The 144,179-nt window shown below is 32.3% G+C and overlaps 7 protein-coding genes and 5 long non-coding RNA genes across 18 annotated transcripts; 9 read left to right on the top strand and 3 right to left on the bottom strand.

Moving 5' to 3' along the window:
- Positions 1-1,459: 1,459 nt before the first annotated feature.
- Positions 1,460-4,595, top strand: LOC105319646 (hepatic lectin). 6 transcript variants are annotated; one of them, XM_020063843.3, is made up of 6 exons: positions 1,460-1,642; positions 2,740-2,766; positions 2,937-2,963; positions 3,110-3,189; positions 3,793-3,880; positions 4,267-4,595. In XM_020063843.3, the coding sequence occupies exons 1-6, from the start codon at positions 1,585-1,587 to the stop codon at positions 4,485-4,487; spliced, it is 501 nt and encodes a 166-aa protein (XP_019919402.3). In that variant the 5' UTR covers positions 1,460-1,584; the 3' UTR covers positions 4,488-4,595. The 6 variants fall into 6 exon arrangements, with proteins under 6 accessions (XP_019919402.3, XP_011415555.3, XP_011415554.3 ...); XM_011417253.4 differs by having other exon boundaries at positions 2,737-2,766; XM_011417252.4 differs by having other exon boundaries at positions 1,461-1,642; positions 2,934-2,963.
- A 5,564-nt stretch (positions 4,596-10,159) lies between these two features.
- Positions 10,160-13,634, top strand: LOC105319652 (perlucin-like protein). The gene is made up of 4 exons (XM_066076813.1): positions 10,160-11,001; positions 11,225-11,304; positions 11,401-11,488; positions 13,382-13,634. The coding sequence occupies exons 1-4, from the start codon at positions 10,944-10,946 to the stop codon at positions 13,609-13,611; spliced, it is 456 nt and encodes a 151-aa protein (XP_065932885.1). The 5' UTR covers positions 10,160-10,943; the 3' UTR covers positions 13,612-13,634.
- Positions 13,635-20,431: 6,797 nt separating this feature from the next.
- Positions 20,432-22,231, top strand: LOC105319645 (uncharacterized). The gene is made up of 4 exons (XR_010711186.1): positions 20,432-20,552; positions 20,974-21,053; positions 21,172-21,259; positions 21,810-22,231. It is a non-coding gene; the product is annotated as an uncharacterized lncRNA (long non-coding RNA).
- A 35,189-nt stretch (positions 22,232-57,420) lies between these two features.
- Positions 57,421-62,799, top strand: LOC136273044 (uncharacterized). The gene is made up of 4 exons (XR_010711182.1): positions 57,421-57,551; positions 57,855-57,934; positions 58,806-58,893; positions 62,604-62,799. It is a non-coding gene; the product is annotated as an uncharacterized lncRNA (long non-coding RNA).
- A 499-nt stretch (positions 62,800-63,298) lies between these two features.
- Positions 63,299-69,516, top strand: LOC136273048 (uncharacterized). The gene is made up of 3 exons (XR_010711188.1): positions 63,299-63,397; positions 64,269-64,356; positions 69,096-69,516. It is a non-coding gene; the product is annotated as an uncharacterized lncRNA (long non-coding RNA).
- Positions 69,517-75,310: 5,794 nt separating this feature from the next.
- On the top strand, positions 75,311-93,300 carry LOC105337209 (uncharacterized). Of its 2 annotated transcripts, none has more exons than XM_066076739.1 (7): positions 75,311-75,441; positions 78,785-79,263; positions 86,590-86,832; positions 87,162-87,285; positions 88,357-88,512; positions 91,460-91,687; positions 92,754-93,299. In XM_066076739.1, the coding sequence occupies exons 1-6, from the start codon at positions 75,424-75,426 to the stop codon at positions 91,655-91,657; spliced, it is 1,218 nt and encodes a 405-aa protein (XP_065932811.1). In that variant the 5' UTR covers positions 75,311-75,423; the 3' UTR covers positions 91,658-91,687; positions 92,754-93,299. The 2 variants fall into 2 exon arrangements, with proteins under 2 accessions (XP_065932811.1, XP_065932807.1); XM_066076735.1 differs by lacking the exon at positions 75,311-75,441 and adding an exon at positions 76,452-76,538 and having other exon boundaries at positions 92,754-93,300.
- LOC109618547 (uncharacterized) lies at positions 80,762-85,885 on the top strand. Its single transcript, XR_010711220.1, has 4 exons — positions 80,762-81,230; positions 84,077-84,342; positions 84,458-84,654; positions 84,862-85,885. It is a non-coding gene; the product is annotated as an uncharacterized lncRNA (long non-coding RNA).
- Positions 93,301-94,936: 1,636 nt separating the features above from the next.
- Positions 94,937-97,343, top strand: LOC109620989 (perlucin-like protein). The gene is made up of 4 exons (XM_020074507.3): positions 94,937-95,535; positions 95,707-95,786; positions 96,482-96,569; positions 97,090-97,343. The coding sequence occupies exons 1-4, from the start codon at positions 95,481-95,483 to the stop codon at positions 97,317-97,319; spliced, it is 453 nt and encodes a 150-aa protein (XP_019930066.3). The 5' UTR covers positions 94,937-95,480; the 3' UTR covers positions 97,320-97,343.
- Positions 97,344-98,728: 1,385 nt separating this feature from the next.
- LOC105346214 (potassium voltage-gated channel protein Shaw) lies at positions 98,729-100,937 on the top strand. The gene is made up of 2 exons (XM_011454708.4): positions 98,729-99,297; positions 99,725-100,937. The coding sequence occupies exons 1-2, from the start codon at positions 98,839-98,841 to the stop codon at positions 100,604-100,606; spliced, it is 1,341 nt and encodes a 446-aa protein (XP_011453010.3). The 5' UTR covers positions 98,729-98,838; the 3' UTR covers positions 100,607-100,937.
- A 2,129-nt stretch (positions 100,938-103,066) lies between these two features.
- Positions 103,067-104,773, bottom strand: LOC136273064 (uncharacterized). The gene is made up of 3 exons (XR_010711236.1): positions 104,623-104,773; positions 104,243-104,378; positions 103,067-103,819 (listed from the first exon to the last, which is right to left on the bottom strand). It is a non-coding gene; the product is annotated as an uncharacterized lncRNA (long non-coding RNA).
- Positions 104,774-108,057: 3,284 nt separating this feature from the next.
- Positions 108,058-125,125, bottom strand: LOC105346225 (receptor-type tyrosine-protein phosphatase epsilon). The gene is made up of 19 exons (XM_066076659.1): positions 124,970-125,125; positions 118,756-118,864; positions 118,123-118,226; positions 117,139-117,374; positions 116,314-116,401; positions 115,110-115,177; positions 114,929-114,965; positions 114,619-114,716; positions 113,872-114,000; positions 113,484-113,629; positions 113,015-113,150; positions 112,640-112,756; positions 112,498-112,555; positions 112,118-112,161; positions 111,309-111,437; positions 110,975-111,094; positions 110,143-110,294; positions 109,762-109,897; positions 108,058-109,374 (listed from the first exon to the last, which is right to left on the bottom strand). Exons 1-19 carry the CDS (start codon positions 125,118-125,120, stop codon positions 109,276-109,278), a joined length of 2,157 nt encoding a protein of 718 aa, XP_065932731.1. The 5' UTR covers positions 125,121-125,125; the 3' UTR covers positions 108,058-109,275.
- A 455-nt stretch (positions 125,126-125,580) lies between these two features.
- Positions 125,581-130,309, bottom strand: LOC136276221 (uncharacterized). The gene is made up of 7 exons (XM_066087619.1): positions 130,099-130,309; positions 129,742-129,945; positions 129,391-129,553; positions 129,053-129,210; positions 128,367-128,594; positions 128,140-128,271; positions 125,581-125,807 (listed from the first exon to the last, which is right to left on the bottom strand). The coding sequence occupies exons 1-7, from the start codon at positions 130,160-130,162 to the stop codon at positions 125,581-125,583; spliced, it is 1,176 nt and encodes a 391-aa protein (XP_065943691.1). The 5' UTR covers positions 130,163-130,309.
- Positions 130,310-144,179: the final 13,870 nt, after the last annotated feature.

The raw sequence follows: 144,179 nt of genomic DNA, 5'->3' as shown, positions 1-144,179 counted from the left end.
GAGCAACGCGCGTTGAAAATCGTTGCAGTTATGAGACTTTATACTTCAAAAAATCATGATTTAATGCTTATATTTACATTTTTTTAACTTCTTGCCTTGTCTGCAAATGTGATTTATACCTTAAAATTCATATCTTATCCTAAGGGTAAGTTCATATCAATGGAAGAGCCACTGTAACAGCCGCAAGCGTGAACTTTTTCGCTTTTGACGCTGCAGTTAACAACGTTCAACGTTTGTGACGTCATAATACAAGTTTAATCTTTGAGTACCCTGTGTGCATTACAGTGTTATAACTGCCCTAGCCTTCAACACACCTTACAAGCAAAATAATATGTGAAATGCAAATATTTTCCCTTGAAAGTAAGTGCGTGTACCATGTATCTTAAGGGGGAGAAAACGTTAATCACGTGACTTTATCGACCGCATGACAGTTATTACATAATATATAATAATAGGTAATAAACATTGTGGAAGTTAAGTTGTTTGAATTTATACAATCTATAGAAATAATAAATTCAAAAGTTTTAAATCTACAAAGCAGCACTGAAAATCAAGCTGACGAGCCAAACATGTAACGTTAATGATAATGACCAACACGGGAAAAGAATAATGAGGAAAGGGGTTTCCTAGATTTAATCCTGAATTTAAATAGAAATATTTTCATAGCTATTTTCTGATTGCAGAAACAGATAATGCGGTAAATATCTTGTTTTATATTTTCACTTTAAACGTATTTACAATACTTTTATTCGTCAGGAAAATCAATTTAAAAATGATATGACAATTGACATTGTTTATCGTCAACATTCTGTGTCTGTTAAACTAATTGCGTTGGTTTATTCGTGATATCTTTTCCCTCTTTCATTCTCACTAAGTTGAACAATAATGTATGTTACAAAACTTTGCTTTACAAACACGTTTTGACATGTTAGGTTACTTTAGGTATTTAAACATTATATTCTAAGTTGTAGATTCTTGTTTTTATATTAAATATGGCCACTGTGCCACGAACAACATAGTCAATACCGTTTCAAGCATCACATACAATCCGATGTCTTCTGGAGATATGAAATACGTCAATAAATTTCGAAAGTGTCAAGCAGAAAATTGTTTATTCTTATACAAATATATCAGTCAGAAAAAAAGTTTCTGGTTTGATTAACCAAAATTCACCTTTAATCAACTTTTTATTAACTTTTCGAAACTTCATATTACTTTTTAAAAGAAAGCATGAATTGTAAGAATACAATAATAATATAACATATTTACATTGGTCCATTGGGGATGCCAAAAACAAGTTCATTAAATATATTTTTTGGGTCCATTTTTTTTTCTATAATTTTTTTTATCCCAACACATGTCGATGTCATGGATAGAATTTTATACAACAAAACCATAATCATATATCTGATACACTCATATGAGCTTTATAATACTTTACAAACAGGTCGAACATATTTAAACATTTACATAGTATCATGTAAGTAGCTGTGTTACTATAAATGTAGATATTTAACGGCAGGTTTGAAATCAACAATAAGGATATTATCAAGACTTTGTCTAAGAAAAGAGACTGACATTATCATGATTACAATTGTCCTTGTATTAACTGCTTTGACAACTCTTGCCAGCACCGACAGAGGTAAGTGATACAAGTAATCTAATGTGCTTCTATTATCTTAGTTAAAAAGTTATTGTAGCCTAAGAACAACCAGGAAAGACCAGTTGCTCATTGATACTGATGTTTGAAAATACTTTATGATATTTTATATCACTAATGTTAAAACTATCTTTTTAAATTCCAAAGGAAAAACAAAATTACAAAGAAAAAGGAATCATGTAGATGAATATGTAGCTAAAATGAGAAATATTAATTTAAAAAGCGAAAGTTCCTTGGATACCTCAAGTGGCCTTGATACTTTTGTGAAAAACACAATGAATTAGCCATATTTGTTTTATTTATATGTAGGGCCTCAAATAATAAGTATTCTGATACATGATATTACATGATACATAATATTTGCCTCACTACATATGTTGTGTTTGGGGAAAAAAACCCAAAAAGCAAAAACTAACAAAAAACAAGTGAATTGTTTTATGATAAAATATTTGTTGTTAAGTTCCTATCCTTTATATCAAGCATTCGAAGCAACTTAAAACAAAACTCCAGTTATCTTTCAATTTACACATGGCTTAAATTTTATGAAATGGAGACTTTGTCAAGTATGTAAAAGTTACAATTAATGAATTATAAAGGAATAAATTAAGATGCACGACAAAAGGGGTGCACATTGGTCGAAATTAAGTTTTTTGATATGTTTTAGATTTTTATTTAAAATTTGAAAACTACTCAAACCCTGTGGTTAAGCCGCTCTAATTTAAACATTACTGTGTTTCACCAAGTAAACCATGATTGCTGAAATTCGCGAGAAAATAATTTGTATGAATTTTCAATTTTACATTTTTAAAAGTGGTAACTCTAGAATGCAATTGGTAAACACATAAAGAGTAAGCACCCCCCCCCCCACCCCCCCACCCCTGCGTAATTAGATTGTTTAATCTATGCCATACATTTGTATGAACAAATGCCCATGCTGACATGATGACATAATGGACTCTTTATATAAAACAATTATACAGTATGATTATACAACGTAATCATCTGATTTAATATTGTTTTCTCTAATGTACTCATGTATTCAGCATGGAAAGTTGAATTTCTTTTCTTTGCTCTAGCAGTCAGTGTTAAAGCGAATCAACGTGCTCGTAAGTAGTTTTCGTGATAATTCCGAACATAAATAGTACATATGGGATATGGGATACCATATATACAAATATTTTATTGTATGGTTATACAACGTGTTCGTCTGATGGAATACTGCTTCCTTTCCTATAGTCAGCATGAAACGTCAATTTTCTTTTTCTTGCTCTAGCAGCCAGTGTTAATGCGCAACGACGTGCTCGTAAGTAATTTGCTTGATATCTGCTGAAAGTAAGTAGTAATTAGTAAAAATAAACTAAAAAAAAAAAATAAATATTCTCTGACATTCAATAATTTTAATTGATGTCTCATATAAAAAAAATCATGTCAATGTATGTTCTATTCTAGATTGTGACAGGGGATGGGTTTTCTACGAGAAACGCTGTTATTCCTTTTCAACAAGTAAAGAACTTTATGCAAATGCAGTTGTAAGTTAAGTTGTAAATACATTTTTATCCTTAATATAAACGTGATATAAAATACAGAGTTTTTTCTCCCCTGGTGCGAACACAAGCACGCGCCTTTATCACAATCCCTATATCATCACCTTTAATTCATCGTTTATAACACCCTTCATTTCACATTGTATTTTTCCCAAAACATCAACACACCCACCCGCCCCTTCTTAAAACAAATCCTAGAGGGGTTTTTTTCATTATGAACATGGTTTTATGCTTGCCAGCAGGTTAATAGTTAATAAGGCTAAGAGTTATGCAGGTAAATATTTAATTTGAGCTGACTTAACTCCTTAGTTTATTTATTTCGTTAACAGTTTTCTTAAATTTGATATAATCTAAAATATTATAACTAATAGTTGATCAAGTTAATGGTATATGTTTAAGTATTTATGCAATTATATGCATCAATAAAGTTGTCGATAATATTACGAAACGCAAAGTTTGATTTAAGAAACTTAGATGTAATGTTCAATTATATCAATATCATTAATTACTTGATTTCTCGCAAACAAAGGACTTATGCCCATTCATATTTGGCACAATCGAAATTGAAATTGACATATTGGATTTTAGGCATATTGCACAGAAAAAGGATCTAGTTTAGTTGAATTTGAAGGACCATCGGACGAATCATGGGTTTGGCTTCAAAGTAGAGTCCGTGGTGAGATATAATATCTTATATCAGTAAATAAAATATACATGCTGCAATTAGCGATTTTATAAACAGTTCTGGTGTTAGTTTTTTGAAATTTTTTTGAAATTTTTTTTGTCTGTTCCATTATTCTCTGGACTAGTAGCTCGACCCTAGCTGTGGTGATTAATAATGTGAATATAATTGAAATCATTGTTATTATTTTTTGCAAGATATAAACTTTTACATTGTTTTATTTTACTACGCAAGTTATGTGATATACATATACATACACAGTACAGATTCAGTCTATAACTTCTTTGAAGTGAAACTCTCAAAAGGTATACAAGATCTGGCGAACCCTTACTTATGTGAGGGACGGGCATTTTTGTTACCGGGGTTGTTTGATTTTACAGGTTTTGAAGTTCTGTGGATTGGGATTGTTTACTCCAATATAAACGGGACAACTGAATACGTAGGGCTTTCAACAGGAAAGAAGGCCAAATACCAGAACTGGGACGGTGAACAAAAACAAAATGGTAGCCCAGCCATGTGCCCCGCCCTAACAAATCGCATCACGTGGATGAACTACTCTTGTATGCACAAAAAGCACTACGTTTGCGAAAAACCAGCGTAGCTTGTATATGATATTGTACGTTTATAGGTTCAATTTATTTTATGAATGTCATGATTTTAGTTGAAGAAAGAAAAATGGGAGTGGTGCCTAAGTTGTTTGGTGCTTTTTTTTTTTGCTATCAAATATTTCTAACATCACGTTCATATGTTACCGAGAAACCAGTTCGAACTCATCTAATTATCATAAGATATCAAAAGATTTGAACATTATCTATTGATCCTTTTTTACCTACTAAACTCACCAATCTTACACTCATTCTTAAATGTGTTCTTTTTGTCAATTCAAATTACTGATGACGTATATAACGTAAAACACGAATATAGAATTCCTAATAGGAGTAGCAAACAATGCCGTTCAATTGCTCTATTGAACCGTCATTATCTTTACATGTACTCAATAATATTGATACATTAAACGAAGCAAACACGGATAAAAAAAATAGTTGTATCATTTTCTCTCATGAATGCTTGCAATTTAATTGTTTCAATTCCTGTTAAAATGTGTGTAATACACATTACAAATCAAACATCTTTCTTCTATTTATTTTTTAAAATCACCATTACATTTATATAATAAGATGTGTTTTGTATGAACATTAAATATAGGTGCTTTCTTGGTTGAACCTTTTAGCCGACTGTGCTCAATCATTTAGTACCAAATGTGCACCTAATTCATACCTATCATACGTATCGTAACGATTAAAAAACAACATAAACAGGCAGCATGTACATGTATTATAGTCTGATCCATCTTTTAAAAATGTGTTTTATTTTCATTACTGCAATTAAACAACTTTTTTGTAGTATACCAAAGTTCAAATTATGAACAAAATAGCATAACTCTCACTTGCGATCTTTAAGTATAGCATGTAGTGCAATGTAACATATATATTATTCGACAACAATAAAACCATTTAGTTCATATCAACAGCGATGATTTTTTTATATTGATAAAACAAATGAAAAAGTGGAAGTCTAAGTAGTTCTATTACAACAGAATTTAATTCAATTTTGAGATAATAATATTGAAAACCAATTCATTAGAAAAAATATTAATAACGTTTAAATTGAAGCTTTCTAGACCTCAATGCGACAGTTAACTGAAAAATTGAAACAATGGGAAATCAATGATTAAAAAGAAACACGTTAAAAAAATCAAAGTACTGAGAGTACTGAAAGACGGGGTCTTGAAAGTTTGAATTTGTAATTGTCCACGTTTTCCTCGATTATGTTCCAAAAATTATGAGTTTGAATTAGTTGTTTCAATCTAGTATGCTAAAGTTCGGCTTTTTGCAATTGCCTGATACTTTGTCATAATTTTGCTAAATCCCGGCCGGTAGTGTTCTTTATAATTGTAGAAATTTGACACAACGGTATTTTATGTGAAATAAGACCCCAATTTAAAAAAAAATACAACTTACCAGGAAAATCAAAACAACTATATTTAGGTATAGATCGCAGGATTTATATATTTTGTGATCAAATGGAAAAGTCGGACGGTATCTGTTATACAAGGTTTCTGAAATTCCGAAAACTCTCAAACTGTTAAATTATCAAACAAAGTTAACATTTGTATACCGATAACAAACACAGGCATCTAACATTTGAAATCTTTCTTTTTTACAATAAGATTTTTCCAAGTACAATAACAATAAAAAAAGTTTGTCGGGGTAGCCATTTTGATTTTTTAGACCGTCTGACCTGTCACGATTTTCTTGCAGCGAATCATATAAATTAATAGGTAAAAATAAATTCGTTCGCCACTTACTACTTTTTTGTGTAAACTCGTGCATCATTTACACGAATCACGATACAACCGTTTCCGAATTTTCGTTAAAAATCATACTTCGAATTCAGTCATCTGCTTTTCAAATCGATAAAACTAGAGACCAAAAGTGAATGAATCACGTCATATGTTGGGGTAGACCTTTCCTGATTGGCTGTTATATATGATAATTGTAAATTGTTAATTCAGATTTATTTGATTTTAAAATTTCTAAAATATGCAAAGTTAACGCTTTTAATAGTAAAATTAACTAATGTTGTAGGACATTGTCATTTCAGGGATCTTTGTCCTTTCAATACACTCTCGTTTATTAAACGCACAATTTATTGCGTTCTTGGAAAAATGAACTTAATTTCAAAAGCGATTTAATTTCAAATTTTTCGAAGAGCTACAATAAAGAATTTTTAAGTCAGATTTTAAAACTACGATAATAACTTAATTTTTATCTTCTTAAAATTTGAGATAAGTCCTATTCATTTACATGTACTACCACACGATAAATTAACAAATTAAAACATAACAACCATGCGTTATCTCTGAATTCATAGGTCTAATATTGGTGCGATATATTTATCAATGGCAGAAAGATCAGCTGAGTTTCTGATGAGAGGCATTAAGATATTGATGAAGAATTCTTTTAAATCATGAATATGACTGGTTTTGTCCGTTATAAAGTATAGAAAATGTCTCATAACATTAAAACAAATAACATGATTGTATATTCCAATTAAGCCGAACAACATGAACATTAACATTTAACTTGGTTCTTCAATCGATAAGACTGTATATTTACATTTTCAACTGTCTTTGTCTGTGATAACATTACAAATCAATTTTGAACCCTAAAACCGAATAACATCAAAAAATATGAGTGACACAAAATGGGCGTGTCTTATAGCAAAACCGAAAAACGGTATTGGCTGCACAGCGCGCGTAGTAATACATTGCATGTGCTAAATAAAAAAAGTAGTGGTTTTGAAATGTTTTCTTTTCGCACACAAAATGAATGAAAATTAAAATGAGCATGTAAAGGTTACCATTTAAAATAAAATTTATAGAAAAATATCTTAATATGCAATTTAAATATTTTATATAAACGGCTCGTCTGCTGATGAATAGATTTCTTATAATGATCGTCTGCTGATCACTTCATTTTTTATTTCGATCGAATGCAGCCACCATGAACGACGATATATCAGATGCGGTAAAATATGGCGATTTTGAAGTATTTAGTGGGGATAATTATGAAGCCCTCCTGCCAGAATTAAAATTAGAAGGTTTTGATTCTGATTTTGACAATTTTCTATCCGAAATGGTCGTTTCGGACTTCGATATAACATTAACCCAACAGGCATTTGCCGATTTGAAAAAATCCGATGATCCCGGGTTGCCAGCCCCAGAAACGCCAACAAGTACTCGTTTTGCCAAGCTTTCCGACGACGAAATTAAAGGATTTCAGGAACTCACACAATCAAAGGCTACAAAACAAAGCACCAAATGGGGTTTAAAGATTCTTACAGGTACGCTTCTTTTTTTTAAAAAAGTGAATATTAGTAAGCAGCAATTAAACGCAAACAAAAACAGCCCATATTATGCAGTTACAGTTTTTTTCTCAAATAACTGTCAAAACATGGATATCATTGTGCGTTTTCTATTACAGATTGGCATATTGAAACGTTTGGAGTCCCTCTAAATCTGGCTGAGATTTGCGAGGAGGATCTGGCGAAAAAACTCAGTCGCTTTTACTGTGAAGCAAAACCCCAAAACCCGAAAAAGGAGCATACCCCCGAATATCATAAAAATACCATGAAAGCAATTAGAGCCGCCATAAACAGGCATTTATCCGACATCGGTCGAAATATAGACATTGTAAACGATAAAGCATTCAAAACTGCAAATAAAAGTTTGACCGGTCTCATGAAGCATAGAATGGTCACTGGAACTTCTCGCCCTACAACTCATAAGGAGATCATTCACAAATCAGATTTACAGAAAATTTCTGCTTACCTGGAGAGTGCATATTCTTCTCCAGTCAATCTGTGACTTGCAATGTGGTACATCATCGCGATACATTTTGTGTCTCGTGGTCTTGAATTCCATCATCAGCTTCGGGTAGATTCCTTCGATTTCAAAGTTGACGAAGAAGGCTCCATATATGCTTGTTTGAAGCCTGAAACAAAACAAAAAAACTATCAAGGTGGCATTCACAAACTTGAAGCACTGAACGACAAAAGAATGTATGAAACTTGAAACGAAACTTGTCCTGTGAAGATGTTGAAGTTCTTCTTGTCTAAAACGGACCCAAATGCGTCTCATCTTTTCAATAAATGCGTTAAAGATGCCATTTCTTACCCGAAAGATTGCAACATATGGTACACAGCCGATCCCATGAAAAAGCGATCATATGTTAATTTCCTTCTGGATATTTGCAAGGCCGCCGGGTGCAAACGTTACACAGCTCACTGTCTAAGAGCGACAGCAATTCAGGCCATGAACGACGCTGGATTTGAAGCAAGACACATCATGTACTTCTCCGGGCATCGCAACGAAGCTTCCATACGTAGCCATAATCGTGAACTGTCTTCTACCCCAAAAAAAAGTGCGAGTGCAACTTTATCTACAATAACTACCGCAAGTGTCAAAATAAATGATCCATCTGAAGATTCATGTGTAATTTCCGGCCAACAATCACAGAATCTTCAAATCGTTCCCTATAATTCTGAAAATTCCAACTTACCTGTCAAAAATGAACTTAATTGTTCCACCATGTCCGACTCGAGCATTAAATCTGGAGTTTTGAATAACTCCCGCTTTGAGAACTGTTCCATTACCATCAAGTACGATCTCGACTGAGGTGTAGATCGACCGCCTTACTGCGCAGGAGGAAAGTACCTTCCGCTATCACGAAATAAACACTCTAGTTATTTACTATTTTGCAACTACACACATTTTTAAAAAAAAAATCAAATGATATTTGATTTGATATTTTGTTGTATCGACTTAATAAATTTGCAAATTTGACTCTTCAATACATGTCTGTGAGTTTTCATGTACAACACACGTGTGATGCAAGTGTCAAATGACGTATTCCTGGGGCGCCAGTGGGGTTTGCATAATTATACGAATTAAAACAACGGTAAAAATGTTATAATTATTAGATCTTTAATCATGCACATTAGAAATAATATAAATATAAGTAATAAGGAATCATTCTTTGAATATTATGAGGTGATAATTTCGGTCGGAGCGTGGTCAAATCTATCATAAAGCCCTTCGGGCTTTATTTGATTTGACCACGCCCCGACCGAAATTATCACCTCATAATACTCAAAGAATGATTCCTTGTTCCTTATATATATCCATTAATCTATTGGTCACCCAAAATGTATAATCTATATAGATTTTGCTTACAATGTATTGTTCAAAATTTAAATTCAGTTTAATTAACTAAAGAGTCAATAAATGAGAAGACAAATTATGACTTGCTTTATTTTCTATGTACAAATTCTTTTTAGAGATGAACAACACTCATAACGCGTGTTGACTGGAAGCCAATGAAACACCTATTTAATATGTAGGACATATGTGTATAACCCGTCCAGATTTTAACCTCGGCTCGCGCATGAAGTTCGGTATAAAAATTCACAACTTTTCAAAAATGGCACATTGCGTTTGGGAACGTTACTTTCGATTTAATCTTCAACCTCTTCTTTTGATTTTATGAGCTCGTCCACTAACTGAATCCTTGACGGCGTTGTGCATCCAGTTACGTAACTCCATTCCATAAAACACTACAACTATTGAACCCGAACAAGAATATTTTGATCAATAAAACCATTAGTTTATTTTTTTTATAGAATTCAGTTTACACATAGAGAACTTAATACGATTTAATGCGTGTTTTTATAATATATATTTACAGAAATGCATGAAAAGTTTCTGCACTATTTTCTTACGCGTAGACTCAATTCATGTGTTCTACGCGTGCCATCCGGTTTGAGACTTCGGCTGACGGTAAACTAATAGACGGGGTCACGTGACCCCGTCTATAACACCTCAAAAAGCTTAAAATAAAAACGTGGAACTGCAACAATGACATTATCAATGATATATGGATTTAAAAGCAACAAATGAAGAGAAAAAAATCAAGAGATGTTATAATAAACACTGGAATCTTTTAAGGAAGGTCATGGTACTAATGTACAAATGTTTAAAACTTTCCATAGCATTTGCCTTTACTTAAACGAAAACATAAAAGGGCCGTAAATTCAGACACAAATGATGTTATAATAAACGGGGTGATTATAAATAAGGTAAACAGCTTAACTCAGTAGCATCGCATTTTTATCGTTTATAATTCCTATAAAATCGACTATTAAATGTTAACACATTTAACTATGAATTACAACAGTAACGTAGTTGACACGCGTAACAGATGGTTTTCTGATTTATTTTTTTTCTGAAATGCAAATCTATTTATGCATCTGTCAAAAGAAATAAAAGATACTTGACTGCAGAGTTATAATAAATTGGGTGTTAACAATATTTTAACATGATATGTACATACTACCACATATGTTGGTACTGCTATGAAAATCAATTTTATCTTATATAAACGAATCAGTCAATGTATAAAGATATCTTGCAACGGTTACCTTCCTTGTGAACAGCATGAAGCTCGAAATTTTTTGTCTCTTTGTTCTAGCAACTGCCGCAAACACAGAACGTGGTAAGTAAAGTTAAGTAATGTGTAATATACACATTATTGAGGGGAAAATAAATATGTAAATCGATGTTATCAATAATAGATTAACAAAAGAGGGTTGGGTAAAAAATACTTTTATTGCATACAATGTATATATGATTGGGTGTGAACACAAGCTCTAGCAACTTACCAGGTTGCACCCTCAAGAATTAAGATCGTTAACATATTGGTAAGTTTGTTATTGTAGCTTGTGATAACGGATGGTTACCCTACAAAAATCATTGCTATTGGTTTTCACCAAGTCCCGATACTTTTCATTACGCAGTGGTAAGATTTTAAGAAATTCCTTCTTGTTCTATTGCAGACATGTGTTTCTGTCAACAATCGGTTATCAAACATTTAAAATTTTATGGAAATTTGTAGATTATTTGCTCCGAAAAAGGTTCAAAATTGCTTGAAATAAAGGACGCAAGGGAAGAAAAGTGGGTGTTGCTACAAAGTCGAATACGCGGTAAGATATAATTTTTTGAAATAATTTTTCATAAACTGCAATTTTATTTTGTATTATCGTTATATATACTGGTTTTGATTACTCCTACACTTTATTTTGGAAAACTAATCATCTCAGTTCTAGCAAAAAAATTCCACCTTTAGTGGAGCACGCTTATCTTCATTAGATGATTCTTCTATTTAATCATTAAATGTCGTGTGTAAAACATGATTTCCATATAGAACATAAATATCAATATAATATGTTTTACGGTGCGACCGTTTGGGCGAGCACAGCATGTGATCAAACAATGAATTATAATAAATTAATAAAATAAAATTAACAACGTGAAATTTGAATGCCAAAAAATAAAACATACCTATTTTTCAGTAAATTTTCATTATTCATAGTTTATAAGATTTGTTATAATTTATTTATTTATATGTAGAACAATAGTTTAATCTCAGATACAATGTTGTTAAATAATAAAGATTTTAATATATAAATATTCATTGCACTGCATCTCCTCTTTTAAAGTGATTGTAATTATGATTGATTGATTTCCCCCTTTTTTTTTGCAGTAGACATTTTTTCTTAAACTTACATATAAAACTTGACTCATCATAGAGCTCCCCCCATGCTAAAATTTTTTTCATTTCTGTCAATTTATACATAGAAAATCGACTTACCATGGATTTGCCCCTTCACTTAAAAAAAAATAATTAATGTTTAATTTTATTTTTAGTTTACGCTTAAAAATATTTGCTTATCATGTTAAAAGAACATGGTGTTGTCCCCCCCCCCCCCCCCCCCCCGCATGTAATAAATGGAAGTGAAAATAAAGAAACCATTGAACTGCTAAAGAGCTGAAGGATTAGAATTTTCATGATTTATTTTTCTTTTTGCTTGCCAAGATTTTTTGGATGAGGCTGCCATCCACCCACCCACCCCCTTTAAAAAAAAGGCGCTGCTACGTATAACGTTACGTTTCAGGAAATTACCGTAATTATAGTGAATAAAATATTTGTGAGCATTCATCCAAATTAGTGCAATTTACAACTGTTTCCTGTATCTGAAGAAATGTCCTTATTCGTCAGCTGTTCTTTATCTTAGCCTTTGCAAGATTTTGAGAGGATTTTGGTCATTTCAGCAGATTTACAATAACTTCAATTAGAGTAAATTCCCCTTATCAGTGCTTATTGTGACGTCAAAGCTGACGTTGGTTAAGTGTCGTCTTACTCTTTAAAACTCCCTTGAGAAATAAAAGTATGCGAAGTATACTGTTTTATTTACTTAAAAAGCATGATGTTCTTTAAATTACACATCTTATAAGCTTTTCAAAGGTTTTACTTTGATTCTCGGGAGAACGTGATGTTGGAACGTGAGGTTGGAAACCATTGGTACTATGAATTGTGGGTCAAAATTTACTGACTCCGAAAAAATATATCGGATCAATGTGTAAACGTTTGTGACGTCACACGATTATTTTTGATTGAAAGTGTACTGAGGTGAACTTTAGAGGTAACATTGACTGTATGTCGCTTACATCGTTATTGTTTTTACTGTCTAAATTTGTCTTGCTGATTCTCGTGAGAGTGTGAAGTGATAAAAATTGCCATGATTACAGGGAACTACTGGGACGATTAAAACGATGCATTACTGGTCCGATTTACTGACGCCAAAAAAATCCGTTGAATGAATGTGCAACTATAGTCCGAATTTTCTATTCACACACGTCTTGCCGGTAGAGCTCGCTTCGCGCCGGCGCTGCGCGCCGGCGAGCTGCGCTCGCTATTATATACGATCATTTGTACAGCTTTCCATTGAAAAATACTTCTGTTACAGCACATTATGTATATAATTGTGTTATCGATTTTGTACATGCAATTATAATCGTCTTTTTTTGTGTTTTAGGTTATTCACTAGTGTGGATTGGCCTTACTGATGTGGTAGATGACGGTCAATACGTGTTTCTATCAAGTGGCTTGACATCGCGATATTCAAACTGGGATAAAGGGGAACCAGGCGGCGGTACGATAGAGAACTGTGTTGGCCTACAAACGAAAGGGCGGAAGTGGCACGACTATTTGTGCACCAATAAATTTTTCTATGTTTGTAAAAAACCTGCAAAGCACTTTGTGTGAGGACAAACCGATTAAAAAATAATCTTGCTTTTTCAAATTCTTTTTTCAAATTCTATTAAATTGAATGCAAATTTTGTTTTGTTGTAACCGCAAAATCCGATGCGTTAATTTTTTACGCAGTTGTAAATTAAAGTTGATACCTGATATAATTTTACTTGTTTTTCTTCTTAATAACTCTTAGAAACATAGATTAATAACATTTATTTTTTAAAATAATTCAATAATGTATACATAAAATGCTAAGAATATTCTATAAAAGCTTAAGTTAAAAGAATATATAACCATTTTTAAAAAAAAAAAAAAAAGGAAACACTATTATATATGTTATTTTTGATACTTTTCTGTATTTTAATCCGGGAAGTTTTAAAAATTATGAAGTAGTGATTTAAAATATAATTCATTATGCAATCCTGGATGCTATTCTTGTTCATTATTGATCAATTTAACTTATCACATGGTCAACATGAATCGCCACTTTAGGTATTTTTCACGCCTGATGAATAAAGTGCAAAATTGTTTTTTGTGTAAAACTCTTCGTCAATAATTAAGAAAAAAAAAGAAACAAAAACAAAACAATATAGCTTGAAGGTCATGACACATTTTCCAAACAATCCTGATTTAAGAATCTGTGAAGCGCATGTGTCCTTGATTGTGCTCAGTCAAGGAAAAGACCGATGACAATCACGTGGCTGATAGAATTTGCTTCTTAAGAACATATATACATTTTTTGATGCAGCTCTAAATTTTGAAGCAAAAGGCTGCTATCCTAGGGATATCAGATGGTATGACAGGCGAAATATTGCTGAAGTTAAACAAATACATGATCAACTGTATTGCGCCTAATGTCGGTCACACTAACATCTCGCTGACATATGTAGAAGTTCATATTTTGTTCAACAACATAAACAGATTTATATTCCTACGTTTTTAATGAAATTAAGTATAATTTAGATATAATGTGTTTGGGATTTCTTTAAAGGGGTTTACAGTTCAGAAAAGAACCACATTTTCATATATTCAACCATCTATCTAATAAATTTATTACACATGTCATGGAATCTAACAATCGAGGCAGCGCTCTAGTAGATATATATCATAGTCTATTTATGAAATATTCGCATTTGATACATCTGCTGTATTTACTTGATTCGGTGTATCTGCTCGTTGCTTAAGACACCGACAATACACAACGATCTTTATCGCTACGAGGTAAAATGGAAATTACAGGGGCATGGTCACGATTTTGGTCAAATTCTAGTTTTATGTCGGGCGGGGGTGGGGGGGGGGCAAACAAAATTATCTTTCAGATCCCGCCACCTCCAATAGGGAAAATGTCTTTGATCTGTGCATGATCTCTTGAACTGATATGACTTTTCACATCAGCGTATGAATGATTAAAATCTCTCTCTCTCTCTCTCTCTCTCTCTCTCCCTGTTATACCAATTTACTTATTCATACCACATGTCTTATTTGTACGAACAAATAACTTATTTATCCAAACAAATTGCTTATTCGTTCCAATAAATTATAACTCGTTCAAATAATCTGTAGATTTAAAGCTCGATTTAAAGTAAGAGACTTTTTATAAATAAGTTGTTTGGACACTTTCCTTGTTACATGTAAACATCTGGAAAAAAAATTATGCATATAAAACAACTTGGTGCAGGTGAAAGATTAATACAGTTTTTGAATATTTTAAGTAACATTTGAAAAATAAAATACTGGTACGAACGTGAATAAATTCGCTCTTAATTTCTAAATCAAAGTACTGAAAGATCGAAAAGCGCTAACCTAGCTTGGTTCTAAGAAAATTTACTGTGTGCAAGCGTAGGCGGAAATGAGCCTTATTGAAATTTTGGTTTATGTTTAATGAATATCAATTTAAAGTATCAAAGGCCAGATTTCTTTAAATATATGTAACTTTCTGAAAATGATGTGAATTAAAGCTAAACACGACTTGTATATGGATACTTGCCTGAAAAAAGATATGTTAAAATCACAAATTATACCTTTTGAACAGTAATTTATCACAGTTTTTGACATTTTCTTGCAAAGAATCGATTTTATTTTTCTATATTTTAGCTTCGGAATACGCACTATATTTTTTCATCACTGCGTAGCATCCCGTGCTGGTGTACGTAAGCCCCGCAAACCAATCGTATCTACTCGGCCATTTCCGTCACCCAGATAACTGGTTCCCTATACCTCTTACCAGTTTAAATGATGTATATTTCTGCTCATAGAGGGCAGTTATTCCTTGCACCGGAAAAAGAAGTCTAACGACAATAAAGCGCTGAGCTATGCTTAGCGCTTTAAAAAGGTGCCTTATTTTGATGATTTGGCGAAATATTTAAGCAATATATTTAAGAACTAATTTGTCTGAACAAATCCTTATTCGTCTGAACAAATATCTAATTTGTCCAAACACAGTCTTTTACTTTAAATCGAGCTTTAAATCTACAGATTATTTAATATGAAATGAAAAACGTATACAAGTATATAAAATAAGATAATATATATCCTGTTTATATTATTGAAAAAAAAACAGTGCCTGCTCTGCCATTCAATCAACTGAAATGTGAAAGATACTAAAATGTTAATGACTGACTAAACCTGACCTTTCGGTTAGTTTTCCAGACCTTTAAGTTTGTTTACTTAATGAAACGTTCATTTTCCATGCGTTCTCGAAGGCAAGGAGTGAACTACACGTAGCGTTTTGCAGGTTTCTTGCAGATGTAGTGCATCTTGCGATCACAGGGGTAGTCGTGTCACTTCCTTTTGCCGAACGTTTGAAGGGCTGCACAATCTTCTTTTTTTTACCAATTTACCTGAAAAAAGATATGTTAAAATCACAAATTATACCTTTTGAACAGTAATTTATCACAGTTTTGACATTTTCTTGCAAAGAATCGATTTTATTTTTCTATATTTTAGCTTCGGAATACGCACTATATTTTTTCATCACTGCGTAGCATCCCGTGCTGGTGTACGTAAGCCCCGAAAACCAATCGTATCTACTCGGCCATTTCCGTCACCCAGATAACTGGTTCCCTATACCTCTTACCAGTTTAAATGATGTATATTTCTGCTCATAGAGGGCAGTTATTCCTTGCACCGGAAAAAGAAGTCTAACGACAATAAAGCGCTGAGCTATGCTTAGCGCTTTAAAAAGGTGCCTTATTTTGATGATTTGGCGAAATATTTAAGCAATATATTTAAGAACTAATTTGTCTGAACAAATCCTTATTCGTCTGAACAAATATCTAATTTGTCCAAACACAGTCTTTTACTTTAAATCGAGCTTTAAATCTACAGATTATTTAATATGAAATGAAAAACGTATACAAGTATATAAAATAAGATAATATATATCCTGTTTATATTATTGAAAAAAAAACCAGTGCCTGCTCTGCCATTCAATCAACTGAAATGTGAAAGATACTAAAATGTTAATGACTGACTAAACCTGACCTTTCGGTTAGTTTTCCAGACCTTTAAGTTTGTTTACTTAATGAAACGTTCATTTTCCATGCGTTCTCGAAGGCAAGGAGTGAACTACACGTAGAGTTTTGCAGGTTTCTTGCAGATGTAGTGCATCTTGCGATCACAGGGGTAGTCGTGTCACTTCCTTTTGCCGAACGTTTGAAGGGCTGCACAATCTTCTTTTTTTTACCAATTTACCTGAAAAAAGATATGTTAAAATCACAAATTATACCTTTTGAACAGTAATTTATCACAGTTTTTGACATTTTCTTGCAAAGAATCGATTTTATTTTTCTATATTTTAGCTTCGGAATACGCACTATATTTTTTCATCACTGCGTAGCATCCCGTGCTGGTGTACGTAAGCCCCGCAAACCAATCGTATCTACTCGGCCATTTCCGTCACCCAGATAACTGGTTCCCTATACCTCTTACCAGTTTAAATGATGTATATTTCTGCTCATAGAGGGCAGTTATTCCTTGCACCGGAAAAAGAAGTCTAACGACAATAAAGCGCTGAGCTATGCTTAGCGCTTTAAAAAGGTGCCTTATTTTGATGATTTGGCGAAATATTTAAGCAATATATTTAAGAACTAATTTGTCTGAACAAATCCTTATTCGTCTGAACAAATATCTAATTTGTCCAAACACAGTCTTTTACTTTAAATCGAGCTTTAAATCTACAGATTATTTAATATGAAATGAAAAACGTATACAAGTATATAAAATAAGATAATATATATCCTGTTTATATTATTGAAAAAAAAAAACAGTGCCTGCTCTGCCATTCAATCAACTGAAATGTGAAAGATACTAAAATGTTAATGACTGACTAAACCTGACCTTTCGGTTAGTTTTCCAGACCTTTAAGTTTGTTTACTTAATGAAACGTTCATTTTCCATGCGTTCTCGAAGGCAAGGAGTGAACTACACGTAGAGTTTTGCAGGTTTCTTGCAGATGTAGTGCATCTTGCGATCACAGGGGTAGTCGTGTCACTTCCTTTTGCCGAACGTTTGAAGGGCTGCACAATCTTCTTTTTTTTACCAATTTCGGGCTGCCCTCTATCCCAGTTTGTATAAATCGGTTTTCTTCCACTTGATGGATATACATATTAATTTTGATTTACAACATTAGTGAGGCGTATCCATCAAATAGTAAAACCTGAATGAAAAAAATATTAAATACGAGCTTTTTGATATTTTAAAACCATTTCCTCGCAATATGTTCCACATATTTGTTATATGAACAAAGTATGAGCTTTGTTTCTAACTTTTCTTGTCTTTAAGAGACAGATAATATTTAAGTAACTCTTTATTTCTTTTCTTATGTTCTTTATTATCGAACATTTCAAGATAAAACGATAAATCAATAAAAATGTTAAAAGATAAAAATGATACAAGGATTGAAAGACGGTATTTCATGTTTTAATTTTAACAACAAAAACTAACAGATCTATGTAAAAATTTCGACATTGAAATTTGTAAACAGAGCGTAGGTAGATTTTGACTCTACATTTTCCAAAGATTTGCATTTTATTCGTTAACATTAAAATGCATGTTCTGTTATCATTCATTCGTTACATAATATATGTATCCGGGGTTTATTTGTCATTAGTTAACGTTAACTTATAGGGACCCTTTTCAAATTTAATCAATATTTTATTCAATTTAACATATGTTGTCTTACACAATTGTGAGTAGGAAAACAAATGCAAATCGTCGTTTTATATGTGTTAAGAAAATTGGTCCTTTTTACCAAAGTTTAAAGTAATAATAACACCATCCTGATTGTAAATACAGTTAGCAATGAATACAGATCATGCTGTTGAAACGATGCTATTATTTTGATAATAAAAAAAACACCAATAGACTTGTTTTACGACGAATAAGGCTTTGAAGACAAATCCACGCTTCTTCTTCTGCCGTTCTTACTTCTACCAACTTTGACCCCTTTCCGGAAAACATTGCCTGTGAACATCAAGTTCAAAGCTATATATGCTTCAAGCTACAAGCACATTACCGCATAATGCAATATATGAATTCATACGAAATTATGATTATTAGCTTGGTAATGTTCATGAAATCAAAACACTGCGTTTGGAAAATTGTTTACGCTCGATGAAAACAGATAGCATTGGTTATTGTATGGCACCCATCCGTCATCGCAAACTATTGAAACAAATACATGAAATCTTGTAATAACCAAATGTTTAAAACAATAAAAGTCCAAAAGATGGAAATTCTATATGAAAGTAATCGAAAACATATTAAATTGGCATTTCTTCTTTGTAAATTTTTATTTCTTTAAAAATTCATTAAAAAAAATTTCACATTGGTGATATGAAATATGGTTATTCAATTGTGAATATATGTATCAATTAGATACATTCTTTACTGGTCGTTCTTATGCTACACTTACTTCTTACTAAGATAATATAAACGCATTAGATTAATAATACTACTTACCCCTTTCGGTACTGGCAAGAGTTTTCAAAACAACTAATACATAGACAATTTTAATCATGATTACTCTTTAGTAAGACAAAATCTTGATAATATCCTAATTGTTGATATCAAACGTGCTGTAAAATATCTATATTTATAGTAATACAGCAATCTAAATGACACTTTGTCATTGTTTACATATGTTCGATCTATTTGTGAAGTACACGTATTGTAAAGCTCATTTTTGTGTATCTAATATACGATGGTATGGTTTTGTTGTATTAACATCCCCATGTGTTGCTGTATTTCACATTTCCAAGAAACATCGCATTAAATATTAAGGTCCAAACAGAATGAATATGTGGTTATTGGCGCAGTTTGGAAATGATATGACAATTGACCTATTTTATCATCTTTTATAAATCATCCAAATTCTTTGTTAAACTGAATTTGTTTAAGCATCAAGAGTAATTCGTTTTATCTATTCCCTTATTCATTCTCTTTAAGTTGAACCACGATCTCTGTTTCAAAATTAAGATTAACCAAAACACTTCGCAATGATTGTTTATTTAGGATTATTATGCCTATATTCTAAGCGGTTGACTTCTGGTGTCTGCTAAAAATATAAATATGACCACTGCGCCAGTAACCACATATCTATTCTGTTTGGACCTTCATATTGCATACAGTGTCACTTAAAGATGTGAAATACAGCAACACATGTAGATGTCATATTTAAACATTAATATAACAAAAACATATCATCGCATATTGGATACACTAATATGGGGTTTACAATAATTGTACTTCACAAATAGATCGAACATATGTAAACATTGACAAAGGGTCATGTAGATAGCTGTATTACTATAAATATAGATATTTAACACCAAATTTGATATCCTTAATTAGTATATTATCAAGATTTTGTCTCGGCAAAGAGTCTGACTTAATCATGTTTAAAATTGTCCTTGTATTAGTTGCTTTGACAACTCTTGCCAGCACCGAAAGGGGTAAGTAGTACTATTAATCTAATTTGTTTCTATTATCTTAACAAAGAAAAAGAATTAATTGTGGCTTAGAACAACCAGCATGAATAGTTATATATTGATACCGATATTGTTTTAACGTAGAATATGTTTCCGATTACTTTCATCTTGAATCCTTCATCTTTACCTGTCAATTTTGCAGAATATACTAACATAATGAAAATATGAGAATTACAATCGGAAAAATGAGTATTTTTCTATATTCCCGATTATGACAAAAAGCATTAGGCGGATGTAACCGTCAGCAGACTCTTCTATGGTTCCTGATCCAGTTATATTTCTTTTGGTGTCGTGTTTCCTCTGTTCCTGTTTTGTATATTTCTTTTGGATTTTTATTGTTTTGAACATTTTGTTATTACAAGATTTCATGTATTTGTTGCTATAGTTTGCGATGACGGATGGGTGCCATACAATAACCAATGCTATTTGTTTTCATCGAGCATGGACATTTTTCCAAACGCAGTGGTACGTTTTGATTTCACTGGCTTTACCAAGCCAGTAATTATAATTTCTTAAGAATTCATACATTGCATTATGGTGGTTATCTGTTTAAAACATATAAAACTAAACTTCATGTTCACAGGCAATGTGTTCCGGAAAGGGGTCAAATTTGGTTGAAGTAAGAACAGCTGAGGAAGAAGCGTGGATTTGTCTCCAAAGCCTTATTCGTCGTAAGACAAGTTAAAAGTGTTTTTTTTTTCGACTTTTAAAATAATAGCATTATTACAACATCATGCTTTTTTCCATTGCTAGCTGTATTTACAATCGAGCTAGTTTTATTGTAACTTTAAACTTGTTGTGAAAAGGGACACTTTTCTTAACAAATATAAAATGACTACGTGCAATTGTACTCATAATTGTTTAAGACAACTAGCATAAATTTTAATATTCATTTATTGTATTTGAAAAGAGTCGATATAAGTTAACGTTAACTTATGACACATAAACATAAAATTTAAACGTGAAATACCGTCTTTCAATCCTGATATCATTTTTATTTTTTAACATTTTTATTGCTGTGTCGTTTTATCTTGAGATGTTCAATAGCTAAGAACATAAGAAAAGAAATAAAGAGTGACTTCAATATTCTCTGTCTCTTAAAGACAATAAAAAATTGAAAAAAAACTCCTACTATGTTCTTATAACAAATATTTGAAACATATTGCGAGGAAATGGTTTTAAAATATCAAAAATATTGTATTTAATTAATTTTTTTATCAGGTTTTACTATTTTATGGATTGGCCTCACTGATGTTGTAAATCAAAATAAATATGTGTATCCATCAAGTGGAAGAAAACCGATTTATACAAACTGGGACAGAGGACAGCCCGAAATTGGTAAAAAAGAAGATTGTGCAGCCCTTCAAACGTTTGGCCACAGGAAGTGGCACGACTACCCCTGTAATCGCAAGATGCACTACATCTGCAAGAAACCAGCAAAACACTACGAGTAGTTTACTCCTTGCCTTCAAGAACGCCTGCAAGAGGAACATGTCATTTAGTAATCTTAAAGGTCTGGAAAACTAACCGAAAGGTTAAGTTTAGTCAACCAGTAACCTTTTAAAATCTTTCACTTTTAAGTTGACTGAATGGCAGAGCAGGCATAGTTTTTTTTTCTTCAATAAAATAGAGAGCATATACATTATCTTGTTGAATTTATATCTATAATGTTTCTATGTTGCATACTTGTAAAGAAAGAAATGCTAACAACTAAAATGTACTGTTTATTTATTATACAAGGGAAATGATAAATATTAAATTTCGAAGATAAAGGTCGAACGGAATTCAATCTTTCTGTGCAAGATCTCGGTGAATATATACATAATTCATTATAAGGTTATATGTAATTAGCTATAATAAATTCAACAATCAAGTAAATTTCTGCATTAATACAAACACACAGGCTTAAAGACTCACATTTTAAATGAATAAATTGGAAAGTAATAAAGAGTGCAGTTTTAAGCATAACAAATCTAATCAAACAGAGTTCTAATATATTCTTTTGTCAATGCATGGCTGATGATCATAAAACAACAACTACATTGGATATGTTTAATAAAACTTACAAATACACAGTCTTAGAACTGTGTTATTAAGGCATTGATATCGAGTTACAAATCTGAAAAAAAAATTAACAAAAGACAGACTTGGAAAAGAGTATTTCCACAGCTTCTATTAATGTTTACCACAAAGTGTACGATAAAGCCAGCTTTTAAAACTTTTTTTAATTTGAAGGTACGATATTGTTAAACGAGAACATATGACACACATATGATTCTAATGCTTCTGGAGCCACCCAGACCATTTTGATTTGAACTCTGTAAAAGATTTTCCATTCTCATTTTTTGTCCTTTGAAAATACTCACATCGGTCTTTTTATATATATGCGCTTATAGCGATTGAATGAGTAGTTTGAAACGTTTGCAGTCCTTATCCTCTTTACAACAGGTAACTAATACAGGTCATTATATAAATTATGCAAAAAGAACCGTGGCGTTAGATAATTCAATCGTATTCCCCGTCATTATTCATAAATAACACCTATAAAGTTGGGTTTGTTCGACTGATAATTTTCATTAAGGTTGCTTGGCGGTCAATAAATTGACCATCATATTTAGCTTAAGAGTTCATTCAAATATGATACTTTTCCCTCTAACCTTTATTGAAGACGAAATACTTAAATGTTAGCGTCAACATTTGGCTTTACAATTATAATAAAATACATTAGTTCTTTGCGATCTACTTCAATATACATTCCTTTTTTATTTATAAGTAGTTGTCCGATTGATGATGTTCTGTATTAATTGGACCACTGTGAAAAGCTGAAAAAATTATCAAATAAAACAACTTGCCTACGACAGAATGAAAAACGCAAAACCTATTAATCCGCTTGACTTTATGCTGAGCATTTTTAGAAATTTCCATAATTTAATGAAATATTCGGTCTAATTTATTTTCTGATCATAAAAAAAGGAAATTAAATCATAAAGAATGACTTTTTTCTATCTATTGGTATATATACGAATACAATTTTTTTTTCAATAGATTGCTTCGCCTCAGTCAGACAAGTAATGTGAGATCATATTTGAAAAGTTGAAATAAATTTCAATTTTTTATGATTTGAATACAATTTTCACTTAGTCTGCTCCTTAACATTTATTTTAACACGATGTTTATTGAATTGATAGGAGATAATGGTGTCAAACAGGTGTCACTAGCTGATAACAAAATACGGTACATGGTCGATCATTTAATACGAGATCATATTATACTATTAATAACAACAATAAACTATTAAATAAAATCAAACTAGATTTCTTTAAAATTAATGCCCAGATATACCAGATTTATTGTGTGAGAATGCGTGGATGTGTGGTTATGCATCCTGATTAGTTCACATGAAACAAAAGAACAAACAAATTTTCAACAAAATATTTAATTGCAAATTAAATAAGAAATAAACAGAAAATTCGAGGGAAAAACTGCAAACACAATTATACGAAAAATAAAGTAAATTAATGGAATTAATGTCTTTATTCATTCCGTTTCGAGAAACTCCGTCCAGAAAAAGTGTTTGAAAAAATTTCAATGTTTAATTTAAGTTGTACGCTGCACGGCACAAGTTATTGTAACGGACTGCGTCGCACAGCGATGTTCCCTTTCGAGGTTCTATATTGAATGTCTGACATCTTGTCCAGGCTTTAGAAAAGTCTTTCAACAGTATTGAATATTCAATTAAAATACACAATACTATTAATCAAGTATAAAACTTTCAAAATGAAGATGGTGTCAAGAAATACCTTGAACACTGAAAATATTCCACGAATAGCCGCTAATAAATACAGCAGACTAGAGGTTTTATTCTCTGACAGCTGACATTCTGTTAGGAAGACTTTACAGGCAAAATTCAAAGCAAACGAGACCCTAATAAAATATAAAAAAAGAAAAGAAAATATACTACCTGAAAACTATTCAAACGCATGTTGTATATAAAACGTATATAAAAATTCGGGTTTTAGATACCTGATCTTTTTTTATAAATACAAGCCCCTGATAGCACTAGACGGGATGACGACCATGTCTATTGGTTAACTTTCCAAGGTACTATCCCGATCATACTTTTACCCGTTTATTAAAATATTAATGAGGGGCTGCTCACATGAGCTGTAAATTGAGTTAAACATGCGATGCACATTTATAAATACCGGTATAATGTAAAAATAATATAAATAAAACTAGTTAATTAGAATTGTGAAAAACTGTGGAACAAATTAATTGGCATAAATTTTCTTCAGGTTAAACAATTATTGGTGCTATTTGGTGCTATTTTGTCGTTCAATTTCTACATTTGTTTCAATACACCGAACACAACAAAATATCATGCTCCCATTCAAAAGAAAACATATGATCATATTGTTTAGATAATTCCCTGAACTCTTATCAACTTAACGATGAAAACCCATTAAATATTTGCTGACATGGCAACACGTATACACATAGGATGCCATTTATCAGAGTAAATACTGTTTTCACCACTGTACCCAGTATGAAGCGGTTTTTAACGTCATCGTGCTCGTAAGTAATATTCTAAGGTATCTTTTGGAGCTGAATTGTACTTGTGCTTGTACTAATTGTGATGGCCCTTTTCCTCAAAGAACGACGGGGGTAAGTAAGTAAGTAAGAAATCGCATATACATATACATGTCTATGACTTTTTATTTCAACACGGTGAGGGAGGTATAGTGTCCCTCTATCTTCCCTCTGAAACAACGCCCCCGTTTTTGTGTACATTATTCCATATATATTGTAAAATTGCATGTCAGCACGATATGTTCAGGTTTCTTAAATTGTCCTAATTTAAGAAGCCTGAACAGATTGTGCTGACATGCAATTCTACAATACAACTTACTTACGCCCGTCGTTCTTTGAGGAAAAAAGGCCATCAACAACAATATTTTCAATCAACACGGACGTGAACTGCTTTCACAGCACTATTCCAGGTCATGTACATGTAGTTCTGCCTCTACATCTCACCTCCAGGAGTTTGTTGGACGTTCCCGTTCCCTCTTCCTCCTGCCATGGGGAATTATGGTAAGGGCCTGGCGAGTAAAACTGGATGGTGGTTTTCTCTATCAAACCCCTATGCCGACGTCTTTTTTGTATCTCCTTTAGTTCTTGCCCTGATTTCCTCCACATGTCTTAATTTGAGATCATTTTAGGCCATTTGATGTTGAAGATGCGCCTGAGCCAAGTGTTATAGAAGGTATGGATCTAGACAATTGGACAGAATTAACATTGAAGTTTATGATCTGCAGCTTGGTGTACATGCAGGTATTCTTACGTGTTTTTAAGCATGGAAAACACACTTTTCGGCTTGTCGATTCTTGACTTGATGTCAGAGTCTGTGCCATCTAAACTGTCAACCACATTCCCAAGGTAGATGGAGGACTCGGCTTCTGTGGTGGACCTTCCACCAATTGTAACAGGTATCTTGGTGGTGATGTTTATCTTCATCAATTCTGTTTTATTCAGATTGATTTGAGTCGAGTTCCTATTGATGTAGTTGCCAGGCGAGTTGTCTTTTTCCTCCATCTTATTGTGTTTGTGTGAACGGAGAGAGCCAAATCATCAGCAAAGTCTTGGTCATCAAGTTGTGAGTCAAGGAGACATCTGGCCAATATGGGTAACTCCTTCCTGCCTTGGTATGTGTTTTATATTAAGGAAAAAAGTTTCTTGTGTACTCTATAGTGCCTCATTATCTTCCAGTGTCTATAATGTCAAACGGTTTCTCACAGTCGATGAAGTTGACATAAAGCGGGGACTTCCAATCTAGTGATTATTCAATGATTATACGCAGGCTAGCTATCTGATTAGCACACGATCTAAATCAAGCCTGGTGATCACGGAATTTTACGTATTTTGCTGAGGACCATGCCTGGCACAGACAAGAGCATTTGCGATTAAGAGGCTGATATTTAATGTACAGAAGTATTAGATAATGTAAACGATGAACATATTTTTAACTGCAAAATTAAACTGCTTAACCGAAAAAAACCCAGCCAAAAGTCGAAAAAATCGTAATTTTTCCAGTTGCAACAGCAGGAATTTTGGCCACATCTAATCAGTTTTAGCTTAGATTTGTACTCCTGTCCGCCTTTCTGGATGTCCAACCGGTTGCTTTTTGCCATCAAATTTCATAGAATGAGAATCAGACACATTTAGTATAGAACATGCGATAAAGAAATACAACGCTAATGAGTTTGTTAAGTGTTTTACCCACGTTTGTGCGGGATATCATCTAATTTTATAAATATTATAAATAAATATACACTGCTGCAAATTGCAATTTTATTATGAACATTTCTAATGTTGTATTGATATTTGTCTGTTATCATGTTCTTTGCCCCAAAAATTGTTGATATTTTTTGGGGAGATATACACTTCTGCACTATTTTATTTCAAAATGCAAGCATTGTTATAAACATACTCAGGATAAATTCAATGTATGTTTTAGAGCTTTACTCCTTTTCCTATTCTTGAGATACGATTTTTATGTTAAAAGACATGTAAGATATATCTTAAGAATTTGCTCTTATTTGAAAAGCTGACTTTTTGTTAAGGGATTAGTTAAATTTTACAGGTTTTGAAGTTCTGTGAATTGTAATTGTTTATTTCAATAATGATATAGCAACAGAATACGTACGACTCTTGACTGGCACGAAGGCCCAATACCAGCACTAGGACAGCATGGAGTAACCAGGTGTACTGCCTTAACGAAACGCATCACGTGGATGAAGTCGTCTTGTACATACAATAAGCATAACGTTTGTAAAAAACGAATGTAGCTTGTATAACTTGATAAGTTCATTTTAATTCAAGAATGTCATGATTTTAGTTGAATGAATAAGTGTTTTGTTAACATGTCTTTCAAACATCTCTTGTACGCGTTACTAAGTACCAAAATGTGTGTATTATATGTTGTTGCGTAGAAAACAATAATAGTTTATGGTAGTTTTATTTTCAGAAATCAAGCATGCCTGCTGTATACGTGAAATGACTGATTACCTTTCAAAGTCACACTGATTTAGAGTAAATAAATTATTGACATCATCTTAATAGTAGAGGTATATATGGTTCTCTACAACACACGTTATAGTTATATTGTAAGACCCGCCCATTTTACTCTATATTCTTACCAATTATGCTAATAATATGAAAGGCTTTCTCTATATATTAATACCAAAGGCTCACAATAGTCACACCCACTCAAAAAGACTTACACTATATTTTTATACCAAAGGCTTATAGGAGACTCCGTCCTCTCGGAAGGCTCACCCTGGGCTTACTCTATAAAGTTATACTAAAGGCTCACAATAGTCTCCGTCCACTCAGAAAGATATTCTATTTATTTATATAAAAGGCTTATAATAGTATCACCCTTTAGAAAGCATTCATAAGAGACACTATCTGTCAAGTTATCATTTAAAATCATGGAACCAGAGAGTAACGACATGCGTAAATTAGCTCCTGGGACCATTCAATATAAATGGCAAGTGATAACTTACTCCTCTGTAAACCAAGATGATAAAGGAATCTGAATGGTTTCACAAGAAATCTGAAAGTATGTTAACTATGAAGAAAACATGAAGAAAGGATATGATATCATCGATTGTTTTTCTTCAAAAGAAGAAATTGTCAGGAAAAAAATTGACCTAAATACATATTTTAAAGCTAATGAAACTTAGCAAGCATGTTGCTAACACATACAGTATTAATATTTAGATTTTTTGTGATGACTCATTACATGGATAAAGAAAACATGCATTTTAAATTATTTAACCAGCTTTGCATTGAACAATTATGGCAAAATATAAGCAAGCTGTCTTCAGAGAGAGATGTAATGGATGTGAAATTGACCACCCATCTCAAACTGAACATTCATGTTTGATGGACTCTAAATATATGAAACTAATTTCATACTTTGAATTGGCTTTCATCAAGCTGGATCCAGAGAAAATTTATATTGATTTGCTGGAAAAATATAAATGTTATCAACAAGAACTCATACTTTTTTTGAATAACGTGAATGTCTACGTTAGTACGGACATATGGAAGCAGTTTTTGTTCACAAATTTGGAAAACGACGTAACAGACCACAGTTTTCAAAAATGACTTTGAGAGAGAAGTTTTTAGAACAGTACTATTTATGGACTAATCCAGCAGCTTACACCACACCATCCAAACTTAATGACGCTTTGAAATCAAACAAAGAGTTTAAATTTAGTAAATATTTTATTAAAACATGGTAACAGAAACAAGACGTCAATACATTACAGCGACAAGTTAGACGACCGACTAGAGTTCCAAACATTAGAGCTAGTGGACGGAATGTACAATGGAGCATGGATCTTATGGATGTGCAGAACCTGTCAAAAGAAAATGATGATATTAAGTACTTACTAATATTAATTGACACCCTTTCCAAATATTTACGTGTGGTTATGTTACGTCAAAAAAGTGCAAAAAATGTATTAAACGCCATGAAATAGGTATTTGAATCTGGAGTAAAAAGGTATTCTATTATAAGTGATCGTTGAGAAGAATTCAAAAACCGTTAACTTCAAATATTCAACAATTCTTATTAATAAATGTAATAAAGTGAGAGAAACACCGATACTAAATCTGCTATATAACTATTGGCAACTGCAAACAATTGCATCAATTTTTTGTTAAGCATGTTTATATTTATTATCAATGCGATATTGACGCAGTATTAAATTGTCTTGTAAACATTGTTTATAACTGTGTTCGCTATGTCCGAGTTTTTATTTTAATGTAGGCGCCGAACATAACACGCAAATAGTTTTACTGGTATAATTTGTACGCTGTTAATTAGCATACAAATAAACACTCTCAAGGATAATCAATTGTTGTTTCGTATATGCTTCAGAATATTTATTACATACTAAATGTCTCTTTATTAGTCCCCTACCGGTTTCACCGGAGGGGACTATAGCTTTCCTCTGCGTCCGTCAGTCCGTCTGTCTGTCTGTCCGTCTGTCCGTCCGTCCGTCTGTCTGTCTGTCTGTCTGTCCGTCCGTCTGTCTGTCCCACTTCAGTTTTCCACTGTTTTTTTTCTTTATGGGTTTGACGAATGACATGAAACTTGCTGAGCAGCTTCAAAATGTCAAACTACAGATCAAGTTTACAGTTTTGTAGCGTCTGGTTGACATATTTTCGAGAAAATTAATTTTTTATATTCAAATTTTTTAATGTTCGGGTTCGTTATCGGGCTCGGTGTGTATCAAATTTCTACAAACCGGTAGGGGACGTGTATTGCTTATGCAATACTCTCAGAATGCTTGTTTAGTTTAAAATAATGCGTACCGCTGAGAAGGATATCTCATGCACTTTGTCAGATGGTGATTTTTTTTTATTGGCAGTTCTTTCTTCAAGGCATATGCAGAAGCCTTATCAGCCAGAATTGTATCCTTAAATTAAACATGGATTTGCATTGTTGTGCATTACGTTTGCATGAATTGATTGACAAAAAATTGTAGGATACAAACACTGAATCAAAACAATAACTTAAAATATTGCTGACATGTATCAATACGCATGTTAAACACATGCAATGTCTTTAGAAACATATGGAAATCTTTTATAAGACTAATGAAGAAAATTTGAGTTAAAATAGTTTAAAAACACTTATCGTTGAATAATTGCCAGCATCTGGGACTGTTATCTTTTCTTCAAGTTCTTACATATATTTACACAGCAGCTGTCAAAACGCGATTAATATGCAATGTAAGTGATATAATGTAGAGATTGATTTACTTTTGACAGATATAAAATCCTTTACTTATTGATAAATGAATTAAAGCGATAGACATACCGATACTAAATCGATATAAATTACCCTGTCTGCTATATAACTATTGGTAACTGCAAACAAATGCATCGATTTTTTGTAAAGCATGTTCATAGATTTTTACCAATGCCAAACCGAGGCAGTATTAAATTGTCTTTGAACCCCCGTTAAACAAAGAACTATCAACACGGCGTTTAAATTACCGTGGCAAAAAACACTTCAGAGACTCAGTGTCAATTTTGTTTCGAGAAAGAAAAGTTGGTTGAATACATATCTTGCATTTTAGATCTTTGTAAAAATGTTTCAGCCTGGGTTTTTATCGATGGATTGTGCATAACAATTTTCCTTACTGTATTTTAATGAATTTTTTACTGACTCAATGTCAAGGAGAGTTCAGAGTTTCATTAAAGGTAAGAAGTTCTCTTAATCACATATCACCCCTGCAAATGTAATTGTCATTTAAATTTAGACCACGTGGTTTCATTTGACCCTTTCAGTTTCGCAGTAAAAATCGTGCCTCGAGTTTATAGTATATTTCCTAGAATCTATAGGTACTTGTAATCAAATATAAAACCTAGAGTTTAAGGATTTTAAAATTTATCTCCATTAATTGGTGGATAAAATGAGTTCTAGAAATAAAAATGTCAATAGAATAAGTTTTTATTCTGCTATTTTAACAATTAACATGCTTAGTAGCGATCCCCCTTTAAGGAAACTTTTTTGATCCGCGCCTGATCTAGTAATAGAATCAATAGTAAAACAGAATATAATAATGAATGCAGAATGTTCCTTTAAAATAGCTCGATATTGTAAGTTTTCATATAAAGCAGACACCCATTCTTTTTTTTAAAAGCATGATATTGCATACCAAAAAACTTTAAACATGGCTGTGATTTTATGAGGCAACCCAATGTTTATACTTTTAACCACGTGTAGAGTGGTTGAATACGAACAATAACTCTCTTCTAAATATCATTGTTTAGTTTAAATAATCTCTATATGATGAACTTAGACTTGTATCTTAATAAATTTTTTCATGTTTTAACGTAAAGTAGGATATGATATGAAAAACGACCATTACTTATGTATTTTGAGAATATTATCAGAACACTATTACTTCCGCTCGAAATATCACAGGAACTGAACAAATCTCAGTGAAGTCTCGTGAACTTTCATTCGAGCACCACTGGAATTAGCAAAGATAAGGAAAACATTCCGAACACTTCCGCATGGGTGTTATATACTAGATTTTAACTTGCGTACGTGACTATTCTTTGACATATTTTTATGGCATCTAACGATGTACTTGATTTAGCGGAAGCTGCATTCCGTCAAAAGCGCTAAATAGAATACACGGCCAAATGTAATACGTTTAGAGTATTCTGTCCCAAAATATTTATGCAGCACATTTGGACTATTTAAAATAAATGCTCAGACCTGTGACAAAAATGCATGAAATCTTTATAAAAACTTTATCATTTTTCACTGGGAAAAAATCAAAGAAACAAAAACATTCTTACGTTCTTACTTGAATTTAAATGTCCCGCCGCTATGGAAGCTGCAATTGAACTTTGATCTATGACGTCACACCATCTATTCCGGTTTATTTTTATCAAACAGCACCACTATTAGCAAATCATGATATTCGCTCTAAATGACAAGTCCTGGAGAAACTAAAACAATGTCGATTTAAGATTGTTCTTTACCTTTGATATTACACTAATTTACAAATTAAACGAAGCTTGTTCGTTGAAACTCAAAAGCTGAGGTTGGTGTCGGAGCTTCATCATTGAGTATAAAACGTAATACTATGAAAATACTATGAAAGTAAAGAGTTATGCATACATAGAGAAATTTCAAATGGCATTTAACACTCGCTAATGAATGATATTTCTTATTGTGGAGTCATATTTATTTTCTCAACTGATAGTTTAAAATTGTCTAGCCATAACTGCTGTTTTTAAATATATCTATTATCTTGTTTTTTAATTTGACAGGAAAATAGGATAAAATATCGCTGAATAACTGTTCGAAATGTTGTAAAAATGTAATATCGAGGCATCGTTTAGAAATTACGCTAGATAAGGCAATCGGGGTGCATATACGGTGGTTTTAATGGTTACTCCACGAAATCAAATGTTGTGTTAATAAATAAAGTAGAAAGTCAAAAGAGAGACAGACAGAAGAAATGTTTAATTTAACGTCTCACATCATCACAGATGTAATAAAAGTACACTTTTGTAGAAACCTTGATAAAACAATTCATAAAGTAAGGAATAACAAGAAAACCATTTTTTGTACACAAGAAAGCAATGATTTTTAAAGAAAAAAAAATAAAATATATTGAGAGTTCTTTCTAATAAAATGATTTTTAGCAAATAAAAAAGATCCAGATACAACGTTACACACTTGCAGCTACTATATTCACTTCATGATATGAGGGATATGTTCGCCCTTCTTCACTTGAAAACGGTTTTGCCCTGTCTTCTTTTGACTAGACAGAGTGGTTTTAATCCAAAGATAATTTGAGACGTTAGAATCCGCCCATTCTTGAATTTGTCCGCTGAAAACGACGGCGAAAGTGACAAAAATAAAACGGGGTTGAATATATCTCTGTATACAATATGTATTATGTCATCAGTTATCATTTGTCATCGAAATGCTTTATATTTGAAAAAATTAAATAATTCTTCAAAATGTAAAACAAATTCATTTTATTAAACAGGTTGTGATATTGAGACATAAACCTCCACATCATGGACACAGCAAAAATCCCATATGAAGTACGTCAGTGTTCTAAGTGTCCGGGGGACACAGAATACTGCTGTGAATGTTCCCGTTGTAACTTTTGACGCCAGTGTAAAGAGAATCATACAAAAGATTTGAAAGCAATAGACCATAATGTTCTGTTATACTGTGAGAAATTTGAGTACAAGCTAACACAGGAGATTTGTGTAAGACATCCTAACAATGTATATAGCAAGTTCTGTGAACCTTGTCAGGTTCCTGTCTGTGATTCTTGTTTTGAAAATAATTCGCACATATACAGAAGTTTTCTCCATGGACAAAAACGACACAAAATTCAGGAAATACAGGAAGCTTATCAAAAGAAGCGTCAACAATACATTGAAACCATCCACACTATTAGAACCGAAGCTCTATTTTTCAGAACAGTTCTCATGACAGAAATCAAAGCTGATTTTAAAACCTGCCATACAAAATTCTCCTTTTATCAAACAGAGATGTTAGAAAAGGCACATACACTAAAACGTCTCATCAACAATGTGCTAAATGATCTATTGGACAATGTGTTTTGTGACTTTGATTTCAAACATCGTTGTTTAAAACAAAAGATGGAAATGAATATACATACTGTCAGCCTACAGAGCTATGAATACATATATGAACAGTCAGCATTCAGTCCGCTACAATTTCGATCCATTAAGACAAGCGCTCTCCCAAAGAAACATCTTGCACTTCACACCAGCCAGCCTAATATGGCTGAGTCACTCAATAAGGAAGATGTGATGAAGTCATTGAATGAAATTCAAATTACAGAGCAAGTACACCGACATGTAAGAAATGAGTGTCTTCTGAAACTACTGTCTTGTCCTGATCTTCATCAACATCTCTCAGTGGAAGGAAATGATCGCTGTTATCACATCTCCTTGGTAACTTCAAACGAGATCTGGGTAAACGATAATAGAAACCGTCTTACCTTGACAGACACAAGAGGCAGAACTATACACCAGCTGCGTGATTTAAGCATTGACTTATATGGAGGAGTACACACAGTGAGCAGTACTAATGAATTGTTTTATATAGATAACAAAAATAACATCAGCAAACTGTCAACAGATATGAAAACAACTACCCAATTTTTAGTAACATCTACATTGAGACCCTTATGTGTTTATTGGTCCTCTTCCGCTGGGGATCTTTTGGTTGGGATGCAGAACTGTAGGACGCGGACAAGCAATGTGACGCGGTATAATCAGTATGGACAACAGACACAAACCATACAACAGGGCAACTCAAGAGAGGAACTTTATAGTAAACCAAACTATATAACAGAGAACAACAATGGCGATGTCGTGGTGTCTGACTATGATGCTGTTGTTGTGACAGAGCGTGGAGGAAGACATCGTTTCTCCTACAAAGGCCATCCTTCATCTTCAGGACTAGAGCCACTAGGAATATGTACTGACACGCTGTCACACATTCTTGTGTGTGATAACAGGCAAAAAACAGTACAGATGTTAAACGAAAACGGCCAGTTCCTGTCACATCTACTGATAAGACCAATAGGAATATTCTGGCCACACAGCCTAAGTTATGATATCCACACTTACCGTCTCTGGGTCGGATCAGGATCTTACATGAACAGCATGTTGTGTGTTTACAGGTATTTATACCGGAAGTTCAGTCTGACAGGTACGTTTGATTAACTTTCATTAATATACGGATGTAAATATAATATATTTTGTGCTGATTGCTTTTTGTAAATGAGCTACTTTCACATGTAAATCATGCTATCTTTAAATTTAACTATTCTGTTTATATTTGACATATTCTGTTGTATTTATTTCAACGCGCACATGTATGTGAAAGATTTGACTAATAATAAATTATCAACCAATTCATTAATTTGATATTTTAACTGACAAGTTACTCCTGAAAAGTAATAAATAATCTTATTACGGAAATGTACATAAACATCATTTTTTTTTATTAAATTGAGTAATGTGTAAATGTGTAAATGAGAACAAAGTAAATTGATTGCTTAATATTTTAAGTTTGTAATTAATCTGTTCCATCTAACTGTTTGTTTAATGTTCGTAGATCTAAATTCAGACACTGCAGATGTGATGGATTCCCTGAAAAAATACCGACAAAAGCAAAAAAAACCACAGCAAAAGAATAAATGTCTGCTGAAAATATTGTCTCCCCCTAAATTACTTCAATCTTTCACATTAGGAGGTATTGATGGTTGCTACCACATTTCCTGGGTGACATCGGACCGGTTCTGGGTTAGTGATAATAAAAGTAATCTCATCTTGACAAATACAAGAGGGGACACTCTACTTAATCTGAAAGGTGTATGTGTAGTTGATGGAGCCCACACAGTAAACACTCAGGGTGAACTGATTTATATAGATATGAATTATACCATTAACAAACGTTCAAAGAAAAATACAATTCCATTGCCTATAGGAACAAGAGACTTTAACTGGAGACCACAGTGTATTTACTGTTCCCCATTCACTGGGGATCTACTTGTGGGAATGTATAACTTTAGGACAATTAGAGGCAAGGTAATCCGGTACAACCAGGCCGGACAACTGGAACAAACCATACAACATGACGAATTGGGACTAGAACTTTACATGTACCCAAACTTTATAGCGGAGAACAACAATGGGGATGTCGTTGTGTCAGACTCTTGGTCTGGGTCTGGTGCTGTATTGGTGACAGAGCGTGGAGGAAGATATCGTTTCTCATACACAGGGCATCCATCAGAATCAGGACTATACCCATGTGGAATATGTTCTGACTTGCTGTCACAAATCCTGGTTTGTGATGATAAAACCAAATCAGTCCATATGTTAAACAAGGACGGTCAGTTCCTGTCATATCTACAAATAAGATCATCAGGGATATTCACAGCACACAGTCTTGGTTATGATGTCAACGATCACTCTTTATGGGTCGGATCACGGTACAACAATACGGTTTATATTTTTGGGTATAAAGATAGGTAAGTCTGATTAATTATCGTCATTTATCGGTGAGTCTACTTTAAATATATATATATCAATCACATGGTGAATATGTTTGTCTGTTGCATTGTGTGTCCTTATTTACTCCATACAAGAGGTCATTTTTACATTATTAGCCAAATATGCTAGCTATTAAAGTATTTATTTTAATTAATCTGGAATTGAAATAAACAGGCATGTGCAATGTTGCAACCACTATTGAAAAAACCAATATTGAAATATATTTTTCCAATAGTGGTTAGGAATGCATTCCATTATAAAAATCACTTTGCAACCACTATTGAAATAAAACCACTATTAAAATAAATTATTTCAATAGTGGTTTGGGGTGTTTTTTTATTAGAAAAATCACTAGGCAACCACTATTGAAATACAAGCACCATTGAACTATTTATTTCATTAGTGCATTAATTTCAAAGTCTCAGTTATTATAACTGTAAAAATTGCATGTCTAAAATACCTTAAATGTGTATTTGATATTGTTCGTTATATTAAGTGTTTCTTGCATTTGAAAACAGTTTGCATAAATGATACACATCTTCTGTCTTTCCAAATGTGTTTTATTAGTGATAACAAAGTAACATTTATAAAAAAAAAAGTGTATTCCCAACTACGATTGAAAAAATAATTTGAATAGTAGTTGTATTTCAGTAGTGCCTGTAAAGTGATTCTTATAATGCAATTCAACTCCAACCACTATTGACAATATTAGTTCAATAGTTGTTTTATTTCAATAGTGGTTGCAAAATGATTCTACTAATGAAATACATTCCCAGCCACTATTAAAAAAAATTAAAGTAGTTGCAACAGTGCAATCGTCATTTTTTAAACTTAAAGGAAAATGCTACAGTTTACGCTTTTTTATAGACCGCTTCACGGTTTATAAAGCGTTAAGTGCTCCAAACCATTTTATATCGTATACAACAAATAAATATTGAATTCATTCTTTAAATGAATATATTTTGACATATTTATATTATATATCATGGAAGACAAGAAACAACTCAAATTTTCCCCCAAAAATTATCTCATTTATTTTCAGATGTCACCCCCATTTTTTTTTTAATTGAGACGTTAGGTGTATGTCAATTTGTATTCAAAAGTTTATGAAGGTATTATTGCTAATATTTTTTTATTTACGTTATACTTTGATTATTCTGAAACTTTCGAAAATCTTACCATCCGCTGTTGTGTTCATAATGTACTGGCATTTGAAGCCACCTGTAAAGCATTTTTTTAAACATTGACTTAGATTTTACTTTTATAGTCACTATATGTGTCCAACTTCATCCTATATTGAAATCATAATTAAATGATATTTCAAACTATAAGTATTTGTTTGATTTTTTTAGAAAAAAAATAGCAATAATTTCAGGAAGTTCATTTCTGTTTGTGGCCCCATATTTAAAGAAAATGGCATGTGGCATGTGTCACAAATTAAATAAATGAACAATAAAGGTCACCATCTTTATATCCAAGTAGTTTATGAATGATTGACATTACTAGTACTTCAGGTGCAAACCCCCTAAGTAAATGTAAGCAAGTACATTCGCCAAGTAGTTGGACATCAACTTGTATTGTCATTGTAATCAATTATAATCAGATTCATATTTAGACATATGGCTTTATAATTACTTGATCAGATATTAGATACTGTATAATTCAAATTGACTGTCATACTGTATGTGATAATCTGAATATAGGTGTATTTAATACCTTTTATCTGAATAGATCGATCGCGAATGTTATCAATTATGATGTTACCAATGACTATTACGTATTAGGTTTGTCTACAAACAAATGTCGAATTATTTGATATCATTGACTGTGAGTTGAAGGTACTATATCATTAAATAATTTATTTTTGACGTCGTCGTTTCAATAACTGCCGTCAGGTGAGCAGACAAATCGAATAACGTGCGTTATGATAAGTTGTCTGCTCAACTGACGGCATTTATTGACACGATGACATCAAAAATAATTTTTTTGATTCTTATATTTACATTCCCTTACTGGTGAAATCAATTTACTTAAATAAATCTGTTAATTATAAAAAAAAAAATTGCAATTGAGCTTTTTAGTTCCAAATGTTTATTAACTTGTGCATATAGAAAGGTTAAGTTTTATTAATTTAGTTTTACAAATTATTGATTATAATATAATATTCTGTTTTGTTACACGTAGAAGAATCTGTGTGTTATTGATACAAATTGTTTTTATGAAAGAACATGTAATATCTAAATTCCTGTAATATGCAGTATGTTTGTAAATGTGTTTTAACAGATAAAAAAATAAATTAGTAACAGCAAGAACATTTGTTTATAAAACCTGTTTAAACTGGTTATTACATAGACTGTTGAGTTGAGATCGACGAGCATGAAAATATAATCCATGAAAAATAACTCTTGATATTTTGCTTTTAACTATAAAGTCAACTTATTTGTTGAATAATTGTAAAACATGGTGTTTTTACAACATTCAAAAAATATACTTGTTATCCGATAACATAGAAATCACTGTTTAAGAACTACTTATGTTAATTACATGTAAATTCATACGCAGTGATTAGGTATTGCATTTAGAAGTATTTAAAGATCGTAGATTTTAATGGAAAAAACACAGTAGAATGTAAATATATGCATATGAACCTCTTGACCTGATTTGTAATAAAGATTTATTATCAGTTTGCCTCAGCATTATTTAAGTATAACTATCATTTGAGTTACATATTTCTTGAAACAGAACAGTAAGACAAAAGTACAACTTTAACTGTGTTATGTTAATTTTTTTTCCTAATGAATATTCGGTATAAATGTGAAAATTATTTTAACCGTTATTTTATAAGGTTTTATTTCATTTTTAATTGAAGCTTGTTAAAGCGACAAAAACTTTTCATAATCTTCTTCAAAAGGAAAACAAATATAAAATTTGACTCATATGGTACATACAGTTTGACTTGTAAAATAAGTAAAAATTGAATTAGTGAAATATTTCACATTAACGGGTCTGGGCTCGTGCATTTTTTGTGAACCGTTTTTTGAATTCAAGTGTATATCAGTGTTACACAGGTGGAGTCCACTAAATTTGTGACGTTGGCATAAATTTGCATACTAAATTAGCCATCTGTTTACTTTTATCGACAAACCAATCAGGGAAATGAGTTGCAAAAGCGTTGTTGGCTACTACAAGTTTCGGTGTATAAAGAGCGTATTGAAAATATATACCATTTTGAATTGTCCTTTGGAAACTCATTTGAATCATTTTTTAGACTTTATAAAATAAATATAGACAATTAAGTCTGAGCTTTCATTTCTATGCTCACATTTAAAAAATATTGCAAACGAGGTTTGATATCAACCTATGTAAATACCCCATTGTCAACGTTAAAATAATAGGTACGTCCTATTGAATAAGAAGCAGTGAGTACCGTTTTTTTTTACTTGATACCTAAAATTTGGGACAACATTAGTGGTATGCGCATTAACATTTTCTTCAGGGACATTCATCAGATCAGAATGCTTAACGTACACAATAGTATATGTTGCGTAGCTTGCACTTCTGCATATATATTGTATATTTGTGAATGTCTATTACCGTTGCTGTTTACGTATATGTATATGAACATGTACAGTTACCTGTATTTATTTCTAGTGCACAATGATAAAGTCACCAATAAACAATTCTGCATTTTTTTTCTTGTCAAAATCTGTTTGTACTTGTATGCGTATGTTTGCCAGTCTTTTGATACTGATTGGATTGGATTGGATTGGATTGATTGATCAATCAAAACACAGTATTATTTTCAATGTGAGCATGTAACAAAGTTAATGGTCCGTAATCTTCCCTTTTTTACCTTTTAAAGTAAAAATTAGAAGCTGAACAAATATTCCGGCAGTCAATTAAATAGTATGTATAAAACAGACAAAAACCACGTGTGCTTGTTGAATCGTAAACACGTTGTAGACCGTCATGCTTTCTGACTCACTCACTGGATTGAAGAGTCTGTTTGTGTGAATATTGTCGCATGTTGAATAATGCATGCTATCCGTATAAGGTAGTGTACCCGACCTGTACATTTATTGGTCACAATGACCTTTTACAATAAAAAAAAAATGTTTTCAATATTTTCCTTACAGTATGATATATTCCTTTTTATTTTCATCTAAAAACAGCATTCATATGTAAGGAGAGAGAGAGAGAGAGAGAGAGAGAGAGAGAGAGAGAGAGAGTATCATCAGTTTAGGGCCTATTTTTATTCGATGCATATCATTGGAGATCTTTGTTTATGGCTATTTGGTACTTCTCTACAATTGATATCTTTTTCCGACCAATTCTTTTTAGCAATATCATATATTTATTATCAATCAATTATATTTTTTTAAAGTTTGTATATTTTATTGTTTCTTTTTATTTCTAAGGGTACCTCCAGTCAAATCATTTTTTCAACAATCAATAGAATTGATCTATCTTAAAAGGCTTCAAAAATCCGCGCTTAAATATCTGCACTGCTGTATGAGATATAAGAAATTACTGTGACATTTTGTCCCTTCTCTCAGACACACACGAGCGTAAAATCTAAAAATGTCGCTTATCAGTTATGGTATGTGCTACGTAATAAATGTGTCCGCCAGCATCATTGCTACACAATCAAGTGAAACCAAAGTGTTAAAAAAGTCATTTATGTTCTTTATTTTTTTTTATGTAAAAGAAGATTTAAGAAATCATTGAAAATGACTGTAGTGAAGATATACATTTAACATATATGATTCAAATGACAATGAAATTAGCAAACTGTTCCCACGTTTCGGCATATTAGCACTCAACACCCTCATTATTGTTATATTCCAAATATGAAAATGTCTTAGATGTTCTTGATAATGTGTTTTCAGAGAGTATATCACTGAGTATATCAATGAATTTTGAGTATCTTAAATATATTTAAATTATGTTAAATATTTACTAATGTCTTCCTCGTCAGATTAGATGTATGCACATGTAGTAATCACTTGCTTATGATTCAATGTAGTTAGAGTACACATTTCTTTATTACAGCGTTAGCAACACACTTAGCAACGGGTAACACAACGAATTGTTACATGCGCGTACGGTTTGCCGTAGAATTCACATCATTTCTGTATAAAAGCAGTAAAAAAAAATTAAAACTAAGACATTCAGTATACTAAAATAAATAGTGCCTGTTTAAGTTAAGTTTAAGTTAGAATTGACACCCCTCGAAAATCATTGTCAACCTCCGCTTCGCGGCGGTTGACAATGGTTTCCTCGGGGTGTCAATATCAACTGTTACCCTTCCAAATAGGCACTATTTTTATAATGTTACCCGTTGTCAATTGTGTTCCTAATGCTGAGGGTAATAGAACGGATAATTAACTGCGTTGAAGCCAATCAAATTTGAGAATTCAATATGAAAGCATTATAAAAATACATGTTTTGATTAAAAATGAGCAAAATAAATGGTTTTGTGTGAATTTCGCACATGTAGGTTCATTTCATAGCACTGACAGAAAGGTTTTAGACTGTTAAGTTCATTAACTTGTAAAATAAACCTGGAATGGGTGATAATAAAAAGAAAATTATTCTTTAAATCATTCAGCTCTGTCCCGGGGCTCCATCCTCACCAAAAATGAAGGCCCAAATATTGGATACATGATGTAAGCCAGCCCCTCGAAAGAAATCCCATTATAACTGTATTATACGAAATGTCGCATTTTTCGTCAGGCTAGCTTAACCTCTTACTGGTCGTGTAAACCCATTTCCTTTTGAGGGTCGACTGGGCTCTCCCAAAGCATTATCCTCACCAGATATGAAGGCCCAAATATGGGATACAGGGTGTTAGCCAGCCCCTTGAAAGATATCCCATTATAATTGTATTATACGATTTTTTTTATTATTCACCAGGCTAGCTAAGCCTGTTAATGGGCGTGTAAAGCTAATTCCTTTTGAAGGTCGACTGGACTTTCCCGGGGCCCCATCCTCACCAAATATGAAGGCCCAAATATGGGTTACATGGTGTTAGCCAGCCTCTTGAAAGATATCCCATTGTAATTGTATTATACGGAATTTCCTGTTATTCGCCAGGCTATTTAAGTCTGTTAATGGCCGTGTAAACCGAATTCCTTTTGGGGGTCCACTGGGCTTCCCCAGGGCCCCATCCCCATAAAATATGAAGGCCAAAATGTGGGATACAGGGTGTTAGCCAGCCCCTTGAAAGATATCCCATTATAATTGTATTATACGAAATTTCCTGTTATTCGCCAAGCTAGCTAAGCCTGTTAATGGCCGGATAAACCCAATTCCTTTTGAGAGTCGACTGGGCTGTCCAGGGACCCTATCCCCACTAAATATGAAGGCCCAAATATTGGATACAGGGTGTTAGCCAGCCCCTTGAAAGATATCTCATTATAATTATATTATACGAAATTTCTATTCGCCAGACTAGCTAAGCCTCTTACTGGTCGTGTAAACCCAATTCCTTTTGAGAGTCGACTATATTTCTCCAGGGCTCAATCCCCACCAAATAAGATTGCCCAAATATTAGATACAGTGTGTTTCTCAGCCCCTTGAAAAATGCAACAGAATATCATGATTTTCTTACCTTCTTGCCAGGCTAGCTAATCGTGCCAATGTTCAAGTCAGGCCAGGAAGTAATAATTTTTATCCTTATAACTGTTTTTTTTCAATTAAAAATGAAGTTAAATTGGATTTTTGAATTTACGTTTATTTGCATGTTTACGGTAATTTGAATAGCGAACCGACCACAGAATTCTATTCGCTATTCGAATAGTGAATAGCGAAAAGTGAATAGAACTCCAACTTCTGAATAATATAAATATATATATATATATAGTCTTTTTTTCGATGCAATACATGAGCCAAATAAATATGAAATTCGTACCTCTGCTTAAGATATGAGGTTTGATAGACAAATGGACAACAGTCGGTCTACATGTATAACGCTCTGAAGTCAACGATGTGATATAACAAAATTAACCATGAAATCGAAAAGTGATTATCCTTTAAAGTACTATGTGCGGTATGTTCAAATATCTGCCCCCCCCCCATTTCAACCATTTTTTAAATAGTATCGTATAAAAATATCTTCACAAATCATTGTATAGAGGATGCTTATAACTTTAATCTTGATTTTAATCATCATAGCTCATTCGCTGTAAATCTATGACGTCACTTAAATGACCTAATTTCCGCAAATTTGCAAACATATGAAAATATTCTCATTTTTGCTCTACATTTTGCATTCGGAAGTATAGAGCACAGGTCTGCTCAAGTGCGATTTAAACATATATTTTTCTTCAGATAGTTACACACATTATACTAAAAAATGGTACTTGAGCAAGCCTGCGCTCGATGTTTCCCAGTCGAAAAACCATCGGAGAACACTAATGAGGAAACAACCCTGGGGTATGAAATAATTATTCTATTTGCATAAAACTGAGGCTTAAACAAGATACAGTGTATCAAGAAAATTATCACTGTACAAGTCAATCATTTAGTTGAAATGTGCGTGTTCAAAAAAAACTACAAAGAAAGTTTATACTACGACCATTTTTTTTTCTCTGTAACACATACAACGTTAAAAAAAATCATACATCTATGAAAAATGACAATAACAAACTGTCAATATTCATTCAAAATTAATTTGGTAAGTATACAGTCAGTTAACTTTCAAGAGTAATACCATTATTAGTGCAATTCTGATTTAAATACATGTACCTGGTAACTGCATTAGTTATACATGAATTACACAAAAGATTTTAATTGACATTAATTAATCTTATAGTATATCTGCATATATGGTTGGCTAATTTCCGCCTTTGACAAAACACCACACTAAATATTTTACTTGAAAAAAAAACATGTAGTTAACGTCTGGGGCAGCTTATTTCTGCATGCATCCAACATTAAATAAACTCACACAAAAGTTTTTATGTAAACCCGCTTCCCTAAATAAATTAAGGTTAATATTAATTCAGTCTACTTAAACAAAATAGACTACAGAATATTATAAGAATAACTGAATAGATCAGAATATAACTGAGGCAATTGGCAATACAGGTTGCATGTATACTATTATACATGTACAGTACACATTTATATCTATGAAGAGCAGGCAGTCTATTGTTCATTCAAACAGTCTGAGGAATCATCCTCTGATTCTGACTCATCAATTGCATCTGGAGTAACAGCTGCATCATCAATGAACTTGCTCCAGTCCCTTACAGATCTTAAGGACTCCATGTCACGTCCTAAACCGAGATACCATAAAACTGCAGCAATGTGGGCACACATACCCACTACTCTTGCCCCCGCACGACATCTACAATACCATCCAATCACGCTTCCCCCATCATATCGTATCCAATGAAGGTAAGACTTGGAGGAAATATGCCGGCTCCTAATCCTGACTCTTATCAAGGATTGCTCTTCTTTATGAACCATGATATCACACCTATTCCCAAATTGTTCCTCTGCGTAACTACTAGCAAGCTTCACTTGATATGTGCCACAGGTCAACTGTCGAAGTTGATCTTCATCAAGACGAGGAAAATCCTGAAGCTCGTCAGAGTGTTTCCAGAACCCTGAGGGGTATCCTGTTTCTTTTCTTCTACTTCCTCTTTCAGTTAATTGATTTGTCTGGACAGGTACTGCATCTTAGCTGCTACAAGAGAGTCTTCCTCAGTACAACTTCATGAAATATAATATACATGTACATGTAACAAAAAAACTAAGGGACCCAAGGACCTAACAGCTTTGGTCCTAACCGACACTGAGTATAACTAACTCTAAAAATGATACACAAAATTATAGATAAAACAAAATAAACTGATAGATGACATGTTTATACTCAAAACCAAGTAAAATAAGATGATCAGGGATGAACAAAATACTGTAATACACTCAATTTTTTTCACAAGCATCATGCATGTACACCTAACAATATTATACATTGTAGTGACTTAAAGTTCCATTATTCATGCCTATCATTTTCAAAGCATATCCATACCTGTTGACAAAGGTGGAAAGTACTTGTTTGATATTCCGCACACAATCTTGATGTAGTCACTAATGAATGGCACGAAGGATAGACGCGGTCAAAAAACTTCCACCTCCTAATCCTCTCATTAGCAGATTCTACCACCCAGCGTATCTGTAACATAAATAATAAAGAGATCAACTCTATGTGAATAGACTAAAATATAGCAATACTCTCTCTTTCTCTCTCTCACTCTTTCTCTCTCTCTACTGATTATTTCTTATTGAATTAGAATAACATTGTATAATCATACCTTACCTTGGTCACTAAACGGCTTGTATTTGCATCTGCTGTTGACATTTGCGTTTCACCTTTCTTCATAAATGCAGGCACGGCTGATATTAATCCAAGGTCTTCAAGTAATGTCAAGAAATCCCGAAAGCCTCTGTCTACAACAAACACATCTCTCTCTTCGATCCACTTCAACACATCTTCTTTGTTAGTCTTCATGATGTGGCTCAATATTGCAGCATCATTGTTCTTTGCTACATATGGTCCAAGAACAGAAAGGTAATATCCACTAGCTGTTACAACAATCATTGGCTTCACCAATGGACAACCATTATGTATGCTATATGTTTTCCTTTGAAAGGCAAAGTTCATACTCTTTTGTATATAAATGTATGTGTCATCTAAAACAAGAATGGCTTGGGTGCCAGTACCACCAAAGAGAGAATCTGCTAATGGCCTGGTATGCTTATTTATAACATCCTCTCTGGAGATGTACTGAAGCCCAACATTGTTTGATACAAATGTCTCCATCAGTTTTCTCCTCACTACCGAGATGGCGCCACGAATGCTTGACTTTGAAACATTTAATATTGTTGACAGCATTTCATTGGACAGACCACATCTCATCTTAAGAAGAAAAAATCCAAGGCTGGTTCTAACACTGCGAGCGGATGTGTTCTTTACCTTTCCATCTACAGCTGATAGCAGATCATCAAAGGAGATTTTTTCAGTGAGGTTGAAATACTCTTAGTCACTCAATGCATTAGGATCATCAAAGTATATTCTTTTCCCCCCATATAGCAGAGCAATTTCCCTTAGATACATAAGCATATCAACAATGGATGTCCTGTTAAGTTTAGATGTTTCTGAAAATGCAGAAAGTTTTTCAAGTGCCTCTTTGGTGAATTTTACACTGGAGAGATGACGTGTGCAGCATCTTGAACCTGACAGAATCAATACTCCTTGTCGTAAATAAACAGAGTGACGTTCATTTGATGACACCACAACCAACTTTGGCCCAGGTTTACTGCAGAAGACTGGAAGATGTGGAGGGCACTTTCAGTGTTACTGATGGAGGACTGTGAATTGCAGCATTCCAAGCATTAATTTGTTTCCTCTCTGGAGGAGAAAAGGGAGTGTCTCTTAACTCATGCTCCAAGTTTTGTTGATCACTTTTCTTCCGCTTAAGATGAGAATGTATCTTCACCCGACACAAGCTACACAACACCTCATCCTCAGACACATCGCCTACAGTCCACTTCTGGAGAACTAGTCGTTGTGCAGCTGTCACTCTACGTCGATCTCTCTGGTCTGTTCGTTTCTTACAGCAAACACAAGAATATTATCTTTTCCTCATACGCTATTAAATATAATAAGCAGTACATTAATAAATTTTTGCACCACTATATTAAGCAAGTTTACCAACAGTTGTTGACAAAAAAGTAAGCAGGTGTACTACACTGTAATAATTATATAATGCATTAATTATGATTAATGATAAATATTGCCAAGATTGTATATAACCCATGGGCCACAGCAACTCAGTTGGACATGCAATTTAATTGGCTTAAGCTTGCTGTATATTTTTTGCTTTTTCTTCTTATATTCTGAGAAGATCTTTTTTACCTCAATATTAGCCCTATTACCCTTTAGAGCTAATTGATTTTTTTTTATCAAAAAATACTTCTATATGACCTACCTTAAAGAGTTCTGTTCCCATGCCTAGGTGAAACTATAATACTCCAGGCCAAGGTCATGCATTAAATAAACTTGAATCTACAATGCCCAATATTGCCCTTTATAATTCATAAATATAATTAACCAAATGAATAGCATATTACGGTGAGTTTTTTTTTTCATTTTCTATGTAATTTTTCCATCATTGTCAAACTTTCCTTTAATCGCCCAACCTACCAGGGGCCAAGATTAAAGCAAATTCAAGTTTAAATATATTTTTGAAGTGTCTCATACAATAAAACTGTACATGCACATATTACAATACACACACAATTAATGTACATGACTTAATATAGGACATCATAGACAATACAACAATATTAAATCTTCATAATATTTTGTCTTTTATTCATTTGTTAATACTTAAAGCTATAAAAAATAATTTGTATCAAGTGTTCTAACAGGTACGTACCGGGATACACACGTACAGATATATGACATAATACAGTTACTGGATAGCAAATATATCATTGTAGTTTTAACAGTTCATAGCTGTAAAATAATTTGTAACCTTAAAAACAATCTATCTATTGGACCATAAACATGAGTATATTTTTCATAACATCTCAAAGTTCGTATAAAAGTAGTTCCACATATCTATTTTATAAAGTTGGTTACCAAAATTCAATACGCCAAGTAAATCTATTTATAATAACAGGTACTTTCCAATTTTTATGGGGGAAACACACGGTGCATGTGTAAAATGCGCTATATATGCCTCCCATAATGAACAAGTTAGAAAAAATATGACCAAAAGTCCATTGATAAACTGATCAACTGCCAAAATTCACAACTGACGACGAAAATTGTCCATTATTGTTATACCCGAAACTGCTACTGGCGTGTATATCGATATACTAGTAAATCTATTACCTTCAAACTGACCATTGAAAATGCATGTATATGTAAACATACTGTATAAAATGTTTTATTAAATGAGTCTATTAATTACACAATGTACGTGGATTACTATAAATACTAGTGAAATAGCTTACAAAACGTTATTGTACCAGGAGACGATTTTAATCGTATGCATTTTATGTTCAACTCGTCTTTACATGCAAATGAGGAAGAGGGGGCAGCTTTAGTTCTTTTTTATGGCAGTTTGACACTGTACAATTCTATGGATTTAAACTTACCTATAAACAAAAGTGGCAGTCCTGGATTTCTCCAAATTAAAATCTGACACCTCGATCATTCGTCTGCGTTTGTCACTACGGTGACGTCATACTGTTTACACAGCGAAAGGGAAACGACTCAAAAATTTGTATTTTTTTTTTTTAGAAATTAACAAAGTGCGCAGCATTTTACCATCGTGATTTTCGGCATGGAAGTCGCTCCTATCGTGTTTTTTTTGGCAAAGTAAGAACTTGGTAAATCAATGCGCACACAGTAAATTGCTGAATTATACTGCCGATTTTACCAATTTTTTTCCAGAAATTCTAATTCCGCCGGAGAATTTCACGTTTAAAAATCACCTTCGAGGCAATATCGGCAAAATTTTATTCTATATTTAGAAATATATATATATATTTAATATATATTTACGGTACAATTTATTTTTCATGAGTGTAGTTAATTTTTTGGTAAATTCGAGGGCGTAATACTACATCAACTGAATCAAGTTCTTTGATAGTCTCAAATACTTTTGTTTTTTCATAATGCGCGGGGGTGTTAAGGAAGCATATGGATTCTGAGTTACATGTAATTTCGTGAAATCACAAATCTTAGTTATTATGTACATATTCAATTATCTAAGCAACGAAACGTAGATTTTTTTCAGAAATTAGTTTGTATTACGTAGATTTACACATTGATGACGTCATGACTAAAAGTTCAATGTCGTGTGAAATTGATCGGAAAGCATTGTAAACATATTTAAAATATAACTAATCTAAGAACTCTAATAAAATATTGTGGTGTGATTTATTGAGAATGGAACATAAGAATACTGGGAGAGATAATAGTTTTATCAATCATTCGCTAGAAGGTATGTAATTTTGCTTTTATCTTTAGGCCAGGCTTTCCTCTGTCGTTGTTTACGATATAAAAATCCGACTAGAACAACACTACCCGACATATATTGAACTTGGAATTTTATATGTATCGTTAGTTTGATCAATGCTTAAATTGAAAAGTGCTGCTAGAATCCCATGTTGTGTGTTGTTTTGATGCAACTTGCCGTTTTCCGTACAAACTTTATTAAAGTTGGGAAGGTTTTACGAGAACCGGATGAATAACTATTGAATTAAGAAAAACATAGGATTCTAGCAGCAGTTTTGATTAAACTGAGATGTTTTGCCTTCACTTGGTATGTTTACTTTATTTTGGAAACTGGGGGGTAGTGTTGTTCTATCTCATTTTATGTTAAGGAATATACATAAGCTATTTATAGTTGTCACGTGATAATGCACCAATGTGGCAGTAATGCACTACCCGATTGTATTGCACTGACATCTATTTCAAAGGATAAAATTAAGTTTTTGATCGTATTTTAAATAGTAATTTAATTTCACGATTTTGAATATAACAGTCAAAATAAGACGCTAAATTGCCCATATGCTTCCTTAACACCCCCGCGTGTTAAACTTCCCAATGCAATATAGAACATTAGGTGTTAAAGAATATTCACTTGTCAATACAATATTTTTTAATACATGTATACATATATATTGTTAACATTTCACTGTCTTTTTTTTGTATAGATTACTATAGGGGAAAAAGACAAGAAAATCAGAATTGCTACCTTTGTTATTCAACTATTTATTATCTTCTATAACAACAGGTTTCAGACGATTACATTAAATCTTGACTTTTCCCATATTCACTCCTACATGTATCATCAGAAATGCTTTGGAATGGAGTAGATCATGAAGAGATAGAGGAAATTCTAGCGGATTAAAATGGTTGCCCAGATTCTTAGCCGTTCTGACTCCCAGCATTTTACTCTTGTATTAGCATTCCAATATATATCAACATTATCTCAAGTTTATTTACAAGAATTTTTTTTTTGCTCATTGTGTTCAAAAGAATTTCATAATTTTGAATGGTTGAGCTCCAAGTAAGCTGGACTTAATATAGGTTTATTTTTAATGAATAATTGTTCGTGTATTGTGTTTTATCTTTCCTTTAATGAAGGAAGCCACATTTTTTAGATTTGAACCATAGTTCTAGTTCTCACATAATAAATTAAAATGTTAACAGGTATGGCTGAACACAAATATCTTATATTTCAATGCTCAATTGTCAGGTAACTGAAATCTTTTGATTGGGTTTTACGAGAGGAAGACTTTTTTAGAGTCAATGTGAACACCAGCTATTTTGTAAAGTAATCATTTGAATGATAAACAATCAGTTGGATAGTATCAAAAGGTCCTTTCTTTGGCTTTGGCTATTGTTGTTTGAGTGAACGATGTGGCCCATGGACCTCGTGTTTTAATGGAGGTGTGTAAGTAATTTAACTCGTACCCAATCAACATTAGATATATTTCCCAATTTCTTGCTCATTTTGTTCATAAGAACAAACTGAAGGGGAAAAAATCAAATACACAATAGTCCTAATTTCAGTATTTCTCAATCATAGCATTCCATATAAACATCCCCACAGAAACTCTGTGGAGACTAAACCTACATTTAGTTTGGACGTATAGACTAGAATTCATGTGGTATTCTGAGCAGATCCAAAATCATAATTTTATTTACGCATCTGTGTCTCACCTTTTGTATGAGCAGTCTTCCTATATCTTACAAGTCTATAAAGATGGTCTTTGCATGGTATTGTGGACATTTTTTATGTCAGTGGTCATTTTCCTTTTCGGGCATATACTCTATGAATCGCTACAGTATATATTGCCTTCGATTTGAGGACTGGTTATAACATGCACTATTTGTGAGACATTTTTTTTTATAAACCTTTAAATGAATTTCTATTGTTGGTTATAAACTTGCATAGTTTTTTTTGTGCATCTCTGGTTAGATATCATGTATGATTTGTTCAAAATGCAAGTTTTTATTTAAACTCCATGTCCTTTTTTTCAATTGTGTACCCAAAGCTTTATTTGCCAGACAATTAGGAGACAAACAATGTTAGATAAAGGGTAAGGTAAATATGGTCAATTGACACTTTTTTTAGCTCACTTTCTAAGAATTAGTTGTGTACGTTGGGGTTGAGCTAGTATATACATGATTGTGTGAAGCATTGAGACCATATTGGTGCATATTAATGAGGATTGTTAGTGCATTATTAGGATATAAATTTATTAAAAGTAACTTTAAATCGGCCGATTGGATTGCTTGTAATTGATTGTTGTTAAACAATCAACATCACAAGTTGTTTTCATTTCATATTTTACGATCGTCTTAAGATGTATAAAAAAAAGTTGTTTCCCTTATTTTCCTTACATTATGATATGTATTCTCACTTGGTCTTCCTCTAAAAGACATCGTATGTTAGATTAGAGAGAGAGAGAGAGAGAGAGAGAGAGAGAGAGAGAGAGAGAGAGAGAGAGAGAGAGAGAGAGAGAGAGAGTCAGTATTCAGGCTTACCTTTATTCTATGCATATCATTGGAGATGTTTGCTTATAGCTGTTTTGTACTACTTTACAATTGTTATCTTTTTCCGACCAATTCAGTTTGCCAAATGTCATATATTTGTTATCAGTCAATCAATAAATTTGTTTTAAAACTAAATTTGTATATTATTGTATTTGTGTCTTTTTTTTGTTTAACACCATGAGGTTCAAGTAAAGTTTTCTGATCACCTGTTCGTCGTCCGTCCGTTTGGAAACTTCTCGCATTTTTTTTACTTCTTCTCTGGAACAGCTAGGTCAAATTTAACCGAACTTGGCATAACCCATCCTCATACACAATACAGGGACCCAAAGAAGGGTTCAAAGTTTATCACAGAAAATATAGTGAAATGGTTTAAAAATCTTCCTTTAAGAAATACAATGCTGCGATTTGTGAAATTACAGTGCAAGTATCCATAGATAGCGTAGATTCCAAATTCTTAAAACAATTACCCCGGACCAACACTGGGGCCCCATGAGGGGTTCAAAGTGTATAGGGAAAATGTCTACAACTTTTCTTTTCAAGATATACAATGCTACCGTTTGTGAGATTACTATGCAAGCATCCTCAGATAGTGTAGATTCCATATTGTTGAAACCATCAACCCTGTGCCAATACTGAGTCCTCAAAAGGGGTTCAATATTCAACACAGAAATTTATAGAGAAAATGTTAAACAATCTTCTTTTCAATAATTATTATGCTACAGTTTGCGAGATTACTATGCAAGCATCCTCAGAAATCTTGGAACATAATTATGACAATTTTTCAAAATTTTACGATAATTTGGAAGAGTTTTATATGTATAAATTTTGAAAACAGTACGAGCAATGTTTTTTGGTTGAGTGATGTGGTCCAAGGGCCTTTTGTTTTGGTTTGAACATATTTCATTGTTAAGATGGTATATACAATATGATCGGGTACAAGTTCAGTAAACTTAAAACGCCCTCGCCTATTTTGTTTGATTTGTTTGTTTGTTTTGGGGGTTTTTTTTGGTGGGCCTAACACCAAGATGAGGAATAATAGTAATAAAATGCCTCGGATACCTTGTGTGACGTTGATACCTGTATGGAGCAACACGTTTAATTGGCCTCATTCACAAAATAAAAAGAAGCACTATTATACAGGGATATGGATATGGTGGTTTAAAAATGATTGATTTCACAGATTTTAGCTCAGCTCTAAAGTCTTGTTGGATTAGAAGAATGATTTTCTCAGACACAAAATGGATAAATCTTTTAGAGGCAGAATTACAAACAATCAAAGTACTGAAGAACTGACGGGAGTTGATTTTGTCGATGTTTATTTATTTTAAAATCAATGATATTTTATTTTGCATGACATGTACCTTTCGTTTCTTATTTGAATTCCGCACATTTTTATAATATGAATTTTTGGACTTTTTCGACAAGAATGTGGAGAAACCCCCATAAGAATCATGTTAAATAATATTTAAAGATAAATTTAATTCAATCAAACTACGTATCAGTAATAGAAATATTTCTCGAAAATTGTATAGACCCAAGTAATACTGAATTCTAGTCTCGTTCAACCAAACGCTCGGCTGACACCGTAAATCTCCGACAAGGAGACAGCCGAGCGTCGAGTTGAACGAGACTATATTGAACTCTGGCGTAGGAATACATACGACTACAAAAAATATTTAAATTGTTTGTACCATTTAAAATCTGATTATTTTTAAGGTATTTATAAATAAGTTTCCTTGAAAAACAATGTTTTAGCATACATTACATCGAATTTATCAATCATTTTCAAGAACTAAGTCTTGTCAGCAGCAATGATTTGTGCTGAGGTCCAAACACTGTTTCACTTTCGGTTTGTCAGAGTAACTGCATAGGAGAGTTGATGAAAATCAACCCCCAAAAATTAAAAACCTATGGATTAAAGGTATGGACTTTACATCTAATTTATGTAAAAATAAAAATCTTTTTTGGAAAGAAGTTTTTAACCGCTGGATTTTAATTGTAAAAGCAACTAGACAAGGAAATATATGAATGTTCCATTTGAAAACATCTGGCTCAACCCAAAAATAAAGGTTAATAACAGTTTTCTTTTTCTAAAACACTATTTTAATGCTGTTTTTATACATATACAAGATTATTTTGATAAGGAGGGTGTTTTTCGTAGTATAGAAACAATAGAGAATCAAAATATAAAAACAAATTTTATTGATTATGCAAGCCTAAAGAGAGAAACATTTGAAAGATTAAATAAAGACAATATCAATGAAATCAAATACAAGTCTGGCCCAAGTATCCACAAGCACATAAATATTTTCTTCACCAATAAAAAAGGTTGCAAAGACATGTATAACGAACTTCTTAAGGGGAGAAAAGAATCAATTACATCTGTAAATAAATGGCTAGAAAGGGGCTTTATTTTTAACAACAAAGACTAAAAACAAAATATTTGAACTTCCATTTAAAAAAACTCCAATGGCTACAATTTCAAATTTTACATAGAATAATACCAGCAAATGATTTTCAAGATAAAGGTTAAAAAATCCACAGTCTGCTCCTTTTGTAAAAGAGTTAATGAGACTATTGAACGCTAATTTGTTGATTGCTATTGTGTAAAAGAACTTTGGGAACTATGCGAGGAGTGTGTGTTAAGGAAATTTGAAATGCAAGTAACATTTGACAAAAACTCAATTTTATTTGGAAAATATAATGAAAGAAAAATTGTATAAAGTACATAATCTTTTCATTCTAATAATAAAACAATACATATTTGTAAGTAGATATAAAGAAGTTCCAAAACTGAATTTTAGCGCACTAGAAAATATATTGAAAAACAGAATATCTATAGAGAAATATATTTTGATTAAAAACTGTAGATTCTCAGAGTTTGAAAGGCATTGGCAACACTAGAAATATTTAACAGATTCAATAGGTCAAATAAAGTTCTACCCCCCCCCCCACACACACACACACAAACACTTTTCTCTCAAGATTTTCTCTCTTTCATCTTATTTTCACTTACTAACCTCCTTTTTCAAGTACATGTAGTATGCAGATACATTTGTAAACGACTTATATGCATGATATATAGGCCTGCATTATAGTCTTTTTCTGTAAGAGACAATCTATTACATTGTCATTGTGAGATATGTGTACTTGTACCCTTTGTATCTTTTTCTACTGTCTTTGTCAATGAATTTTGTCAAAAAAATGGGCCTCATATCCGAACATTTAGTATTTGTATGTAGCGACCCTGATCGTGAGTTTTCTGATATCGAAAATAAGCCATACTATAGATGTTTTGAAGACCTAATACACAATATCAAAAGGCCTCATTCAAAGCAACCTAAAAATGCATTGCTATAAACGCCCATGGTTAAAGACCATATGAGAATTTCTAGTAATATTTCAAGCGTTGCAAGGGATTTAAATTCTATGAAACGACTTTGTCAAGATTGTTCAAGTTATGATTATTAATAAATTATTAAGAAATAAATAAAGATGTAGAACAAGAGGAGAATATATTAGTCGAAATTAAGTTTAATTGCTATGATTTTTTTAGATTATTATCGAAAATTTGAAAACCACAGAAACCCTGTTTTTAACCCTCATTTATTCAAACATTATTGTTTCCAACAAACAAAGCATGATAACTTAAGTTTTTATTAAAATCCTGTTGGAAGCTGACTGAAACTTCGAAAATTCTAAGTATTTTAAAATCAATAAAAAAGTTATTTTTTTCACAAACTTCATAAAATAAGATATACTGATAAAGTTTCGTTAGCATATGTATACCATCAGCAAATATTCATGTGTTTTAGCACAGATAATTTGAGTGCAGTGTAAATTTCTTTGTTTGGATATGATAAATAGGTGGAACACATGTGCATAGCTAATAAGGGTGTTTTTGTTACATTGTTAAACTTAAAACCAATAAATTGGTATTATGATAGAAACTGTTAAATATAAATGTCAGATAAGCCTAATATCATTTTATAAACCAAAATCATATAATAGTCCAATCCACACTTTACAAAAGTTGCTCCCCTTTGCGGGATCAACCCAAAGGTCAAAAGGGAAAAAACAACTTTTCCCTTCTTTATGCAACCAAATATCTGGGCATCCTGTGAAGAAATCTCTTGGAATTTAATTTATTCCTTCGATGTGTGTATTGCCCCAACTTGGGGCAATCAAAATTCACAGAGGAAAAGGATTTCTAATGTCAAATGACGAAGTTACAACCCTCTAAACTACAAAGGCTACTGTGAGAAATATATGGGTTTTTCCCCAAAGACGGCGTCCAAGGGACGTAACTTTTGTAAAGTGTGGATTGGTCTATGACATAACAAATGAATAGAATGGCCGGTGTTGTTTTTTTCAGAGCCGTCAATAACAATCCTATCATTAAACGTTGATAACGTAAATTGAATCACGCTCTATTTCTTTGAAAGTAAATACATGTACCTTGTATCTTTAGAGGGACAGAACGTTATTCACGTACATTTATCGATCGTATGACAGCTATTATAGAATATATAGTAATAGGTAAAAACATTGTAGAAATTAAGTTGTTTGATTTTATATAATCTATAGAAATAATAATTTCAAAAGTTTTGAATTTACAGAACAGCACTGAAAGTCAAGCTGACGAGCCAAACATGTAACATTAATGATAATGATTAACACGGGAAAAGAAAATGAGGAAGGAGGTTCGTAGATTTAATCCTTAATTTTTTTAATTGCAGAAACCGATAATGCGGTATATATTTTGTTACATATTTTCATTTCAAAAGTATTTACAATACTTTTAATCATAAGGAAAATCAATTTAAAATGATATGACAATTGACATTGTTTATCATCAATATTCTGTGTCTGTTAAGCTAATCGCGTTGGTTTATCCGTGATATCTTTTCACTCTTTCATTCTCACTAAGTTGAACCACAATATATGTTACAAAATTTTGCTTAACAAACAGGTTTTGACATGTTTGGTCAGATGGGGTAATTATACACATATTCCAAGTTGTAGTTTCTTGTTGACATATAAAATGTAACCACTGCGCCAAAAACAACATATTTATTACCATTTGGAGTACCACATTCAATCTTATTTCTCCTGGAGATGTGAAATACGCCAATTACTTTCGAAATTATCAAGCAGAAAATTCTTCATTCTTGTACAAATATACAAAAAGTCAGAAAGAAAAAAAAAGTTTCGAGTTTGCTGTATCAAAATTAATCTAAAGTCATTATACCATTTTTATTACATTTTGATTAAATTTTCAAATTTTCATATTATTTTTAAAAGAGAGGATGCCAACTTAATATAACATATTTAGCTTATTTTGGTACATTGGGGATGCAAAAGACAGGTTCATTAAAAAAGTATTTTTCATCCGTTTTTTTTTTTCTATACCTTTTTTCATCCCAACACATGTCACTGTCATGGTTAAACTTTGTAATACAACAAAAAGATATTAGCATATATCTGATACACTATTATAAGCAATGTAATACATTACAAACAGATCGAACATATGTAAACATTGACAAAGTATCCAGTAGACAAATACGTATTACTATAAATATACATATTTATTACAGGTTTGAAATCAACAAATAGGATATTATCAAAATTTTGTCTCAGCAACGAGTCTGACTTAATCATGATTAAATTTGTCCTGGTATTGTTTGCTTTGCCAACTTTTGCCAGCACCGAAAGGGGTAAGTAGAACTTGTAATCTAATGTGTCTATTATTTTAGTCAAAAATTAATAGCAGGTTAAGAACAACTAGTAAAGACCAGTTATTCATTGTTAATGATATTTAAAAATACTATACTATATTTCATATTACACATGTTAAAATTATTTTTTATGATATCTTAAAGAAATAACAATTTACAAAAATAAAATGGCAATGAAACATGGGAAAGTCAATATTGTGGAATATAGTGACAAAAGGGAAATCCAATAATTACAATAGGAAAACACTATTTGAATGTATTTGTATGTATTTGTTGCTTTAGTTTGCGATGACGGATGGGTACCATACAATAATCAATGCTACTTTTTCTCTACGGAGGCAGACATTTTTCCAAACGCAGTGGTAAGTTTTAATACCACAGACATTACCAAACATATTTTTAGAATTCATATATTGCATTATGATAATTAAGTGTTTCAAGTATATATGAGTATATATTGATGAGCCATTTTTCGTGTAACATGAGATTTGGTGCCGCACAGGGTGACAACACACTTAATACATGTTCCAAATGATATTTAAGATTCTATCTGTAGTTCTACACTTATTTTGCGTTAGTCGTCATTAGTTCAAGATTACCCCAAGCTAATTCAAGAGAGGGGCTATTTTCTCCACAGCTTATTCTGGTAATGATGGTAGTTAATTATTCCTTTTGACAAATTCTACTGTATACAGCTATTAATTGTAGTGTATAGTATCTAAATCTTAGAAGAATCCTTGAGTACGTTGAAAAGATTTGGCCATTTTTAAGTAAATATTTTTGGGACAGGGGACAGGAAAATGGACAAAATCGTGTATTTTTTCTAGGACGATTGAGAGAAGGATGGAAAAATGATAAGGCATTTTATAATTATCATAAAGATTTCAGAAGGTTGGTTTCTATACACCAGGATATTGAATAATTTACATTTTGTAATTCATTCTATTTTAATTAGAAGCATACATTTCATCTCTATCTATTTGTTTGCTTACTATTATTAGTTACTTTGATTTGTCTTTATCCGTGCAAAAAGGCATCAACAAGGTTTTATTCTTTTAACCCATGATGCGGCAACGATTGTTCAGTTTCCAATTATGACCGACATGATTATGGTTACAATGTCATTGCATGATTTGTAACTTAAACCCACTGTGTACCAAGTCATTTGGTATCAGTAAAAATCCTTTAGTCGAATCTTGAAACATTCAATGAGTTTGAACTTGATGTTTACAGGCAATTTGTTCCGGAAAGGGGTCAAATTTGGTAGAAGTAAGAACGGCAGAAGAAGAAGCATGGATTTGGCTCCAAAGTCTTATTCGTCGTAAGACAAGTTTATTGTTTAATGTTATTTAAGCATTGAATACTTATTGTGGGATGTGTCGGTCCTATGACACACCAAGCGGTGCAGAAAAATTGAATACCGCGCGTTTAGCGCGGTATGATAATTTGTCTGCACCGCTTGGTGTGTCATATGACCGACGACATCCAAAAATTAGTATTTAGTGCTTATATTTATATTTTCATTTTGTTGTCTATTTGTATGAAATATTGTGTATCGCCGCTATAATGCCATTATTATTTGCGCTCTTAGCCAGGGATATGAAACATACATGGAACAGCTGCTATATTAACCTGTTATTCAGTTAGCTTTCGCGACAAAAAATATAGTACCAGAAACTTTGTAAAAAAAAAGCTTTTTTTATGAAAGAGTAGATATAATTAATGACTGTTGTTCAAAAGTACATATCAAATTGGTCATGTAAGATTGAAAGTTTCATTTAATCTTACAGAAATAAATATACTCAAAACACGTGAAGACGTTAATTTTTGTGCACATGGCCCATGAATTAGCAAAGTGTATTCAAAGAAAACTGAACGTCGCAGATTCCCAATGCAAACATAAGGGTAAATAAACACTGAATGTAAATATAAATTTTTAGCATAAAAGCATGTTTTATATTCATTCCTTGCTGTATTTATAATAAAAATGGGCCAAATTTTAAAATGCATATCTCATTTTCGATATCGTCAACATCGCGATGTATACAATATTGATACGATATCGATTTTACATTGTCAACTTTGCCGATATTTCTTTGCCGTTAACATCGTCGACATCGCAACGTCGACAATGTTGAACCGATATCGAGTTTTCATTGTCCACATTGCCGAGATTTCTTTGCCGTTAACATCGTCGACATTGTCGACATCGCAACGTCGACAATGTTGAACCGATATCGAGTTTACATCGTCAACATTGGATCATAAATGTTTCTTGAATATAGTTTCATAAATGCAACGTTCGTGCCCACATATTCAGTAATGCAAATTTTTTGCAGAAATGAGATAAAACAACCAATGAAGTCAACTTTTAATTTGTCATAAAAGGGGTGAAATAAAGGGGTTGACGATGCTATCTAGATTGAAGGGGTAAAATATGAAAGTTAATTACATACATATAGATATCAACACTAATGATGCAAAGTGGACAATGTCGTCAGCTTGTGAATAAGATAGCTGACATGCTCTGTAAACATCATTGAAACTTTATATCAACTGCTATTGTAATCTTAACGATGTAAATCATGCTTACAATACTAATAAATGTAGAATCATTGATAATTTCAATGGTGCGATAGTGAAATTCCACCGACGAGACAAGATTAACGGTCTAGGACTGAACTCTGCCCTACGTTATGTTTATCACTCCGCTGGTGGTTACAAACAATGCAAGTAAAGCAGAGCATTACCGAAAATTATACGATGTTTGTTAAATAATTACAACAGGGTAAAATGTCCAATGTAAGACAGATAGAATATAACCATGTTGGCCATAATTGCGATATTTACAACGTCGACGATGTAGACACAATGTTTACCTGATGCCGATCAACATTGCGATGTTGAATCGATGTTGTTCAACATTTCGATATCGACAATGTCGACGATGTAAACAGGAAAGAAGGAACACGATGTGGACACGATGTCGACTCGATGTTGGTCAACATTGCGATATCGACAATGTCGACGATGTAAACAGGAAAGAAGGAACACGATATAGAAACGATGTCGACTCGATTTTGGTCAACATTGCGATATCGACAATGTCGACAATGTAAACAGAAAAGAAGGAACACGATATAGACACGACGTCGACTCGATGTTGATCAACATTGCGATATCGACAAAGTCGACGATGTAAACAGAAAAGAAGGAACATGATGTAGACACGATATAGACACGATGTCGACTCGATGTTGGTCAACATTGCGATATCGACAAAGTCGACGATGTAAACAGGAAAGAAGGAACACGATGTGGACACGATGTCGACTCGATTTTGGTCAACATTGCGATATCGACAATGTCGACGATGTAAACAGAAAAGAAGGAACACGATATAGACACGACGTCGACTCGATGTTGATCAACATTGCAATATCGACAAAGTCGACGATGTAAACAGAAAAGAAGGAACACGATGTAGACACGATATAGACACGATGTCGACTCGATGTTGGTCAACATTGCGATATCGACAAAGTCGACGATGTAAACAGGAAAGAAGGAACACGATGTGGACACGATGTCGACTCGATGTTGGTCAACATTGCGATATCGACAATGTCGACGATGTTAACAGAAAAGAAGGAACAGGATGTAGACACGATGTCGACTCGATGTTGATCAACATTGCGATATCGACGATGTCGACGATGTAAACAGAATAGAAGGAACACGATGTGGACACGATGTCGACTTGATGTTGGTCAGCATTGCGATATCGACAAAGTCGACGATGTAAACAGAAAAGAAGGAACACGATGTAGACACGATATAGACACGATGTCGACTCGATGTTGGTCAACATTGCGATATCGACAAAGTCGACGATGTAAACAGGAAAGAAGGAACACGATGTGGACACGATATCGACTCGATGTTGGTCAACATTGCGATATCGACAATGTCGACGATGTTAACAGAAAAGAAGGAACAGGATGTAGACACGATGTCGACTCGATGTTGATCAACATTGCGATATCGACACTGTCGACGATGTAAACAGAATAGAAGGAACACGATGTGGACACGATGTCGACTCGATGTTGGTCAACATTGCGATATCGACAATGTCGACGATGTAAACAGAAAAGAAGGAACAGGATGTAGACACGATTTCGACTCGATGTTGGTCAACATTGCGATGTCGAAGATGTAAACAGGAAAGAGGGAACACGATGTAGACACGATGTCGATTCGATGTTGGTCAACATTGCAATTTCAAAAATGTACAAAGGATATAAATGGTACGCTGCAAATGCAATTTCATGCCATTAACACAATGTCTATTCGATATTGGTCAACATTGCGATGTCGGCAATATTGATAAAACATCGTGCATTGGACATACCTCAAATTTTATTATCGTTTTAAATTTTCGGAAAAACAACCAATTTTCTTAAGAGATATATAACAACTACGTACAATTGCTCTACTACTGGCAGTTGTTTAAGAAAACTTTTATAAACTTTTATATTAATTGGATTTAAAAAATAGGTTCGCTATAAGTAAACGTGAAGTGATGGCTCATTAAGCCTGAATATGATACCTTAACATGTATATAACGATTGAATGTAACAATATACATTTTAATTATAACGAATAAAATGCAAAAATGCATGATCATAAACTGGTAGAATTCTATTAAAACGATAATATTTGTATACATATATATTTTTTTAGACCTGCTAGTTTCTTAAAATCAAAACGCGAAATATCGTCTTTCAACCCTTATCATTTTCATCTTTTAATATTTTCATTGGTTTGTGTCTTGAAATGTTCAAAAATAAATTTCAATAATTCAGAACATTTGAAGTGAAACAAAAATTTATTTAATTTAAAAGTTCTTTGTCTCTTGATTGCAAAAAACCTCATACCACAGTTACGAAACTGAAATACATTCTTAAACCTCTTATAAAAACGGATTTTAAATTACAAATAGCTTGTATTTCATATTTCTTTTATCAGGTTTTAAAATTTTATGGATTGGCCTCACTGATGTTGTGAATCAAAATAAATATGTGTATCCATCAAGTGGGAGAAAACCCTTTTATACCAACTGGGAAAAGGGGCAGCCCCAAATAGGTACCAATGAGGATTGTGCAGCCCTCCAAACGGGCAGCAGGAAGTGGCACGACTACCCTTGTCATCATAAGATGCACTACATTTTTAATTTTTAAAAATACCGTTGAAAATTACAGTGTATGCATGAACATATAAATCAACGCAAACATTTATTTCACTAGTCTGGTGAATCTATATCTGAAAACGATTTGACAGTCACATATATGATATTTATTTAATTTTACCACTGCAGAATGATTTAAAGGTCCATATATCTTTGTCATACATAATAAATATAATACGGCAATATGTATAGTTGATTAATCTTCCATCGTGTAATTTATCGCTCCTTCTGAGTTTAATATCTGTTTTGGATCCGTGTGTACGAAGCGTTCAGTGAACGATTTGACCTGACACCGATGATACTATACTATATTTCATATTACACATGTTAAAATTATTTTTTATGATATCTTAAAGAAATAACAATTTACAAAAATAAAATGGCAATGAAACATGGGAAAGTCAATATTGTGGAATATAGTGACAAAAGGGAAATCCAATAATTACAATAGGAAAACACTATTTGAATGTATTTGTATGTATTTGTTGCTTTAGTTTGCGATGACGGATGGGTACCATACAATAATCAATGCTACTTTTTCTCTACGGAGGCAGACATTTTTCCAAACGCAGTGGTAAGTTTTAATACCACAGACATTACCAAACATATTTTTAGAATTCATATATTGCATTATGATAATTAAGTGTTTCAAGTATATATGAGTATATATTGATGAGCCATTTTTCGTGTAACATGAGATTTGGTGCCGCACAGGGTGACAACACACTTAATACATGTTCCAAATGATATTTAAGATTCTATCTGTAGTTCTACACTTATTTTGCGTTAGTCGTCATTAGTTCAAGATTACCCCAAGCTAATTCAAGAGAGGGGCTATTTTCTCCACAGCTTATTCTGGTAATGATGGTAGTTAATTATTCCTTTTGACAAATTCTACTGTATACAGCTATTAATTGTAGTGTATAGTATCTAAATCTTAGAAGAATCCTTGAGTACGTTGAAAAGATTTGGCCATTTTTAAGTAAATATTTTTGGGACAGGGGACAGGAAAATGGACAAAATCGTGTATTTTTTCTAGGACGATTGAGAGAAGGATGGAAAAATGATAAGGCATTTTATAATTATCATAAAGATTTCAGAAGGTTGGTTTCTATACACCAGGATATTGAATAATTTACATTTTGTAATTCATTCTATTTTAATTAGAAGCATACATTTCATCTCTATCTATTTGTTTGCTTACTATTATTAGTTACTTTGATTTGTCTTTATCCGTGCAAAAAGGCATCAACAAGGTTTTATTCTTTTAACCCATGATGCGGCAACGATTGTTCAGTTTCCAATTATGACCGACATGATTATGGTTACAATGTCATTGCATGATTTGTAACTTAAACCCACTGTGTACCAAGTCATTTGGTATCAGTAAAAATCCTTTAGTCGAATCTTGAAACATTCAATGAGTTTGAACTTGATGTTTACAGGCAATTTGTTCCGGAAAGGGGTCAAATTTGGTAGAAGTAAGAACGGCAGAAGAAGAAGCATGGATTTGGCTCCAAAGTCTTATTCGTCGTAAGACAAGTTTATTGTTTAATGTTATTTAAGCATTGAATACTTATTGTGGGATGTGTCGGTCCTATGACACACCAAGCGGTGCAGAAAAATTGAATACCGCGCGTTTAGCGCGGTATGATAATTTGTCTGCACCGCTTGGTGTGTCATATGACCGACGACATCCAAAAATTAGTATTTAGTGCTTATATTTATATTTTCATTTTGTTGTCTATTTGTATGAAATATTGTGTATCGCCGCTATAATGCCATTATTATTTGCGCTCTTAGCCAGGGATATGAAACATACATGGAACAGCTGCTATATTAACCTGTTATTCAGTTAGCTTTCGCGACAAAAAATATAGTACCAGAAACTTTGTAAAAAAAAAGCTTTTTTTATGAAAGAGTAGATATAATTAATGACTGTTGTTCAAAAGTACATATCAAATTGGTCATGTAAGATTGAAAGTTTCATTTAATCTTACAGAAATAAATATACTCAAAACACGTGAAGACGTTAATTTTTGTGCACATGGCCCATGAATTAGCAAAGTGTATTCAAAGAAAACTGAACGTCGCAGATTCCCAATGCAAACATAAGGGTAAATAAACACTGAATGTAAATATAAATTTTTAGCATAAAAGCATGTTTTATATTCATTCCTTGCTGTATTTATAATAAAAATGGGCCAAATTTTAAAATGCATATCTCATTTTCGATATCGTCAACATCGCGATGTATACAATATTGATACGATATCGATTTTACATTGTCAACTTTGCCGATATTTCTTTGCCGTTAACATCGTCGACATCGCAACGTCGACAATGTTGAACCGATATCGAGTTTTCATTGTCCACATTGCCGAGATTTCTTTGCCGTTAACATCGTCGACATTGTCGACATCGCAACGTCGACAATGTTGAACCGATATCGAGTTTACATCGTCAACATTGGATCATAAATGTTTCTTGAATATAGTTTCATAAATGCAACGTTCGTGCCCACATATTCAGTAATGCAAATTTTTTGCAGAAATGAGATAAAACAACCAATGAAGTCAACTTTTAATTTGTCATAAAAGGGGTGAAATAAAGGGGTTGACGATGCTATCTAGATTGAAGGGGTAAAATATGAAAGTTAATTACATACATATAGATATCAACACTAATGATGCAAAGTGGACAATGTCGTCAGCTTGTGAATAAGATAGCTGACATGCTCTGTAAACATCATTGAAACTTTATATCAACTGCTATTGTAATCTTAACGATGTAAATCATGCTTACAATACTAATAAATGTAGAATCATTGATAATTTCAATGGTGCGATAGTGAAATTCCACCGACGAGACAAGATTAACGGTCTAGGACTGAACTCTGCCCTACGTTATGTTTATCACTCCGCTGGTGGTTACAAACAATGCAAGTAAAGCAGAGCATTACCGAAAATTATACGATGTTTGTTAAATAATTACAACAGGGTAAAATGTCCAATGTAAGACAGATAGAATATAACCATGTTGGCCATAATTGCGATATTTACAACGTCGACGATGTAGACACAATGTTTACCTGATGCCGATCAACATTGCGATGTTGAATCGATGTTGTTCAACATTTCGATATCGACAATGTCGACGATGTAAACAGGAAAGAAGGAACACGATGTGGACACGATGTCGACTCGATGTTGGTCAACATTGCGATATCGACAATGTCGACGGTGTAAACAGGAAAGAAGGAACACGATATAGAAACGATGTCGACTCGATTTTGGTCAACATTGCGATATCGACAATGTCGACAATGTAAACAGAAAAGAAGGAACACGATATAGACACGACGTCGACTCGATGTTGATCAACATTGCGATATCGACAAAGTCGACGATGTAAACAGAAAAGAAGGAACATGATGTAGACACGATATAGACACGATGTCGACTCGATGTTGGTCAACATTGCGATATCGACAAAGTCGACGATGTAAACAGGAAAGAAGGAACACGATGTGGACACGATGTCGACTCGATTTTGGTCAACATTGCGATATCGACAATGTCGACGATGTAAACAGAAAAGAAGGAACACGATATAGACACGACGTCGACTCGATGTTGATCAACATTGCAATATCGACAAAGTCGACGATGTAAACAGAAAAGAAGGAACACGATGTAGACACGATATAGACACGATGTCGACTCGATGTTGGTCAACATTGCGATATCGACAAAGTCGACGATGTAAACAGGAAAGAAGGAACACGATGTGGACACGATGTCGACTCGATGTTGGTCAACATTGCGATATCGACAATGTCGACGATGTTAACAGAAAAGAAGGAACAGGATGTAGACACGATGTCGACTCGATGTTGATCAACATTGCGATATCGACGATGTCGACGATGTAAACAGAATAGAAGGAACACGATGTGGACACGATGTCGACTTGATGTTGGTCAGCATTGCGATATCGACAAAGTCGACGATGTAAACAGAAAAGAAGGAACACGATGTAGACACGATATAGACAGGATGTCGACTCGATGTTGGTCAACATTGCGATATCGACAAAGTCGACGATGTAAACAGGAAAGAAGGAACACGATGTGGACACGATATCGACTCGATGTTGGTCAACATTGCGATATCGACAATGTCGACGATGTTAACAGAAAAGAAGGAACAGGATGTAGACACGATGTCGACTCGATGTTGATCAACATTGCGATATCGACACTGTCGACGATGTAAACAGAATAAAAGGAACACGATATAGAAACGATGTCGACTCGATTTTGGTCAACATTGCGATATCGACAATGTCGACAATGTAAACAGAAAAGAAGGAACACGATATAGACACGACGTCGACTCGATGTTGATCAACATTGCGATATCGACAAAGTCGACGATGTAAACAGAAAAGAAGGAACATGATGTAGACACGATATAGACACGATGTCGACTCGATGTCGGTCAACATTGCGATATCGACAAAGTCGACGATGTAAACAGGAAAGAAGGAACACGATGTGGACACGATGTCGACTCGATTTTGGTCAACATTGCGATATCGACAATGTCGACGATGTAAACAGAAAAGAAGGAACACGATATAGACACGACGTCGACTCGATGTTGATCAACATTGCAATATCGACAAAGTCGACGATGTAAACAGAAAAGAAGGAACACGATGTAGACACGATATAGACACGATGTCGACTCGATGTTGGTCAACATTGCGATATCGACAAAGTCGACGATGTAAACAGGAAAGAAGGAACACGATGTGGACACGATGTCGACTCGATGTTGGTCAACATTGCGATATCGACAATGTCGACGATGTTAACAGAAAAGAAGGAACAGGATGTAGACACGATGTCGACTCGATGTTGATCAACATTGCGATATCGACGATGTCGACGATGTAAACAGAATAGAAGGAACACGATGTGGACACGATGTCGACTTGATGTTGGTCAGCATTGCGATATCGACAAAGTCGACGATGTGAACAGAAAAGAAGGAACACGATGTAGACACGATATAGACACGATGTCGACTCGATGTTGGTCAACATTGCGATATCGACAAAGTCGACGATGTAAACAGGAAAGAAGGAACACGATGTGGACACGATATCGACTCGATGTTGGTCAACATTGCGATATCGACAATGTCGACGATGTTAACAGAAAAGAAGGAACAGGATGTAGACACGATGTCGACTCGATGTTGATCAACATTGCGATATCGACACTGTCGACGATGTAAACAGAATAGAAGGAACACGATGTGGACACGATGTCGACTCGATGTTGGTCAACATTGCGATATCGACAATGTCGACGATGTAAACAGAAAAGAAGGAACAGGATGTAGACACGATTTCGACTCGATGTTGGTCAACATTGCGATGTCGAAGATGTAAACAGGAAAGAGGGAACACGATGTAGACACGATGTCGATTCGATGTTGGTCAACATTGCAATTTCAAAAATGTACAAAGGATATAAATGGTACGCTGCAAATGCAATTTCATGCCATTAACACAATGTCTATTCGATATTGGTCAACATTGCGATGTCGGCAATATTGATAAAACATCGTGCATTGGACATACCTCAAATTTTATTATCGTTTTAAATTTTCGGAAAAACAACCAATTTTCTTAAGAGATATATAACAACTACGTACAATTGCTCTACTACTGGCAGTTGTTTAAGAAAACTTTTATAAACTTTTATATTAATTGGATTTAAAAAATAGGTTCGCTATAAGTAAACGTGAAGTGATGGCTCATTAAGCCTGAATATGATACCTTAACATGTATATAACGATTGAATGTAACAATATACATTTTAATTATAACGAATAAAATGCAAAAATGCATGATCATAAACTGGTAGAATTCTATTAAAACGATAATATTTGTATACATATATATTTTTTTAGACCTGCTAGTTTCTTAAAATCAAAACGCGAAATATCGTCTTTCAACCCTTATCATTTTCATCTTTTAATATTTTCATTGGTTTGTGTCTTGAAATGTTCAAAAATAAATTTCAATAATTCAGAACATTTGAAGTGAAACAAAAATTTATTTAATTTAAAAGTTCTTTGTCTCTTGATTGCAAAAAACCTCATACCACAGTTACGAAACTGAAATACATTCTTAAACCTCTTATAAAAACGGATTTTAAATTACAAATAGCTTGTATTTCATATTTCTTTTATCAGGTTTTAAAATTTTATGGATTGGCCTCACTGATGTTGTGAATCAAAATAAATATGTGTATCCATCAAGTGGGAGAAAACCCTTTTATACCAACTGGGAAAAGGGGCAGCCCCAAATAGGTACCAATGAGGATTGTGCAGCCCTCCAAACGGGCAGCAGGAAGTGGCACGACTACCCTTGTCATCATAAGATGCACTACATCTGCAAGAAACCGGCAAAACATTTTGCGTAGTAACTCCTTGCCTCTGATAACGCCTTGCAAGATGAATATGTGTCATTCAGTAAATTTAAAGCTGTTGAAAAACGACCATAGGGTCATTTTAGGCTAGTTGTTTTAGTATCCTTTAAGCTACTTTTCCGTTGATTAAATAACAGAGCTTTATTAGGTAGGCAATTTTTTTCTCAAATAAAATACACACAATGTCTTGTTTTCTTTCTTTGTGGGATACTTGTGAATAAAAAAAATCCATACAACTGTTTATGTATTATGCAAGAGAAACGGTAAAAATTGCATCTCGACGGTAAAAGTCGCACATATACAAAAATCAATCTTTCTTGCAACATACAGATGTGTGTTATTCGCTTTAATAAAAGCAAAACAGTTTCATATGCCGCCATTTTTTTTTATTTCAAAGACCGTTACATTGATGGTAAAATGTGGGTGCTTTTTAACGCAACTTTGCCGACCAATATATCAAACATTTGTTACAGAATATGCACCTAATTTATAACCATGTATCATGAGTACTGAAACATTTTCTGATTAACAGCAAACTGGTAACATTTACATGTAGAGTAGTATGTTGCATCTTACAAAACATTGGTGATATTTTTTCATTGTTGCAATTAAACTAGAATATATGCTAATTAATATCATTAGTTTAACAGTGTGCAGAAGAGGAAAAGATTGGCTTTTTTGCGAACTTGAAACCTGAGTGCATGTAGTATAAATTATCCCAATATGCTAAAACAATATAAAATATGTTCATATGTCTGCAGCGGATGGTACAAAAATAATAATAAAACCACGTGGATGTACTAGAACAGAATATATTTCAAGCTAATGATTGTCATTTTTGAAATGTGAAGAAAAAACAACAAAATATACTATAAAGGTAACATTTTCAATTGGACCTCTCTATAACCTTAATGAGACGGTTTTAATTAAACAATTGGAAAACAACGGCATTATGACACATATGTGGATTTAAAGGCAATATATCAAGAGAACATTACAAGAGAAGCTTAAATAAACAATTGGAATTGCTCGATAAAAGTAATTATACTTCATGTATGTAACAGAGACCCTTATTGCCTCTGCTGGGGATTGAACACAGGTAATCTGGCACTCCAGTCCAGCACTCTACCGATCGAGCTAAAGGGTTAACCCACAATCCAGAGCTAGTAGGAATGCCATATACCTGCTTCTTCTACACGTACAATTGTTAAACACCCTATACACGGCACATATATTCATTCGAATAAACTCTCGCAAAGGACCATAAATTCAGACACAAATACATTAATGATGATCAAGGAGATTGGAATTTGCGTAGGCAAACCTAAATCTTTCAATCGGTCACATCCAGTTTTATTATTTATCACTCCTATGGAATCTATGAAATTTTAAAATTGCGCACTGTTTGCTTTTGCATTAAAACAATAATTGACACAAGTAACAATAAGATGTTTTGCTTAAAAAAGCATGCAAAATATTATTACATCTGTGAAATGAAATATTACATACCGACACGTGTATAACATCCTACATACTGACACGTGTATAAAATCCTACATACTGACACACGTATAACATCCTACATACTGACACATTTTTAGCATCCTACATACTGGCATGTGTATAATATCCTACATACTGACACATTTATAAGATCATACACATTGACACGTGTATAACATCCTACATACTGATAGGTGTATAACATCCTACATACTGGCACGTGTCTAACATCCTACATACTGACACGTGTATAACATCCTACACACTGACACGTGTATAACATCCTACATACTGACACGTGCATAACATCCTACATACTGACACGTGAATAACATCCTACATACTGACACGTGTATAACACCTACATGCTGGCATGTGTATAACATACATCCTACATACTGGCACGTGTATAACATCTTACATACTTACACGTGTATAACATCCTAATACTGACACGTGTATAACATCCTACATACTGACACATTTATAGCATCTTACATACTGACACGTGTATAGCATCCTATATACTGACAGGTGTATAACATCCTACATACTGACACGTGTAAAAGATCCTACATACTGACACGTGTATATCATCTCATATACTGTCACGTGTATAACATCCTACATACTGACACGTGAATAACATCCTACATACTGACACGTGTATAACATCCTACATGCTGGCATGTGTATAACATCCTACATACTGGCACGTGTATAACATCTTACATACTTACACGTGTATAACATCCTAATACTGACACGTGTATAACATCCTACATACTGACACATTTATAGCATCTTACATACTGACACGTGTATAGCATCCTATATACTGACAGGTGTATAACATCCTACATACTGACACGTGTAAAAGATCCTACATACTGACACGTGTATATCATCTCATATACTGTCACGTGTATAACATCCTATATACTGAAACGTCTATAACATTCTACACACTGACACGTGTATAAATCCTATATACTTTGTGGTGTATTTTGGAAAAACTTCGTGGATCTGTTTGATCGACAATATCTTCCTGATTTTAAAATCATCAATTATTTTGTCAAAAGTTAGCATTGAAACCTTATATTTTATATTCCATTAGTTTATATTTTAAATTCAATGCACTTCTATTATCTTAAATTACTTTTTTTTCAATTTGTGGGAACACTTCTGATAAAAAAAAAACATGCTTGAGAAAAAAATTGTATCAGTTGACAAAGTTAAACAACCAATATATTAAGTGGAGTATACCGTAGCTCAAAAGTCATCTGAAATATTGAACAATAGAAAAGTGCTACTTTTATAATAATTTACAGATAAACCTGCAATTCCTGTGGAATCATTATAATTCATAGCAGTTGAGTACTTCATGGTTTTCGTGGACGTCCCTCTCACAACGACTTTACATTCTCGAATGTTGAAAATTTTGAAAGAGTAAATTTTCTTACTGAAACTGAACACTGACATATCCACAACATTACATCCTCACGAATAAGCCAAACAGACCCAATTGGTCCCACAAATTCAAATGATTCCACAAAATACCACCATGTCTATATTCCGACGCTTTGTTTTCCCATTTACTCTTCCCGCAATACATAGGCGTTTTTAACAAAAATTTAAAAAATCATAAACAAAGAAATAAAAAAAGAACACTATTTGATATGAAATTAACGGTATTAACTTTTCATTGAAAACCCCTCTTAAACAGCACATTTTATTACACTTTTTGTGACATTAATTGTACACTGTAATATTCTGTTGTTAGGTTATACCCACGTGTGGATTGGCCTTACTGATGTGGTAGATGAGGGCCAATACGTGTATCCATCAAATGGATTAAAGCCGCGGTATTCAAACTGGCATAGAACAGAACCAGGTGGCGGTAAGGGAGAAAACTGTGCTTGTCTACGTACGGAACAACGTTTGTGGAATGACTATCCGTGCAGCTCTAGAAAGTCCTACGTTTGTAAAAAACCTGCGAAACATTTTGTGTGAGGCAGGGAATATTTCTAAGAACATGTTATGACAAAATATCTGTTATTTGTTATTCTTTTAAGATATATGACAAGGTGTTACCTACGTTATATATAAGTAATCAGGTATTAAAAATGATTCCTAATATAGTTAGACTCTTTTTTATCAATTATTTAAACTAATAAAAGGGAACAATAACATTTATCATTATTATTGTTTTATTATCAATTATTATCATTATAAAAATAAATAGATGACAGTATTGCTAAGGAATGTCCATAAATGTGTGCCTTAAAATACCCTCCATAAGGAATCAATGACACCTTTCAGTACTAGCATTCTTTTCCGAGGAATTTAAGAAATGTGTAAATAATCATTTGAAACATAAGCTAGTAATAATATCCAAGAAAAGATACCAATTCTTTATTGATCAATTGAGATATCACTTCGATGACATATACTGTCTTTTGGATAGAATTCATGTTTAATAAAATAAAATGCAAGGGCAAAAATTGCTGTTAATGTAACATTTGATAAACATTAAACAGGGCCAGATACTGTGGTTTTATTAATATTCAAGAGTATCAATTTTCGAGGATAAAGTGAAAATCACGGTTTCACGGATACGTAAATTCGAGGCCAAGGACCCTATTAATACACAATTTTAATAGATATTGCAATTCAATGAACACATTTAACGCACTTTACCCAAGAACATTTCAAAGTGGGTATTTTTTCGTAAAATTTAAGTGCGTTGCCACAGAAGTTTGTGATTTCCTTGTGTTCCACTCTTATATAAACCATATTTTACAGATTTAATTCTTTCGACGCCACTGACTGTATTAAACTATTTTATTTCTGTGAGTAAGCAATACTGTTAGTATGTTTAGAATTTAATTCTTAAAACCTGACAAAACAAATTTGATTTCTTGGACTTCATGTGAAAATGAAATTGCGATTTGGGCAGCTTTAAACGATCAAAGTTGATCCATAAAGTTTTTAAACAACCATCTTACCGTTTCAATATTACATAAAATTAAATTATAAGGAACCTGGTATGTAAAGAATCTATATTCTATATGTTTAGATTAGCGCCTGAATCTACACCACCGAAGGATGCTTATAAAAATGTACAAGATATAAACTGCATTGCTCGCTGCAAATGATTTTCGCAATAAATAGTATCTAAATAACAATACATGTACATGAAAATACCAGCTACATTTTAGGATGTTTACGCGGCGAGATATATTCGCGACATGGTTCTCGAGAACATCGAGAAAGTAGTAAGTTCTCAGACGCAAATAAAAGTTGTTATTTTTTTTTAGTGTTTGATGTTTCATTTTTTAAAATATTGTTATAATATCCAAAAATAATGTAGCATAAGGTTCCCTGAATGTTTTTTTTTTCAAATGTTAAATCGTTAATTTACCTTTTGAGATGAAAAAACATGTCTTAATGCGCTTTATTATTTAGCAATCACTATAAATAAAGCAATCTTAGTTGTTTTATTAAAATAGAACTGTCACGGTTTCAAAATTAACATTCCAACGTGCGAAGATTGTTTTTTTTTTCAAGCAGATGTCGTGAGCACAGATATCGGTTGGCAAAGTGTGTGTAATTTCCTTAATTTAGAGGGGAAAATATGTGAAGCAATTTTTACTTCAACTCTCCACATTATTTGACTAATCATGTTTTGTTCGAACATATAGTATTACCTTCTTTTTTATTTATTGTTCAACACCGGATTAGAGTGAAATTTTTGTATTGAAAACGACTATTTCCAAAGTAGTTGTTGATGCTATATTGGCAAATGTTGAAAGTGATGTGGACTGTCAAATGTTGGAGATCGCATATGGGCATCATATGTTTTAATTTGCAAGATTCTAGACAATTTTAAAAAAGGCAACTCGTCATGCATTTTGTCTTTGCACCAACTATAACACAATATTTACAATCACGTACATGTGTGTACAAAATGTATATACCTGTTTCTGGCGTATTTTTACAGTTAAATTAATTTTTAAAAATACCGTTGAAAATTACAGTGTATGCATGAACATATAAATCAACGCAAACATTTATTTCACTAGTCTGGTGAATCTATATCTGAAAACGATTTGACAGTCACATATATGATATTTATTTAATTTTACCACTGCAGAATGATTTAAAGGTCCATATATCTTTGTCATACATAATAAATATAATACGGCAATATGTATAGTTGATTAATCTTCCATCGTGTAATTTATCGCTCCTTCTGAGTTTAATATCTGTTTTGGATCCGTGTGTACGAAGCGTTCAGTGAACGATTTGACCTGACACCGATGATTGTAAAAATTGTTTCGTATTTCAGAACATTTGCTATTATTATACTTTTAAGAATATTTCTTGGTTATTGTACCAATAACTATGGAGGATGAATCATCATAATCACTTTTAAATTATTTAATTTTGAAGAAAAAAAATTACTTAATACGAAACTAATGCACGTTACTTGATGTCAGAGAGTTGGGGGAGAAGTCATCACTGACAGTAATTTTTTATCTATACCTTCGTCCACCTTGGAAATAAGACACGGATATTCAGCTTCAATGATCGCCGTTGGCTATGTAAGTATATGCATTGATGGTGTGGTCAAAAAGCTTAACGTAAATGTAGTAGATTGTAAACATAACGTTACATCATAACATGTTAGGAATATAGGACACCGTTTGAAATGTCTGTTGTGTAGCCAAACATAAAACTACTTACTATAGCTCGGAAATATATTCCATAAACTACTAACTAATCTAATGTTAATAAAAACGTTTACTGAATTCCAGAAAAATTGAAGAACCGAAAATGAAAGTTACTTTCACTTCACAACATCACGGTCAATTTGGCGCGAAAATGGCGACTTGAAGGGCGCGCTTGATTTAGCTTTATTGGGTGTACACCAGTGAACACCAATGTAAACATTTTGTATTGTATATCAAGTACACCTAAATGGTGTAGTGTACGTTGTACAGAGAAAAAGGAAATAAATGTGGATGCAGTTTTAATAGAGAATCTGATGTTCCATCTAATGTCCAACTCAACCTGTTCCTACAATTCCTGCTTAAAATTGGTTTTTTCATCTCTAATATTGACTTCATTTTTAAAGAAAAAAGACTTCATGCCTCGTTTATTGTAAAAGTTCTCTCCCTAGAATCCTTGACATGCCGATCATGTTCTATCTTTGATTTTGATCTCCATACTGGCAATGCTTGCTTTTTTTACCCTAGTACTTGCTCAAATGACTTTCCATCCCCGAAATTGAACTGTAATATGCCTTGACTACAGTGCACAAAAATAAATGTGTAATATCTTTACTTTAAATACTCACTAGATATTTCTTATGAAAACAAAACGATATTTTATTGAATGACAATTGACAAATGAAACTCTGTAACTTGAGATCTTTTGTATGATTTAGGGGGTGTTAGTCTAACCCTGTGACCAAATTACAATTGTTGTCACAGGATTAAATACTTTAGTTAATTATTCATTATAATTGCGTTTATTTATTTCAACATTTCAGGTTTTCATTTCCCATTGTTCATTTTTTCCCATTTACGCCGCTTCATTCATTCAAACAATCTTTCAGTACAGAGGTCACATGGTTACGTTTGGCGGGTGGATCCTGAAGTGAATGAATGGGTGTGTTAGACTGGTTTTTCGGGTTTGGGTGAGTGAGTGTGAAGAAGAACTTCAAAGTTACATGTAATAACAAAGGATTTTTCTTTAAGATATTTATGATTTAATGTCATAAATCACCTGCACCGATGCAATTTAAATAGATCATTTGCAATATTAGGATTTGCCTGTCATGTGATTAAAAAGTACATATTATGACATCACAAAAATTCATAAAATATAATGTTTAACATTGTTGTCAATGAATGTAAAGCCTGTCTCACACAGAACACACGGCTTATACGGTTGGCCACCCGTGTAAACCGTACATACAACCAAACCAACCGTGGCCTTATCTGACTTACACTCGGGCCATTCGAGTGTATCCGTGAAAGCCGTGTATGATTTTTTAAACTTTTAAAATACTGGCACGGGTGCCAAGTCCGTGTATGATCATATTAGCGATCGTACAAGACCGTGTGAGACCGTACAAGACCGTATATACAACCGCAAATGAAGTCCATTCCACGAGTGAGCTCAACCGTCTCAATATCATATATAAATCGTATGGAATCGTGTGAAACTGTTCCCAAGTCCTACATCCAACACCCGGATTAACACTCGAATGTCACACGATCACCGTATGATTCACACGAGTGTACACACGGTTTTATACGACCAATACGGTTTCATACGATCGCCATACAACCAATACGGTTCAAGTACGAATTATACACGGTCAAGTACGACCAGACACGGTCTCTACGTCTGTACAAAGCTTGTGTATGATCAGACAGCACTCGAGCACAACAGAAAACACAACTACCTGCTGACACCTTGAAATAACAGAGTACTTGCTACATAATGCCTCCAAAGAAGAAGGTCTCAAAAAGAATCCTCACCATGGAAGATTCTTGTCTCCCCTCGCGCCTTCTGGCCAAACTAATCTCAATGTTTATCAGTCTTATCATGATTTCTAATTCCCTTATTCTGTCATCTGCCATTTTTAATAACTTCTCTGTTGAAAATTCGAAAATTTATGAAGCCAAGCCATCAAAACGAGTCAATTTATATCAAAACATACACAAATGTGTGATAATTCGAGCATAACTCGAACAAAAGTAGGTTGGACCGTATGTAAACCCTGTAAATGTCCAGTTAATCGAGTAAAAGTAGTGTTTAACTGTACTAGGCCGTAACAGACCGTACTAGACCGTACTTAGAACCGTACAACAATCGTACAACAATCATATGTTAATCGTTTGCAAATCGTGTTCAAACCGTGACAAACCTTGCTTGACCGAGTATATCCGTGCTTTGTTCTTACATACTCGTGCTACATTCGAGTCTAAATCGTACCAACTCATCCCTAGGCACGGTTGGAGCTCAATACTCGTACCACTCAACCCGTGTAAAACCGAGTATACCGTATTGGAACCGTGTGCCCAACTGTGTTCTGTGTGAGACAGGCTTAACATAGATTTTAAGAAATACTCAAGGTCAAAGTATTTTTGCGATGATTCTAATAATATCATTTTTCAGCCATATTTTAGCATTTGGACGCCTTAACAAAAGTATTTATGTTTATCGTAGCATTATTTACCTAATATATACATAATACATTACAATATTGTTTACTCCATGTTTACATAATAACAGATTTTAAGGGGCCAAAAGTCCAAATTTGATCTTTAATATCACAAAATGGGAAAAAATATTTTGAAAAGCAATATTGAAGAAAAGATGCTCAAAATGATGTGCTTAACAATATATGCAAAATAAATTGTTACACAATCCCTAAAAGAAATAATAGGGTTCGTCCCTAAAACATTATTTTTCAGATATCATTAGAATGGTACATAATTTTTGAACACTTGGTGAACCGGCTTAATAGATATGATTGTTGATATATATATACACTAATGTGGTTCCTATGATATTGAATAATGATATAATTTCATCATATGCTATTGTACTGTATTATATGATACAGTATTATTATTGTACATATATTATAACTTTGTAATGTCCAAGATTTTGCTATACATTTAAACTTTGGTATCTCGAAACACTGATATCTCAAATACAATGGAATACGATGGATATGTCGAAGTGATTTTAATGTTTAAAACACTTTAACTTTAATTTATTTAACCTTGATATCTCGAATACTTTGATATTTCGAAGTTTTTAACCAGTCCCATCTAGTTTGAGATAACGAGGTTTGACTGTATTTGTGTTTGTACTAAACATCTAAGAGTTTTGCTTTATCTAACATTTGTGTGTAATTGTTTTAAGGGTGAAGAAAGTGAGACATCCGACTTGCAATGTTCAGCGAAGAGGAAATCAATTATGAGGTCATCTTCAGAAGAACAAATAGGCCTCAGCAATTCAGAGGAAGATGATGAAACAGGCAAAAGTTTTACAGAAAGAAGATTAACAGATGGGGGAACAGGAACTTTCCAGTATAGGGATTTAAAGAACGCAAACATTTTCTACAGTGAAAAACCTGACTCCATCGAGGAATTTATGCAGGATATTAAAGTTGACATTTTGAAGAATTTTCCAGAAATCCCAGATTTTGAAAGCAGTGTTAGAAAGTTAAGCAGTCGTACAAGAGATAATCTTTTGTTTTCGTTCGACTTGGATAATATCGTGAAACATTTGGATGACGGATACGCTCACAAGAACTATGTGGAAGTAGAATGGATGAAACAGATACGATCGGACTTTGTAAGGGCAGAGCAAGTGGACAAAGCTTTGAATCTCACTGATATGTAAGTGATCACATGTAATTAAGTCTCCCAAACAATGTTTTTAAGTCTACCAATTGGAAAATGTATTTTATGTAAGGCTTTTCAAAGTGAATTCTGAAAATTTTTGACTATATATACAGTCCTTGAAATGTTCTACTTTCCCATTTTTCTGTACACTTACATTGCGTTAAAAGTGCATTTACTTGCGCTCTCCTCTCTGCGCCGATTGCGCTCACTGTTCACAAAACGCTCACTGTGTGTTCACAAAGCGTTCAATTTGCACTCGTCATTCGTTCAGCGTTCACTTATCGTTCAGTCAGAGAATAAATGCAGCTAAAGCTAACACAATGAAAGGATAACTCCCGAAGCACTCCGAATATATCGTTCATCTTGCCTTCACGTAACTTTCACATATCATTCACTGTGCATTCAGTTTGCGCACTGCGTTTGCCCACCGTTCATAAGCGCTTACCAAATTTGTTTAGCGTGCGCTCATTGTTTGTTTAGGGTATGCTCACCATTCTTTCACCGTTCAAGTGGGAAAGTAGATCATTTCAGGGACTGTATCAGATACTAAATGAAACCATGGGGACTGTCAAAATAGATCATTATTAAAGAGATAGCCTTCCTGTGGCTTAAATACTCACTGTATTTGTAAAAATGTAAATGGTTAAATCATTTGGCAATGCTTGAAAATGTTGTTTTTTTATGGCCCTACCTTGTAAGTTTGGTGTTTTGATGTGACGTTAAGTGTAGAATTAGGTTTACCGGTAGGTGGCCTCAGAGTTAATGTAATTTAGTCTCCCAAACGAAGTTTTAAAGTCTCCCAATGGAATAATAAACTGAAACTGAAAGCATAAGCAGTTATCATTGTGTCCCTTCTTAATTAAGAGGTTTGTGATTGAGAAAAACTCTTTTAAAAATAAGAAGTAAGCAATTATTTGTAAAATAAAAATAAAGAAACAATCTGCTGAAGCTGGTATTAGAATGTTTAAGTTTAGAATAACATAACCCAAGAAAGAAAGGCCACAATAGTTACCTGTAGAATGAATCTATACCAGGGAAGAAAAATGATAGAAAAGATTTGATCTTATTTTCATAATTGTGACAAAAGCTATCTATAATGAACTATGAACCATTTTTAAGCGCTAAGCGCATGCGCAAGCGCTTATTAGGGTTTCTCAGATCTCATGATCCTTCCATGATCTTTCAATCAACGACATCTATCGGTAGTTTCAATCGTGGTTGCGTTCAATACTACAAATATCCAGACATAGTAAATATATTTGCTACAATCAAGTTTTTGTGAATTGAAGAGATTGGGTGCCGTTTAAGTTTCTATTCAAGTTAAAGTTAGAATTGTTTCGATAGAATATACATGTATGATAATAAGAGCAACGTTCGCCGAATTGTGTAGGACAAAATTACGATTAATATTAACTTTACAAGAGAAAACGTGTAACTTTTTATATACGCGCCCAATGATATAAAGTTTTAATTTAAGAAACGTTTATATGTTTGATACTGCACATGAAATAATTTTCAATTTTTTGTCATTTTCTCACTTAGCGGACACATTAGCAACTTAAGATTTAAAATTCGTGGATCTACCTTGAAATCGAACGCAACCTCGACAGCGACCTCTATCATGATGTAAACAAAGTGGGGTTCTATGATTAGTGTACAAGGTCTCATAAAATATCTCCGCGGTGAAATATAGTTCTAAAAAGAAGGTGTTTAAAGTTTTCATATTGTTGTTTAACTTTATTTCTTTTACACTTTTAATAATGAAATGCCAGATATAAACCATTTACCTCTTAATTACTGATATATTCGATTTATAAATGATGAGGTCAAACCCGCGGAATAATACAATATTTACTTCGAGAAGGCGAGAAAAATCTTAAACGTGGGCGAACCTGAGAGCTGTTTAAACAAGACGAAGACAATTAAAGTAGGCGGAGAAAGAATCATCAGACCGAGAAAAGGTAAATACAATCATATATCTGGCGGTAAATTTGATTGAAGATTACATACAGTGCAATTGCTTTAAACCATTGTCAAAAGTAGTACGTCGAAGCAGATCTATTCGTTATCATTTAGACACTAAAATAATATGAGAGTATTTGAATGAGAATTTTATTTACGATTGTTTATAATGATATATATTTGAGAACATTGAGAGACTTGAGAATCATGAGATACATGAGAGAATTCTGAAACTCCAATGAGAAATTTGACACGACTTAGAATTTTGACACACATTTGAGATTGATGACTATTTGAGAGATTTGATGATACCCTTGATGAGAGATTTTATGAGAATTATGAGATTAACATGAGAATTATGAAACTTCAATTAGAATTTTGACACGACTAAGAATTCTGAGACACGCATTTATGAACAATGAGTCAGTATAAAAATTGTGAATTGTGAGAAACATACTGGCGTGCGACCAGTTCTCGCCGAGTACCATTTCTCGCCAGTACATTGTGACGTCATTTTATCAACACATAAAATTATAGACGAAAAATGACGTCACAATGTACTGGCGAGAAATGGTACTCGGCGAGAACTGGTCGCACGCCAGTACAACTTGAATTTTTACAAAGACTCAAAATGTAGATCAATTATGCTTTACAACAATGTTGTCTTTATGAGAAGTGAGAACTTTGATTTTGTATAATTAATATTGACACTGTAGAACTTTTTTTGAAACCTTGTTTAGATAATTCTAAAAAGGTCCATTAGTTTTGAATTTTGATTACAAATTCAAAAAATATAAGATTTTTGTAGATGGTCTATAATTATTTTTTTTTTTTATAAATTAGAAATTGATACTAGTAATGTAGAGTTTTATGTGTACATTTGTTTCATCATTTGGCTAAATTATTCTAAATTTTTTAGGAATGACAGCTTAATCGATTATTTTAAAAAATATAACTGCGGGATATTATATGAAGCGTAATTTAATAATTGACATAAAATATTTGCCTGCCTGACGTTCAAGTTCCCTTCGTAGTCATGCCAAATGAATCCGATACAGTTGCAAGTATGCTCTACAGATCAGGACTAATTCTCTTATTTTGTGTCAACTTATTTATTGATTAGGATAATAATTTAATACCATTCGATAGTACACAGTTAAAGTATTGAAAGAAAATGGCTACAAATGATTCTCAGAAAAGAGTAGTTCAAGCTAATTTTAGTCAAGGGGATGTTTATTTCTCTAATGAATCCAGGGGTAAACAGTGTATGACAAACTGTGTTGTCTTCATAATGCAAAGTTGTTTGAAAAGCTTTGAAGATATTGACAGAAACGATTTGAATTTTACATTAGTGAAAGGTGATATTTTGTATAAAAAGATGTGTCAATATGGTTTTCTTCGACCAAATCAAGAACTTTTACAGTTTTCAGATTTACCAAAGTTTGTCAATTTCAAATTGGACTCCTGTCTTAGAAATTACAAGAAATTTTAATGTAGGCATGTTTCGCTCTGCATATGTGGTCAGAAGACAGTTTCCTTTGCGTTTAGCCTGTGCTAAAACCATACACAAATGTCAGGGGTCAACCATGAATAAAGCCGTTTTGCATTTTGGAAAAAGGAAGCAAGAACACATGCATTATGTAGGTTTAAGCCGAGTTAGAAAATTAGAAGATGTGTTTTTATTAGAACTAAATGAAAGTAAGATTTCTGTATCAAAGAGTGTTGCTGATGAAATGGATCGTTTGTACTCGGAGGCTACTCTACACTCATGTTTGCCACTTTTACAAAATCTGAACGAGGATTTAAAACTACTGTATCATAATTGCAGATCACTGCATTTGCATATCAATGATATGAAGTTGGAGAAAAACTTGATATCAGCTGATATCATTGCTATAGCCGAAAGCAGACTAAAACCATCAGATGATGCTACATGTTATGAATTACAAGGATATAGCACCTTTAGATTTGATGATGAGAAATACATAAGTGGAAGGCCATATCACGGAATAGTTATTTATTCAAAGATCCCTTTCCAGAATATAAGAAGACTCCATATTATGGCAACTGAAACAGTGCTTTGTCATATAATTCACCGGGAAAGAATATTGCAACTTGTCTTCTTTTATTGCTCTCCTCAAAAAGCTTCACAGGGGTATTTGTGTCAGTACCTTCAGAATTTGTTTGAATTGCTTGGAACAGAACATCATTTTGTTATTATGGAGGTTGCAAATGTTGACTTTTTTACACAGACTTGTTTATCAGACTTTCTCATAGACCATAAAGTAAGCCAGATTGTTCACTCTTTTACAAGTGATTATGACTCATGTTTGGACCACATTTATACCAATATGATGTGTCCTTCTCAAATATCAAGTGCAACATTGGAGTCATATTACTCTGACCACAAGCCAATTGTGGCTTATTTGCCATATCATGATGATCATACTGATGAACTTGAATAAAAACAAAAACAAAAAACCTTGAAATTATCATGATGATATTTAAGCATTTTTTCAGTTGTCAATGTAACATAAACTCAGTTGTCAATATAACATTCCTCTTAGGGTTTAGAAATAATTTTTCATACCGAATCAGACTTGAACTTGACATAAATTTAAATTTCAGTTATTCCATTAATATGAAAAATCTGAGTTACAATCAGGTGTATATTAGTTAATTCGAAAAAATATACATTTGCAAAAGAAACACTTTATTCCCTGTTAATTTTGTGAGATAAACTGTATTATCAATATAATATTTTTTGTGCCATCAAAAGCTATTCTCTATCTCTTCTGACTTTGTTTCAAAGTTGAACAGTGACAATATTGTTATTTCTTTGTAGAATGTCATTCAAAAGCATTCTTGACCTCAAGGAGGAAAAAACCTCGAGCTATACCATACTCGAATGGTATAACTGTCAAAGTGTTTACAAAAGGAACACATCGCCAAAAACAACAAGAATGGGTGAAGGCAAGAATAGATGTACCAAATGCCATAGAGGAATCTGCAGTTTAAATGATCATGCCCACATCACCAACAAAGAAGGTTTCTGAAACAATGACTTCTCCATGGAGATCCATTTTCTCTGTTAAGAGACAAATAATCAAAGTAAGACTATAGTAAAATCTCAATCTTTGACATTGATAGTAGAAAACAACATACATTTACAACATGTTGGTATTTTATTCATGTACATCTGAATTTCTCCATTTGTTTATTTTAGAATGAAGCCTCAAAAACTGTTACGGTTAATGGAACAACACATTTATTAGATCAATAACTCTTCAAGAAGATAACCCATGTACATTGATGTCACTCTTTAGACAGAACTTGCAGAACAAGAACAACAGATAGGGAATTCAAATCAAAATCTCCCATTGTCTGTTGAATGAGTTGCAAGATATGGAACTCTTAATTCAAGTAGGAACACTATTGTTTAGGTCAATTATTTGTTCATTGACTACATGAATGTATATATGTATTGCAAATTACAACAATATTATAACTGTCATTTTCAAATTTAAATTGTTTTTGTCACACTTAACTACCATATTTTTAAAAGTATACTGATAAAGAAAGTCAATCTGACATTTTTTAATATATATTTGCAATTTTCTTTCTTTGCAGAAAATACAGCCACTTCAAATTCAAATTAGTGGACACATGGAAGCACTTAGGTCTACAATTGCAATAGGGCCATTAAAGAACAATCACTGGATTCAAACTACAGGGACATTACATTTCAACTATAATCAGTAATGAAACAACATTATCAGAAAGTGACAACCATGCCTCCAGTCTCTCCTTCAATGAACCAAAAGATTATCTCTTGGAGTAAAATCCCAATTAACATTATTACCACACAACAAGGATCTGAAATTCTCAGTCTGAACATTGCATTTACTGACAACAACCACAACACCAATCTCAAATGAGAAGGAGATGGATTTCATACTGTAATTTCCGCTCTATTTATCAACTCAAAAAATTTTGTATACTTCTGAAAATTAATTATTCCCAATAATTATGTAAAATTCTGAGGAAAAAAAATGTTTTCGAAGTATACACTCTCCCTCCTTTTTATATATGGTTATAACAAATATCATTCCAATTTTTAGAAAAAAACTTTTATTTTTTTTATTTTTATCGTAAAGGATTTAAACAAAAATATATTCAAAATGTGAAAGAACATTTAAGCTTTTGTTGTGCAGCAATATTGCTTGTTGTGTGTACATGTATATTATATGAATTTTGCAAACATTTTCCATTTGTTACGAATTAAGACATGGTTAAACCTTATCTGCAATTTTTTGATACACTTGGTTGTCCATTATTGTTATTGATGAACAATTTTGTGACATGATTACTATTAAAGAAGTATTGTTATGGTTATTAACATCTTGCAGATTGGATTGTGCTTGTATTTAATTCATACCTGATGTACATGTGTTGGTTTTTAGTTTGTTTTGTTTTTTTATCTTATTACATGTTGAAACCAATCTCCAGCACCATTAAATTTCATATTTAATTTTCTAGGCCAGCAAACAGATTTTTGTAATATCTATCACACTTAACTACATTTTTTTATTGAAGAAAATATGTTTTCCTTCATCCTAAAGAACCTCTACTTGTTTATTTTTTTCCATTTCTTTTTTCAGTGTCAAATAATGTTTTACATTACCATTGTAAGCATTTCTAACTTTGTATTCATTGTGAAATTCTTTGCAATAAAACTTGTTAAATCTCTTAAATTTCTTTCCACTTTTACCTCTACAAATAACTTAAGACCTGCATGCATTGTGCAACTTACTCTTAATTCCCTTTACAATTTAAATTAAGATATAAACGAAATTATAAATGCATGGCTAATAAAATGAATATAAATGTTTTCACCTGCACAAAACATCAATGTTAATCTGAGATAACCTAGAACATTGTTTATGAAACCAAAAATTACCTTTTTGCAAATATTTCAAAAATTGAAACCTTTCATTTTCCAGTAAACATGGTAAGGCTGTCATATCCAACAAAAAATGGTACACCTTCATTCTTTGACATACTTTATAGATTTTCTCTTTCCTTTAATTGTTGTTCAACAGCGTAGAAAATGTGGTACAGCAATAACTAAAAATTTGCAGGTTGTGAGTTTGAATCCCGCTGGGACTTTCATTGTATAAATTTTTGCCTTATCCCATTTCTTTTTCAAATAGTGTTCATTTTCAAAATTCTAAAACAGAGAAAGTATATCTCATATACATTGCTTATTATTAGATTTAACAGATGTTCCTTAATACAGTAACAAACAGCGAATGCTTAGCGCTTCTCAGTACTTTCAGTACTTTGATTTCTGTAAAGGTTTGACAGAAATTGGTTCTCTGCTGTGAAGAATTTTCTAATATCAACAATGTCATTAATCACAACTATTCTGAATCCACCTGATGATGGACAATCTTTACACAAATATAAGAAAGCGAGGAAAAAAAGGAAAAACAAAGGAAGAAAACTTGCAGAAAGTGCTAAGAGAGGACGACAACCTTTACAGAGTGTTTACAATCATTATTATACTAGGATAGGAGAACTTTTCTTTCTGAAACAAAGGTATTTATGCATAAATAAATTTGTATTATATGCCGTATATCCGTTTTTTCTCAAATGTCACAAAATTAGCAAAAATGGGGAAAATGTGTAGCATTTTTAATTTGCACTATTCATTTTTTGCGATTAAAAAAAATTCTTAATAATTTCTGCATAGTAAAAAATTTGTGATTAGAAAGACATCACGAAAAAAAAGTGAAAATTAGATCATCGCCAAAAATACCAGATATACGGTATCTATGTTGTCTTGAATTAACTATTTTTAGAATTTGAATAATATTGGAGACTTATTGTGGTATGCTGTGCAAATCTTGATAATCCTTTTTTTTCAGAGCTGTGGTCAACAGAACCTTTATTTTTGGTGATAAGATAGTGAGTAGCGTTCCAGATTTAGCCTACGGATTTGCTTCAAGACCAGTTGCTGTGCAGAAAAATGTCCTGTTGTCTGTAGTTGAGGTAATCAATTTCTAGATATGGCCAGGAATTTTACCCATATCATTTGCACATCTTTTTTCAAAGTGCATAAATACCAACCACATTAATGCACTTTGAAAAAAAAAGTATTTTGAATGGGTTTCTCTGAGGGAAAATGCAGAGTCTTTGATATCAGCTGGTTCCTCTATAGGCAGAACTGGTGAATATTTCAAATGTCCAGTAATTTTTCTTATTTATCATTTAAAATGACTGTTAATATAAAAAACGACTTAATCAAGATTTTAATCTCTATACAAGCAGGATATAAATCTTAGCAACACCTTCAGTTTGATTTAACAAAGCGATTCGCGCTCAAAAAGATACAAGTACTTATGATGTGTCAAACAGCTGTTTACCAACAGCTATGATTTCCAATTTTAAATAATGATTGATGAGGTTCAACTATGTTTTAATTTCATTAATAAGAAATGATAACAAATTGAAAACCTAAATTTTTTGGGGGGGGGGAGGGGGGGGGAGGGGGGGGGGTAAAAAAATCTATCCTGATTTATGTTTAATCATTAAATGCGACCATATACTCAATAAACTACATGTCTTTTGCTAACATTGGGAAGTGTTCGCCAGTAAATTTCAACTTTTTTTTTTACGAGAAATGTAATTAATATAAATTTTTGTCATTTTTAAGATGTCGAGCTATACTTAACTGTCTTCTAGCAATTGTCGTGTCTAGCATTTGTCAAATTTACTCTTCTGCCCTGCTATTTTGATGCTTTTAAGAAATAAGACAAGTTCCTTAAAGTATCATTTTAATGAAAGAATTTAATGCCCCTGCCATAAAATTGCTGGGACATATAATGTTACACCAGTCCATCATTCTGTTTTTTTTCAATCCGGGATCATCATTCACTTTCTGATCATTATCTCGACAACTGTTGCACACACTCAACTCAAATTTGATACATGGATGTGTGTTATGAATATACAGACAGAGTTCAAATTTGGTTCTGGTTCTTTTGAAGATTTGGCAAAGTATGGTAATTAGTTTCATTAGAGTATATTGTTTAAAATTTATTATCATTGTCATATCAATAGGTGGAAGGTAAACCAGTTAACAATGATATGTCTGAATGTTTGGAGGATCAACTGGACTCTGATGTTCTTGGGCGAGTTGGATCCGAGCTCTTTGCAGTAGTGCCCCACTCTGTAATGTTTCCTAATTCCCTGGGAATGATATGTATGGGAACCAAAGTAAGTGTCAGATACTTTAACTTTAGGTCATTCACTTGTTTACTGTCATTTATTTACATTTTCATTTTCTGTAAGATAGTGTCTGAACAATAACACAGACTTTAGATGGTATCACAAATAGATAGTATATAACCTAGTTCAATCCTACCCAAAAATTTTGACCATGACCAATATTTTTTTTCAAGGTCAATTTAAAAAAAAATTTCCAGTAAGCTCCTGAACAATAGTAAGAATACACTGAGATGTCTTATTATACAAATATTGACTGGGGTTGAGGGCAACATTGAATATATTAGCCCCTGAGGGACGAAATATTGCCCCACGAGAAGCGAAGGGCAATGCATTCCTCCGAAGGGGGCTAATATAATCAATGTTGCCCGAAAACTCTGTCAACATTTGTTTTGTTATATGAAGGAACAAACCAAAAATCAAGAAAGGATTTGAAAACAGATCGTAGTAATTTTCTCGGCTCAACATAGAATTCACTGATTTAATTTTACACAAAGTTCATTTCCAAAATATTGCCAGCATCAAAAGGTCACTGGTGATATTCCACCGTCTGTAGGAAGTAATCTAAAGATGTTTTACCTGATTTTACTTCACAATATTTACATTTTCCGGTGTCTTTGCCTGTGATAACACTACGTATCGATTTTGTACTAGTATATAACTCATAAAGCCAAATTGAGGCACCAGCTGGGTTTGCGTGTTTATATTTAAATATTTAATTTTACGATGGTTTAAAATGATATAAATATAAGTAATAAGGAATCATTGTTTGAATATTATGAGGTGATAATTTCGGTCGGGGCGTGATCAAATCTATCATAAAGCACTTCGGGCTTTATTGCGCATCACATCGCGCATCCGTTGCTTACTTGCCTAACTGATTGCCTATTATGACATCACCCTGTTATTGAGTTGCGAGATTTATTAACTTCACCAGTTACAAATCAACAAATCAGAGGCGATTATTAGAAATAGTGGTAATGTTCTCTAGATATTATTCCCAGCTGGTCAATATAAAAAAAAAATGACTGGTCAATATTTCTCGGACGTGCTAATATTACAATTATTGACTATTTGTCTATATAGAGTTATATAGTGAGAATATACTACTGAACATAACAATGTTAAATATTTGACCTTGACTCTTTTCTTTCCTCAAGGTGAAATTAAAAAAAGAGAATTTTTATTTTGCCCAGACTGAATAAACATTGACAAAATCTGATTGATTGATATAGTTTATAATCTGTTCTATGGCCCTCAACATTAGCAACACAATTGACAATGAATAGAGCCTGTTTGGGAGGGTAGCAGTTTAAATTGACACCAAGAGGAAACCATTGACAATTGATGTGAAGCAGAATTTGACAATGGTTTATGAGGGGTGTCAACTTTAAGTGTTACCTTCCCAAACAGGCACTATTTATTTTATTGTACTGAATATCTTAATTTAAGAGAAAATTTAACTGATTTAACGTGAATTCTACTGCAAACGGGATGTCTATTTCAAATGTAACTCTCCCTAACAGGCACTATTTTAATAATATAATATTAATACACTTCGATTAAATGTTGTCAATTTTTTTAACCTGGATATTTTTAGGTCATTCAGATGACCTATTGTGTCAGTCAACAATTTTACATTTTAACTTCTAGGCCAGTTGTTACAGTTTTTGGTGATAAGCATTTGTATGGTAAAAATGATCTACATTGTGAAATTCATGGCTTTACCACTACAATGCAGAGCCAAATATGCAAAAAAGGCCTAACAAAATTTTTTTCTTTACTCCCACACATTTAGAAAAAACCAAATCCATAGTTATGATGTGTATAAAGCCCTCTACCAAAATTATGAAATTCATAGCCCTGTCTAATGGGTTTAGATCATAATGCGGGGCCAATATGTTCATATATTAAACATTTAACCTCCTTCTTTACTTCTATATACATTTGAAAATAATTCAATGCAAGGTTATGGTTGGGTTCGAGGCATGATCAAGCAATTTTCGACTAGAGTTATGCCCATTAGACCAGACAAAATTTCAGTTATTTGCTGTTTTTGTTTTTTTTCTTCACAGAGGTTGCACATACTGAAATAAAATTTATTAAACAGATTTATTATATTATCATTATAAGAATATCTAGGTCATATTATACTTTGAGTAGGAATGAAAAGTCTTTTACAGAGTCATGAGTGATGCCCCTTGGACTAAGAAATTGAAAAATCCCAAATATTTATGTTTTGTTCATTATATCTGCTAAGGTTGAACAAAATATTAGTGATACATGTATATTATGAAAAAGTTTTTTTTTTCAAAGGTCTGATGTAGACATTTCAATGTATAATGCTCTTAATAAGCGATAATAAAGGCTTGTGTATAACAGCCTGTGTCAAAGGGAGGGGGAATAAGTGTTTCACAAATATTTCTAGTATATTTAGTCATGCCTTTTTTAAAGAAAGGTTGATATATGTTTTCATTGCCTATTTTTTTTTTATTAGTTATTTAGTCTGATTATAATTACCCCCTTTTCCTTACAATTTTCAGGGTCTGACAGGTATTGATAAGAGATTATCTTTACACAACTTTTAGATTTGAACAGGCTGTTAGTTATTATGCTTTTATCAAGTGTGAACTAGTTTACATCAACATGTTAATGATGAAAATCATTTATCAAGTTTGTACAATTATCCTGAGGAATATTTAGTCTTTTTTAATCACAAATTATAGGTGTATCACATCTTATGTGTATGAAACACCCATCTTGGGGTTTATTTTGTAAAAAAAAAAAATAATAACACTGTGGGCATTTGAATACATCATATAGTCCATTTTTGTAAAATTGTGAATGAAAAGTTAATGACATTCAGTTTTCTAAAGGCATAGGAATTTGAGATTTTTCTCACCATATTTTTGTATATTTTTGTTTGTTTTTGTTTTAGATTATATTTGTATATCTGAAAATTAAAAGAGAACCTGGTGAGCTCCTGATTTTGCCACTCAAAAGTAAAGGAATTATTCAGTATACCAGACCTTTTGACATATTGAAGGCACAGGATAGAGGATATGTCTGTGAAATTCTGTATTGGCTTGGTTGTGTACAAAATCATTGTGATAGAGAATTGCTGTTGACCACATGATTATGTGCACAGTTAAAATTAAAGAAAGAAGTAAGTATAGTTTAATTTGTTTTCTTATTATGATATATATAAAAATAATATAATAAATAAATATATATATATTATAATAATGCTTTCTTTGGTGATTCATGTGGGGTATATAGGTTGCAACATTGCAGAAAAATACATCATCATGATCTATGATTTCTCTTAGTTGCTGAAGGTTTCGACCAATCAAAAAGGGGCATGTATAGATTTCAGTCCTATCAGTTTGTATGGAGTTATGAATTGCAACTAAGAAATAGAGTAAATCAACCACTTGTTGGATGTAAATATATGAATGCATATGTTTATTATTCCAAACCACACTACTTTATACAATAGTTTAATTAAGTTCATTAGCTTTAATGTTCATTTATTGTATGATAATGTGGTCTCAATCTTCAAAAAAAAACCAACAACTCCCATCAAAATATTTACAGCATGTGAAAGCACGTTGACTTTCAGGAGCTTCAGGCCTTTGATTATTACTTTTGATGTGTTCAGACTGAGATTAGAAATGTCGGTTTATAGTTGATGCATCTTAGATCTTAGGATATATTGTCCAAAAATATAGGTTTCTTTTTAAATATTGTTTTTATGTTTATTCAAAATTTTGAAATAGAAGAATTTTTAATCTATAAATTTTGAAAAAGAAACAAAAACTACTGTTAAGGTGAGTGATGTGGCCTATAGGCCTCCTGTTAATTTTTTTATTGGCATGCAATTATTGTACATTTATTTTATATATTTCATTTTTAATGACTTTTGTCAAGAATATTCATATCTTACTGAAAATGAGGCTAAGGTTTGTATCGCAAAACACAACCGTGGCTGTAGAAATAAAAGCATCACGATATTGATATGAACATGTGTCCATTCTAACATTCAGATTTGCATTTCACCCAATATGCCGCCATTATCGTTTATGCTCTTAACTGACTTCAGCCTAGTTTTGGATTTTGATGCGGCTTATGAATATTCTTTGAGAATGGAGTATATCATTGATGGAAGCTAACTTGGTCAGACTTGGGCTTTATAAGTTTAGTTATATGCATTTTTTTTTCATTTTTTTCAGTGAGTTTTGAAGACAAGTTTCTGAAGATTTGTAAGACTGGACTAAGCAAAATGCCAATCAATATCGGAATTTTCTTTAAGGATGTTGAACATATCAATTGGATATTATTGGGTAGCCTGTATGAATAACCTTTTTTGTTTTGTTAAATGCAACATTTTGAAAGAAATATTGTAAAATTGTTTAAACAGCCCTTAAGCCATTTATTTTTCACTTTGCATGTCATAGAATTATTTGAAGAATAATTAAACTTTGCTGTTATGGTGTTTCCGAAATTTTCTTTGGTAATATTGCGAATTCCCTATGCTTTGGCACACATCTAGTAAATTTCTTTAAAATGTAAAATACATTCAGTGTTTTATCAATGTCAATTTTGTTCATGAATATTTATTCTGTTTGGAACATGACGTTGAACTTCACAAGTTTCTCAAATGGGTGCATCTGATAATTAATCAATATTATTAAGTAACTTTCAGAGTTATTTTTTAAAAATTTTATATCAAATAAAATATGAATACTGATCAACCATTTATTGTTTTGTTATTTAAAACAAATCATATGGGTATTTTTTAAAAAATAGTATTACAATGTTACTAGATTTCACCCGGTCACGTCACTTTTTCATTATCTGTGATTTATGTGAAATTGACTATTAAATGTTGCAATTTTGTATTTTGTTAAAACTCACAAAGAACAAAATAAAAAGAATCAAGTCTATGTTAAATATGTAGATGTAAGGTTAGTAGTGCTTAAAATAATGTTTGAAACTGACAAATTATATTTTTGATGAATGCGTTATATATGTTCAACTCTTTAAAGCAGACTTTTTGTAGAGATTTTGTCTTTTACGTTATAATATTCAACAACCATACGCATATGATTAGATACATTAGTTGTCCATAGTGATACTCTTTCTGGTAGTAATGAACAACACGCTCCTTTTCAAAATTCTGTCGTTCCCTTTTTGATATGCAAACAATGCATCCACTGCTATTGTTACCTATATGTTGTTAATTTGAAAAACCACTAGTCTGTTGTCAAACATATCCCTAACCTTTCGATGTACTTCTAATGCAAGTCTATTGCTGCAATTTGGGCAGTTAGGATCAATTCAAGAGATCAAACTATAGTGTTATATGATTTTCATTTTACATGTGTAGTTTAATTAAAATATTATATCTGCACACCTTCATCATCTGTCACGTATGTATGATCGTGAGCTGCCGATGACATAATGTATTGCCAATAGCAGGGGACAAGTGTATTGTTTACTTAGATCTCACGTTTTCCGAACAAAACAGCTGTTGTTTGAAAGCTTGACACGCGCACGAAATTGGCCATCTTCTAAGCGTTTACGTGATTTCATTCCTATCTTATCTCCCTCGTTAGAAGAGTCCAATTAAAGGGAAATGGCCTCAATATTGGTCAATTTTTTCCCCGTTTTATAATGTTTACAATGCTTCAATTAGGCATTCCCAATAGTCAGTCAAAATGTAAATTTTATTCGTCTTGTTTATATTGAATTAAAATTCTGGAAAAACTTTGAGCCAATATTAGTAACTGCAATAATGAACTGCACATTAATATTTATAAAAGTATTTGAAATTAATTATATATTTCGTAAATTAGAACTTCATGAAAATTCTTGTATATTCATAATTTGTTCATGAATTACATTTTAAGAATATATTCATGAATAAAATTCATGAACCACCTTCATGAACCAGTTATGAACCAGTCATGAATACATCATGAAACTTCATGAACGGTTCATTAAAGTTATTAAAATCATGAATTTCATCTCGCAGGGGTACATTAAGTTATATGTAAGGAATTATAATGATATTCAATGCTTAAAGACATATTCACTAATTAATAAAGCAATATGTCTATGAGCTGTACAGCTGTTGACCAATAAACAATACGATGCAATACAAACCAAACGACTTTCCCCGATCAAGTGCACACCCTTTTACCTGACATACATTTTTCTTCGGTTCAAGAAAAAAAAAAGAGAAGCCTAACCAATCTAATAAAATTTGTCCATGCGGCTCTGATGCCTGTTGGTTTTTGTTTTCGCTTTTAATTTTTTTGTGTTGTATGAAATTATTCCGAATTACTGCTGTCATTTACATTTAGAAAATTGTACCTTGTGTATCTTTAACATGACAGCACTAATTTTTTCAATGTTGCATTTCTTCGGTATCAAAGTTCTGTTTCAAAACCATTCTCCGACATTACAGAGACATTGATGTCATAAGACCTGAAGATGAAGAAAATGATTCGGAAGTGGGGAAATACGACCTTGCTTAAACACCTCCTAGTTATTATTTCCGTTAACGCATTTCGAAAAGCAAATGCTTATTTAATTAGTCATAAATTGTACTCTCAGTACATATCAAATTGTACTCTCAGTACATATCAAATTGTAACTTCAGTACATATCAAATTGTAATTTCAGTACATATCAAATTGTACTTTCAGTACATATTATGTAAAATTTAAATTTAAAAACTTTGCAAAATATCGAAAGTCAAACAGTCTGACGTGACTTAACAACACATTTTGTTGACGTTAACGTTTTAACCGTAGGCCAAATATATATCAAACAGATATGTTCAAACTGTCGTGTCAGTCGTGTGTGTATTTCTATAAATAACGCCATTCTAGTTATCTTATTTAAATGAAACAGTCAGTGTTTTAAAAAATATAACTGTCCTAGCAAACAACATGAAGCTAGTCTTTTGTTTCTTTGTCCTAGCAACTGTTGCGAGCACCGAACGTGGTAGGTGATGTATGTAGTATTTCTTAGATTGTTACAGAGAGAGAGAGAGAGGCAGACAGACAGACAGTTAAAAAGAGACAGACGGAGAGAGAGAGAGAGAGAAAGAGAGAGAGAGAGAGAGAGATCAATGAATCAGATTATATCAATGCATCCATGCGTTTATTATTGTAGCATGTGATAACGGATGGTTACCCTACAGAAATCATTGCTATTGGTTTTCATCAAATTCCGCAACTTTTCATTATGCAGTGGTAAGATTTTAATGTTTACTGAAACATACGTTTCATATTTGATTATGTTACTAGAAAAAGACGTTTAATATGGTAACCTAACAACAAAGCTATGTTATGAACGTAATGATATTAATGTTTCCATCGTCAGCTTACTTATCTAGCAATATACCATCATCACCTACTTATAGGGTTTATGTCTCTCAGCTTATTCGTTATTCAAGAGCATGGTCTACATACGAACAATTTCTAATACCAAGCAAGCTAAAGTAACAAACAAACAAGTTGTTGGAATAAGAATATCAAGAACTTAAAATAATCTTTTCACGGGTTTTATGGTCGATACAATGACCTTGTCAACAAAGTGCAATGTTTCATGAAGACACATGCATGTACTTGCTAGACAAGCGGACCTCGGTTTCTTCTTTTTTTCATTATCTTGACAATGAGCACCCGGTGGGTCCGACCGATCGGCATGAGATGCCTACTACTATGCTCCTTCTCCTACCTCTATCTTATTAGAGGCCCGTGTTGCTCTGCTTTGAATGTGTATTTCCTTTTGTGGATTTTTAAGATAGTTGGGAGTTCATTTTTGTCAATTTCAATCATATTGCATTATTAGATACTTGCCATTATATCTAATAAATTCACCCAAAAACCAATACTTTTTTTTTAATTAGGGAACAGTGATTTAAATTTCCAAATACCTTTTGTAGGATACTTGTTCCGAAAGGGGATCAAATTTGATTGAAATTAGAGATGCAGCAGAGGATAAATGGGTGTTGCTTCAAAGTCTGATTCGCGGTACGATATTATTAGTTATTTTTGTTGTTATATATGTAAGAAATAATTTTTTTTTAAATTTTGTTATTATTCAGTGTCCATCATTTGATTCACTGTTGCATTAGTTATATTTGCTAATATTTACCATTTACACCTTTGTTAATTATTTTTGAAAATTTAATTCCTCTGATATTTAAGATAAACTCTCCCTGAATTATTAAACCATAACCTATTCTAAAGCAGCTCTGTATGAAAGCTTTAATTTTTATAGTACTTTGTAATATTTATTTATTTATTGTTCGCGTTTTTTTATGTATTTCTACCACTTAGATGAATATAAAAATGTTCATGCAATCTTTAAAAAAAATGGATAAAAATAATAATAAAGAAAGATCATAAGCTGTGATGAACAAAAGGTATTTAGTAAAACAAACGACAATTTATAGGAGTATATTTTCGTCCATTTGTCATAACCTGATCCACATTGGATAACACAAAATGTATCCGCGTTATTTTGTAATTGCAATGTTCTGTTTTTAAGGTTTTACGCAGGTTTGGATTGGCCTTACTGACATAGTAGATGAGGATATATACGTGTATCCGTCAGATGGCGCTAAATCGGTGTACCTTAACTGGAACATCGGTCAGCCAAGCGGCGGTAAGGGAGAGAACTGTGCTGCCATAAGAACACCATTTCAGAAGTGGCACGACTTTCCGTGTAACAATAATGTGTCCTACATTTGCAAAAAACCTGCAAAACACTTTGTGTGAGGCAATAAATATTTTCAAAACTTTTTTTTTTTGGTCAAAAAATCTTTTCTCTTTAATTCATACTTTGTTTTTGTTATAGAAAATAACTGGTGAAAATTGCTACGAAAATATGCTGGACGAATTATAATATCAGAACATATCGAAAATAAGCATAAGTAAAATGAAATTTACATGTACATAGAAAAACTAAATAACATCTTTTTCCCTAGTAGACATATATGCTTTTAGAGTTACAAAATGTTTGGCTTTACGGACATTCTGTGAATTTGTACTGTACGTTGTGCGGTAAAAAAGCTATCAAATAAATCATGGACGTGATTTTAAAAAGCAATTAGTCTAGTTTCATACGAACAAAATACGATGCAATTTTAACATTAGATGTGAAATTTAACAGAAAATAGATACTGCTGTTTCCTACTTAAACGCAAGGATTAATAACGGTGTAAACTCGCAATTCATAGGCACATCTCGATGAATTTTAAATCTCACTTTAATTTTTCTTTAGATGTAAGCTAAACAAATATCTGGTAAGAATTTGACATTTTCGATTAAATATTATCGCAAATTGACGAAAAACTGTTTACTCGCGCAAAATAAAGAAAATTAAATAATCACTATGAAATACTTTACACTGGTTAAGTAAGCGTTTTCAATAGTCAAACAATAGGCGTAGGTATTAAATACGCGGATGCGTTAAGTTTTGATTGTCATACGCGCAGGGGTATATTTAACACAGTTTTAAGCTAACTGCGAAACTGGTATTTTTCCCCATACGTAAATAACTACTTCCACAGTATTGTTAAATCATTACATGATAAACCCCAATTAAAAGATTTTATCCGATGAACCTAGGGTGAAAAATAATCAATGCCCTAAAATATTTAACAACGTTTTCTTTGAATCTATCAATCTACTAATGACCTTCTCTTTAATGTTAGCGAATTGAAGTAGTGTTAAATTTGTGTACATATCTAACAGTGGCTAGAGTTTGTACAGTACGTCTAGGGCAAAATTACTAGAAAAATCAATACGTGGAAGAGGATCAATTCCATATAGTCTGCAATAAAAACAGCGCTGGGGTCGTGCTTTAAAGATATGTCGATCAATGCTCTACTACATACAGTATATGATCTTTGACTCCTTAGCAATGATTGGACTGTTGGGTATATCCAATCTGCTATGATGTAGTTTTCTTGACTACTGAAATTTTGTTAAGGCATAAAACTTAACAGTCTATCCATATGATCAGATCAAATGACTCGAGTCCAATAGATTCCATCAATAAATAAATGTGTTTGGATTTTCCCGTCAGATAGGATTGATTTTTTTTTAAATGAAAAAAAAATATAGAATGTATGTGAAATTGTATGATTGAAAAATGAAATATCGAATTCATTTGGGATAAAGTTTAATAAACGCGAGAAAAACTGCATTAATTTTTAATAAAGGTAATGCGATCGACTGTTTAAAAAGCACATCGCATCAGTTATATCGCATTGCGTTTCAGTGAGGACACTAAATGAGGAATATGGCAGACATTGAGCTAAACGTCGGTGGAACCATATTTCTAACAACGTTCCAAACTTTATCGAAAGTACAAGAAACCAGACTCAGTTCTCTTAAGAAGGATATCACTCTACAAAATTGTCCAACCAAGTTTTTCTTTGACAGAAACCCAGAAATTTTCAACAGTATATTGGATTTGTATCGGTCAGGAGAGCTACACTTCCCATCCAATTTCTGCGGTGCTACGATCCGGAACGAATTGGAGTTCTGGGAGATTGATAAGAAGTATGTAAGTGAGTGTTGTCTTGCGTCACTGTACAAACATGATGACGACATAGAAATTCTGAAGGAAATCAAAAATCTACAGAATGGGAAATCCCTAGATATCCCGAAAGAGGAATGTCGGGAAGGCTGCTGGCGTGACTGTTTGTGGAAGGTTCTGCAGTACCCAGCCACCTCGAGGAAAGCGAGTGTAAGTTTATATATATATATAGCGATCTATTTAAATGTAACTGCATCTATCCTATATAAATGTGTTATTTGTACGAATGACAAAATTTTCTGGTTTCAGACCTTGTTGCAATATTTTTAGAAAAAAAAAATATTAATTACAAACTATACAAATTAAATAGTTTGAATCTGATACCATCATTTTAATTGAGATACATGCTCAAATTTTTTAATCGAAATATCATATATTCATGTAAATTAAAATAATGCAAGTTGTATTAACTTATAATCAAAACTTTAAAATAACATTCATAAGCATCCATCATGAATGTATATTTTTTTCAGCTATAAATGGATTTTATTTCTTAAACTCTGATATACAATTCATCAAATGCCGTAGTTAAGCATTAAGCCCCTAATAAAGGACTTGTATTTGTCTTTCTCTACAGGTGTTCAACATCGTTTACTTGCTGATGGTCTTAGTTTCTACCACCGTTTTATTCCTAAACACAAAACAGGACTTACGTGAACCAAAGACAGCAGTAAACAACCAGACTGGCCTTGACCCCAAAACAGACATGTACGCCCACACGTCCGTCCCGTGGACGCTTTGGGTCATTGACGTCACATGCGGCGTATTCTTTACGTTGGAATTTTTCATCCGTGCTATTGTCACGCCAAGAAATTGTAGACAGTTTTTGTGCTCCGCTTCAAACATAGCTGATGCGATAGTCATTGTCTCGTTTTGGATATTTCATTCGTTGATGCATATTGGATCAAATCAAATGGACAGCAAATCTTTTACGTTGTTATTGATGATCTTTGCGTTTCTACGGTTGCTTCAACTTTGTCGATTTTACCGGTTTTTGAATAGGTTTCAGAGTTTTGACGTAATAAATTTAGCTGCGAGAGCAAGCTTTAGCCAATGCAGCATCCTGATTGTTGTTTTTACACTAACAAACTTATTTTTTGGATACCTGGTATATTATGTTGAATTCTTTGAACGAAATTCTTTTGACAACGCATTCGTCGGAATCTGGTGGGCTGCTGTTACCATGACAACAGTGGGATATGGTGACGTAGTACCCACGTGGTATCCTGGACGTATTGTAGCCATTTTCTGTGCTCTGACAGGAATTATCATCCTAGCTATGCCCGTTGCTATAGTTACATCCAATTTTACCGTATATTACACAAAGCTAAAGCAATACTCAAGTCACAAATTAACGGATAAAGACAAAAGCGTCAACGAAAGTAAAATGAAGATTAAAAGAAATAGTATTTGTAAAAGTATCGCACCAATGCCTGTTCTTACTGTAAAATCAGCCTAGGAGAATTTAATTATCAAGATGTTTATATGTAAAACTATAGCACCACTGAATGCCAGCTTTTACTGTAGAATCAGCCTAGGAAATAATTCATTTATTAACTTAATGTTGTTAACTATCACATATATACTTAAATAGAGGCCTAATAATTATGTGATACTAGCAACTGATACTTAAGGAATAACTTTTATTGCAATTTCAAAATTGCAAACACATTATAAAACTACTTTGTAAATGCACGATTCTGCGAAAACGTAACATCATTTTCATGAAATGGTATATACATGTAATAGCATTTAATTTTAACCATCTTATATCTCCTGTATTATGTATATGATGTGATTTTAGTTACCGAATTTAATGGCGGTTCTTTTTTTTTAAATTTTATTCGATACAATTAAATCATTTCATACTGCATGGTTCCTTTGTTTTCTTGGGGTTTTTTTTCTTTCTCTGAATACGGTCGATAAAATCCGTAATAGCAAAAAATTTCAATTTTTTGTAACAATCGTGTATTGATTTCTACAATTGCAATCCCTTATGTATTTCAATATGATTCTCTGGGTTTTACCTATAAATGTATTATTCAGAAGTATGAAACGGAGGATAATTTGCTTTCTAAAAGTGTTGTTCCTGGGTTTTTTTGTTTTTATCAAAATGGCACACAATCGATAACTATCGTTTGTTTTTGATTATCTTACTTATTTGCGGAAATGATATTTAAGAAGCTTGTTTAATATAATACTACAGGCACATAAATGATGTATGATGTATTGGGAAACATCCAAAACTCGGTCTTATCAAGTAGTCAATTTTCCGACAAAGGCACAAAGGGGTGTGTTTTTTCAGTAAATGTTACAGTTCAACAAGTTTTAAATCCTCAATATTTCATATCAAATATTATCGTCGCAACATAAATAATTCTATAGCTCTTACAAAAATGGAATGAAAACAAGAGGGTTTTTTTCAATATCGAATTTCTTAGTCTCATGTTTCCAGTTAAAATTTCTTTCCATGAATTCATTCTTTAAACATAATATAGCCATAAAAATTTCAACTCCCAAAATAATCAATTTAGGTCAGACGACACGTTCTTCGAGAATCTTTTTTGTATCTCCTCGTAATAAAGAGTTCCAATAAAAAATATTAATTTTATAATTACTTTAAAAATGATCAAAATTTACTTTGGTTTGGTTATGGGTCTAGATGGCCGAGTGGTTAGAATCGAGGCCGCGCACTGCCAGAAGTGTATAGGATCTAGAGGTTGCGAGTTCAAAGCCCCGCACCGGCGGGGATATAGTTCTAATATAGTGAATTTCGCTGTGCTGTAGGTGTATTTATTTTTATATCAGCAATTCAAGTATATTTTCAAAGAAGATTATACAGGAAATTGCATACTCTAGCATTTTGCAGAAATGCCTCGTAAGGTACCCTAATTTTTTGCAAGAAAGCTTGTCAAAGTAGTAGTGAACCATTAACAAGTTCCTGGAAAAAGTTATCTAAAATTGAGAAACGTGTCGTCTGACCTTAAACAAGAATATTGATCATACTATTCTAATGGTTTGTTTTTTCACCGTTGTTGATGACAATCAATGCTATTTTATCTGTAATTAATGCCATTAATCTCAGAGATACATCTTGGATTAATAACATGTTCCCCTTTCACTATTCATGTTATATTATGCACATTTGACTAACAACACTTTAAAAAAAATTTAACAAGGATGATAACTCTGTATCCTAGCTTGTAGAAGTCCTAAAGAGAAAGAACAACACAAATACTAGTAGAGTTATGTGATATAGTTTTTGCAATTCAAAATCTTAAATATGGACACATCCACGTTTATTAAAGTCACAAGACAAGACAGATTCTAAGTTCGAACCAGTTTCAGCGCATGTGCATTACAAGTTGAACCTCAACTAATATTGATATACTTTCAGTATCACTTAAAATAATGACCATTTGATGACAAGCTCTAAAACATTTGATGCAGACAGATCATACACACATTTGTACAATTTTATTTGAGGCACTTCAAAGTGGAAGATGGCTACATGTGCAGTGATCATGCATTTTAATTAAGAAAATTTAGATAAATGAACAACATTGCAACAAACATGAGTCTACTAAACAAAAGATTGACATAAAGTATTGATGAATAGATTATGAAAAGTGAATTTTGATTACAAAACACAGACACAATAAATTATTTTTTTTTAATTAACATTTGGAAATTAAAATGAAAGGAACAATACCGAAATTTGGAATTGAGTCATTCTTTATAACGCTGCAAAATGTAATTTATTGATTTTCTGCATGTTTATTGTAAATCATGGTAAAAATCCTGAAACATTCTTTCTGAATAAATGTTAAAGCAGGTGAATTCCAGATTCAAGTTAAGAAAAAATAAATGGTAGAAAAGTCAACCAAGTAGTCGTAAGAAAAAAAAAACTGTATCCATATCTTTTAATTACACCCTGGGATATTTTGGAGGAAAAAAGTCATAGAAAATGACAAATAAGTGGTTAAATTTTTATCTTAAACAATTGCCCATTTCAACGCAATTTTTTTAGTAACATGTATCGTGTTTCCCCCAGGCGTTACTTTAATAATTTTTATAGCTTTACATAGGTCGAAAAAAAAGGAATTAGTTTGCTCATCCTGATGAATGAAACCCTTGTACAGGTGATTGCTAGATTCCAATAAGCAAATAATTATCATGCGGGGCTTATCAATATAAAAGTTGTCTAGTCTAATCGATTGATCATCTTTTCTCTTGATATTCAAAAACCCTAAGGGGATTTCATTTTGTTCATTATTGATGTCATTGTAGACATTATCCTGTAGATGACAGTTGTTCCATCGGATTCGATTAATATTTATGTACATTGTCAATGATATAGAAGACATTCATACTAAAATAACCAGATCATTGTATACGTTGCATATACTTCAGAGGTTTTTGCACAGTCAATCAACCAGTGGCTTTTTTTTAATTTTACACTAACAGAAAATCACGAAAAATAATTAATTTAAAGTATATAATTAAATTGAATATGTCAAATGCTTTAGCAAATGATTCGAAACTTTAAAATGTTCCATCACAGTTTTAACTCTCAGTTTGCATACACATGTTCTTCCTGCATGCTTTTTTGTGTTGAAAAATATCTGGTGGCAAATCGATGGATAAGTCTGTAACATTTCTTATAATCATCCTGAAATATAACAAAGTGAAGTAGTGTATAAAAATTATAAAAAAAAAAAACAAATAGCATTATATGCTAAAGTATATGGCCTTTTTATAAAAAAAGAAGTTTTAATTAATACAGTAACCAAAATTAATAATACTGTTAATAGTTTTAAATTGTATGATATGTGAATGAATTCACTATTGTATTAAAACATCATTTTGCAATTAGATCACCCTATCACATGACAGCATTGTAAATTAGATGGTATATTTTATATAAAAAAATCTTGTAAATTGTGTTTTAAACGATTGCATGATTTCTTCAACTTAATTAGCTTTCTCAATAAGCGAAAGAATAAATACATGTTACACAGTGTTTGAGCACACTTACACAATTCAATTTGTTTTCAGATACCAAAAATGCCAAAAAATACTTGAGCACACTTACAATACACATGGGTTCTGATGGCCGAAGTGTCAGTAGATATCTAGATATCAAACTGATATCTGTCTCTCCGTCAAACCACAGCTGATGTAGGGCATTCAGAACGATCGTTGTCACAAGAACTTCTACGCTGTTTTCACTGAATGCAAACAAATAAAGTAATCTTCTTATAGTCTCATAACAAAAAAAAATAACGAAAAATAAATTAGAAAAAATCATGCATCAAATATTTAAGCACGGGTGTATGCTTAATAATATAAATTTACATCGCCATTTCTTTATTACAAACTGAAAAGAAATTGGTAAATGCCAAAACAATGGACTGATCTTGTTAACAGTCCAATTTGTCCAATTTTACTTTTCTTGTTTCTTGGTGAACTTACTTGTTGAGAATAATAACCGGTTTGTCTTTTGTTACAGTCAGACTTGTGAAAGCATCTATTATATCCGATAGGGGAGTAACATTTGAGTAGTCTGAATCTTTTGGCGCCACTGGTTCGATAATTGGCATTTCGACTTCTTCATCAGCCCGGTTCTAAACAAAAATATATTTCACATTCTCTTTTTCAGTACCAATCACTGAAAGAATCACCTTATTAAATATGCAATGTTATGCTTAATTTGGCTTGGTCCATTGCTTAAAGCAATAAAAACTGTATTATTTTTTAGTTTTAGTTTGCTCCAAACACCTGCTAGTACGATAAGTCTGCATGTAACGTTGACTTTTTTTTGATAAACTAGACTTGAAAACATCATTAATTTTTGTCAAAAGAAAGATTTCTCTTTTTAGGAATATATAGCAGATCAATTTTTGTTCAGGACGACAATAATTCAATTTTGCTCCAAATAAGGTGGGTCGCGGGTTTGCTTTCGTCATCAAATTATGTACACAACTTAGACAACTTGTTTGGCCGCTTTGTGCACATTCGTTTATGACGTCATAACGGATACATCTCAAGTTTCCCGCATTACGCTCTAAAACAAAATGCTCGGGGTGATAATGAAGTTATCATTTACATATATGCCGTTAATACTAGACAGTAGTAGTCATTCATATTTATTCTCCGCGAATCAAAAAAGGAAGTGCACATTGAATGCAACATATTATAATTATGCAGATAATCAGCAAGAATTGGAGCGTTCTTTTTCAGTCTATGTTAAAGTTCAAATTGTAAATAAAAACCAGCGGTGTAGTCTCAAACTTGTAACACGAGAGAGAGAGAGAGAGAGAGAGAGAGAGATGTAAACTATTTCGGCAAATTTTCCGCTTCAAACATAGCTGATGCGATAGTCATTGTCTCGTTTTGGATATTTCATTCGTTGATGCATATTAGACCAAATCAAATGGACAGCAAATCTTTTACGTTGTTATTAATGATCTTTGCGTTTTTACAGTTGCTTCAACTGTGTCGATTTTACCGGTTTTTGAATAGATTTCAGAGTTTTGACGTAATAAATTTAGCTGCGAGAGCAAGCTTTAACCAATGCAGAATCCTGATTGTTGTTTTTACACTAACAAACTTATTTTTTGGATACCTGGTATATTATGTTGAATTCTTTGAACGAAATTCTTTTGACAACGCATTCGTCGTAATCTGGTGGGCTGCTGTTACCATGACAACAGTGGGATATGGTGACGTGGTACCCACGTGGTATCCTGGACGTATTGTAGCCATTTTCTGTGCTCTGACAGGAATTATCATCCTAGCTATGCCCGTCGCTATAGTTACATCAAATTTTACTGTTTATTACACAAAGCTAAAGCAATACTCAAGTCACAAATTACCGGATAAAGACAAAAGTGTCAAAGAAAGTAAAGTGAAGATTAAAAGAAACAGTATTTGTAAAAGTATTGCACCTATGCCTGTTCTTACTGTAAAATCAGCCTAGGAGAGAATTTAATTATCAAGATGTTTATATGTAAAACTATAGCACAACTGAATGCCAGCTTTTACTGTATAATCAGCCTAGGAAATAATTCATTCATTAATATGTTAACTATCACATATACTTAATTAGAGGCCTGATAATTATGTGAATCTAGCAACTGATACTTAAGGAATAACTTTTATTGCAATTTCAAAATTGCAAACACATTATAAATATTCTTTTGTAAATGCCAATTCTGCGAAAACGTAACACCATTTTTATAAAATGGTATATGCATGTAATAGCATTTAATTTTAACCATCGTATATCAAATATATTATGTATGATGTGGTTTTAGTTCCCAATTTTAATGGCGTCTTTTTAAATTTTATTCTATACAATTAAATCATTTTATACTGCGTGGTTTCTTTGTTTTCTTGGGTTTTTTTCCGGTTTTTTTTTCTTTCTCTGAATACGGTCGATAAAATCCGTAGTAGCAAAAAATTTAATTTTTTGTAACAACCGTGTATTGATTTCTACAATTGAAATCCCTTATGTACTTCAATATGATTCTCTGGGTTTTACCTATAAATGTATTATTCAGAAGTATGAAACGGAGGGTAATTTGCTTTCTAAAAGTGTTGTTCCTGGGTTTTTTTTGTTTTTATCAAAATGGCACACAATCGATAACTATCGTTTGTTTTTGATTATCTTACTTATTTGCGGAAATGATATTTAAGAAGCTTGTTTAATATAATACTACAGGCACATAAATGATGCATGATGTATTGGGAAACATCCAAAACTCGGTCTTATCAAGTAGTCAATTTTCCGACAAAGGCACAAAGGGGTGTGTTTTTTCAGTAAATGTTTTCGAGCTTAATCTTTTTTTAAATAATCGAGTAAATGCTGTAGAAAAAAGTGGTTTAAAATTACAGTTCAATCAGTTTTAAATCCTCAATATTTCATATCAAATATTATCGTTGCAACATAAATAATTCTATAGCTCTTACAAAAATGGAATGAAAACAAAAGGGTTTTTTTCAGTTTCGAATTTCTTAGTCTAAAATTTCCAGTTAAAATTTCTTTCCCTGAATTCACTCTTTAAACACAATATAGCCATAGAAATTTAGGTCAGACGACACGTTTTTCGGGAATCTTTTTTTTATCTCCTCGTAAAAAAGAGTTCCAATAAAAATATTAATTTTATAATTACTTTAAAAATGATCAAAATTTACTTTGGTTTGGTTATGGGTCTAGATGGCCGAGTGGTTAGAATCGAGGCCGCACACTGCCAGAAGTGTATAGGTTCGAGAGGTTGCGAATTCAAAGCCCCGCACCGGCGGGGATATAGTTCTAATATAGTGAATTTCGCTGTGCTGTAGGTGTATTTATTTTTATATCAGCAATTCAAGTATATTTTCAAAGAAGATTATACAGGAAACTGCATACTCTAGCATTTTGCAGAAATGCCTCGTAAGGTACCCTAATTTTTTTGCAAGAAAGCTTGTCAAAGTAATAGTGAACCATTAACAAATTCCCGGAAAAAAGTAATCTAAAATTGAGGAACGTGTCGTCTGACCTTAAACAAGAATATTGATCATACTATTCTAATGGTTTGTTTTTTCACCGTTGTTGATGACAATCAATGCTATTTTATCTGTAATTGATGCCATTAATCTCAGAGATACATCTTGGATTAATAACATGTTCCCCTTTCACTATTCATGTTATATTTTGCACATTTGACCAGCAACACTTAAAAAAAAATTAACAAGGATGATAACTCTGTATCCTAGCTTGTACACGTCCTAAAAAGAGGGAGCAACACAAATACTAGTAGAGTTATGTAATATAGTTTTTGCAATTCACAATCTTAAATATGGACACATTCACGTTTAACAAAGTCACAAGACAAGACCGATTCTAAGTTCGAACCAGTTTCAGGGCATGTGCATCACAAGTTAAACCTCAGCTAATATTGATATACTTTCAGTATCACTTAAAATAATGAAAATTTGATGACAAGATCTAAAGAATTTGATGCAGACAGATCATACACACATTTTTACAATTTTATTTGAGGCACTTCAAAGTGGAAGATGGCTACATGTGCAGTGATCATGCATTTTAATTAAGAAAATTTAGATAAAATAACAACTTTGCAACAAACATGAGTCTACTAAACAAAAGATTGACATAAAGTATTGATGCATAGATTATGACAAGTGAATTTTGATTACAAACACAGACACAATAAATTATTTTTTTTTGAATTAACATTTGGAAATCAAAATGAAAGGAACAATACCGAAATTTGGTATTGAGTCAATCTTTTTAACGCTGCAAAACGTTATTTATTGATTTTCTGCATGTTTATTGTAAATCATGGTAAAAATCCTGAAACATTCTTTCTTAATAAATGTTAAGGCAAGTGTATTCCCGATTCAAGTTTAGAAAAAATAAATGGTAGAAAAGTCAACCAAGTGGTCGTAAGAAAAAAAATCTGTATTCAATCCTTTTAATTACACCCTGGGATATTTTGTAGAAAAAAGTCAAAGAAAATGACAAATAAGTGGTTAAATTTTTATCTTAAACAATTGCCCATTTCAAAGCAATTTTTTTGGTAACATGTATAGTGTTTCCCCCAGGCGTTACTTTAATAATTTTAATAACTTTACATAGGTCGACAAAAAGGAATTAGTTTGCTCATTCTGATGAATGAAACCCTTGTACAGGTGATTGCTAGATTCCAAAAAGCAAATTATTATGATGCGAGGCTTATCAATATAATAGTTGTCTAGTCTAATCGATTGATCATCTTTTCTCTTGATATTCAATAACCCTAAGGGGATTTCATTTTGTTTATTATTGATGTCCTTGCAGACATTATCCTGTAGATGACAGTTGTTCCATCGGATTCGATTAATATTGATGTACACTGTCAATGACATAGTAGACATTCATACTAAAATAACCAGATCATTGTATAAGTTGCATATACTTCAGAGGTTTTTGCACAGTCAATTAGCAAGTGGCTTTTTTTAAAATTTTACACTTACAGAAAATCACGAAAAATAATTAATTTAAAGTATATTAAATTGAATATGTCAAATGCTTCAGCAAACGATTCGAAACTTTAAAATGTTCCATCACAGTTTTAACTCTCAGTTTGCATAGACATGTTCTTCCTGCATGCTGTTTTGTGTTGAGAAATATCTGGTGGCAAATCGATGAATAAGTCTGTAACATTTCTTATAATCATCCTGAAATAGAAGAAAGTGAAGTAGTGTATATAAATAAAAAAAAACCCAAATAGGATTATGCTAAAGTTTATGGCCTTTTTATAAAAAAATAAGATTTAATTAATACAGTAACCAAAATTAATAATACTGTTAATAGTTTTAAATTGTATGATATGTGAATGAATTCACCACTGTATTAAAACTGGAATTAAACATCATTTTGCAATTAGATCACCCTATCACATGGCAGCATTGTAAATTAGTTGGTATATGTTACATAAAAAATCTTGTAAATTGTGTTTTAAAAGATTGCATGATTTTTTCAATTTAATTGTATTGAACACTTAATTAGCTTTCTCAATAAGCGAAAGAAAAAATACATGGTACACAGTGTTTGAGCACACTTACAACAGACATGGGTTCTGATGGCCGAAGTGTCAGTAGATATCTAGATATCAAACTGATATCTGTCTCTCCGTCAAACCACAGCTGATGTAGGGCATTCAGAACGATCGTTGTCACAAGAACTTCTACGCTGTTTTCACTGAATGCAAACAAATAAAGTAATCTTCTTATAGTCTCATAACAAAAAAAAATAACGAAAAATAAATTAGAAAAAATCATGCATCAAATTTTTCAGCACGCGTGTATGCTTAATAATATAAATTTACATCGCCATTTTTTTTATTACAAACTGAAAAGAAATTGGTAAATGCCAAAACAATGGACTGATGTTGTTAACAGTCCAATTTGTCCAATTTTACTTTTCTTGTTTCTTGGTGAACTTACTTGTTGAGAATAATAACCGGTTTGTCTTTTGTTACAGTGAGACTTGTGAAAGCATCTATTATATCCGATAGGGGAGTAACATTTGAGTAGTCTGAATCTTCTGGCGCCACTGGCTCGATTATTCGAATTTCGATTTCTTCATCAGCCCCGTTCTAAACAAAAATATATTTCACATTCTTTTTTTCAGTACCAATCACCGAATGAATCACCTTATAAAATATTTGATGTTAAGCTTAAGTTGGTTTGGTCTAAATTTTAAATATACTTAAAGCAATATAAGCTGTATTTTTTAATTTTGCTGCAAAAACCTGCAAGTGCGATAAGTCTGCATGTAACTTAAACTTTTATGAAAAATTAAACTTGAAAACATCATTAATATTTGTCAAAATAAAGATTTCTCTTCTAAGGAATACATAGCAGATCAATTCTTGTACAGGACGAGAATAATTCAATTTTGCTCCAATTAAGGCTTCTTGACGGCTTTTCCCACAAAATATAGCTTATAGAAATTTAAAAACCATGATATTTTTGGCATTATAATAGAAAATAGCATTTTTGTAAAAAAAAAAAAAAAAAAAAAAAACAACAAAAAAAAAAAACAACAACAAAAAAACAAAACCTAATTCAACATGACAATTGCAGCTCATATTCTTAAGTGTTATTTTTTGCTGACTGTTTCAATACACAGGACAACATCATTTTGTCATTAACATATGTTGATAGTTCTATGTTATCACAAAATTCACCCCGTGATCTCGTTTTGACTTTATTTGTATGTTTTTATACTGTTGTCATATGCGTCATGATGATTTTATTTAGTTGTGAGTTATACCTGAATGGCCACGCCTACAGTCGACATTCTTTTATTAACACTGAGCACTCTGCTCTTGGTCTGTTTTACGACATATCCACCAACAACCAGACTGTCTCTTTCCGGAACCCATTCTTCTGTCTAAAGTTATAAGAAAGAAAAGATTATGATTGGTTAAAGCTGAATGAATATGTACTTTTCTACAGAATTAATATACAGTGAATATTTGTCATTGCAAAAACTTTAGCAATATAAATCTAAAATACCACAAAGAACGAAACCTATACAATAATGAAATGAGCCCGTCTTTGAACAAAGTAAGTAACGATAGGTAACGATAAGCCAGTGTACAAACCGTTGATTGTTCTGAATCCAGGACGACGACTACAGATGGAGAAACGTCAACCAACAAGGACAGAAACTGGGGGAGGTTCTTGGTAGATGGATGTTTCGTTAATAGGAAACCTCCCTCAAGCAAAAGTGACTGACGTAAAAACATAAAATTGTATCTTTGAATAAAGCATATAAATACGTAACAGGTGCTTTGAGATAGATAATGGACACAAGTTTTCTCCTAAAGTATAAATGCTTTATTTTTCTCAAAATCGAAATGCACCTGTTGCAATTTTATGGAATTTCTATGAGAATTGTATTAAGGCCACGTAAAGACAGATACTAACTCATGCTTGAACTGTTTTCAAAACACCCTTTCTTTAGATTTAGTGCAATCCTAGCTGTTTTGTGTTAAAAATCTAGTTATTTGGATGAAGTGCTTGAAAAGGAAGTGTATGAAACACACAAGTAAATAATATCTTAAAAGTCCCTATTTAGTTTTGCGATGAATTTGCATTTTTAAAAAAAAATCATTATAAAGAGTAAAGACAACGCTTTAGATATGCTGCTTATGCTTTTTTATGAAACCTTTGTTAAAGAACATCAATAAAAAAATGTAATTAATTTGGGACTCTTCTCTATCTATAACGCACTATTTCTGTGCACAATCAAAAATGTCTCTCATTGCAATGCAAATGGTTAACAAACTTCGTGATTAGCGTTTTTGTAGTAAAATGGGTATTTTTTTTGTCATAATAATATATTTGGTATATCTTCAATGTCTGTCTGTCTGTCTGTCTGTCTGTCTGTCTGTCTTTGTAATACACTTACTGGAAACTCAGCAATTATTAAGCGATCAGAATTATCCATCAAATCTGGAAAAAAAAATAATTGAATAATTATCAAACTCTTAATATTAAACTCTTTACATTTATGCTTGTTGACAAAATATCTTCAGAGTTCAAACTCAGTAGAGATATAATTGAAATATACTGTAAAGGTATTATAGTTGGCGTGTACGATATTTGGCGGATTTTTTTAAAAAAATGTTGGCGTGGTTTTGAATAAGCGTATTCTTAAATGTAACTATTCGTATACATAATTATATATATGCATGTCATTTAGCGACGCACTCGATTTAGCGGAAGCCGCATTCAGCCTAAGGCGCAAAATAAAATACACAGGCAAGTGCAGTACGTTTACAGAATTACCGGGTTGGGAATCCAAACCACTTAACTCCCTTTGATCGTTAACGTATCTGCTAACTTCCTGATAAAAGAAAGAAATGTGTAACAGTAAGAATAAAGTGTTTTAAATGAACCAATGAACAGGAAGAGCCATTAGGAGTAAAACCTGAAATTCTTCCGTCAACGTAGATCCGATTTGCTCGTTTATGGAGTCCCGGCAAATAACATGGCGTGGGTAATTGAACAACTCGTCTAAGCATTTGTAGACAGTTATATATTGGCCCTAAAATACAGGAATTTAAAGTTTGTTTTGTTATGTCAAAAAACAATATGTCTAATAAGTAATCTAAAGCTATTGCTTCGTAACCCAAGAGATAACTCTTTTCTTGTTGTTGTTATTAAGTACACTATCTTAATTCTTTCAATTTAATGTTCAACCTCTTTAATAAGAATTTCATAGATTTTGTTCTTAATACACGAAATAGCAACATTTTTGTTTTTGATTCCTTTGTAGATAAAATGTCATTTTTTTTCAAAGCACCGTCGTCTGAATCATGTGCATTCTGTCTCGTCTCATGGCGCTGACATATTTAGTGACGTTCACTGTTCCTTTCCTAAGTCCATACTGCGCAAGCGCATCGATAGCTATGAAAGTTCCTGTTCTGCCAACACCAGCACTACAACAATAAAGCAAGCATTAATAAAAATGTACATTGAAGATTATATAATATATATGCTAAGAAAATCGATAACTTTATTTTAAAAATAAGTATTCATGAATTAGGTGCTATTTTAAGCACTGACTTCGTTGAAAAATGTATATATCACGAAACAAACAAACGAAAGTTGATCGTGTTCAAATATAATGAATGATATACTTTGCACAATATAGATATGTTGGACTAGAAAAGAAAAAAACAAAGCAATTTTTTATCATAGAAACTCTACAAGGGTACAGATGCCAATGTTAATATAAATTTTGAAAAGGAGCACGTTTATAAATAATTAACCTGCAGTGGACAACAAGAGGTGATGTATCCTGATCGTTTCGAATTTGATCTTTGACCCGGAAATAAAACAAAAGAAGCTGCATGGTTGATGGAATTCCATGGTCTGGCCATCCAGTGAAGTGAAAGTGATTCTGATATCGTGTTTCCTACGATTGTATATAAGATTGTCCTAAGACGCATATACATTTGCCAAAATATGTTTTTTTCCATTTTGTTGTATTCAATCAGTTTAAAAACTTCTTTAAAATTTTTCAAGAGTAGCACTTTATTTGCCACAATGTCAGCAAAAAGAAGGATATCTTTAAAAAATAAACAAGGCTAGCTAAATAAACGTTTACAAGGTTAACCATAATTATAATTTTTTCAAACGTCTATATTAAATTAATACCTGATCATTTGTTATCTTTAAGCGTCGAATTGTATAAAATGCGTAGTTCTTTTCTTCCAATGAAGTGACCGATATTTTCCCATATATGAGCGTTCTTCCGGGAGAAGGCCAATACTGTTCGCATTTCCTCTATTAAAATGATAAAAGTATATATTTTAATAGTTTAAGTGTAATAGGTATAATGAGTGTAATAACAAGTATAATATTATAGTTTAAGTCCATATCGAAGCATCGTAAGAAGTATTATTGTATTATATTGATTTCTATATTTTGTTTTTTTATTGTCTCACAACATATAATGTATGTCACTCATTTCTAAAGAAAAAAAACTGATCAATAAAACTTTAACTCACAAAATATATTTTGCCAGCAACTATGGATGGCATATGCATTAGCATTAAATTCAATTAAGATAAAATCTATCAAGCATGGCATTTAACTAGGGAAGAAAATAAAATAGTAATAAATATAATGAAAGTAAACTGCGGATGTTTTTAATGTTTTGTTTCGGAATTCAATTTGTCATCAGATATTGATACAATCTTATGTATGGGAAGAAAATATCAAATGAAAATAGTAATAAATATAATGAAGTAAACTGCGGATGTTTTATTGGAATTCAATTTGTCATCAGATATTGATACAATCTTATATTTTATTTGTGCTCAATTATAATGGTAAGGAAAGTATGCATGGCTGCTTTTTTATTGCGGACGTTAATTTGTATTTTTGTCCTGACAGACTCACTTTCTTTCCTTCGATAATCCCCGTTAACATCACGATTGTGTGAATATTTTCCTGCCAAATCATCTGCCAGAAGTCTTTCACTGTTGTAGGTTTAGGGCCTGATGAACAAAATGACACTGTGACTTTTTATTTTGCTTTTAATTTATCATAGCTATAGTTAATTATTGAAATGTTTTGAATACATTTCCTATGCAATGAATATCCATGGTTGATAAAAGTAACCAAATATATTTATCAACTTCCATAATGTTCTTACTTTTTATCAATAATTCTTGATAGTTATTATGAGATATTTTTGATAGATACGTACCTTGGCATGCAATATATTGTTGTCTACCAAACGCATCCTACAAATTATCAAAGAATATTAAAATAATTGCATTAAGAATATTACTCTTCTATTGTTGATGAAAGCGTCCACAAAGAAGATAAATATGTTTCTCTTAATAACCCCCAGTTTTTATTAATTGTAAACCCAATATTAAACTCACAAAAATATAGTTGGCATTTATATAGTCTTCACCATTGTCTTCTTTCAATATAACCCGTGTGTGGTCATCTAGAACAATAAAGCAACATTACCTGCAACATTAACTAAAAAACACATTTTAACATGTTAAGTAGTAGGAACATAGAGATTTATATATTTGTTTATGTAAACAACTATAATACTATAGCAAAATAATAGACTTGAATTTTTGGACTTTAATACCGAGAAATCGGAAGAATACTGTCTTTTGTTTTATATATTTTAAACATCATTGGTACTTGAAGATTACCAATTTGCTTTTTTTTCTTTTTTTCTGAATAAAGCTTAACTTATTAATTATCAACTAAAATTCCTTTTAAAAATCCGGAAATCTTGCGCATGCGCATTACATTCACGCTTAAACACAAGAGGCTTTTCACAATATCACATTTGCATGGATAAACTCAGAAACGATAGAACAAATACGCGTTCATTAAACAATTGTCATATATTCTGTTCATCAAAGGAAATACTGGAGATAACTCTAACTTAGTTTATTTAATATGACAAATTCCGAGAATTCAGAATGTGAACTTGGTGTGTAAATTCAAAGCGAGTAAAAACGTTGGTCAAAAGTGTTGAACTCTTCATTAATATGAATAATTTTTTTTAGATGAAACGTATTTACAGCGTTATGAATACTTTGACTGTTATTTTAAATGCAGCTTCATTAATTTTCTCCAAAATCGTTTCGGAGCGATTCTGATTTTTTTTTGCTACATTACGGGTAGGCCTTTATTGGAGGCATTTTAAATGTTACGAAGGCCTGTCCCGAGACACAGTTAGATTATTCTAACTAAGCAAAGTGAAGTGAAATTAATAGCATTATTGTAGGCTTAAAGCTTGGTTATGTAAATGTCAACAATACGGTGTGTAGATGTATCTCAGTATTTCCTTAATGTCCGATACCATATGCAATGTCAGCCTGTGCCCGCATGGGTCAAAGTCTAGTATGTATAAATTTTAAAATTATAAAATTAACGTGAAATCTAAATACATCAATACTTAATTATCACTTTGTAATCCTAAACGCTCTTCTTATAACTATCTGATTGCTTTATTATATGTTTGTGTTTAACAAATATCTATAACAATTCTGTATTAAGTAACGCAGATATATCTTGTTTACAAAACGAACGAGAAATGAAAGAGTTTTCTTTACATACAAGGTAAGGTGTTTTTGAAGCGGTTTTTCAAAATGTTTTTATCTTGGCCGCCAACAGAGCATCGAGTTATATCCCCCTCTGGCAAAGCCTAAAAAGATAAATTCAGAAAATTTAAAACAATTGGAAGAAAGAGACTTTGATTAAGCCTACGCCCAATTGACGTATTTATTTCCTTATTTACATAATTTTCTCAACTTACTCTCTCTTTGAAATGTTATTATACAGTAGAAGAGATAAATTGACAATTTAATGAAATGAAGAGAAGAGAAAGAATTACAGATGGATAAATAATTAGATTAAGCTATTTGCATAAAAATATTCATAACAAGATCAGTAACTTTAAAATCAGAATTGCTTTTGCTATATTCTTGTTATATACATTGTTGTGGTCTGGACAAAGAACAAAACACAATGCATCGACTTCACCCCAAGATAGATTAATGAATAGGTAATTGTTAGGAAGTTTCTATTATGATCAAATATTACAATGTTTGCTTGACTTTTTTAAAGTGCGAAGTGGATATGAAAAAAGAAAACTAAACTTAAGATAGCTTTTTCCACTACATTAATAGTTACAAAAATGAGGAAAGATTGAAAAATAGATATCTATGTTTGGTATAGATATTCTATGTTTTCTCATTACGGAAAATGAAATGTTACATGCACTTCAATGCAAACCACAGAAAAAATAAACATCATTGTATGTGCCCTAAGCATAAACATTTTAACAAATGTCTTTAAAGTTGGACTTTTTACAAAAGCATTAGACAGCAGCCAATAAAAAAAGAAGTTGATGAAAAAGTTGATAAAAACAATCTTCCCTACTTTAAATTCTGCCTTGAAGCCCTCATCCATTACTTCATGCTTCCTCAAAATATAGTCATGTAGTTGTTTAATGGGGATGTCCCCTAAATTTTCACTGATGAGCTTAACATCATTTAGATCCACCATTGAACTTTCACTTTTAGTCTCGATTTCACTCTCTGTGTCTTCCAAATCTGAATGTCTTTTTTCTTCCGCATTTGTAATATAGCTGACATTGTAACTCATTGGACATTCTTCTATGAAATAAATGTATCTAAGATGATCAATGAGACTGTTATATTGAATGTATTTATATTAAATCAAATTTATCTTTCTAACAAGGTGATGTGATTTTGACAAAAGTACTGTTGATGATTTAAAATAATTTATTTAATGTTCTGCTTTAACAAGACGGATTATAAAATCACAGGAAGATAAACAATTATGCAAGAATGAATCTGTATCTTAACATTGCAGGTGGTGAACGTATTTTAAGATAATAGTTTATGTGTAATCAAACATGAGTGAATCTCGAGGTTTTTGTATGCATGCAAATATAGGATTAGTAAAAGTATTAATAGGAGTAGCATTACTTGTAAAATAGTAGCAGTTGTAGTTTATCATTACTTTTCGAGGCAGAGTTATGTAATCATCATACTCAATTTTGGGTTTAATAAAAATTTTAATTGAATAACATTTCGAATGATCTAATCGAATGCTTAATCTTATTTCATATACATTTCTTTTTTTCAGATATGTTATACGTTCTTTCAAGAGAGGAATAATGAATCTTAACATTTATGTAGGGCACAATCTATTAAGTTGGCATTAACAATTCTATTTTTTTATTGTTTTATCTTATCAACCCTTTCAAATAAACTAAGAAAATGGAGATATATACCACTTTCCCGCAGTAGATATATTAGTACTAATATATAAGCTAAATGATTAAAGAAAAATATTAAATTTTGAATCATATTCGAATAACAAATTAATGTTTTTTACCATCTGTGTCTTCTAAGTACACGTTGGTTTTCCTCTTTGACATCGGGGTCTCCATCGGTTCCAGCCCTATAGCGTCTTCAGATTTGGTGTCTTGTCTGCGTTTTCTGAATAAGAAATAAAATTTTAATACACATATCAAAATTAGTATACTGTAGATAACTGGCGGTTTTAATTCATTAATATATTAGTTTATACAATGATTTGGATTTAAATATTATTTTATCCCTTAACAAAGATGTTTATGAATAACTAATATTGTCTTCAAGATGAAATTTTACGAGTTAATTATTATTAACATCGACAAACAACTTCATGTTTATATTCATAAAACAAAATAGTATATTATTATTCATAAGATGTTCATTTTCTGTCAAATAAATGCACTTGAACTTTTCGTTGTTAAAATGACATTCATTGACAATATCTCAACAAATGTGTAATAAACATAGTGAAGGTTTAATCAAATAAAAACAAAGTTATTTTCAAAATACACTTAACTTTCTTATTATCTTTTCACAAGCCTTGACACATGTTCAAGAATGTTAGAAAGGATCTTGATAACTCTAACCAATATATTGGAGTGTAAATAGAATACATTTTTTCATCGTTTTTGACCATAACTTGATTACAAACCTTCTAACAAGCAGACACACTACTAGGAGGGCTAGCAACACAATAACAAACACCCCGACTACACCTCCTATTATGGCGAAAGGGATATCCTCTACAGCAACAGAGTTACCTGCGAAGAAAAGCAAAGTACCATACAAATAAGAATCACTTATTCTTGTGCAAATTCTTTAAAAAAATATTTGAAGATATTTCAGAGAAAATTGTAGATAAAGAGTTAATTGGCTTTTGAAAAAAAATCGTATTATATGACATTATTATAAATTAAAAAAACCCATTATTACAAACACTGAAAATATTTTGTAAATAAATGATTTCTTTTGAAAAGGTTACATCAAAACATTATTGCTTCCTATTTTGTCTAAAGCATAAAGAATAACTTGATTTCAGTGAACATGTGTCCTGTATATTTTACATGCCTGTGAATCGACCAAAGTACAAATTTCGATACGAAAAGCTTTAATTCTTCATTCCGCTTTGTTGCTGTATTTGATTACACGTATTGTCAACTGCCTTAGGCTTTGTTTTGCATTTCCATATTTTAAGTTTTAACAATCGAAAAATTTAGGGATACGGAAGCGTATTAGTGCCATATATCCACTTCATATATATATTTTTTAATTTTCTACACATCAATCTGTAAAATTCACACTTTAGATTGTAAAATTCACACTTTAATTTGTAAAATTTACACTTCAATCTGTAGAACTAAACTTTAATTTGTAAAATTTACAATTTATTCTGCAAAATTAACACCTTCAGCTGTAAAATTTACAATTTTAAATCTGTTCATTTTACACATTTTAAAAATCAGTAACATTTACACATTAAAATGTAAAATTAATACTGTATTGTGTAATCTTCACACTTTGTAGTGTAAATTCTAATCTTTACTCTTTAGAGTGTAAAGTTCTGTTTTTTACCTGAACATTTTACACATAAATACATAAAAATCAACATTGTAATCGACAATGAGGTTTCATTACCACTATTTCTTTTTTCAAAAAAAAGAAGAACAATGATTTGATAGCCATAGACTGAATGTTTCAATATTACGTGAAAAAAAAAATGTTCGCAGCAATGTTAAGGTGTCTCGGAGCAAAAATACGGCTGAATAACGATATTCTTTAAATCAACAAAGAAATAGTTTGACCGGGAGTATTTATTAAACATTTTACATCATATATTGACAACGATGTCAAACATATCACTTGATTCATTTTTGTGACGTCATATGTACTTCGTTGTTACGTGACGTATGTTTCTTAACATTGTCTTATTAAATCACATATCCTTTGTTATGTCATACACTTTGGAGTTCTTGCATGGGATTCAAATATATATTTAGTTTATTAAAGATATTACTAAAACATTTTGCCAAATCATCAAAATAAGGCACATTTTTACTAATTAAAAGCAAGTTACCAAAAAAATGGGATAAACCCGTAGGTCCCCAAAGCATGATTCACTTTGGTACTTGTATTTTCAACCGATTAAACTTAAAATAATCGAAAACTGTACTGAACTTTCGTCCACACCATGCTGTTTTTGCATGCATTAAAATTCCTTCATTCAGTTGTTTAGAAGTAACAGAGAGAGAGTCTCAAACTTATTAATTTATAAAAAGTCTTTCACTTTAAATGAAGCTTTAAATCTACAGATTATTTAATACTGAATATTGATATGAATGAATTCTGTACATCTAGCAAAAACGTCAGCATCTATGTTAATGAGACAAGCGGTTTTTATGATATTTTCAATATTAATCACTTTTAACGTTACGATACATTCCCTGGGACCTATAGAAAGGAATGCAGATCGTGACGTCAAAGTTGATTATGACGTCATTTTGTATGAAATACAGACAAGTGACATTCTACAAATCACTGTGGGAAGCCCTCACGTACCCGTGTTTGACGTTAAATGCCTTTCTTAAAACAAGCCGTTTTTATTGAATGTACCATGAATTTTAATCACTGTCGATAAGATATTTGTTTCTGAATTTCAAATGGATGTAATCAAAAGCTATACATTTTATTAAGGTATTCCTCTGTTTTTGTTCATATTTGCATCATTGATAGAGAAAAATAATAGCTTGTTTAGAAGATGGCTTTTGCACTTCAAACGCGTCTAATTTTTTTTTTGACTGATTTTTAAAGCCGTTTTGTCATAAACGCCCATAGATTTAACTGTGGGGCTTAAAGATATATTAAATTTATGTTAATAAAATGAGTAAATTATGGAAGCAGTTTGGTGACATGTGGAAAAGACATTTCATCAGGTGGCTGCTACAAAATTATCTAGCAGCTGCTACTTATTTATCAGGCGACCGCCAAAAGTTGATAATCTAACGGCCGCAAGAAAATTTGGGTGCGGCCGCCGCTTGGTTGAAGACTGCTTTAAAACTCTGTTGCGGATGCCAGATAAATAAGTGGCGGCATTATATAACTGTCTGGAGGTCGCCACAGGTTAATTATCTGACCGCCACCAACAGATAAGGTGGCCGCTTATCTGGCAACCGCTGTATAACTTTGTGGCGGCCGGTGTTATATAGGGCCTTTTCCCCCTAGCCATCTTTCCACCCGGAAAAATTGCTATATAGCAGTTCTTCCCCCCGGAAAAATGGCTATATAGCAGTTTTCCCCCCACGGAAAGCTGACTATATAGTGGGCTTTCCCCCTTTTTATAGCCAGATTACCCCCACGGAAAGCCTACTATATAGTGGATTTTCCCCCATTTTTACTTTCCGGCCATGTTTATTGCGGACCATTCGTGACAATAATTTGCAATAACTAATATGATATTAATTTCTCACAAAAAAGGATAATTATGGCATTTATTAATACATAGAATAAAATACATGGTTTTTCAACCCCAAATATGAACTAATGCATGCGCCTTCATAACATGCATGTGTCATGATCGTTTATTAACCTGTTCTCACCCCTTTTTGGAACACCTTTTACACGGATTTTGGAATACCTCGAATCTTTTTCATCTAATCGATGCTTATCTACAGTTTTGACATCGTCGTTATGAACACGTGAGAACACATTTGAGTGAAAATACGCCGGTTCGGAAATTTAATTTACCAATGTATTACCATCAATGTATAAGCTTCTCCCAGGGAACTAACTGACCAATCTTGACTTAATTTTGTAGAGGAATGGAATAAAAAGTGGAAATGTATTTCTCCCTTCGCCCAAAAGGCTATCAATTTTAAATTAATACCGTTAAAATTGACGATCTTAAAAACAATTATATATTTCTTCTTCTAAATATCAAATGGGAGACAGGATGCAATGATATGGTGAGAAACTGAAATGTTTTAGTTTTACTTTGATTGATGGGGTTCTAAATCATGGTTAAGGGGTATTTTAATTATGTATTAAAAGCATGTGTAACGTTAGTGTTTTAAAGTTACGCATATTCATATTTTTAAGCACATTTCTACGAAACACGAGATATTATGATGTTCACATTTTAAAAAACAATGAAATGTCTTCACAACCAGAACAATGTCGGTATCTTTGCTGGTTACTTTGGTAAATGTGAAATGGAGTCTTTATCTTTATTATGTCACTCACTATTTGCTAATTTTTTTTTTCACTTTTAAGTTTGCAACGTGATTTATAAATATAAAATTTTGAAAACAATGCTATATAAATCAAGATATACGATTCAATTACCTAAAAAAGTTAAACTATTTGTTTCATAGTTCTGCAATAAATATTTACTTGTGTACCATATTATTTCTTCGAACAATTAAACAAGGGTAATTAAAAAAACAAAACAATAACAAAAAACAACCAACACATATATTGTGCTGAGCTGACTTTTTTTTTTAAATATAAGCTTGTTCTTCTAATCAACTAACAAGTAAAAAAAGTCGTATATGCGCTTAGGTTGGTTATTTATTTTTGATTTTCGGTTTCTCCTTTTATGAATAAAATTTCATTGATTTATTTATCTAATTATTTATTATATCATTGGTCATATAATGAATTGATTAAATGTTTTGAAGAATAATGAATTTTACCCGCGTACCTTTTTAAAAACATTTTGTTCGTAAATTAAAAAAAAAGCAGCAGAATTAAACGTAATTTTCAATCATGTGTATTTTAAAATGATGTTTTTACTTTTAAATGACCTTAAAAATATGTTCATGTGGTCCTCTATAGTTTTTGAGATATGGAGCCCTAAAAAATACATATTCTTTATACATGTAATTGGATTTCAAACATCGGGCTCAAAAACAATAAAGGCTCCTACCCTGCATGGGGGCTTAAATTTTCGGTGTCATCTACTAGTGGTATACCACTATCACTGAAAATATGGTTAATTGGTCATCTCTAGAATTTGAGATTCGGGTCCCCACTTATAGAACACTATTCAATCATTATAATGGGGTTTTAATCATCGGGCCCTGAAACATCAAGGGCCCCTACCCTGAGAGCTGAAATGTTCAGAGTCATCTTCAAGTGGTAAACCACTGCCACTATAAAAATATGGTGATATGGTCATTTCTAGTTTATGAGACATTGGACCCTAAAGAATATGCACTATAATTATTAAAATAGGATTTTAAAAATCGGGCTCTGAAACATTGGAAACAAAATTTCTCTAAAACAGAGGTTTAGCCTGGATGAAATTTTCACAAACAGACAAACAGTCTGATAAATTTATCAAGAAATTCTTAAAACATTCTCGTTAAATACAATTTCAGAACACAGAATTATGCATATAAGTGTATAACTTCTAAATTTTTTTTCAATAAATTGCCTAAATAAAGTTCTATGTGTAATTCCATTACACATAATTATGTTCAACTTTCAGCATTGTCTATAAAAATAATAAATCGGCAAACCGAAACTTAACCTGTACAGATGAATGCATATATACATGTATTCAACCTGGGAGTGTAGAAACATTGATTTTAATCCTTACTGGATTTCCATAAATATTTTTTATAAAATCTGAACCAAAAACGCTAGGGAGAACCCCTACTATGGGGGAAAAGCTACTATATAGTAACTTTCCCCCCGGGGGGAAAGGCTACTATATAGTAGGTTTTCCGGGGGGAAAAGCTACTATGGGGGAAAAACTGCTATACAACACCGGCACATAAAATTTAGATTTATCTGTGACTATTTTTGTGGGTTTTGGCCATTTGTTTACTAATGTTGACGCAAATACACACTTTAAAATCCTGCTAAATGTATATCAGACAACTTTTATACGTTTAAAGCATCAATTTTATTTATTTGTATGCAGTATTTTTTTTTTAAAAATAAATTACGTATTTGTGATATGTACACAAATCAAAGTACTAAAAGTACTTTTACTGAATCGAAGTTTAGACAAAAAGATACTGATTATTCTTTGAATGAAACCCACAATTTTTCCTATCAAATATCACTTTTGTGTAATGATGTCACTGTATTTAAAACCTAGTATATAATAGTCACTAATTAACTAAATTTGCTCAATAATGCTCCAATCAAATCGTCACAAAAAATTAAAACTCTCCAATCTGTCTAAATATGTGCCAATGTTATTTGATAATTGATAAATTTTACACTTTAAAGTATAAAGTTTACAGATTAAAGTGCAAAGTTTACTCTTTGAAGTGTAAATTGTTCACTTCAAAGTGTAGATTTTACATTTTAAAGTGTGAATGTTCGTTCACTTTAATGTGTGACGTTTACAGATTAAAGGTTGAATTTCACATATTAAAGTATGAATTTGACAGATTAAAGTGTGAATTTTAGAGATTAAAGCGTGAAAATTAAAAATTAAAGTGTAAACTTTTAGAGAATTTTACAGATTAAAGTGTTTATTTTAGAGACATAAGTATAATTTTTACAGATTAAAGTGTGAGTTTTACAAATTAAAGTATAAATTTTGCAGATTCAAGTGTAAATTTTACAGATCAAAGTGTGGATTTTACACGTATTAACGTGAGAAATTTACAAATTATGAAAGCGTGAATTTTACACACATTAACGTGCCAAATTTTCCACTTTAAAGTATGAATTTTACAGATTAAAGAGTGAATTTTACAGATAAAAGTCTAGAAAATAAAAAGTGCAAAATGTGGCACTAACAGGCTTCCGTATCCGTAATGGTTTTCTGAGAATAAGTTAACTTAACTTTTTTCACTGCTACTCATATTTGATTATTTATATAAATCATTAATATGTGTTATATTACTTACCAAAAACTAGACTTTTAGAAGAAATTTCTCTCTCACAGAAAAAACCAGTGCGCGCATCAACACAATCAAAGCAGTGTCCAGTTGACTGGTTACATATTTTGTTTACACAGAATTCACTACAAGATTTGTTACAATTTGGCCCATAAAGCATGGAGGTGCATTCTGAAAAAGCAAATATAGAAATTGTAGTTTTCATCTAAAGATTTTCAACAATTCTTTACAATTGTGCAGTGTTTATCTATAAACACACCGTGTTATAGGATGTGTGATGCAAGTGTCGTTCAGAACATGCTTGAGGAATTTGAGTGTGAGTAAACCATGCTATTAAGTAACTTTTTCTTCAATTGTTACAAATGCATTAAGCGTACAAATAGTAAAGGTGCACATGTATGAGTTATAAATATAAATGTGATGATAATAAGGGTAATTTAAGTGTAAGTGTTGAATATTTAAGCCCTTTTTATAAAAATATATTTGTGGAAAAGTACTGTTCTACATTATGTTGATTTATAATAGGCTAAACCCCTTTTGATTTCAACTTAACGTGCTTATCGAAAGAGTAACAGGGTTATTTTGTTGTATTGCTTTTTTTTTTAAATCAAATATTAATCTCAAGGAAAACAAGAATACAACATAGCATGATAGTTGTTTAATGTAAGGAAAGAAAGCCACCCGGTAAGAATTGCATATTCTAACTCACTCTGATAGCATCTATCACCGGTCCAACCAGAGGAGCATCCATCTTGACAACTTCCATTTATATTGTCACATGACAACTGATTTAGACAGTTTCCACACTGAAAGGAACATGCTCTGCCATATCTACCCTGGTGACATTCTTGAAATATAGAATAACTATCATATAAGATTGTCAAGACCTTGTGTCAAAACAATTGATAAAATCGCGTAGGATTTACTCAAAAAATGGCAATGATGCTACAAACCCTGGAACGCACTACTACACCTAAAAAGCGTATGAGAAGCGTGCGACTTTCGTATCGTATAAGAAGTTTATTATATCGTGCGAGAAACGTACCGTGCCGTATAAGAATCGTATCGTTCCGTGCGAGATCCGTATCGTATCGTATAAGAAACGTATTGTATCGTATGAAAAACATACCGCACCGTATGAGAAATGTATCGTATCGTACAAAGCGTATAAGAACCGTATGAAAAGCGTGCTAGAAACTTAGAGCTGTTTTATATGAGAACTTTACCTCCCGGTACGTAACGAATAACAAAAATTCGGGGAATGGCTGGATTATTTTATTTCTGCATTTGCTATCAAAAATATCAAAATGATAAATTAATTTGACCAAAAAATATAAGTGCATTCTTGGCAGAATTATGATTTTATCTTGGACACGCACCGATCAATGAACTAAAATTTTCATTCTAACCATTTAAAAATGAAAACATGATATTAATTCGGGATTTTCTTTCATTTCATGGTTTTTTTTTACTTTGTAAAGATTCCAACTTTTCAGGTTAAGAATAATATACACACGCTCCCGGTTTTCACGCCTAGCCGCGGTCACCTTTTCATCCTACAAGCCCGGTGGCGCGTGTGTATACTGCTGTGTAGAAGCGCCTGTATACTGCTGTGTTTATGTTGCGTAATTTCTGTTGATCCAGACCAATTTAAAGAACACACCTTTTTTAGATATACACTGAGAACTAGGAAATGCGCTGCAGATTACCAATTAACGGGGAAGTATTATCCCATACAGTGATGGCATATGTACATTTTTTTGTATTCATGGATTTAAAAAGAAAATGTAAAAACACAAAATTATTTATCTATGGATATTTTATAACCTTGAAATAATTATTGAGAATCTTTGAAAATAAATTGCTAACTTTGGTACCGAGGTAGCGACAATGCAGAAAAAATACATGCGAGAAATAGACAAAGTGGAGAAATTGCCCGGTAAATGAAAATATACAGCGTTAAATCGCACTTACGATTTCTTTCTTTTCTTATTTTAGTTTAAGAAGAGGTTTAACATGTAGTTAGGGTTAGGGTTAGCTTTCAAAAGGGATGCTTTGTGCCAAATTTGGTTCAATTGGAATAGTGGTTTTAATGAAGAAGTTCAAAATGTGAAAAGTTTACAGACGGACAGACAGACGGACAGACAGACGGACGGACAGACGGACGACGGACAAAATGTGATCAGAATAGCTCACTTGAGCTTTCAGCTCAGGTGAGCTAAAAAGTGAATGAGAAAACCTGGTAGTTTTGATCATTAGCAAAATTTTTCGGCTCAGTTGACTTAACAGAAACTGTTTTTAAACAGAAAGTACATAGCAAATAACTTTTTATTCGTCCTTTTTCAGAATTCTTATAATGTAGTATTTGCGTGTTTTTTTTAAAATTCTAATAAAAATATAGAGGTGTTTGTAAAACAAAACCCTACAAGAGTAAAGTGATACATAGATTTTAAAAGTAGTTGTATAATTGTCTATCCATTCATCTTTAAAAAATGAAATAAGTCCTGATTTATAAAACCGATTAGTATTTGAAATCAAAATGCATTTTTCGAGAAAATCAGCATTAAAATTATCCATTTAAAAATTGAATCATTTTAAATGTAGCATTATAATGTCTAGTTTGGATTTTATATTTTGGATTGAGACATTTCCTGTGTATATTCCGGTCCTGCAAGTTTTGCAGCTACGTTATCCGGCGGGTATTTGTCTATAAGGCAATGTCTAAGATTGTTATTGACGATATAAATTATTTATTCAAACTTGTGATAATCCTAAATACTTTGAAATTAATGTGAATAAGATGTTTATGGTTTTTTAAATTATTATCATCGATTGTAACAAAATGAAATTCATATCGTACAAAAACGTACATACCGAATGGAAAACGTGTATAAAACGTATCGTATCGTATAAGAAACGTATCGTATCGTACAAGAAGCGTATCGTATCGTATAAAAAACGTATTGCACCGTGTGAGAAACGTATCGTATCGTACAAGAAGCGAACCTGACCGTGCGAGATTGTATCGTATAGCGTGTGAGAAGCGTGCGAGAAACGTACAGCTGGTGTAGTAGTGCGTTTCAGGGTCTGTATAAGACATTTATCGCTTGGATAATAAGAAATATGTGTAGTTTTAAAGAAGCAGTAAAAGCAATATTAAAACATCTTATCTTTCATACCTTCTTCACACATGTCACCTTTAAAACCATCTTTACAGTCAACACAATGCCCGATTTGAAATTGACATTGTTCATCTAAACAGTTGTCTGGACATCTTGTGCAGTTTTTGCCATAGAATCCGATGTCACAGCCTGTTTTACAAGTACAGAAAGACATGTTTACAGTCATTCAGTTAAAATGGGTAGACTTTAATGCAATACGCCTCAAAGAATAAACAGTTGGCTACCTGCAATATTTATCTCACAAATATTGATGTAAGCAAACGCAGATAAATCCGGAAAGAATGTTTCATTCCGTGAATTAAATAGCGTCACGTAGCGACCGGAAGTTAAGCAATCGATATTGACGTTGTTATTCAGTGGTTGTTCTATGTCGTGTTGATAACACAGGGTCCCTGATCTCCAGTCTGGTGTTTGTGACACATACACAGATATTCCCGCCAACGTATCACCCTCTGTGACATAAATAATTTGAAATAATAAACTGAAAAACCGATGCTAAGAGCTAAGAAAAGGATGTTGTAATTAAGAATAGCATATTTGTAACATTGGTTACCCTATGAAAAATCGACATCATAATTGATCGTGTCTTAACAGTTTTTTATGCCACAATGCTAAATATATAAACATGAGGTTTGCTAGATTGATTTTACACAGTGGATGTAGCAAACATTAAAATGTATTGATTAATAACAATGTTTCAACCTGTATGATGCGGGTAGGCAAAGCACTTTTTATATATTTAAACGCTTAAGGATTGCAAACAATTGGACTGTTTTGAGAGAGAGAATTATTCATGTTTACGTACTTAAAATAAGATAACTGAGACCTAAAGAAAAATTATTAGTTTGAACACTTTTATAATGACAAAAATCTAGTCTAAAATACTGAGTAAAGATAAAACTAAGCTTACCTTTACAGGTGAGATAGGTTCTTTGTCCTAAATTACATATCCTCGAGTTCTGTGAACAATCGCCTAAAACTGCTTCATTTCCTACACATTCATAATTTCGATTTGCAAATGAAATAGAAGGTGTGCCCGGTGAACGAGCCGATACATCAACTCCATCTCTGTAAGTTTGTAGAGTTATAAAAGTCAGAAAAGTAGGAAGCAAACGCAATAAACATTTTTTTCCATTATAATACAACATAACATTGCTTCAGAAATAAAAAAAAACCAGTGATTAAATGTTTTAAAGAATGCGGCAATCTACAAGACGTCTTAAGAAGTATAAGATGTTGATAACTTACGGTAAAAATCCCCAATTCAAGCATACAACTTGACCATCATGCTGAGTGAATTCTGTGTAGCAAAGATATCCACCATTAGACATTGTTTGAACAATATTGCTAGATGTTCCGTCGCTATAAATACCAGAAACAGAACTATCCATTGGTTCTGCATTTGTTCCTACTGTTTTATAAAAATGTAAGCATAATATTAATTCTGATATTTATTATAATAAGTATACATTAACTAAAGGTGAAAAAAAGTATTTTGTGCAATCGAAATGAAAGTTTAATTGTCGTTTATTTTTATGTTTTAGTTATTCATATATTATTACGTGAATATCTATTAGATCTTTAATCTGAGATACTTACAGCCTCCATGTACAAAGAATATCGATACGATATTTTTCTCCCCCCCTAAGTCCACAGTAAGCCACGCCTCCTTCTGGCCGGAAGCAGTTAGTGAACACTTTAAAAGGTCCGTACTGTGGTCACCATCCACAGCGAGGCTGGGATCAAAGTCCTTGTTGTTGTATCTCTGACTCAATGTCACCGTCTTATTGAGAGCCAAGTTTTCTTAAAAAGAAAAAAAAATCATTTCTTATTCTTGAATTGATTAGTATGTATTTATATACAGCGAAATAGCAGAATTGTATAAAAAAAAAAAACAGGTTTTATTATTACCACATCTTATTTTTTATTTATTTTATTTTAAATGAAATATATTACCGTATTGATCCGTATTTGGTATTTTTATGCTAAACAATATTGTCACAAAGATGAGAAAATCCATTATGTATCACACCACATTTAGAGATACACAGACTTCCACTTTAAAGAGAAATCCTTAAGTAAAAAATACAGGAGCAACTAAAGCGCATTTTATATCATTCAGTGAGATGTTAAGCGTTCCTTAAACACGACTGTTGAAAACACGAATGTGCTCTGCAGTGATACATTCCTTAATATTTAAGATCACATAAAAATAGATTCAATTGGGCGGAAATATACGTCGTACATTCGTGACGGTTGAATTATCACAAGGTACATTGTTAGTTTTTTTTTAAGGAAGATGACGAATGTGAAATAGAAACAATAACACTGTTGTTGAATATTTTTAATAATCTCTATAAATGTCAACCAGTTATTTAGTCTATGTTATCTTTATGTTTGATTTGATTGTGTGAGCTAATGTAGCTTATACTTAAACGTATTGTTGCAATAAAAGTGACGAACATCCTTTGCTGACTGGTCACGACCGCCGTGTGCTCTTTGTGGTAACGTCATAGGGGAAACGGTAAAATCAGTAGATAATTAAGTCAATAATAATGGGCTAAACAGCATAATAATACATTAAGTCAGCATCTGTAAGTATTCGACCTAAAGAAAAAATGCATTTGCTAAATAGGTCGGAATATCGACCACAGAACTAACAAAATGACGATTTTAAACGAAACTATTGATAATCAAGCTTCAAATTGTTTGTTAGTAACTCGAGTCATTTTAAAAATTGATTATACATAAAACATGCCCTTGCGTATCAAATAATCTGAGAGACAAAAACTCCATATGCATGTGATAAAGGCATATTACTATAAAAGTATGAAGAGTGGACGATAGAAAAAAAAGTCAACACCTTAATTATAACAATTTTTTGTTGGGTTACTATTAATGTATTTTCCTAGTAAAGTATCTATGTGATATGTATATAAACTTTAAGAATTGACCCATCGGTTTGGTTATTTAAAAGGGAAGGATCTGGCGATCTGAATTTTCTTCAATACGCCAAGCAAATGAAACTTTAATTAGATATTTTTAAGTTCTAAATTACGGATTGGTTGTATTTTACAGAACCAGTATTATTTTCAGTTCGTGACATTTTCTGAGAATTTAAATGAAACTAACCGATTTTCAACGAACAAAAATTAAAAAACACCTTGATCTGCCCCAGCCATTCTTTTGCTTCGGACAGGGTCTGCCTACCCAAAACACTAACATTCAGATAAGTACGCAAATATTTATTCGAAAAAATTTCTAATCAAGATTTTGTATTTAAAAGTCACCGAAATACTCATATTTTGGAAAATTGTTTATTTAGATAGAAACATTTTAAAAGGAGACATCAGAATTAAGTTTATACTTCTAAAAATGCATTCTAAAGGGTGCATATCAAAATTTGCTTTTATCTAATCGGAAAACAACTGTATGTAACTGGATACAAGAAGAAAATTAAAGATTTTAAAATCAAAACATCGTTATTGATTAATTTGAAATAGGTTACACTGAGAAGTCCAAGACATATAGAATACTACACTGTTGTTTTGATCTCGGCCCTGGTATCAGGCCAAGCGGTTGGTATCGGCCCAAGCCCAAAGGGTGCGGGCCGATACCATATGAGGGCTGATACCTGAACAGTGTGATGTTGTTTATATCATATATCTAAAATCAAAGACTTTTAATCAAATTCAAATTCAATATGAGGAATATAATTTATCATGAAGAAGCTACAATATTCATTTTTTTCAGATTTACAAAACTGGCTTTCATTTCTTTTTATATGTGTTAAGATATGTAAGAGTTCTCGAACTTTGTTGACAAACCATCGTCGTTTGAAATACAGTACAATGTAGAGGGGAGTCTGTTGTCTGAAATGAAGCACTGTCTTCTAGAATTCAAAATTATCGAGAGAGAAACTTTAATCCTACGCAACTTCGTAATAAGTCATTTTTTTCATTTGGATTTCGTAAGTTTCTTGTCAGATTCCATTCATAAAAACCACCCTGCTATAGCCAGAACGTTCAGAATCCCGTCCATTACTTAACCAATTAAATGTAACAATCTAAACTCTGGATTTCTACGATTTAGTCTCGTTACATCTTTCGCAGTATCCTCCAAAATTTAAATGCTGATTGATTTTAATTAAACGTGCTATTGTTCTAAATACACAACCGTAGTGTAGGTTACCTCCCCTTACTTAGATACACGTCGCTTTTTGGCGCTAGTTTTGACTCATTAATTTTCAATTATCAGCAATAAATAAAAATATTTAGACGTGTAAGATGATGTTTATATAAATTATTTGTTATTTTATCGTTATTTCACAAACTAGTTTTAATCAAAGCAGAGCTATTTAGGAATTACCAATTTTATTTTGAGGGCCACACACCTTGACGACGGGCTGAGACAGAAAAAATATCAGCCCCAAAGATGATACAGCCCTAGCTTTTGGTTGCTATCTCACCGTGTCCAAAGCACGAGAATCAGGGCTGATACACGACAAGGTATATGATTTAAGACATATGCATGCCTCAGCGGAACTACATTGACCGCGCGACATGTTGCTGATTGCAAAATAGCGAATGCATTGGTTATACATGTATTTCTTTTTTATGTAGGGGCGGTGGTCAGTATTCAAATACAGCTGTACTTTGGAATTAAATAAGGGGTATTTTGACGGATTAAGTTAAGGTAAAACAGTATACATTTACGTGCATATTGTAAGATGTATCACAAGTGATACATTATTTTTCTTGTGAAATTAAATAACACTTGTGTAACAAGTTTACACAAATCTCTAGCATCTTTCTTTTTGTTTAACCTTTTGAAGAAAAAAACCTAGCTAAGCATACATGCTATTACTGATTCATCTCAGAGGAATAGAGATATTTACTTATTTGTTGCCATCCACGTCTTTCTCTTCGTTAACAATGTTCAGGGTTTTTATGTCACAATCCACCTCAATTAAATGATATCTGGGAACATAGAAACAATGTTTAAAAAGAACATAAGACTTTGGTGGTCAGTTTTATTAGTAAAATACTGAAAGAACACGTACCAATGACGTCAAAACTGTCAAATTATGTATAACAGCATTTCTATAATAAATGTTCAATAAAATGATGATTTTGTGAAAAGTTTCAAAGAGGTACATCAATATTCCCACACTTAATTTTACAAATTTCAGCTTTTTTCAACGACCATGTATTGTTTGATGTTGCACATGTGCTAAACGGCGGGGCCGAAATGAAAAAAACATATATATGTGTTAAAGCAGAATATTGTGCCCTAAATGATATAATGCTGCATATTTTATTATTTCAAACTTGAATTTTGTGGAAATTTTAACGCACATCATGATGTTTTGCTGCTTTAGCTCTTTTAAGGATCCATTTCTATTAAACAGCAACTATCAATGGTGTCTAAACTCCTTTACTTCAATCCATTGTAAAGAATGGTTGCATAAATTTTAGAAAAGACGTATTGTTTTATGCCATTGACTTTGGCAAAATTTTTGTAATTTAATTTTCTAAAAGTTCCTGGAAATTTCTAAGTATTAACGTCTTATTTACACCGCTTCTTGAATATAATTTGCAAAGTACTCTCAAAGTTTCTCCCGTACGGCTGTAAATGTTTTATTAATGAGTAAAGAAAGAGGCTTGGTAGAACATTTACTTGAACCTGCTAAGTATCTATGTTTAGGTTTAGGTATCCGCTATAAGTAAGTTCATTCCAATTTTTGTTTGGCTGTTGGAAGTATTGATTCTATATGAACTTTAATAATGTCCTTCTTAGAAAGCGAGCTATGAGTATACGTTGGAGTGTCGCTTGCAGAATTACATCAATGTTCTTCTAATATGCCATTTATAAAACGAGCCTTATGAACACAGACATTGTTGTAACCTGCTTTGACTTCAGGGACCAGTAAAAACTGGTCATGTTATCAATTTATTCTTTTTTCACTTCTGAAGTATCAAATATAGATGGTTTTCACATGCTCCGCATTAACCGCTAAATTTGAACATGCATGGAACACTTTTTATCAATTCTGACAACGTGGCAAGTTCTTCTTTATTATTGGTTGGGTGTATTCTGCTACAGATTTCATAACATTATAATGTCAGATGACATATCGGGATATTTTCTAATACGTGATTAAAATATGACGTATGAGGAGACACCTCCTCAAAAATGACGTTTTTTGCGACCATATCGTAAATAAGAACACGTTTTATTGACGAAACAGGTACATGTATTAATTTGTATCACGATAGTTTCTTTGAGAACAGTTTCCAGTGACTATCTGCGCTTGTATTCTTTTTAAAGTTTAGGGTAGAAATGAGAGTAAAAAGCCAGGTTTTGTAAAAAAAAAAACCTGATAGTATATGCTTATTGTGACCCTGACCCTAACCCTGATATTGATCAGAAGAATTTGTATGATATCGAACTCCAAAAATTGTATCATTTTATCTATGTAGTTGCTTTAATAATATCACTAAAATTCGAAACAAAAAACGTCGTCGTCGTCTCTCTCTCTCTCTCTCTCTCTCTCTCTCTCTCTCTCAATGTTGTATGTTTGGAATGTTTTATACAGTATAATAAATATCTACTTATGGCATGATCAATGTATATTTAGAATTACTGCAAACTACAGATATTACCTAAAAATATCATTATAGGGCTACTATATTTGTTTTCTTTTATTTTTCTTGTAAATAAGGATCAAATATCTGACCTTAATTTAGTCCCTTTTTTGTTAAAATCAGTTTTTCTTCTACGTTAATGTTAATATCTTATTTTATTGTTCGTTGTGCATACATGTTATTGTCAAATAGCCATTTAACACGGAAGGGGACATTCATTCATACAAAGCGGAAAGAATGATATATAAACTAACAGCTTAACGTTTTCAGGCATCAAATGCAACAGATACCAATTTATACTACAGAATCATTTCTATGCAATTCATTACCAGTTTTGTCAATGGGTTAGTTTTAACTTATATGGGAATCGGGAGAGAGAATTAACATCACAGTCCTTAATTGGAATTGTAAACTATGTTCAAAATATATCATTATAAGTTTAAATTAATGTCAGCCAGTGATAACTGATATCTCCATGTACTCTGCTGCTGTATCTGTTCCAACTTCTTTCTTTCTTTGAAGTGTATCATATTTACTCTCAGTTGGTTTAACTTCCGAAACGTCGTAATTTCGTCCTAACGCTTGTCTTGAAGACATACATTTCCGTTTCAAAGTGTATAATGTAAATACAACCACTAATATTAACAAAACAGTAGTTGCTGCGATAAAGAGTGATACTGTATCAAATGTTGCTGAAAAAAGAAAATGAATTTTAATATCGAGACATAAAATCAATGTGTCCTATCATTTAAGTATTACATGTATTAACCATTATGAAAATACAATGAAAACGTTTTTATTATTAACATTATTATAATTTAGCTTATACTAGCACACTTTGTTATATTAATCACACCTTGCATTTTAAGTTTTACAAATATTTTTCTGCGTATCAACTCTCACCTTCAGCAGGTAGTTCAGTTTCACAAAAATCACCAGAGCGAGATTTAATACACTCTAAACAGAAGCCATTTATAGGATTGCATAATTTATGTAGACAGTGTTTACTACAAGAAGCGTTACAGTTTGGTCCATAACGCGTGCAAGGGCATTCTGGAAAAAAGAAAGTAATAACGTAAGACTAACGTAAGTTTTCGTTTCCCTTTGTTAGGTACTGTAGACATGTATTGATGAGACTCAACCTTACACCAGAGCAAACCCCAACTAAACCCAGCTTTTGGGGCTTACTTGGGTTTACTTTGGGTCTGCTTTTTGAAAAAAATGTGTCTACTCAGGGTTCACTTTGGGTTTACTCCGGGTTTGCTTTTGGTGCTTTTGGGGTTGACTATTCCCATCATTTATCTTTTCCTTATTATGCCTGTAAAGCCTGTTCTTGCATATTCCTACACATGTAGCGTCTTCTTTCAGGGGCATACTTCTGATCGGGGTTTTATTCTCAGTGTACACTCTGCAGCTTCTCAGGGTTTACTCAGGGTTTACTCTGAGTCTACTCAAGTAAATTCAGAGTAAACCCCGAGTAAATTGCTAGCTAAAATATTAAATATGCAGCTTGTTGAATGTACATTTTAAAATAATATCAATAAAGAATTAATGCCTGATTCACAGTATTAGAACAAATATCATTCAATCACTAGACTTCAGTTGAAAAGGAATCATAGATATGATCCCAAGACGATTATAAAAAAAAGCTGATGTTTAGAACGATTATGGCTGTTAACGCGCCAATGCAATTATGAGCGTAATAATTTTAATCTGTTGAATTGCTGTAGCTTTGATCTTTATTATTCAAAATCCCTTTTTTAAAGAATGTTTGTAATTTTTTTGTCTTCTTTCACATTGTTGGAATTTGTTATTTTTGCAATTTTTTACATTAACAATTATTTGGGACAACTATTCGTTTCAGTATTTGCAATAAACATGTTAATCTGATTGTATAGATAATATCATATTTATTTGACATGTTGGTATTTATAATTAGATAAATCGGATAATGTTTGGTTCGGCAAAATTGTATAACTTTCTCCTGTAGAAATAGAGAATGTGCAGTACTAAAGGAGATCTGATGGTGAAACAACACTTTAGTAATGATTCACAATAAAATTATATCGTGTTGATTAATCCGTTGCATAAAATAATGCCATAAATCTTTTAACATTACACTCACGTTGGTCACATTTATGACCCGTCCAACCAGAGGAACAGCCACTCTGACAAGTACATTAATATGGTCACAGGGCAACTTATTAAAGCAGTTTACACAATGTAAAGAGCACGTTCTGCTAAACAAACCCTTGTTACACTCTTAAAATATGAAATATAAAAAAAATCAAATCCTTTTACACAGAATATAGGCTTTTTCAATGAAAAAATAGATATTTAAAACCATCAGAGAATAGTTAATATGTTTAGCATTACAGGAAAAAATAAGTATTCAGTTCCACGTACAGTATTTGGCTCATACAAATACCAATACCTTTTTCACACATGTCACCTTTGAAGCCATCTTTACAGTCAAAACAATGTCCGATTTGAACATGGCAATTCCCATTTAAACAGTTATCTGGACATTTTGTGCATTTTTCACAATAATATCCGATATCACTACCTGTTTAAAAATATGCTTAAATGGTTCAAATGATACAGTCAAATAAAAGAAGTATGTAGATAAAAATACTAAACTTTTAAAACAATAAACTGTTGGTTACCTATGATATGTATTTCACAAATATTAATGTATGCAAACGCAGATATATCCGGGAAGTATGTTTCATTCCGTGAATTAAATAGCGTCACGTAGCGACCGGAAGTTACACAATCCATATTAATAGTGTTATTCAGTGGTTGTTCTATGTCGTGTTGATAACACAGAGTCCCTGATCTCCAGTCTGGTGTTTCTGATACATACACAGATATTCCCGCCAACGTATCACCCTCTGTGAAATAAATGATTTGAAATAATAAACTGAAATAATTGTTGCTTAGAAAAAAATGTAATTCAAAATAGCATATTTGTAACATTGGTTACCCTATATAAAAATAATCGACACAATTGTGTTCCCTGTCTTAACAGCTTTTCATGCCACAATATTAGATATATAAAAATGAGGTTTGCTAGATTGATTTTACACAGTGGATGTTAGCAAACATGAAAATCTATTGATTTAGAACAATGTTGCAACCTGTATGATGCGGGTATGCGATGCATTTTTTTTATATCTTTATACGCTTAAGGATTGCAAACAATTGGACTGTTTTGAGAAATAGAATTATTCATGATTACGTACTTAAAATGAGATAACTGAGACTTCATGAACAATTATTAGTTTCAACACTTTCATAATGACACAAATATTGTCTCATGCACTGAGTAAAAATAAAACTAAGCCTACCTTTACAGGTTAGAGAGGTTCTTTGTTCTGAAGCACACTGCTTCAAGATCTGTGAACAATCGCGTAAAACTGCTTCATTTCCATCACATTCATAATATTGATTTGCAAATGAAATAGAAGGTGTGTTTACTGAACGGGGCGATACATCAACTTCATCTCTACAAGTTTGTAAAGTTAAACAGTCAGGGAAGTAGGAAACAAACGCAGTAAGTATATTTCCATTATGATGCAACATAACGTTGATTCAGAAATAAAAACAGTCTTTAAATGATATGTTGTAAAGAATGCGGCAATCTACAAGACTGGCTTCTAAAGAAGGATAAGATGTTGGTAACTTACGGTAAAAATCCCCAATTCAAGCATACAACTTGACCCACATCTTGAGTGAATTCGTTGTAGCATAGATATCCACCATTAGACTCTGTTTGAACAGTGTTGCTAGATGTTCCGTCGCTATAAATACCAGAAACAGAACTCTCCATTGGTTTAGCATTGGTTCCTACTGTTTCCAAAAATGTGAAAAATGATATTAATCTGAATATTCATATCAATTAGTATGCATTAAGTTAAGAAAAATGTTTGGTTCAAATCAAATAAAGATTGTTTTATGTATGTTGATATTTTGCTTATTAAAAAGTCAAAGAGTATTTCGTAAACGATTAAAACAAAACGTAGCCCAATCTCTAATCTGAAATACTTACAGCCTCCATGTACGAAGGAAATAGCAGCAATGTTTTTTTCTTCCCCTAAGTCCACGGTAAGCCACGCCTCTTTCTGACCGGAAGCAGTTAGTGAACACTTTAACAGGTCTGTACTGTGGTCACCATCCACAGCGAGGCTGGGGTCAAAGTCCTTGTTGTTGTATCTCTTACTCACCGCCACCGTCTTATTGAGAGAAAGGTTTTCTAATAGAACGAATAATCTGCTTTTTACAATACATCTTTTAACATTGCGTATTGTGTAGCATGAAGCAAATTAATGCACTTTAGCGCTGTATATCAATTATAAATTTTAAAGGTGTTGTATGATTTCTATTCAGAACTGTTGAAGTTATAATGTATAAATCTAAAAATTCTTACCGTATTCATCAGCCCGTTGTATTGATATCAAATATAGTACACCAATAGAGAAGATGCAGATATAATCCATTATGTATACATAAAACACCAGAAGTTGAGTATGTGTCCAACGTAAGTCAGGTCTTTACAACACGACTGTAGATATACCGACAGGTTTAATTTTACTTTTGAAAACTTTTACCTCAAACGCATGTTTTGGTTGGCTAGACTCGGTATGAACTATGAATACTTACATAAGGAAACAAAAGAACAACTACATTCATATTAAAAAGAGAAAAGGTATAGTTTATTTTCATATTAAAATGAGAAAAGGTATAGTTTATTTTCAATTTCTTCAATTTATATTTTTGTAGCAATTGCTTTTATGAAATATTTATCGAGCTAGTGACGTTATATCATGGTTTGTGTCAAAAACTCATCTTTGTAAAATAAAAAGATTGACCTCTTTACTAACTACAGAATTATGATTCATGATTTAATGATTTAAGATGTAAATTCAATAAATCCGTGTAATATTATTCATTGGTACTAAAACAAGCATAGAATTGATGGAAAGCAGTGTATTATAATACAACCTAACAAATGCAAGTCCAATGAAAAAGTGCAATTATTTTTACATGTTTTTCATTACCCTTAGTAACATATATTCATAGAAATGTAATTTGAAAACAGAAAATTAAATACATTTGACGTATTTGAGTTGTTGGTCGGTGTGTTATATAAATATTATTGAAATCCTAGTAGTTCAAAACCCGACGGACACAATGCATGAAAAAGATTAATTCCTGGGAGGCAGCCTCTGTTCTAGGCGTTAAGAGTTCCAAAAATATATATAATTTAACTAAGCTTTCTCTTACGATTAATTTGATGTTTAAACTTATAAGCTTTCAAATTTTCACATTAAAAGAAAATTGAAATCGTGTTTAAATTGATTGCATTTACTGGTCTTATTTCTAATTTTGTTGTTGTTGTTTTGATTTTATCAGCTTTTGTACTCAATATACAATGTATCCAAAGAAGGTATTTCCATTCCTTTGTCGACATTAAGATTACAACAATACAGTCACTATAAATTGTATTAATATGCATTCATTACTAAAATGTTTGTTTCCTTATATAAAGAAAATGAGATAATTTTGTATTTACATAATCATTTTAACCCAGACAAAAAAAAAGAATTACACAAATGTTTGACAAATTAGACATATGTTTCAATATCATTCTAACCAAGAAAAAATGAACATTTCAAATGTTAATTGGCAATAGTCCAATTCAACCAAATTTTGATTGAGCAAAGTGAAATATACGTTCAATTTTAAATGAGTTTATCTCTTTGTGCGCTGTTTTGAATGTACCATTTGGATAATTTGTAATTATAAAGTAATAAGGAAAAATTAAATTGCAGCCAATAAATCATGTACACTTTTAATTCTTAAAAGATACTTGACCATATTGAACGTGGTTTTTTTTTTAATTTGAAATCATAATTTCAATATTGTTAATGTATATATTACATTTTTCAATCACTTTGCAACCATTATTTAAATAATTATAAGAAGACTTGAATGACTTTAATTATAAATTATTACTGTTACAACTTTTGAAATATATTGTTCAATTTGTAACTACCATTGTAACGCGATATCTTTTGAAATTAATATTTTTCCCTCTTTCAAATAATATTGAAATGGAACTGTTCGTCCGTTTACAGAGTTTTAAAATTTGTTTACCCATTTTAAACTTTTAACTTGTGTTGTTTTTAATTAAGGTGGCTCTATACACCACTTTTTGATAACGCAGTACGCAAAAAAGTAAATCTGGAAACATGCATTTCCGGTACTGACTGATTTAAACTGAGGTGAATTGTATGGGAACCGCTATTTTGAAAAATTTGTTAAATGGATAGATTTAATTTGATAATTGGAAAATTCATTACTTACAAGTAATGTGGTATGTGACACCTTCACGTTGTGTGGTATTATTTATCGAAATAAACAATAAAATCAAGTATAAATTTTTAAAGAGTTTCTTTAGCATCATCGATATGTTACACCGTAGCGCAGTGGGTTAGTGGGTTCACTACAAACCAGTAGGTCATGAGTTCGATTCCCGTTGAGAACAATACATTTTTTAACTTTTCAAAAATTTTTAAAACGTATTTTTTGGTTGAATACCGTGAAAGAAAATTCTAAACAGGTAAAAATATTTCAATTATAATATACTTTAATGCATTTTTAATATCGACACCTAACGGGGATGAGAGGGTTGCTTTGAATTTCTCTCAGGTTGGGATACATAAATCCTATTAGCCTTGTCAATGTTCCCCTTTGTTTATTTGACTTAGTTTTGCACTAAAGCGAATATATTCACTAATACAGGGCAAAGTCTATAATGAAATATGCATGTATTTATCATTCCAACCTTATATTTAGGAAATTTTCTTCAACTCAGAAATGAAAAGTCCCCAAGGTGTTTGGGCCTTGGGACTTAGGAACGATAACCCTTACATGAGGAACTTTCATACCAAATAAAATTTAAAATATTTGTTGTGTTTATTTGCAAATGTTTTCATTCAATTTTTTATTTCACATTTATTAAAATACATTTTCTTATAACATCAAGCAACTTTTTCAGATGATTTGTCAACAGAGTAAGAAAATATGAAAAAATATGTTTTGGGGAAATACTAAAAAAATTGCAATAATAACATTTTTGAATGTTAAGAAGTGTTATTTTTTTTATGTGTCCGAAGGAAATATCCATCATATGACAAAATAATTTCTCTAAATTTGTTGATAGCTGTCTTTTAAAAAAATATTTTACAAAAACATGAAAAAACATTAAAAAATTCTTTAAAAATACCTATAGTATCCCTATCGTCATTTTAATATTTGATAAGTATATGTTTTGTGGTCTTCTATTGAAAATTGGAATAAACTGTGGGTGTATAGAGCCACCTTAAAACATAATCATGCATTGGACAACATTTTCGAAGTTGTTTGCACGAATGTCATCAAATACACAGAAATTATGAAATGAAATACTAAATGAAACTATTTTTACTTACTAGTATTGGTTTTGTTACTGATTGACTTTGAAAGCATACTGGGGTGTAACATTTCAAAGACGGCTTTTAGCGTGGTTTTAGAGAATCAAAATGTAACAAGTCACACCAAATTTACCTTTTATCAAAAACAACAATTTCCTTCACACAGAAAAGGACCGTGGCCTTTAGAAAATCAATATTCCACTCTGCATTATGATGTGTCTTTTTGATGTCAGTTTTTATCAATTGTCGAATGAAACGCAGACATATGATATGACAAAATCATTTAATTTCAAAATACATTGTTAATGTAACTAACTTTTTTTTTGATTTAATTATTTATGTTCAAATCAATGTAGTCAGAAGCGGTAGATGCAATTTCCATATATTCTGCTTCTGAACCCACTTTAAATTTGTCTTTTTCCACGTATTCTACTGTTGGATGTGTTTCAAATTTTCCTTCCTATTTTTTTTCTTTGAAGTGTTTTAACAGTTATTACTTGCGAAAAGTCAGTGATTTGTGCTGACGTTTGTCTTAAGGACATACGTTTCGGTTAGATTATGCACAGTGTGTATAAAAAACTTATATTGGTAAAACGGTAGTTGTTGCAGTTAAGACTGAAACGATATCAATGCTTGCTGAAAAGGAAAATATCTAAACATTTTTTTCAGTTTTTTTTAACCGATTTTATTCACATTTCTCTTAAAATCGCAATGTAGGTCGCATTCATTAACAATTTAAATATAAAATAAAGTTGTACATTTTGAATTAATCTTATTTAATATTGTATACATATTTTTTGCTGATAAATGTGCCGTAATGAATATCTATCAATATATAATGAGTCTTTGTTTATGTATAAGTCAATTGAGGTTTTTTTGTTTTTTTTTAAATAGATACATGTTGTTTATACTATTTGTAAATTATTGCAATACACAAACGGCTTCCTAATAAGGAAACGATTTTAATGTCAATTTAGAAACAGGGAAGGACTGACTGCCTTGAAGTTTTGATTGTATGCATGTAAGATCGCAATCACACATTTTATTTTTTGTAATGTAAACAGCATTTTCTTCAAAGGGAGAAAAAAACATTTCAAATGCAACATTTTTTTTTATTGTGTTGATGGGTATACTCTTCCTGGTTGTGCGTTCATGAATAATTTATTAAAACCTTTTTAATTTTGAAGAAGAGAAAAAAGAATGATAACATTTAATTTCGATTTTTTTTGGCAACTGTTTATAATTTTCAAATAATATTATTGTCTGTTTAAATTGGTATACTCTGGGGAAAAAGATGTTATCTCCATGTACTCAGTTGCTGGATTGTTTTCAAGTTTGTCTGATGGTTTCTTTCTTTGAAGTGTTTCATATTTACTGCCGATGGTTATAACTTCCGGCACATCGTGATTTCGCGTCGGTGTCTGTCTTGAATACGGGTATTTCTTCCTTAGTATGTATGATATAAGTACTACAATCACCACTAAGGAAATAGTAGTCGTTGCAGCTAAGACCGACACAGTATCAAAAGTTGCTAAAATGAAATATATTCAAGAGTTAGAAATTGAAAACTTTGTTACAGACTTTTCTTTAACCTTTATTTAAAAATTAAATAATACCTTCTTCATCAAATAAAATATCTTAAATTACAAATAAAAACAAAAAAATCTTATGTATTAAAAACTCGATGCTCACCTTTAGCAGGTAGTTCATTCTCGCACAGATTGCCAAAGCGGTCTTCAGCACACGCTAAGCAATGGCCTGTTGTATGGTTACATAGTCTGTGTTGACAATGTTCACTACAGTATGTGTTACAATTAGGTCCGTATACTGTAAAAGAGCATTCTGAAAAGTAATGATTAGTAACACAGTTCTATTTCTTTTATTTGGAGCTATAATATTTATACTTTTTCTA

This window comes from Magallana gigas, chromosome 1, assembly GCF_963853765.1.
Source record: "Magallana gigas chromosome 1, xbMagGiga1.1, whole genome shotgun sequence".
NCBI lineage: Eukaryota > Metazoa > Mollusca > Bivalvia > Ostreida > Ostreidae > Magallana > Magallana gigas.
This window is presented reverse-complemented; position numbering and strand designations above follow the sequence as displayed.

What these genes read in the sequence shown, in the direction of transcription:
- LOC105346225 (XM_066076659.1), bottom strand. Translation starts at nt 125,120, where the DNA reads ATGCTTTATGGGCCAAATTGTAACAAATCTTGTAGTGAATTCTGTGTA. An exon ending in GTGTGTCTGCTTGTTAGAAG is followed by an intron (nt 118,227 to 118,755) that starts GTTTGTAATCAA and finishes TTTCTTATTCAG; the next exon opens with AAAACGCAGACAAGACACCA. An exon ending in GGATTATCGAAGGAAAGAAA is followed by an intron (nt 114,001 to 114,618) that starts GTGAGTCTGTCA and finishes TCATTTTAATAG; the next exon opens with AGGAAATGCGAACAGTATTG.
- LOC105319646 (XM_011417251.4), top strand. Translation starts at nt 1,585, where the DNA reads ATGATTACAATTGTCCTTGTATTAACTGCTTTGACAACTCTTGCCAGC. An exon ending in TAATGCGCAACGACGTGCTC is followed by an intron (nt 2,964 to 3,109) that starts GTAAGTAATTTG and finishes GTTCTATTCTAG; the next exon opens with ATTGTGACAGGGGATGGGTT. An exon ending in AACTTTATGCAAATGCAGTT is followed by an intron (nt 3,190 to 3,792) that starts GTAAGTTAAGTT and finishes ATTGGATTTTAG; the next exon opens with GCATATTGCACAGAAAAAGG.
- LOC105319652 (XM_066076813.1), top strand. Translation starts at nt 10,944, where the DNA reads ATGAAGCTCGAAATTTTTTGTCTCTTTGTTCTAGCAACTGCCGCAAAC. An exon ending in ATACTTTTCATTACGCAGTG is followed by an intron (nt 11,305 to 11,400) that starts GTAAGATTTTAA and finishes GGAAATTTGTAG; the next exon opens with ATTATTTGCTCCGAAAAAGG. An exon ending in GCTACAAAGTCGAATACGCG is followed by an intron (nt 11,489 to 13,381) that starts GTAAGATATAAT and finishes TTTGTGTTTTAG; the next exon opens with GTTATTCACTAGTGTGGATT.
- LOC105337209 (XM_066076735.1), top strand. Translation starts at nt 76,503, where the DNA reads ATGAATGGGTGTGTTAGACTGGTTTTTCGGGTTTGG. An exon ending in GCTTTGAATCTCACTGATAT is followed by an intron (nt 79,264 to 86,589) that starts GTAAGTGATCAC and finishes ATTTCTGTAAAG; the next exon opens with GTTTGACAGAAATTGGTTCT. An exon ending in TGATATGTATGGGAACCAAA is followed by an intron (nt 88,513 to 91,459) that starts GTAAGTGTCAGA and finishes TTTTTGTTTTAG; the next exon opens with ATTATATTTGTATATCTGAA.
- LOC109620989 (XM_020074507.3), top strand. Translation starts at nt 95,481, where the DNA reads ATGAAGCTAGTCTTTTGTTTCTTTGTCCTAGCAACTGTTGCGAGCACC. An exon ending in TGTTGCGAGCACCGAACGTG is followed by an intron (nt 95,536 to 95,706) that starts GTAGGTGATGTA and finishes TTATTATTGTAG; the next exon opens with CATGTGATAACGGATGGTTA. An exon ending in GCTTCAAAGTCTGATTCGCG is followed by an intron (nt 96,570 to 97,089) that starts GTACGATATTAT and finishes TCTGTTTTTAAG; the next exon opens with GTTTTACGCAGGTTTGGATT.
- LOC105346214 (XM_011454708.4), top strand. Translation starts at nt 98,839, where the DNA reads ATGAGGAATATGGCAGACATTGAGCTAAACGTCGGTGGAACCATATTT. An exon ending in CCACCTCGAGGAAAGCGAGT is followed by an intron (nt 99,298 to 99,724) that starts GTAAGTTTATAT and finishes CTTTCTCTACAG; the next exon opens with GTGTTCAACATCGTTTACTT.
- LOC136276221 (XM_066087619.1), bottom strand. Translation starts at nt 130,162, where the DNA reads ATGGATTTTCTCATCTTTGTGACAATATTGTTTAGCATAAAAATACCA. An exon ending in ACCAAATACGGATCAATACG is followed by an intron (nt 129,946 to 130,098) that starts GTAATATATTTC and finishes TTTCTTTTTAAG; the next exon opens with AAAACTTGGCTCTCAATAAG. An exon ending in ATTCTTTGTACATGGAGGCT is followed by an intron (nt 129,554 to 129,741) that starts GTAAGTATCTCA and finishes TTTATAAAACAG; the next exon opens with TAGGAACAAATGCAGAACCA.